The sequence below is a fragment of the Liolophura sinensis genome, chromosome 13 (genome assembly GCF_032854445.1).
Source record: "Liolophura sinensis isolate JHLJ2023 chromosome 13, CUHK_Ljap_v2, whole genome shotgun sequence".
NCBI classification, from domain to species: domain Eukaryota; kingdom Metazoa; phylum Mollusca; class Polyplacophora; order Chitonida; family Chitonidae; genus Liolophura; species Liolophura sinensis.
In genome coordinates this window covers 16,672,394-16,794,289 of record NC_088307.1, presented here as the reverse complement: position 1 = coordinate 16,794,289, position 121,896 = coordinate 16,672,394, and the positions used below count along the sequence as shown (strand labels likewise).

The window sequence follows — 121,896 nt, the reverse complement described above, 5'->3', positions numbered from 1 at the left end:
TAACATTGCAGACAATAATTAAGTGACAGCCAGATTCGAGTCTGGACTCATTGATTATCACCAGTAGCAGTGGCGCCTTGGGTAGAGGGTCTTGATCGTATGCGATAGACCAGGGGCTCGATCCCGAATCGAGTCATACCTAGGACTTTTAACATAAAAGAAGCTGACTAAGCACCGGCTGACCCGGTGTCTGGGTGGGGTGTCGTGTCCGGTGTCTTCTGCATTGCGTTGCAGTGAGGCAGAACTATGAAGATGTGGGATTGGGTGTGGCCTACTTCAGTTAAGGAGCCATCGTCACCATAAGATCGAAATAATGTTAAAGCGACGATAAACCCCAAACAAACAAACTAGTAATTGTCAAGAAATCAATGATCTGAGGCAAAGTTTTCGAATTTTGTGGCTGAATATCCGCATTTGTATGTTTGTGCGCTTGGGTTTACGTCGCTTTCAACATTATTTCGTTCATATCCCGACGGTGTCTCGTCTAGCACGCCGAAGCTAATGATATATCAAAGATGATGTCCCGTGCATATTTGTCAAAACCGCTTTGGATAGTGTATACTAAGTGCACTCTTTAATTCACGCACTACCCACAGGAATAATACACGTACATATAGATTCTGTCAATGACTGACTTTTACAGAACTTCGCATTTCAATATTTACCAAGTTTTCTTGTAAATCAAGTAGCCTTGCGACTCAATAACCCAGACAACCTCATTTGCGAAACTGTCATGAGAAAATGCATTTGCTCAGTTTTATCTCACGGAATCGCGTAAGAGGTTAAAAAAGATGTCCTTGTAGACTGTACAGACATTCATCATTGTGGTGTATCAGGACTATCTGTGTAATCTTGAGCAAACCGTCTTCAAACATTCGCCCACGCTATTGTGTCCGTCTTCAAAAAGACAGCACACATTGTCGAGATTGACGAATGGCAGATGTGGTAATCTGAATAAATTGTCATTATTGGAACTATAGGCTATTTGCACCCTTTAAACTGACCCCGGGGCTACGTCGAGATTGCGTCCACCATCAACCCGACCCAAGACCAATTCATTTTCACGACCCGCCCCAGGCCAGAGGCATTACATCCTTCCTCTGAATGCGATCCGCAAACAAAACGAGTGAAAACTTTCCAGGTTACGACTTTGTTTGGAAATCGTATTGGGAGAATTGCGTGGTTCAGTATGACCATTTTCACGTACAGAAAACAGGATGGCTCACCTTAGTATTAAATTAAACACGCCTCACTTCATTTTCTACCCTCGGGCGAATTCCACGAAGGTGAGATCGCGGGGGGGGGGCGGATGTCACGTGTTCAGAACGGAAATAATAGGCTCCTATACCGGACAAGAAATGTGTCTAAGAAAAAGGTTTTCAATCCAGATTTAGATTCTTCATTCTTAACTCACAGAATAATTAAGATAAATAGCACAAAAGTTAGATATGTACAGGTCAGATTTTTATAATAGTCTCATTATAAAGACAAAAGAACCAGCTGATTATCTATTTGTAATAACTAAGGCGTTAATGGGCGAAAATCTATTTTCCTTAATTTTTCTGCGTTGAAAAATCTGATTTCAAACTATATGCATATGTTGTCTGGATTTATTCTTCTGATAACACAGAAGAACGCGCTGACCTTTCAGGGCTGACCTTGGCACCTTTGGTGGGCAATTCGGCTTCACTTTAAATGCATGTTACACGTTTCGGTCGAACAATTAGAATTTCCAGAGCGAAGTAGCCATTCCTGACCAGTCCGTAATATCCATCACAATTAAGTGCGCAGCTTAGATTAAGGTCACATGACATGGCAGCATCGTCATACAAACTCATATAGTGAGAAATATGTGCTGCGAGATTTCATTGGCTGACGGGGTAACTTGGTGGAAATTGTGTTGGGCACAGTCTAAGAATCGTCTGTGTAGTGAAGCGATAACCGTTGACACAGATGTGTATGTGTATGTTTGGGAAAATATCTTTGGGGAAGATAATGTTTGTCAGTTAATCGGTCTGAATCTCTAACTTGGACGTGAAATTCATGTGAGGCGACATCAACATTTAGACCGAGATTTACATCTTACTAGGTTATCAGAGAAACAAGTCAGATAAATGGAGCAGTACATGGTATATGTACGTGAATTAAATTGGACTGATCATTTTCTTCAAGAAAGACTCGGTATAAGTGCAACAGTGATGAAACGGAAAGCAATTTCGAAAAACTATAGGTATTTAGATCCAAATCTCCATTTATACCTTTAATGCTTGTCGGAAAAAGCAAGAAAATACGCATTTTGCGATTGGTTTGTTATAAGTAGAAGAGACCATGTTCCAGTGTTGTCTGACTCCGAGCCCCAGCGACATCAACTCTCACGCACCCCACCCTTATATTACCCACTCCCACCCCATCTAACCCACACCCCAACCCCACCACTCACCTAGAACCTCCCACATCTTACCTGCACCCTTATCTGACCACCACCAACACCCCCACCCCCATCCCCACCCCCTCCCCCACCCTCACCCTCACTCCCGTTGGGAAGTCTAAACTACTGGGCACAACAGATGGGTGTTAATGACAACCGTTAAACAAACCATGACGAGTTACATGATACCCTTGATTGAGGTTCATTGCTGTTCTGTTATAGCCCCTCACATAACTACCTTAACAAACAGACATCCGTACCCCCATTTAGGGTGTAAACCGTCTCAAGGGCCCATCAAGGAAGCTAATATCTTTCACGGTCAGAAATCTATTTTCTCACTTACTCAATCTTTTTTCGAGATGTCTGTCACGTGACAACAATGGCTACTGTTCTGTTACCCGTCAGTCTTAAGCTACAAACAATATGAGCGTCATTGAACTGTGGTGGGAAAAGGAGATGTAGATTTCAACGATTATCGTCTATATACTTAATTACATTGAAGTGTACCGGGCGTTCAGGTGATGCATCCTGGGTATTCAGGTGACGTGTACCAAGGTAGTCAGGTGACGTACTAATTGCGCAAATTCCTTTTAAAAATAGTCTGTTTCACTCACTGGCAACCGAATTTGGATCTCATGTCCGTAGTCCATCTCTCTATCATCTGAGCTATTGGGTATTCCTCGTTTGTTACTGCTAGTATAAGCACTAGAAAGCTGGTCCCGTTACACCCTTCTGTGGAAGCCGGGAAAGGCCATCATTACACCATCGTACTATATTTTCTCTTTTCAACAACAACAACACTGCTTGCGGCATAAGGGACGTTGTCCCAACTATTTAAAATAACTACAGAGAAACATGTTTCCATTTTCAGTACAGCGGCTTAAATTTTACGAGCTACTGCGATTTTTTTTCAAGCAAATTTGTTATTTGCAATAATCAGAAAATGTCTATTAAAGCTTCTAAATGAGCTGTTTCATGTATCTGCGCAAATTATTTATTTAAAGCGGTATATAGTACATTGCTGACCGGTGGTATTTGTTCAGAGAAATTACCGTGATGAGAAATATCATTTTCCTTGAGTTCCTCAATAGATCAAGCTCTGCTGGTAAATGTGCTTGAAGGCCATATAATTCATAGAAATTTGCAGCATTCTTTAAGGCTAACGTAAGTTAACTCATTGGATACCCTTAAACTCTGTTCGAAAAACTTACTAAAGTTGGTTTATGCGAACATAAACGATAATACGAAGTTTAATGTACGTGGTAAACCTATGTAGTTTGTCACAGCACCATGCGTAATGGATAACATCTTAAGAATCTCATATAAGACCACATCAATATTGCTAATATATCAGCGAAACACATAGTTTTGGAAGACTATGTTCGTCGCATACGTATTAACTAAGGTGAATTTTAATATTTAGAAAATTTCGTCCGACTTTAGTCGCTAAAACGACGATATCATGAAACGAATGACTCTTGCCAAACAAATGAAACCACTGTGTGAATCAGCTAGCTATGTATACGTGTAATTACACACCCACATTCCCGAACTGGGAAATAGGTAACATTATGGAAGGGCTTTGGCGGGAATGCCACATGCATAGATTTCGACGATTATCGCCTCTTTGTGACTTTACAATTACACACCCGCATTCACGATCGGGGTAAACACGTTGTAATAGGAGCGCTATTATTGGACTGTTTGGCGGGAAAAGTTGAGGTAGATTTCAACGATTATAGTCTGTTCCTAGCTATACCACTACATACCCAAATTTGAACCAGGTAAACACATAACTAAAGGGGTGTCATTGAATTATTTGGCGGGAAAATTACATGTAGGTTTCGACTATTATCGTCTGCTTGTAGATCTACAATTACACGCCATGCACACTCCCAAATGCACTCACCAGACACCCACTCTAACCCATCAAGCCTGCCCTCTTCAGGCCAAGACGCCCTCTTTTAGCATATTGGAGAACTTATGAGCATCCATGTTTATTTTCAATGTCTGTACCTTCGGGTGCTAAATATCACTTATGATTCCCCCCGACCCTCGGCGCAGAATACATATTATGAAACCAGGTGTTGTGCTTGAGGATTTGGTTATGTTCCATTGCTAGCTTGTGCTTGAGGATTTGGTTATGTTCCATTGCTAGCTTGTGCTTGAGGATTTGGTTATGTTCCATTGCTAGCTTGTGCTTGAGGATTTGGTTATGTTCCATTGCTAGCTTGTGCTTGAGGATTTGGTTATGTTCCATTGCTAGCTTGTGCTTGAGGATTTGATTGTGTTCCATTGCTAGCTTGTGCTTGAGGATTTGGTTATGTTCCATTGCTAGCTTGTGATATTTCACACATACTAAACCAAGCTAGTGGCTTTAATCAAGAAATGTTACTCTTCAGCGTGGCGGAATTTGCTCTAGCACCCATTGTTCGTGTATCCTTATAGTAACAACAGTGCATGTAGTCACACACCCACGCAAGCAGCTGTGGTACAATTAAAATAGTCGTGGGCAACTTTCAGCCTCGTTCATTACAATGTCCAGCAACATAGCCCCCCCCCCCCCACCCACCTCCACCCCATCCTCCAACTACTGGACTAATCGCACCAGCAACTTGCACTGAGATACCAGGAATTTCTCAACAAGAACGTCTCTGCTATTTGACAAGTTTACGCAGCAGACAGCAGTTACTCCACAAGACAGCGGTTACTCCACAAGGACAGCAGTTACTCCACAACGCAGCAGTTACTCCACAAGGAAGTTTTCTGTACCTGTGTGTATGACAGATAACCGCATGGTTTCAGGAACTAAAAAGCTTGTCTTTCTGCACCCGTAAAGAACTCTTCATAAAATTCGCTATTAAAACGTGAAAGAATAGCACACATTCAGGAAAACCGGAGGCTTGAGCCACTGATCAAGTCATCAATATATCAAAGGAAGGATGTTTCTACGAAAGCTTTTAAGAAATGATTTATGGTTTACAACAATCAAGCCAGTGGTTTAGTTTATAATAAACTTGTAGTATTTTCATAGTGGGGACATTTCGGTGTCAGTAGAACCTAACTCAGGCTAATTATATTTGGAAAGGTGTTATAGTATATATTGACTAACCTTATTAGCTCGAGAAGATGTCAGTAGTGATAAACAAATTAGCTGAAAAGCCAATTAAGAGAAATGTGTTAGCATTGACGAACCTAATTCGCTTGAGAAAACTGTAAATGCTGACAAGCTAATAAACTTCGAAAAGTTGTATATACTCGCAAGCTAATTAGCTTGAGAAATTTTTTAGTACTGACACCGATACTTGGATCCTGCATAAATACTTTGCAGTCCTTATAACTACCAGGTTGTTATTGTTATGTCTCAGCTTATCACAATTATCACTCAAAAATCGGATTGCGGGTGTACGTGGAAGGTCTGTCATCGAAATGTGGATGGTTGCGTGTTTTCCCCGGTTTCCTCACACAGAACTCAGGCTGCCGTCTATATTTTTGAGTACGGCGTAAAACAAAAATCAAACAAATAAATCAAACAAAAATCGGATTGTGAGTTAATATTGATATACATATATGTATTATTTTAAACTAATTACATTATTTTTCACTAATTTACCTAATCCCGTCGAGTGAATTATGTCTATTTATGATGTTACAAATTTGTAACGTTTCAGATTTTACAGAATTTGACGTCAACGCCATGATTAAAATGATTTGGAGAGAACATTTTTCTCAGTGCCGAAATTTTTTAATGCTACCTCACTGAACGCTATGTCGATGACATTGGACGTAGAATCCAATCAATCACAGTTTAGGACGACTGTGCTCACCAGTGTTCCATGTCGCTGAGCGACAGGCAAAGAAAGTACAAAGATTACCGATGTCTTAGTCATGAAGCCTCATGGGCTATATATACAATCACAGGCAATTGACAAGAACATGCGATAACAAATATATAAGACATATTACGACTTCCCATGAAGACTGCGATTAGACAGGCTTACATATTCTTTTGACACAATGATTCATTAACAGTGTCTCGTCAAATTAATGTGGTCAATATAATGGTATCTGATGTAAAGTACACCCTGTGTAAGTGGGTTAGTGCAATTTTTGTTCCGTGAGTCAGATCCACGGTTTAATGAAGCATATCGCATTATTTAATGAAGCATATCGCATTATTTAATGAAGCATATCGCATCGACATGAAGATTACTCTTATATAACACACACTTAATACATTTGCAAGAGGACCTCCATGGCCGAAGGGGTTAGTTAGCACGCCAGCGCGGCGCAATGACCCAAGAGCCCCTCACCAATGCGATCGCTGCGAGTTCTGCCAACAGTCTGCGGATGGTCGTGGGTTTCCCCGGGGCTTTGCCCGGTTTCTTCCCACCGTAATGCTGACCGCCGTCGTATAAGTGAAATATTTTTCAGCGCGGCGTAAACCACCTGTCAAATAAATAAATAAATAAATACGACACTTTCAATGAATCACCCATGCAAGACGTGGGTCCTATCCAAATCTCGAACAAGGGATCAGACAAGATTTTCCCTTTTCTTTTGTTCTAGCGGTCGACGGCACTGTCTTGTATGGTGGTACATGGAGTTTGATAGATGCCTATACCTTGCACTGATGTGATTTATTTTATTTTAGGCATACACCCTATACCTTGCACTGATGTGATGCATGCCTATACCTTGCACAGATGTGATGTATGCCTACACCTTGCGCTGTGAAATGTATGCCTATACCTTACACTGGTGTGATGTATGCCCATACCTTGCACTGATGTGTTGTATGCCCATACCTTGCACTGATGTGATGTATGTCTATACCTTACACTGATGTGATGTATGTCTATACTTTGCACTGATGTGATGTATGCCTATACTTTGCGCTGTTAAATGTATGCCTATACCTTACACTGGTGTGATGTATGTCTATACCTTACACTGGTGTGATGTATGCCTATACCTTGCGCTGTGAAATGTATGCCTATACCTTACACTGATGTGATGTGTATCTATACCTTACACTGATGTGATGTATGCCTATATGTCACATATGGAAAAGTGTTGTCAGTTATTTGTCGAAGCTTTTCGGCACCCATGAGACTGGCATGCATCGTATAAGGGAGAAATTGTTGTGTACTGCGTTAAACTTAAATAAATAAATTCTCTCATACTCTTATGACACTGTGTATGTCTCTATTATCGTGATAAAAACAGTATATGGCCCTGTTATGTCAAACAAGATGGAGCAGTGGATCTATGGATCCTCTTAGCCATCATATAAACTATCTGCATGGCATGTATATCTTTTCTCTTTTAGTAAAAATAAATTTAACTCATAAAAAGAAAGAAGAAAATTCCCATTGTTAGTGAAGTATGATCTCTAGATCAATATCAGTAACGGTGTTATTAACGGGTTCTTCGTCTAACGCGAGATAGGTGCGGTTATATACGCGTCTTGGTTCCACTTTTAAACTGCTGTACTCATCATTTCTCCACAAGTTTCCCCCGACGTGGTGACATATATGGTAAAATTCTCCCCCTATTCATGTTCCGCTTGACTTATTCCACTGTTTGGAATGAAGACGTAGCTGTTTTTGTCATGTTACGTCTTGTTGCGAGAACACGGGTTTCTATATACGCTGTTACATCACTTCTGGTATATAAATCACAAATACCCTGATTCTTCAACCTTTTCAACCACCTCTGCAACCAATATTTTGGAACATTTTGAGAGAACTACATTGTTTAGAGAAATAGTTGGTTCAGTTGTAGGAAGCTTGCAGCTTTATAATAACACAAAGGAGTCATTTTATCATCATTTTCATAATAATTCTTTCATTAAATGCCACTAAAAAGATTTGCTTTAGAGGTTGACAAGGTTGAAGTTTTACAGTAATGGCAGTTAGCAACAACAACAGGATTATGGTACACTCAAAAAAAACAATCTGTTAATTTTATCGGAAAATCTGTTGTCTGAGTGATGCTAGAATGTATTCTGTTATTATAGCATATTACTTTGTCATATTCAACGTAATATACTGTTAATCTACTACTATCTTTGTGTTGATTTAATGAATATTTCTGCTATATTCAACTCAATAAGCTGCTGCAATAACAGAATATATTCTAGCATCACTGAGACAACATCCTTTCTTTTAAATTTAACAGATTGTTTTGTTTTGTTTTTGAGAGTATTTGGAGATGTCACTCTACTGGCATAGCGCTAGTACAGACAATGATTCCAGAGCCAAAATTTAACAGGAACGAAAACTGCTTTCGAACTATAGCGACCATAAGGTGTGGATTGAAATGCGTCCTCAGACAATTGTATTCCCACAAAATTCATTTCTATGAAAACTAAAATAATATCTTTATGAAGAATTGTGATTGAAGGACCAAAAAACCAAAGACTTGAAAACTCGTCTTGTACTTTCAATTGATATTTAGTTTTGACAAGATACAGTCTTGTGACCTCAAAATTGCTATTTAGTTGATGGGATAAAGTTTGTAAATGGTGTTTATCAAAAAGTGTAACCGCAAGATAAAAAACTCGCCTTGCGCTTCCATTTATCTAGTTCTGACAAGATCCTGCATGGCTTCATGCTTTCGTTGATAACTTCTGGTGTAAGATCGTTGAACTGCAGATGTAAAATACGGTCTTCATAGAACTGTCTGCGAACGCTGTAATCCGCGGGACAGGGATGTACAAAGGGACCCGGATTGAAAGCATCAGAAGAATTCGGGTGCAAAGCGACGGGTTTTAGAGCAACATATTAAACCGCTTAACTTCTGTAGCTGAGTAAAAGGAATGTTCGCTGTTCCCAGTATAAGGAATTTCCCATGTATCTATACACGGTGACGGCCGATACGATCGGGGATGACGGTTATATGTGGAGGGGGAGGGGGTGGCGTAGATGGGATTCAGGGGCAAGTTCAACGGTCATGGGACCCAGGCAATTCCTGCCTGTCCACGGGAATAAGGGACATTGAATAGGGCCGAGACATTGAAAAAGACCCGCGACAAAGAGGTGAGATGTATTGGGGCAATGACCCCGGCGATCCTAGGCCACGACCCCGACACCCAGGTCCCCCAAAGGGCAACTCGGTAATGCAAATGACACATAGGTTTTGTTGAGAGTTTACCCCGAAAGTCATCAGCGTATTGACATAAAAAAGCAACAGGTGAAGCTCGGCTATGCTAAATCGGGGCATTGGGGTTACAGTTAATTGCTTAAAGATTTGAAGGGAATTACTTTTTTGGGGGGGGGAGAGGTAGGGTGGGGGGAACAGTATCTGTGTAGTTTGCTGTTGGGTCAATGCTGATCACTAACCCGCGTTGTTGATGTGTCTGACCAAATGTCTCTCCGATTTAAACTAAAATAATTGGTTTGAAATTTTTATACTTACGGTAAAGTTAAAAGAAAATATTTAGATATATTTATTTATTTATTTATTTGTTTGGTGTTTTACACCGTACTCGTACACTTATACGACAGCGGCCAGCATTATGGTGGGAGAAAACCTGGCAGAGCCCGAGGGAAACCCATGACCATCCGTACGTTGCTGGTAGACATTCCCACGTAACACAGTGACACAGCGGTGTACTTGTTGAATATTTGTTTGATAAACTGCCAACGGATATTGTGTAAGCAAGACTCCAAAACAAACTCACTCGACCAAGTGACGTGTGTTTATTAGGAAACGTGACCATTCAAATTAACTGTAAAGCTTATCACTGATTACGCCCCATTTAACTTACACTGTGCATTGAATTTATATATACCATGCACCGATAGGAAGCGTACATCTAGAACTACAGGCCTTGCGTCTGGCACTGCATCCTATGCGACATTTTCCGAATCAAATGTTTTCGGCACAACACATGCAATTGGTTACCGTAACTTGAAAGGTTCCTGTCTGAATGTACGTGGACAGATCCGTCAGCATTTATTCATTTATTTATTTATTTATTTGATTGGTGTTTTACGCCGTACTCAAGAATATTTCACTTATACGACGACGGCCTGCATTATGGTGAGAGGAAACTGCATGGGGACAGCCCGGGGGAAACCCATGAACATCCACAGGTTGCTGCAAGACTTTCCAACGTACGGCCGGAGAGGAAACCTGGACTTGAACTCACAGAGGCCGCCTTGTGCCGGCGAGCTAACCACGTCGGCCACGACAATAAATAATGTAAACTGTAAAAGTTCAGTTGTTGTTGTCTGTCAGTTCCTCAAATGGCACTACCTCATCGCATGCGAAGTTATTATTTCCAGTCATTATAATCTTTCTGGATGGCGTAGTGGTCTAAGGCGCCAAACTCAAGATCACTCATCCCTCTAAAAGGGCAATGACAGTTCTTATGGGCGTAGGTTCGAGTTCCACTTCTGACAAAAAAATTTAGTTCTGTTTTTAGAATGTTTCCAGTCTGTACATAATCGAATGATCTCATTTATCTTCAACTAGTGTCTTCAACTAGATGTATATATAAAAACATGTATCATTAAATTTAAAAATATTCAGGGACGTATATTTCTTTTCTGAAACGGATATAGCCAATGGCTAATTTGATTCTATAGAATAGACTATATTGGCTAATCGACATCTTCGCGAAGTAAACCTGTAGATCACGTTCCTGACTCAAACATCCAGACTGGTGTCCTTTCCCTTTGTTGTAACTGCTGGAAGAGACTTTAAGGAATATATGCAACAAACATACAATGGCGGTCAGTATAATTTTAATTTGGTCAAAAGATGAAATACCAAGAGCGTGAGAAATAGCACGTCATAGCCTGTGTATTTCTTATTTCTTTCTCCCAAGATATATATTTGATTGATTTATTTGATTGGTGTTTTACACCGTACTCAAGAATATTTCACTTATACGACGGCGGCCAGCATTGTTGTGGGAGGAAACCGGGCAGGGCCCGGTGGAAACCCACGGCCATCCGCAGGTTGCTGGATGACCTTCCAACGTATGACCGGAGAGGAAGCCAGCATGACCTGGACTTGAACTCACAGCGACCGCATTGGTGAGAGGCTTCTGGGTCATTATGCTAGCGCTAGCGCGCTAATCAACTGAGCCACGGAGTCACCCCCCCCCCCCCCCGGATATATAGCGAGGTAAGAATTCTAACATGACCCCAGATAACCCTGATCGCATTGTGCGCTACCCTACAGACTTGTGTTCACACTACAACACCGCAGGAGTGAAAGTTACATCAACCTCGTGACAGTGTGTGTGGGTCACGAAATGCGCTATAGGCCATGTAAAAAAAAAAAAAAAAAAAAAAAAAAAAACAAACCCGCAAAATATTATGGGATACCCACTGAATATTTAATCGAGAAAATTCACGGTAAACATGCATCGAGTTGGGAAATGAGATATGACATGTCTGAATATCGAAACGGGAACGCGTACTTTTCCCAGTAAAACATGGTTAGTCATGTGCGTGTAGTTGACTATATGGTTGCATAGGCTTTCTCTGGACCCTTTTCTGGTCTTCTCTTTTATAGTATGATTGAAATGCATAAGATGAGCAGGGTGTAAACATCATTAAAACAAATTTAAATTCATTTGAACTTTTGGTTTTACTTCTATTCCCCACAACTGTCAAATAAATTGAGACTCTAGGGAACAATACGATATAAACATATCGAAATATGGTACAATGTGAAGTTTTCATGAATGGCTTAGGTGAAATTATATTTAATTAACATTATAATGATTTATATAAATGTTTGATGATGTTAACGTTATTTACACATTGGCATTCCCGCATAATCATATAGGGGTCTCGGTGTCTTTCAGGACTAATGTAAGCTTTGTGGAATTGCAAATATAGAATGTTTCTAATTTCGCAAATTGTATTCAAAACTTATATATCACAAGAAGGTGTATTAAAATAAGAATTTCTTATCATCACCAGGTAATATATTAAATCTAAGCCGGCAATCAGTTCGTAATGTATGGTTGTGGATCATTTCCTGCGAGCATACATGAATGTCTTCTCGTTTTCAGATGGATCAGGTATTTCACATCGGGCGTGAATTTACCTGTGCGATTCACCACATTTTCTAAGAAACATAACTGCTTACACAAAACGTGTGACAAACCTTCATCAATGAAAACAGTTACCCCATTAACGTCTATATACATAATGTAACAACGTTAATTAGCTGCGTTTCTATATTCACTTCTGATTCCCATCACCGCCAGTACATTACTGACGTTCTTTGTAAGTGAATGGCAGGTTTTTATATAGCGGTAGCACATGTATATAAAGGGAATCGCCAACGAGTGACCCTATGATACCAAATTTATTAAACGAGAGTTAAAAATGTTCGTGACTCAAGTTCTATATATATATATATATATATATATATATATATATATATATATATATATATATAACTTCATATTAAATATGACTATATATACGCCTACATATAGTACACTTCCTGTCATGTAACATTTACAGTGTAAAGGTTATATTCAACATTTACAGAATTTTGCAAGACACAGGCGTAAATGTAGATGCAAAAGTTTCTCATCTCAGTATTCCATATGGTCAATCCGTGTATATGAAATGAACAGCACTATATAGGCTTATGCATATGTAATTCCTACGAATGCATGCGTATAATTTGCATATTTAAATCCACTGAACACTTAGGGCTGCTCTGGCTTTGTTAATTATACTACAGTGCTCTAACTGATCAATTGTAAGCTACCCCCGTTATACCTGTTTCACATTTCCCATGCTATAAAAATAGCGCTGAGCACGGGAAATACGTGACACGCATTGTGGGCGGCATTCAAATGAAACCACGTGATTTCTGCGTCATTCATCGTGTCGATTTCAGCACGTGCGTGCTTGTCAGACGGATAAACAGACATCGATAGCGCACGTGCAGGATTTAACACTTCGGCTGTCCCACGCATAGCTAAGTCATGTCGGGTTGTCTATAGGGGTTGATGTCAGATTAATCATTGGGAGTTTTCAGTTTTTGCGATAATGCTGTTGTTAAACGATTGACTCTTCAACAAAAAGAATTCGGGACTGACCTTTTTTTAGTTAAAATTATATGTATATAAAACACTCAGAATAGAAAAGATTCTTTTGATTTAATGAGATTCGGATAACTTCAGTATTGTTTCATTAAGAAAAATAAACGATTACTGAATATTTTTAAAAATATAAGAAAATGTTTCACTCGGTTTACTGCATACCATTTCGCAGAATGCTCTAACCAATTTTATCTTATTATGGTCCTGCGTAAAGCTCAGTCTGAATAATAATATTTGGATTCTCAGTTGCCAAAATCACAGTATAATCCGACTTTTGTTGATAAATGCCCTCTATTATTTTTATTTATATTCTGACCAAAAGGTGGCAAACCAATGAAAGAAACACGAAAAACATCGTGCCCTGTCTGTCATACGTTGGTTCTCGCCACGATATGGCTGAAATATTGCCGATGTGGTGTTAAGCCATAATCATTCATTCATTCATTCACGCGTGTGTTAAAGCTTTATTTGTAAGAATATGCAATTGTAACATAAAAACTGCCGCAGTTCACCTCTAAAAGAAGTCTGGAATTGTTGAGTTAAGTGTAATATATGGGTAAGTGGAAATTCCTAACTGTTCAAAACTGCTGTCAGTGACAACAGTCAGTTAACTGTTCAGCGTATAACTGATTTTTGGAAAGGATTTATACTGTATCATTCGTTCTGACAGGTATGTGATTTGGCTGAGTCAGACGTGTGTACGGAAATAACGCCAAAAGAAGTACTAAATTAGCAGCATTTTTTCCCACGTACACTTTTTCCCATGGAAACACTTTTGCCGCTTCCCTTGTCAAAGTGTCAGAGTCGGTCACGTGATCATGATGTCACCGTGGCTCGTGTCTGTTTTCGCGTGCGTGTTTATTTCAGCGGAACGACGCGTGCCACCTGTCAGAGGCGAACAATAACACCTGCGCTGCAAAACCAATGGCGTAAGCTGAACTATTGCATTGTGACATTTTCTGCGACCAAAGAAGTTGTCTCATAGAAACGGATTAATTACAGATGGGCAGACACTTGTGAGTCTAGCTAGACCATTGCTCTCATGCCTGTCACAGCTGCGAAGAATGTTTGACAAAGACAGCTGCATGGCTTTCTATCGCTTTTCGCTTTTGACATCACACATTGGTGTGAAAAGGCTGAGTTCTTTGAAAGGTTTTTCGAAGGCAATTAGACAGTGAATCTCTAATGGATGCATTTCGCTCTTTAAGCGCATGTAGAATTTGCTGGCTTGTCTAACTCTAAGTACATGGACTTGTAGGGCTACATGATCTTATTCTTTAGCAATTACGGCATTCAAATGTATTTATTTGACTGGTGTTTTACGCTGTACTCAAGAATATTTTCACGTACACCACGGCGGCCAGCATTATGGTGTGAGGAAACCAGCCAGACCCCGTAGGGAAACTCTTCCTGCGTACAACCAGAGAGGAAGCCAGCATGAGATACGGAGCCGTTCTTTTTTTCACCTGCCCGTTTTTTTTTGTTTTTTTTTTCCACTTTTGCAGTCAGAGTTTTTTTTTTTTTTTTAAGCAGACCCTCCCCCCTCCCACACAGACAAGAAAAACTCCCAGAAAAAGTGATCTGGTTGGAGTTTTCTTTTTTTAAGCAGATGAAAAAAAAAAAAGAATTACCTCCAGAAAAAGATCTCCGGCCCCGAGATAATAATTCTGAAAAAAAAGTTCCGACTGCAAAAGTTGAAAAAATAAAATAAGTTAAAAAAAAGAAAAGAAAACCGCCCTGTCCCTTTTTACGGCCCCGTGTTACGGAAATAAAGGAATTCAATCTGTCAAAAGTCAAACGATCTGGATTCCACTGAACTCAGCCGTACGTTATACCTCCGATTCTCGTTAAATTACGAGTCTCGTTCAAGACTTTTCAAAGGCTCTGAATTTTCTTTGAATTTATTTAAGGACTTTCAGTAACATGTAAATACCATTGAAAGCTGCAGAACACATATAAGAGAGCAGATCATCCATTCTTACCTCGGCGTTCATCAGTCTGTGGTATTTAAGGGCAAATTTAGCTAAGTGAGTTTCATGAAATCGGCCCTACGGTGCCCGGTGTAAACCATCGACCTTTGTCAAGTTAATGACAAACTTCCCTACATGTGACGCACAGATATGCACATCATAATGATGGAAGACAAATGGTCTACGATATCACGAACGTTATACACAATTTTCATTACTGTTTACGCCGGAATTTTTCACTTTTACGACGGCGGCCAGCGTTATGGTGGGAGGAAACCAGGCAGAAGTCGGGAGAAGCCCACGACCATCCGTAGGTTGCTGGCAGACCTTCCCGCGTATACACTGCACAAACGGCCAGGCGAGCGTCGTCGATTATATATTGTCATCAAGGCGCCACAAGTAGTGAGAGCGCGGGAATTTACAAAGTCTCTGTGGAATGGTATGAAACCCTACATCGTGTTTCTCTCATCCAAAAAAAAAACTTAGTCTGTTAATTTTGGCGCTGTTGTCTGAGTGATACTAGAATGTATTCTGTTATTGTGACGTGTTATATTCAACATAATATCCTGTTAGTTTTATGGAATCTTTGTATTGAATTAATAGAATATGAGTGTTATATTTAACCGAGCAATCTGCAGAAATAGCAGAATACATTCTAGCATCACCCTGACAACAAACTTTCTGTTAAAATCAACAGATTAATTTTTTGAGTGAATAAGACTTTAGACCCATCGTCCGCCAAGCACAAGGACTCGACATGTTCTGTTGGACTCGATCTGTAGTCGCGTAGCATTGTGAAGTCTTTGTATTTATAAAGCGGGCCAAAAATATTAAATTCCAAAAGGAAACTAAGCATTTCAAAAGTGTGAACAGAAAATTCATGGTAGAGATACATGTATGATTTATGGCATATCAATTTACTTAGTCAGTCATGAATTCATCACAGGGATTAAATATTATATCTAATATAACCTGTCAGTCGTCCGTTATAACAGTGGTAATCAAAGTTCAGGATTTTCAGTGAATTTTGGACATGATTAAAACTAAGCAGAGTTAAACATAAGTGTACGTCAAACTGCATAACTGTGAAAGTCACACTAATATATAGGCCCTTTGTTTGAAATTCAGAACAATGTAGGCCTATAAAATTTTTACACAATGTATGAATTGCTTTCATCAGCATCAGGTTTCGCTATAAAACTCGTGATTTTGGCATGAGAAAAAGTTTAAAGCGTTTTTTCGGTATATAGGTTCTGAAAATATCCTTGTCAGAGAGTCCTGAGACAAAGTTTCACGTAGACTTTTAACCATAAATGGTTCCTGTTCGGGTGAGCTTATGTTGGCGCATGGGCAGTACTCGTCGAGCTGGGGTCAAGGCGATGATCCAGGGGCCGTCGTTGCGCCATTCCTTCCTGGGGTTTGGAGGGGTCAGGCGGACAGGGGTTAAGTGTTGCAGCTTCCGGGGAGAGCCCGGTACACTCACAGGTCGGGGCAGGCGATTTCTGGCACAGATTCCAAGCCGAGACAATAAAGAAGGGTTCTTGTAGACGATTGTGCCAAGCACAACGAGGACGGCAAGCATTCCCGACAAGAAGGGCAGCCACTGGGCGCGGTATTTGCTGTCCATGCCAGAGGAACTAAGTTTAATGCAGAAAAACTGGTTGACGGGAATCCAGATGAAATGGTAGGTGATGACTGGAAAGGCGAGCCGACAGAGAACTTCTGCCAAATCCCGGGTGAACCTGAACGTCAGGACTCGCTTCAGTCCTGGCATGGCTACCGCGATACTAGCCACTATGAACATCCAACAGGCCACCAGCGGTGCGAAAGGAATACCTCGGTTCACCATGAACGTCATGTTGGAAACTCCCTGCAGGAAGCACAAGGAAAAGGTCGGCAAATTTACCACAAGGCTCCAAAGTGTCTTTAGAAAATGAGATAACACTTCCCAAGGAATACCAATGGCAAAACTTGCTGCTTCGGAGATCCAAGGCGAGTATAATTCCGATATTATCGTTGTATAACATCCCCACATAACGAGGGATGCGACATCTTTGTTCCAGACTGCCTTAATATGAACCGTTGGCGAATTTGCTGTTTGTATACAGTGGTGCTATAGCAACAACGTCAATAAACAGTTAACGTTTCAAACGTCATCAGCGCGTCACATTGCACGTCAAACATTTTGTGACGACATACCGGAGCACAAACGGTCATCTACCGGTCCACCCTATTATGACGTCGCAGTAACATTTTTTCCATTTCTAGTTGGTGAATACATGGATCCCGCACACCGTATGTACCACCATCCCTTCTCGCCACGACCATAACTTTAATTCCATTCTCGGTGAATTCATTTGTGACGTCAAAGAAAGACTGACCATTGGTACCCAATGTGTGTGATATTCGGTTAATCTATTCACAACAATATTGTGATGTCAAATGTCCACTCTTGATTGACGTATATGGTGTCCAACGACCCCCGTGCAGTTAGTCACGTTTCAACATTGTAAAGCGCATGTACGGAAGACTATCCAAACTTCCTTGCGCAAACATTGACAGACATGTTGTATAGTCTATTCCAGAGCGACGATAAGCGTGATACCATAAAGTCAGACAAGATAAAATAGAATGACGTCTCAGGAACGTTCTAAATGAACACTTCTCAAAGGACGTCGTGAAGACTCTCGCTGCAATTGGGAAGGTTGGACCAAATAGTGTAGGTACTTTATAACATACCGAACAGATATTTGTAACGGTGAAAGAATTTTGTGTAATGACAGCAGTCTACATCTGACGAGCCTTTGTAGAAATAGAAGCTTGTTCTTTAAGTACAAATCGGTCTTCAATAAAACTGTGACATTTGACCTACTGTTACTACGTATTGGTCTTGACATGTTTTGGTCTTGACGATTCGATACGGCGCATGTAACTTTTGGTTCGGCTCAAAAAAATGGTGTTTGCGTAAAGAACGTATACTAACGTAACTTACCGAACGAAAAAAAAACAAAAAAAAAAACGCTTTGCAAATGAAGATATTCAGTTCACTAAACAGTAATGTGCATGATTTATTCCCAGCGGAATAGTTTCATAGAGCTGCATATCAAACCAAGATCACTACCAAAACTCAACCGGTTTGAACTTAACCCTGTGGGGTGTGGTAGTACCTTTAAGACAGACTACTGAAGATTGTACACAGTTCGTGTACTGTTGACAATGCTTTAACCCTACATGATTTTCACAAAAACAAGGCTCGATAAGAACATATATTTGAAAATCAATTATTTTATACATTTATTTCAGTAAAAAATGGTGACATTTCATTTCTGTAATGCATGTATGGACTTGGCATATGGGAGTTGTTGCCTTGAAACAAAAAGAAAAAAAAAACTCTTTGGAAGATTGCTCTATCATTTCTCCCTACCGCAAGAACAACACATAACGATATACACCTCCGTGTACACACTTGTAAGCATTCATAACAAATCCTGAAAACATTTTTAAGAGTCCTCTTTTATCCAATTCATCAAACAATTCTTCCTTATGTGCAAACACAACAGTTTCTTGCTTCAGCGTATGACTGAATGACATCAATCTGTAAATCATCTTTACTGGTTTGTGGTGGCCTTTCTGACTTCTTTATGAGCAAACTGAGCCTAGAGCTTAAGAACAGATACCCTGGGTATACTGTCATTCTGGACAGGTCTGAGCCGTAAAACTTAGCTAAGGGAACACAGTGGAAATGAAGCTGGGGGAGGGGACGGGCAGCGGATGGATGGATGCACCTGGATGGCTGATCAAAAACCTTTTCAGTTCAAGAGGACGGCAAAACTTGCCAGGTTTTCAGTCAGTCATGCCATATAGTGACAACCTAGTGTAACAGTGAATGAAAAAGCGAACATTTCATTGAATGAAAGGGTTTGACTGACAACAGATTTCCACTTGATGACTTTACAATGGAGTTGTAAAGTGACCATAAAGCGCCGTAACAAAGTTAAAATACTTTTCCAGACAAGAAATCTCAAGAATTATATAAAAATAACTCTGCACCATTGAGTTAAGCAAGGTGTACGAAAATTATGACAACAGTTTGAAAAGAAAATGTTAAGGGCAGCTGAGGCTGATACGATGACTTAAAGCCGACTACTCGTCACTGATTTCACCATCCCATCAGTTCATCACAGGCCGCCAGGAAGCTCCGTCTGCCACAGTTTGAACGTTCGATCGAAGGACGCTGACACCATGTATTTGAGATCGGAGGATATGTCCAGGCACATGACCTTGCCTTCGTGTCCAGCAAGGCTTTTCAGTGGAGACCAGACCGGATGTGCCCAAACCTGAAACAAAAAAAAAAAAAAAATACAGACTGTGATTGAAAAAAATTGTATTTCTCTAAAATCACAAAGTGACATATGAGGCAATATTACATTCATACATCTTGGGGTTAAAAGAGAAAAACAATCTGTACCAGAATTCAAAATATCGCACCAATTAACATAATAAATGATGCTGTGTTCCACTAATCTCTAGCACTGCACACTGACCAGTCAGACAAATATGAAATGTCGGCTGATTGTGTATGTAAAACGCGACGTTGATTAACACAGTGTAAAAGATCAATTCACTGAACAGGTGAGTGATTTATGGTTTGTTTACTTACCTTGGCTGTCTGGTCATAGGATGAAGTGATCAGGTAGTTCCCATGATTAGCTGAATTTAAATAAAAAGATAAACTGAAGATCAGAGAAGCAGAGCCATGGTAGAATGACCCTTTCGCAAATTTCAACATCTTTGTGTTCCAAATGCAGTACTGGACGAGTTATTTTTGATACAGTAACTTATGTATATTTATTACAGAAAGAGGACAGCATGCACAGTGTGAATTTTTGACTTATTTATTTATTTATTTGATTGGTGTTTTACGCCGTACTCAAGAATATTTCACTTATACGACGACAGCCAGCATTATGGTGGGTGGAAACCGGGCAGAACCCGGGGGAAACCCACAGCCATTTGCATATTGCTGACAGACCTTCCCACGTATGGCCGGAGAGGAAGCCAGCATGAGCTGGACTTGAGCTCACAGCGACCGCATTGGTGAGAGACTCCTGGGTCATTACGTTGCGCATGAATTTTGGAGCTACAGTATAATGTCATTCCACTTGCACAGTGGCAAAATGTCATAAAAGTTGAAACCAACATCCTCAAGGAAATCTTATTCAAGCTAAGTCTTCATGAGACACAATACTTCAATTTGAAAAAAAAAAAAAAAAAAAAAAAACATCTTACGTTGAAATTTGACTTTTGAGATTATATTGGTATGAGCTGGAATGGTGTAGGAACATTTTCGTTGTCGCAGATCCCAAATCTTGCAAGTGTTGTCTTCACTTCCTGTCGCTACATGGTATCTTCAAACATGCATAAAAGTTAAAAAATCTCAAATTACCTCATTTTTTTTGTCCATATGTCAACAAATGCTTCAAAAATAAGTTTTCATACAAATTTTAGTGAAACCAAATTGTACCAAATGGTATTTATAACAATTTATAGTGAACCAAAAAGTATTTCGTTCATTGTTCATACAAATGTTAAAATTGAGATAAATACATGTATACCATGGTGTATAAATAGACCAAACGATGTGTTGTCTTTTGATGATAGTATATTACATGTAGCAAATAATCCCTACACAACAGTTTGAAAATACTTTTGTTTTAATCGTTCAGAACTATCTCATAAAGAAAAATGTTGTCATACCAACTGTTACCATGGTAATCACCCCACTCACCCATCTGGAGAAACATCAACACAGAGCACAGATTTTAGATGACCTTCTAGAAACATGATACAGCGACCAGTTCTCAAATCCCAAACTCGCGAAAAGGCATCAAGGCCACTGCAATGACAACAACAGCAATTAACGAAATTTATGTATTTATATCATTTATATTGATTATTTGTAACCTTGTACACACAGCTCACTGAAAGTCCGGTGACTGCCACTTTGAGCTGTGGGCGAGTGGGCGCTTCTGGTTTAACGTCGTACTTAACAATTTATCAGTCATATGACGACGAAAGAATCCTTACAGTGCATGTAATGTGCCTCCTTGTTGCAGGACAGATTTCTACCGCTCTTTTATCCAGTGCTGCTTCACTGAGATGCCTTACCAAAGGCAAGTAAGTAGCCCCGCCCGAGCTATTACCCTCATACGGTTCAACCAGTCGTTGCATTATCCCCTTCATGCTGAGGCTGTGACTAAAAGTTTACTGTCTGACCTCAGAATAGTATAGGAGTGAGTGCTTGGGGTTTAACATCGTACTTAACAATTTTTCAGTCATATGGTGATGAAGGAATCCTTAGAGTGCATGTAATGTACCTCCTTGTTGCAGGACGGATTTCCACCGCTCTTTTATTTAGTGCTGCTTCACTGAGATGCCTTACCGAAGGCAAGTAAGCTGCACCGCCCGAGCCATTATACTGATACGGGTCAACCAGTCGTTGCACTATCCCCTTCATGCTGAAGCTGTGACTAGAAGTTTACTGTCTGTTTACTGTTTTAGACAGGTTTGCAGTCAGTTTACAGTCTTACTCCGTGACTGGCAGTGTGCCCCGTCCCCCTGGAAGGCTAGGCCATAGACAGCTTTGCCGTCAGTTTACAGTCTTACCTTGTGACGGCCAGCGCCCCGTCCCCCTGGAAGGCCAGGTCATACACAGGTTTGAAGACAGTTTACAGTTTTACCCCGTGATAGCCAGCGCCCTGTCCCCCTGGAAGGCCAGGTCACACACAGGTTTGGAGTCAGTTTACAGTCTTACCCTGTGACGGCCAGCACCCCATCCCCCGGGAAGGCCAGCTCATAGACAGGTTTGGAGTCAGTTTACAGTCTTACCTTGTGACTGCCAGTGCACCCCGTCCCCCTGGAAGGCCAGGACATACACAGGTTTGGAGTCGGTTTACAGTCTTACCCCGTGACTGCCAGCGCACCCCGTCTCTGTGGAAGGCCAGGTCATACACAGGTTTGGAGTCAGTTTACAGTCTTACCCCGTGACGGCCAGCGCCCCATCCCCCTGGAAGGCCAAGTCATACACAGGTTTGGAGTCAGTTTACTGTCTTACCCCCTGACTGCAAGCGCACCCCGTCCCCCTGAAAGGCCAGGTCATACACAGCTTTGGAGTCAGTTTACCATCTTACCCAGTGATGGCCAGCGCCCCATCCCCCTGGAAGGCCAGGTCATACACAGGTTTGCAGTCAGTTTACAGTCTTACCCCGTGACGGCCAGCGCCCCATCCCCCTGGAAGGCCAAGTCATACACAGGTTTGGAGTCAGTTTACTGTCTTACCCCCTGACTGCAAGCGCACCCCGTTCCCCTGAAAGGCCAGGTCACACACATGTTTGGAGTCAGTTTACAGTCTTACCCAGTGATGGCCAGCGCCCCATCCCCCTGGAAGGCCAGGTCACACACAGGTTTGAAGTCAGTTTACTGTCTTACCCTGTAACGGCCAGCGCCCTGTCCCCCTGGAAGGCCAGGTCATACACAGGTTTGGAGTCAGTTTACAGTCTTACCCCGTGACGGCCAGCGCCCCGTCCCCCTGGAAGGCCAAGTCATACACAGGTTTGGAGTCAGTTTACAGTCTTACACTGTGACGGCCAGCGCCCCATCTCCCTGGAAGGCCAGGTCATGCACAGGTTTGGAGTCAGTTTACAGTCTTACCCTGTGACGGCCAGTGCCCCATCCCCCTGGAACGCCAGGTCATACACAGGTTTGGAGTGACCCTCCTGATGCAAAATCTCCTCCTGAGCCTCTAAATCCCAAAGCCTCCACGAGTTGTCAAAACTGAAACAAGATAAAACAAATCACAAAAAAATTTAAGACATGTTATAACAGGAAAGCCGGCGTATAATGTAATATAAGTTACTTGGTTGAAAACAGTCCTGAATGGCCACAGTCACTGCTTTCCAACACACTTGCTAATTCAATAAATCATCTATTAATGTGGAATTCTTAGAAAGCCAAGGAATGTGCCAAGTCAGAGAGCCAAAAACGTTGTTGTGTGACTTAAACTGCTATACACCCGTAATGTAACGTTACAAAAATAAAACACATGTAACGTTACAAAAATAAAACATATTCTTTTTAAACTTTACATGTATCAATACATATATGCACTTGGTAAAAGTTTATCAAGTTTACCGTGGCCTTTCGATTCCAGGGTATAAATAATATAAGTTCCACGAGTTGAGAAGGTACACGTATATCTGGATTTAAACAATGGGTGTGAAATTTTACAGTCAGGGTTCAAATCCCCATGAACCCTTCTCAACACGCAGGTAACGATTTTGTCTCCCGAATATGTACCAAATCTAAAGCCATTCACATGCATCTGTAAAGCTGAGCTAAGAAAAATCATGCAAGCTATGTTGACTGCGAACAGCGCTGGTAGGGGTGATGTCACAATGACATGCCATGGAATGCAGCGTCGTGAAGAAAAATGATGCCAGTCTGGGCAGTAATTTAGCTGCGCAGGGTTTAAATTTGAATTTTAAAATGATGTTAGCCTGTGTGGTAACTATTCAGCTGCATAGTGTTAAAAATTATTTAAATCTCCAATGGGATTTATATAGCCCTGAGGCTCTGACAAATGTACATTAACATTTTAACCTGCCTGATCAGCCAATGGCAGTCAAGAATAAGAGATGATGTGGGGACAAAACACCATAATGTCACAACCCCCACATAAGGGTTTCTCAGCAAGACCACATATTGTACTTTGCATGTTTAAGGCTTTGTACTTTAGCCTTTGGTGGCAAGGATAAAATTAGTCCCAAAGTTGGACATTACTTTCTAACAGCAAAAGCCTTCCTCAGAAGTACTTTCTCTTCCCCTCATTCTGTAAGACCATGTCGCATGGATCTCAGCAATTCTGCACCCAGTGACGCCGTCTACTCAACAAACCTAATGCACCTCAATAAGCTGTGCCACATCACAGTTGCATTTGGTCACAACCCGAGTTGTCCCCCCTTACATTCTCTTACACAAATCTTCTGCCAATACGAGGAATCTTCAGTCAATATGAGGAATAGTCAAGTGATTACACTCAAACAGATTTTCTGGCGTACAAAACTAAACAGAAATCAGCATGCTGCATACAATAAAACAATTACTACAGAGTGTATGGAAAAAATCATTATCTGTCAGCCCTTGACATTTTATGCACAGCTCAAGATGCACAACTCAAGATGCACAACTCAGATGCACAACACAAGATGCACAACTCAAGATACACAACACAAGATGCACAACTCAAGATGCAAAACTCCAGATGCACAACTCAGAGGCACAACTCAAGATGCACAACTCAGATGCACAACACAAGATGCACAACTCAAGATGCACAACTCAAGATGCACAACTCAGATGCACAACACAAGATGCACAACTCAAGATACACAACTCAAGATGCACAACTCAGATGCACAACACAAGATGCACAACTCAAGATACACAACTCAAGATGCACAACACAAGATGCACAACTCAAGATGCACAACTCAGATGCAAAACTCAAGATGTACAACTCAAGATGCACAATTCAGATGCAAAACTCAAGATGCACAACTCAGATGCACAACACAAGATGCACAACTCAAGATGCACAACTCAAGATGCACAACACAGATGCACAACTCAAGATGCACAACTCAAGATACACAACTCAAGATGCACAACTCAGATGCACAACACAAGATGCACAACTCAAGATACACAACTCAAGATGCACAACACAAGATGCACAACTCAAGATGCACAACTCAGATGCAAAACTCAAGATGTACAACTCAAGATGCACAATTCAGATGCAAAACTCAAGATGCACAACTCAGATGCACAACACAAGATGCACAACTCAAGATGCACAACTCAAGATGCACAACACAGATGCACGCTCATTGCGCATTAACTGTCTAGAGCCGATAAATCATGTTCTATATGTTCTATGTTCTACATCTGTGTCATAAACAGATTTGTTAGACATACCAACATGTGCCAAGGAAGCGCCCCGAGGGGTGGTATGCCAGACGAGACACTCTGTACGGGGCGTGACCCTCGATGTCGGCTATAGGCTCATCACTGCAAGGGTCAAAGTGAAAGAAAACTTCAAAAACTTAATTATGTTAATTTTATATTCATTTCAGCAACAAGACTTCATTTCAGAAACAAGTAGTTTTTCACACCTGAGAGAATGATGCACTATTTAAAAAATTCTCAAAACACAGAAATATCAAAAAGGGGAAACTCCTTTTCTTAAAGCAGTTTTTCGATACTTTACTGATTTATCCTCATTCTCAATGGTGTTAAAGCTCGTGAATCAGGAAGCTGACAGCTGTTGTATGAAGGAAATATTTGTAAGTACAGTTTTCAACATCAAATTAATCAATCTCCAGACCACAGTCTCTGACAAGGTTCTAATCCCAAACTTTAAAGGTGACATTCTCAGTGAAGAAATTTTGGCAGTTTTCAACAAAACAAATTCTTTCTGAGAACTTTTCAGTATGAGAATGAATTTGTATGTTATTTACTTGTTAGTTTTAATACAGTTTGATTAGCTTCATCAGTCTGGGAGCCCAAACGCTTTCTGCAACTAAAGTAGCTCAGGAAATGGTCCTGAACTCCATCTATGCGAGTCACATAGCGCCCCATCCATTCAACCATAAGACATTTTTCTCTAAAATTTTCACCAAATAATACAAGGGTCTGATTTAACTAAGAGTTAAATGAAGGAAATATTTGTAAGTGCAGTCATTGATTTAACTAAGAGTTAAACCACTTATTGTTTCCTGGAATTTCACACCAACAAATCACTGCTCTATGAGCTGAAACCACAAAAGGCTGATTAGTTTGTGAACAATTAATACCTCAAGATATACCAGGTAAAGACTTTCATCAGTATATGGTACAGCTCTGTGATTAGTTGGTGAAGGCTTCCATGACATTATGGGTAATTTGGTGTAGTCCCAACATCAAGTTTATCAGCCTTTGGGGTAAAAACTCAGACATTTATACAGTTTCTGCCTAAATCAGCCTGAGATGCACCTTAATCCTTCAACCTGTTCAACCCCCTCTGCAACCAAAAATTTACAAACACTCTCCGAAAACAATGGGGTGATGGAGAAACAATTTGTACACTTTTACCAAGCTTGCATTTTTAGCATGTTTTTCAAACTAATTGTATACATGAATTCCACTGAAAAAAAAAGTGCTTTAGTCGTTACAAAATTCCAACATTTACACTACCAGTACTTTGCATCACAGATCTGTAAGCCACAAGACTTGTACCTGATCAAGTTCCACAGTTTGACCGTCCCATCTTGTCCACAGGAGGCTAAGCAACAGGCTGAGTCGTCGAGGGTAAGTGTGGCCTGAGGGTGGAAGACAATGGCTCCTACATTACAGTTGTGTCCTGCCCAAATAAACAAACAACGGTTGTGAGACCCCCAGGGTAGTCGTCTGATCAGATCCATCAGGAAATTATACATGTAGCAGCTGCTAAACGAAAAAGCTCAACCTGCCAGATAAAAAAACAAACATAAATAAACATAAATAAATACGAATTCCCATATCCATACTGACCTCTTAATGTGCGGATATGATCGCAGTTCGGCACTGACCAGAGCTTACACAAACCTGACCTGAGGAAAAAAACAACAGGAAACAGTGGCAGAGTTGTGCAGGTAAATAAATCATGTTCAGCTGACACTGCAGGTAAGTAAATCATGTTCAGTGGATATTACAAGTAAATAAATTATGTTCAGTTGACATTGCAGGTAAACAAATCAAGTTCATTTGATATTACCAGTAAATAAATCATGTTCAGTTGATATTACAAGTAAATAAATCATGTTCAGTTGATATTACAAGTAAATAAATTATGTTCAGTTGATATTGCAGGTAAATAAATCATGTTCCGTTGATATTGCAGGTAACCAAATCATGTTCAGTTTATATCACAAGTAAATAAATCATGTTCAGTTGATATTACAAGTAAATAAATCATGTTCAGTTGATATTACAAGTAAATAAATCATGTTCAGTTGATATTACAAGTAAACAAATCATGTTAAGTTGATATTACTGAATTGATTTGCAGAGTTTGAACAAACCGCTTTAAATGTCGCTATACACTAAGTGATTTTTTTTGTCATAATACCACATAAACCATAGACACAGGCTTGAATAAATAGTTTGTAAATCCGGCCGCTGTCACACTGACATCCTTCTATCTCATGTATGACAAATGGTAATGCTGAAGAATAATCTTACGTTTCAACAGCTTTCTTACCAGGATCCGACGGCCAGCATTTTACAGTTTGGACTGAACTGGCAGAAAGACAATGGTCGATTATCCCCTATCTGACTGCATTCTATTGTCAGTGACTGGAAAATAAACAACACAGAATACTTAGTCAACACCTGATCGTTAAGGTGTTTTCTAACACATTGTCTGCTATTTCATGCATGAAAAAGAGTACAACTTCATAGACAGATGAATCCATACCTTCTTTACTGATTCATATTCATCATTATATTGTGTTTTATACAAATAAAAATAAAAACACACACACATCTATATTTCCCGCAATGGACGTCTATCAAGTTTGTGGGTGAAGAAAACTGGACAGCGGGAATGTTGGAAACCCCAATGTCTCATTGGTACCTGACAAGCCTTCTGACTAAAAGCCACAGTCTACCCAGCACTTTCACAAACTAGATGTGTTAACAACGGCACAAGTTTTGTAGGGACAATTTGGACTAAACTTTCAGAAAGGCAACTTGACTTGACAGTTTTTTTAATACTTTAAAAATGTATGTTCTTAATGTGTGTAGTATAACAGTATAACTTGTGAAAAGGCCAAGAATATAGAGTACACTAGAAATGTCAAGGTAAGACATCCAAAATAAACCAAGTTACTGGATCACTTGTAGGAATTTTACCTGGAATGGATAGGATTAACGGTAATATTTTAACAATTACCTGTTTAGAACAAAAGAGCAGACCAAATCCCAAGTACGTACACACTTGTCGACTTTTGTCATGCTCGCCCAGGTTTTAAAATGTAACAAATTTGGCACCTGCAGTAGGCTGAGACGCACAGTTTTCCAGAGGACATATCCCTGCCCAATTTTAATGAAAATATTAAACACAGAAAAAATTCTGTAACATTACCCTCAGGCGTTTATGAAGATCTTGAGTGGCAGCTTGTTTCTGAGTCTGAGGGATGTCCTTTAATTCTCTTTGCTTTTCTAAACGCGCCTTCGCCCTGAAAGAAGAAACCATGTGTAGGCTGTAAAACAAAGCTTTATTTTCACACAAGTCTGTCAGTTAGTTATACTGATTAATTAGAAGAACTTACTTCTAATTACTAAAAGGATACAGAATTGATTCTGATTGGTTTGCGTGAGAGATTGACAAGTACAGGCTATGCCTAATCTAAGCTGAATTTTATTTATTTATTTATTTGATTGGTGTTTTACGCTTTACTCAAAAATATTTCACTTATATGACCGCGGCCAGCATTATGGTGGGAGGAAACTGGGCACAGCCCGGAGGAAACCCAAGACCATCCGCAGGTTGCTGGCAGACCTTCCCACGTACGGCCAGAGAGGAAGACAGCATGAGCTGGACTTGAACTCACAGCGATCGCATTGGTGAGAGGCTCCTGGGTCATTACGCTGCGCTAGCGCACTAACCAACTGAGCCACGAAGGACCCAATCTGAATTTTTTCGTGACATTTGTTCATGACCATGGAATTTAACCCAGGACATCCTATCTCCACTGTCAACCAATCAACATCCGTTCTGTATCCCTTTAACATCTTTGGGTTATTCATTTATTTATTGGCTTGGTGTTTTAATGCCCTACTAAGGAGTATTTCACTCATATGATGGCATCCAGCACTGTGCGGGGAGGAAGCTAAATTGTTTGGGGCAACTGCTTGTGTAATATGGTACTAGATTCTGGTGGATTTTCCCAAAGCTAATCTAGGGGATTCTCATAATGATGTCATGGCTGCTTAATTTCGCCCACACCCGGCAGACATACACGAACACAGACACTCCTTCCTTTGTAGTTAAATACTGTAGGTAAGAGAGACTGACCTGGGAAGGGAATATTTTGCCAGCCATATCCGGGCGTCTCGTAAAGAATCTGGGCCCTCGTGGTACCAGGTGATATTTTCCTGCTGGAATTGCAACAACAACAATCCAATAATACCTTACTGAATGAAGTATCTGAAGTTAGTTCAGTTAAAAGATAAAGTAAATCTGATGTGAGCTTTTAGGTTTCATAAAACTTAAGAAAGTTGTAGTGTGAGAGCGCACATTGTTCAACTTCAGGGTTTGAAATTTTAGTGGTCAGCAGCAAATATTGCACGAAATAGCAACAAATTATTCTATTGAATATCCAATCTTTTCTGGCCACTATATCTGCTGAAAAATGTCAAAAGTTTTACAATGCACTTGTACATGACACCCTTAACATGACAGGACATTTACAATCGCTTTAAATGATATTATGAGAACATGATCAAGGGAAATAACTCTTTCCAGTTTCACAAAACTTGGAACTAAGAAAAAAAGTTTTGTATTTAATAGAAAGAAAACAAAAGATATCTCAGATGTTACTGCACAACTTCATAAATCACAGTTTTACTGTCACCTCTTCCTTTTGTTTCTGTTGCTGTTGATGGATGCCTTTTTTCTTCAGACTGTCTTCTCCAATTGTTCCCAAAAGTTTGCGTAACCTTTCCCTTCTGTCTGCAGGTCCTTCTCCAAACAAACCTTTAACAATTCATCACGAAAAATTTTGATCTACTGTAGAAAACTAACGGATCAATAAGAGGGATTAATATACTTGGCAGTGCCCCAGGAGCCTTGCACCAATGCGATGGGTGCCAGTTAAATTCCTCTCACCCTAATGCTGGTCGCTGTCATATCAGTAAAGTAGTGTGAGCACAGCGTTACAAATTTCGCCATCAAGGAAATAAATTCTTGGCAGGAATTCATTCAGTACTAAATTTATTTATTTATTTGATTGGTGTTTTACATACTCAAGAATATTTCACTTATACGACGGCGGCCAGCATTATGGTGGGTGGAAACCGGGCAGAGCCTGGGGGAAAACTCACGACCATCCGCATGTTGCTGCCAGACCTTCCCACGTATGGCCGGAGAGGAAGCCAGCATGAGCTGGACTTGAACTCACAGCGGCCGCATTGGTGAGAGGCTCCTGGGTCATTGCGCTGTGCACTAGCGCGCTAACCAACTGAGCCATGGAGGCCCCTCATTCAGTACTAAAAATCACACTGACATTATTAGGGATGAGACAAACTAGCTGGTTTGACTTTATTCATACATGCACAATATTCCATAACTGAGTAATGCTTTATATACAAATATACATTACTTATCATATGTCTTAATTTAAAACTAAACGTTTCTCAAACTGTTTTCTGTGTGCTCATGGTACTCACATATAGGTTCTCCCAGCTGTCTCAGGTTAGCTTTTACCTCCGAGTCGTCTGTAGAGACTTGTATCTGACGAGCCTGGAAACAGAGGAGAAGCCACTTAGGAGGGAACAAACAACAGCAGGAGACAAAGTCTACTGTTCAACACATTCTATAATGGATCCATCACAAATCTGGAAAGATCTGGAAAGATCTGGAAATCTTTCTCCATGTGTCATAATTTTTTATTCTTTTTCATTGGCTAGAAGGATTTTTCACACAATACTAACCTTCCATCATTTTGAAGTTGTGACATGTGAAGATGCAGACATGGTCGACCTTCCAAACAGTCATTTTGTTAATAGTCCCTTCAGAGAGATATTCAACAGGCTGTACATTTTATCAGAAAATTTAATTGAAAATTTGACTGGCGTCAAAGGGCAACATGCTCACTCATGTCCTCGGCACAAAATATTACTGTAATTCTTCAACATTTCTGCGTGTTTGAAAGGTGTGCAATGTGTTTCTTCCAGCACATTCTGAAAGCACTATTCTGTGTTAAATTATAATATTACACTTTCTGTGAAGCAATGAAATTGGCCAATCAAGCCAATGTAGTTTTGTCTCCAAAATCCAATCAAAAATGTGCATAAATTGCACTGAAAGTTGCTCTTTCATATGCAAAAAGGTTGAGGAATTAAGGTACTACCCACACATATCCGTTCAAACATTCTTTCTTCATCAAGTTATAAACAGTTACCCGTTTTCTTTTCTCAAACTCAGCTAACAACTCGGCTTGACTCTGTCTGATATCTTCATCAATCTCCATTATGTCAGCTGGAATGGTAGAAAATAAATAAATTGAAACTGACTAATAAATTAAAATGTAAGAGTGATAAATTATACCACTGCACCATTTCATTTGGCTTCAGAAATCAGTATAATAATTCTACCAATATACTGCTGAAATATTTGTTGAAATACTTTTTACTGACTTTGGTTGTGAAATCAACACATCAAGTACATTTATTATCAGTCTGGTTACCATTGAAGCCTACAGATGTAAAATAATACGCAGTCTGAAGAAAGACACTAGCCAACTTATTACAATCTTTTTGATGTTCTTCATCAGTTTTCTCACACATCATAAAAATGACATAGCTTGTTGTGATGGTTCTATTCAGACTTAAAAACCCACTTTTTCTGGACACTGAAAATGACACCGTAACAGGATTTAAATGTTGCCTACCTTCTGTAAGGTTGATATTTCCTGCAGACACGCCGGCCTGGATGGCGTCTGATGCCAGCGAGCCTGTGGATTCTGGATTGGCCAGACGCCTGCGTTCTTGTTCCTCCAAACTCCCATAATGCAGTGTTTTGGAGCGCTTGTACTGAGGTTCATCATCATCTGACATCTTGGTTAGTGACTCTCCGTGTTACGACACCCACAAATACAACAAATTAACATCCTTCACATTGACACAGTTCGAGTATAAGAGGGAAATATTTACTGACATCAACTCATCAACACAAATCTATCACAGATACTTAAGTCCCAATGATTCCACAAATCTATCACAGATACTTAAGTCCCAATGATTCCACAAATATCATCAGTTTTTTAATAACGGTAACTGCACCTTGGCTCATAATGGCTTTCTGATGGCAATATACTCTTGTTCATTCAGCATTTCTTTAGTTTTTAAACTGTTTTGTATACATATGTAAGTTCGTTCATAAGTTTCTCTACATCATGATCTGTGTGCATATTGTCCATATACCATAACCGTTTTGCTTAAATTTGTTACTTGTCTACGAAATTAAACAAACGAAATTAATGATTCTAAGCTACATGTAGAGTGAACAGACGGTAACATTGCGCGAGTAAACAACAACAACACAAATACGTGGTGATCGTGCAGTGAGAGTTTGGCCACACTATTTCGAGCATTTACCTGCAAAACAGAGAATGACACTGTACAGGAAGATCAGTTCCTGGAAGAGATGAGTAAATGAATAGAAAACTCGCAAAACTGTATAAAAGCTAGATCCAGTAAACCTAATTATTGCGTTGTAGCGCCGGAAAACAACGCTTTATGGGCGCTGACATCTTGTAGTTCGGCACTCAGTAAACCATGCAAAAACCTTCACTCAAATCACATACAGCAGACTGGAAGCACGGACTGCGTGATAAATATTTCATTGTCATCGAACGAAGTTATTTTCTACGACAATTGAAATGTTAAAATCTGTTATCTCACAGATAGGTTCATGGAAGCCTATTGTTTCCGGCTTTCCACAAGGCTCCATTCTTGAGCCTATATTGTTCAACATCTTCATTAACGATCTTTTTCTATTTTTGGGAAGATGTAAATTGTTAGATTGAATTGATGATAGCACCCTGAGCGCAACTGCAAGTACGACAGGAGACGTCTGTCGTTATCTAAAAAATGACTCGCGAGATAGTATAAATAACTATATGAAAGCTAACCCCAACAAGTTTGATTTCATGGCCTCTCTGACAATGACCAACAATCGATGATAACATAGTAGTTTATTCAGAGAACACAGCTTGTGATAAGTTAGAAAAAATCAGGAACGAGGCCTACGACTCGTTAACAATGACCGAAGTTCGTCATATCAGGATCTCTTGGCAAAAACCAAACTGCCAACCCTATTTATCATAGACAACAACTTTTAGTGATTGAAGTTAGAAAAAATTCAGGAACGAGGCCTGTGACTCGTTAACAATGACCGAAATTCGTCATATCAGGATCTCTTGGCAAAAACCAAACTGCCAACCCTATTTTATCATAGACAACAACTTTTAGACATTGAAGTTAACGAAGCCATTCGCGGCTTTGGACCAAAGTACGTAAAAGATCTATTTACAGAAAAAGGCGTGTGTTACGGTTTGAGAGGAGAGGATAGACCAGAAGTTCCATTCTGCAGAACGACAAGACATGGTTTGTAAAGGCTTGGGTACCAAGGAGCTGAACTGTCAAATGCATTGCCTGCAACTATCCAAACAGCTCACTTCTTTGAAATATTTTAAAAGCGGGTATGAACTTGAAAAGGAATCGAGACCTAATCTCCTCAGCCTCCATACCTCTAATTTTTTTTGTTCCAACGTACAAAACAGTATATAATTTTAAAACTTATTCAAAATTATTCAAATTATTTGAAATAAATTATTTCCGTAGCATAAAATACAACCGAATATGTTTGTGATATTTGGATTTAGCCTACCTACATGAATTTTATGCTGCATGCACTCATGAAGGATTTCTTAGTTATTTAAATAATTTTTAACTAGGCAAAGCAACCATCCTTATATTTTTGTGTGTGTATTGTTATTTGTGTGTTTATATATGTATGTTCAGGGAAAACGGGTCGGTTTTCTTCTTAATGTATTGTATTGTGTTATGTTGGTATCTTTATCTATGTTTTCTTATCTGTTAGGTCGGTGATAATGGCTACATTGCGAACTAATGTTTACTTATTTTGTTAACCGACAATAAATAAAGTATATCTACGTACCTATCTGTTTATCTATCTATCTATCTATCTATCTATCTATCTATCTATAAGTTTGGATATTTTTTGGAGTCATTTATTGGGTATTTAAAGACAAATGGCTGTCAAGAAAATAAACAAGGTTGGGTTTGACATGGAACTAGGTGTATGCATTTGACCATATGGCTTTCAGATTTTGTCAGTTATCGATTTCGTTCCATGTGGGCTATTTTAGTTACACAGCACAGTAAAGGTAACCAAGCAAAATTAACCGGACAAAGAAAATCAGATCTTTTGTCTTATCTCTGCCGTTGACCTATTTATGCCGTATTTTAAAGTTCTGGAAACAAATTATGCAGGTTTGAAAATTATATTTCAAAGGTTTGAGAAATATTTTTAAGGTTTTAAAAAATACTTGGAATAGCGTTTAGCAGCTTAATAATCGATTTTATGTCTACATTTTGAGAACGGTGATCATTTTTAAAATTTAAATATTATTTTCAAAGCTTTATAACACATCCTCAAAGCTTTTAAAACATTTTAACCTATGTATTATCTGGATCTGAGTCCAAGATGTTATCAAAGATTAAGAAATAAGTTTCAAACATTATGTATTTACCAGATTTTACTCCTATTACGTCGCATTTTAAAGATTTAAAAGTATTTTAAAAGGTTTTAAAAACGTTACTTTTAAAGCTTATAAAATGACCTTTAAAACTGATTATTGAAAAAAAATCCTAAAGCTGTAAATATACGGATTATATGGAGGCCTCTCATGAATATATAAACGAGCCTTGCATAAAAAAAATAAGAACTTAAAAAAAGACGCCGTCAGTGTTTTTGCACTGTCGTCAGAATTAACACGAGACTTACCAAAGTGTGCAGATGAACAGGGTCTGAGGAAATCAGAAACCTGCAGAGCTCTTGGTCATGCCATAAAATAGCTTTCCTGTTTCACGGACCATCCGTTTTTAGAATGTCGTTAGAAAACAATGTCAGGTTATCATTTTGTATTATCCTGCTATTAAACTTTTATTTCTTACTTTAATTTACAAAACTCTGTTCTCAAAATCATACTTTCATTAACTTACCACAAATGCGTAAATAATAATTTCTCATATTTTACATAATTTCCGGTGAACCGGAAGTGGAAGTTTTTACAACACCGTGTCGCAAAAAAATCGCGCACAACTTTAAAATTTAAGTACAAAATTAGTTTTTTTTATATCCTGGGACATAAAGTTGAAAATGCTGAGAAGAAAACCCACTCGGATCGAACTGAAGCTGGATGATTTAGAGGAGTTTGAAGCGATCAAACGCGAGAAAGAACTTGAACTGAAGAAGCAGAAGGCTGCAGCGGACAGTCCGATGTCGGAAACGATCGCTGGTGTCGCTGCGGCCAAACCAAAAACTGTTCACCAGAGAATCGGATTTGATCCCAGCCCAGTGGCTCAACCTAATGGTTCGCCCACATTCAATGTTAGGCTTCATCATATTTGATATTCCTCGTACATAAATGTGATTGCAGTGGGCTGCCAGTTCGGTTCGGTTTCCAAACTTCTTTGTGTTGAAATAAAGTTGAGGAAGCAGATAACGTCTGAAGCATGGATGTGTTGCAAGATATGGAGTGATAAACAGATTTTAGTGGTCCGAGAAAAAGTTACCACATCTGGTGACAGGGACGCTCTTCTCGACTATCCATTCACTCAAGTCACGCCTCCTGTTGTCTTGACTAAGAAGGCCTGATCGCATTCTGATCGTGTTCAGATTTGCTGTGGGAATTTCTTATATTTCATAAGGATTATGAAGATGCAACTCACTTTCTTTCACAGGGCGATATGGAAATTGAAATCATCTTTGCCATTAAGGAATCTGCTTTTCATGAATTTAATAGTTGAGGACAGGTTGCTGTCATGTGGTAGCGTGACATCAACTCGTGAAACTCTTCGCCTGCAGCAAGACAGTCCAAAGCTGTGAACTCATTTGTTCTTTCCTTTATTATGTGTCAATTATCGGTGTAAAACATATATGAAGTACACAAACGTCACAGAAGAAAACGATGCGTTCAAAAATTAATTGACCTTCTGTGTAGCTCATCCTCATCTCTTTCATTCATTGATGAATCATCTGTTTACAATGAACATCTGAAAAGGGGCTCATTGACTAGCAAAACGGCAAACCTAGTCTTCACAATTGGCGAATTTGCCATGCAAGCACACCGAAAGACAAATGTGCATGATAGAAGCAGACAAATATAACACCTTTGACATGTGCTAGCTGACTTGGCAGATGAAAAGATTTGTATATGTAGGTGACTATTTATTGAACTGAACCTCGTTGTGTGTGTAACATCACAATAGTTTTGTGTCATTATCTCTCGAGGACATAAATATTAATAATTTCTGTCCACATAAGTAACTGTGTTAACTGGCTTTTTTGGCAGAAAAACTGTATCAAATCAACTTTCCTGTACTTGCCAAGAATATTTAATAAATATCTCAACGTAATATCTCTTAGCAAATATCAGACTCTTACCTGCACTATTGAAAGTGTTGAAAAAGTTATAATCTTACCCATTTTATAAATTTTACGAACTTTACGACCGATTTTGCACAGGAACACGTGCTTAGATGAGGCTGATATTTTGTGAAAGGTAATTATATGGGCTAGTCTAAGATAATGGGAAAAAAATGACCATATTTCTAGCCTCTTTAACCTTATAATGTATGGTATGTAAGGTAAGCTGCCAGGGTATTTATTTATGCAATTGTATGAATAAAGCTGACTGTGATAGACATTATGGACACAGGAAAATACCATGGTAAGCAAAGAAAGACACATATTTTTCCTATTTAAAGCAGGAGTAAATTCCAAAGGGTCCAAGTAAATCCTGGCTGAGATGGACTGTTTTGAAGGGGTGAATTAAATGTACTATTGTATGTTCTATTATACTTATATTTGTACGCCTACAGAAGTTGTATTGTACCTTCATATAAGAAGAAAGGGAATTTTCAAGATTGCTTTCATTCCGCTGCATTCAGGGTTGGAGGCAATAATGATTGACGATGCTTTGTAGTGTGGTTATGTGTGCACTTTCACTGGAGTGTAACTTCCTCGCTTGGTGTTCAGCATCAAGGGAATAGTGCAACGACTGGTTGACCTGTATAAGTACAAAGCTTACTAGCCTTTGGTAAGTCGTCTCAGTGAAGCAGCACTAGATAAAAGAGTTGTGGAAATCCATTTTGCAGCAAGGAGGCACATTACATGCACTTTAAGGACTTTTTCGTCATCATGTGACTGAAAGATTGTTAAGTAAGACTTTAAACCCTAACCATCACTCATTCACTAAAGGCCGGGCCTTAACCAATGTGACACATATTGTTTGATCAATATGCACAAGTTGAATGTCATTTGACAGACCTTTGATCTACCTTGGGCACTCCAGTTTCCTCCACTCATAAAAACAGCTGCTTTTGAAAAATGTTTTGAATATGTCAGCTAACAATCAAATGAGCAATGAATAAAAACCGTTTTAAAAAAACTTTACGAAGGTCAAAGTCATTACTGTGTGCTGATTTACCTTTTATAAGCAGCTGAGTCTTTTGTATACAAATAGTCTTTATTTGATTTGATCCCATTTGATTGAGCTGTACTCAAGAATATTTCACTTCACATGACGGAGGCCAACAGTACAGTGGGAGGAAACCGTATAGCATTAAACAACAATCAAGTAAATACATGTAAATATAAGCAGCTGTTATGAATTGTGGTAGTTCAGAAACTGTTCATTTGTTAAGTACAATGATTTTGCACTGGGCTGTGAACAGTCACGATATCAACTGAAGGGTGATCTTAGCGCACCAAATGGGCAAGCACGCAAAACCTGGTGATTCATGTTGATGTACATTTCAGTCTGTCATATCTTCATGGCTGTTCAAGCTTTAGAGGTTTTGCAGAAATGTCATTTGTTGGAAATTAGCTGTGTTTATAATTACTAGGGGCCTAGCGCAGCACAGTGGCCAATAAATCTCTCACCTATGTGATACAGCTTGTTCAGTTTCAATTCTAGCATCTCATGCTGGCTTCCTCTCCGGCTGTGTATGTGGGAAGGTCTGTCAGCAACCTGCAGATCGCCATAGGTTTCACCCGGGCCCTACCTGGTTTTCTGTTCTTATGAATGAAATATTCATGAGTATAATGCAAAACACCAATCAAATAAATAAATCTGTGTTACAGTGTCTGCTGTTTATAGTCTGGTGAACAGAATCCCGTTGATACCTCATATAATGTTCAGGTGATCATGTATGTGATCTCCCTCGTCCTTGGTGCACAATGACGTGAATGAAGATGTTGCTGCTTGAATCCAATTCCAGCCACCATCATTCCATTGTATAGGCTTTTTATGTCATGTTTTTATGTTGATATCAACATTATTTTGATCATGCCACAATTGTGGCTTGGAGATTATTTCTTAACGGACTGGTGTATTATCACAGACTACTCCAGATTATTCATTTTAAATATACAATGAATTTCTTTATTATGTGTGAATGAAACCCCTCCATCTGGCAAGGTTCCAGAGAAATATTTGACTCACAAATATGCTAACATTAGCTAAACTAAAAGGCTGGGTTCGTTCTGTAGTTGTGTTCTTTTCTTATCCGAATGGCCCTTGACCAGTGGCCCAAATGCACCTTGACCAGTGGCCCAAATGCACCTTGCAGCCTATAGGTTTGTCATGTACATATAGAGTGGCGGTCATGTCGGTTTCCCCCACCCATAAATCTGACTTTCATTAGTGCTGCCTCACTGGAAAACCATGCCGACGTTTATAAACACAAATGAAAATCTGACTGTTATAACACCAATACAATCAAATGAATCAAAATCATCCATGTTCTAGGATGAGTTTTTAGGGTTGTCACATTAAATGTTACATCATATCTACAGCCACTTTAGTTCCAAAAAACGTTCGAGCTTTTGAGATGTATAATATAAAATAAGTGGATGTAATGAAAATGTTTTACTGATAAAAAATTCTTTGCATACAAATTTCTTTCAGACTTAAAAGCTCTAAGAAAGCTTCACTCGAGTCGTATTTTATAAAACTTCTTCACGTAAAGTTAAAACCATACCATCTTTGAAGTTGTAAAGATATTCCTTTAAAAACCCTAATTTTTTTCCAGAAATACTGCTGTCCCAGTCCCCCAGCCACAGTATACTGACAGCAGGCAAAACAATCGTACTTTGAGTTCTAAACATGGATAGCGAAAAGAAGAAGTCACAAATACCACATCCTCTTCGTACGCCTAGTGTGTATTAGCTAGGCACAGGCTATATCTACTCAGAGAGAGAAGACATCATTGTATTAACTTGTTACATGTGACATTTATTTCACCAAAATAAAGGTCACTTTGATACAGTAGCTTTACAATAACAGTGTTAAGGTAGGTTTGAAAGTGAAAGTGTTAATACTGCCATTATTACACATTATTAATACTTTCACTTTCACTTTGCTATGCATACTACAACAGGCTTTCAATTAAATCCTCTAGGATCGATGTTTAATTAAGCCACAAGACCATGTGCCTTAATCTCAGTGCTGGTGATCAACACATGTTATATGTATACACATTTCTTTTTTTTTTCATACCTAGAATATTTTAAGGACAGTGGAATGCACAATTTAACCATCATGCACAATCCATCATCGACAGTTCTAAAGTAAAACCTCACATATTCACAGTCTTAATTCCAGGGTGCTAGTCTTGTAACTACATGCACATATTGTCATCTTACATAAATTTTTCAGTGTAGATGTTTTTTTAGGGTTTAGAGCCAAAAGTGATCCAGACAAATCAATAACAGGTGAATGAAATATCGGACATGGCAGACCTGATCACAGATATACTATAAGCACAATGCATTATGTTCTAAGCTGAAACAGACAAGACAAAGGCTGGACACATCCTTCACATTCCACATTTCTTGGGGACGCTATACCATTTGGACTTGATAACAAAGTTGCCTTTTTCTATAGGACCATTCAAATATGAATAATCAGATTAATTTATCTGATTGGTGTTTTACGCCGTACTCAAGAATATTTCGCTTGTACAATGTTGGCCAGTATATTATGGTGGGTGGAAACCGGGCAGAGCCCCGGGGGAAACCCACGACCATCTGCAGGTTGGAATATAGTCGCATTTAAAGACTTTGACTAATAATATTTGGGTCAAAGCTGTAAGTACACCAAATTACTTTCACAATAATAAATAGCCTTGCCCTATTCGCAGAAACCCACTGAGTATGTATATAGAATAACTAATTGGTGTGTCGATAGCCGATACCAGAACAACAAGTAACGGCCATACCAATAGATCTAAACACACACATGTATAGTCTGTCTTGGTACAAGCTACTAGACAATGAAGGGTAACTCAAGCATTATAAGCAGAACATAAAATTGGGCACAGAGCCTGTCCCCCCCCCCCCCCCCCCCCCACCCCCAGCCTTGGCTGGGTAAAAAATGTATCTAGGATGAACACCAGCAAGAACTGCCTAAAGGAAATGTGTTACCATATGTTTATGCTATTTGAGTTACACAAGTTTTCTAGATATCCACTCTGGATTTTTAGTTACTGGAAATTTTATACAATTTGTTGATATTAAATATAAAAACAATCACAACCCATCTTGCTATTTTCTGAGCAAGGTCAAACAAATCTTTTAGGTGGGGTCTGAAAAAAAAAAAAAAAAAAAAAAAATAAGTGTCACTGGTATACTTTATAACGTGAATGGTCAGCCTGGTATCTCACAAGTGGGCTTCGAAAATCACGTAAACGGGATGTCAGTGTCACTGCTGGCATGAATTGGACTAAATGTAAACAAAACACAACCAGGAAAAAAAACCCCCAACAAAACAAAGCCAACAAAGAGATAAGCACTTTTACAATAGTGTGACAAGAAGATAAAAGACATGGACACACTGATCTAAACCAAATATACATGTACATCATATATTTGGACGAAAACCTTATAACATAAAGCATACAAACGTACATTGCACTGGACATTAAAGCCAAACAAAGCAAAAACCTTAACACTATATACAGGCAACATAGGCAGGACAACAAACTTTATAGCCTACAAGGCCAATTCTTTACGTCAACAAAATAACTAAAGACACTGTTACATTCGTGTAATTATATGCCATTGCGGGATATATCCACACAGATAATGCCAATGGTGTGCAACAAAGCAGTTAATCCAAGCAGAGTAAAACGCTAAAATAATGCTCGTAAAAAAGAGAAACATTGAAAGTGTATAAAGGTGCTCTAGTTTCATGTAAACAGAAAACGTTTAGTCAGTTCAATGCCAATGCCAGGTACAAGTTTAGCTGTAAGATGAATTGTGGATATGTGGTGTTGAAAGTTCATCGGTTGACTTGGCTTCAGTGTTTTCGTTCAGGATTACCATGATTACTGCCTTCCGGTTTTTTTTTGTCAGCAGAGGGAAAACTGAGCTAAGAAGTAAGATCCCTACGTAGACACAGATGCACATGTACCACAGTGACTACCTATCCAACTTTTGTTATTCTGCTAGACATATTTGCTAAGGTACGCTAGATCAACAGGCCTGTGTTCAGGGGTCTACTTGTATAATACCGATGGCACTATTGCATGGTAGGAAATTCAGCAAGACAGTCATGCCCGAGCTGAATAAAATAATCCTCAATAAATAACAAGATTACAAATCCTCTCCATGTACAAGGACTTTGGTTTGTGAAAGTTTTATGCATACTCACATGCTGATGTACTGAAATATACCAATTAAAACCCTCTACACCATGGGATGTTATTTCACTTCCGATGCCCTCTTTGGGCATTCCAGTCAAACCAATTCCAAACAAATTAACATAATTTCGATATGCCCTTCATTTCCTTCAAATTTTTTTCTTCCGTAGCAAATCTTCTTTTCATTTCCCAAGAGCTGCATGTATTTACAGTTGTTCAGTCTACTGTACATAATATACATGGGAGAATGTTCAAATGCCACTTAATCTTCAAGTGTCAACAACAAATGAAATGCCAATACTTACATCGAGTTGCGTTATCTGTGGTAAAATAACTGCGTACAATGTACAGATACAGTGGTTTACCTCGGGACATTAGATTACGATGTACCATTCACGATTAAAAGCAGTCATTCTGAAGCCCTGTAAATTTTAGCTTTTTTAAACTGCTAGCCATCCAACTTGAAGGGCAGCTATTTCTGAGAGAGAAGGACATGTAGCTGACACAACTAGACAGACTGAAGATTTGTAAGTTTGTACATTATGCGATTCTGACAACAACATGTGAGGACAGCAATTTAATCTGTATATTAATAACGTACAAAATCACTTACACATATCTTTTTCATATGTTTGGCATTTCACATGGGCCTAGTTAGCCATGTTCATAGCAACAGTCAAACCTTAACACCCCTTAGCAACCACCAAAAATGGGGAAGAAGGGAAAAGGACAGGAATTTCTTGAAAAAAATTCAAGCTGAACCAGGAGTTTTTTGATACACAATATTACCAACATGAAAGAAAGCTATACAAGTAGTCATTTGATATGACATAATTGGTTTCATCACAGACGTGTAAGACTGGTCCATTATTAACAGGCGGGGGGTCAAAGAGACAGCTCTGAACAGTCCATGCAAAGTCTGCTGTTTCATTTCACTCCCCTAGATAGCTCAGGATTCACTTTAAATCACAGGCCACAGTGTAGTCAACTTGCTCATTTCGTAACTAAGGCCATTTGAATGTTCAGCATCCCGCAAAGTTTCAGAGGATGTGCACACCTACTTCACACTGAAGGCCATTCCATTTTACTCCCTCTTGGAGTCTTCATACCTCTTGGCTGTTCCATCTCACTCTTTCACTTCATACCTCTTGGCTGTTCCATTTCACTCCCTCACGTCATACCTCTTGGCTGTCCCATTTCACTCCATATGACAAAGAAAGCTGTTCTATTCCAAGCATCCACATTTTATCCTTGTATATGCCATTTTGCCTGTCTCAAAGAAGTTAACACTTCTCTATCACCTTCATCTTTTCCTAATCCTTCCACAATGCACATACACATGGACCATTCTAATCCCATTAGCGGACAATGCCACAGTGAAGCTCTCCCACTTCACTCCACATATTCCATAGTTTTTATAAACTCTATAGCGGACGAGAACTGCATCCACCAGTATTGCTCCTCCCCGGCCAGACGATTCTCATAAAAACTATTCACGTACTGAATGGTAGAGAGGAGACCCGGAGGGTTGGCCTTGATGACCACGTATATCAACACGGGGATGAAGTCATCCGCAGCAGGTACAGACTTCTCATTGGCCAGACTCAGTAAATTCATTATGGTCGTCGAACAGCGAATCACACACTGAAGCTTGTCCTTAGGAGTCTGCAAAAATAAAAAACCCCCAGAGTTTTGGGATCAGAATGAATAATAAATGATGCGGTTTGGCCAGGTTTGGTGGTTTTGATCAAAATCTAAAACATCGTCTTATTTCAAACTCTTCCAGGCAAAGAAACCGCAAAAGTAAGCATCAGTAGATAGACAACTGAAAACTGCATCTGAAAATACCTTTACATAACATTCTTTGTGATTTTTTCTTTTCACTGAGTTGAATGCAGTGAAATGTTTAGATTGTATGGTGGGCTTTACGGACCATATTGATGTATGTATCTCTTCAATGAGATCACAGCGATTTCCCTCTGGTTCTAGAGCAGGTCATAACATTTAGCCCACATCAGACAAAATACTCTTGTTTCCATTGGTCAGCAGAGTTCACATAGGGAATTATGTACTTTCCCGTATCCTGCAGCCAATATCATATGTCTCTGCTGCCTAGGTAATTTCCCTTCGTTCAACCATGAAAAAAATGACACCACTCGTGTCCTTTACCAGTACATCGTCTTTCTGAACGGTATTAATGGGTCTCTGGCAGCAAAAATTCATTACACAGTTCCTCAGTGACAGGATATAGAAACATCAGGTCATCATGATTACTGACACCGTATATTTCCGTATCTTGTCACTGAGTAGCCATGTAACTAATGACACTTATTTTACGGGAAACTTTCCTCGGCTGACTTGAAGTATTGGGGCTTTCCATCATACCTGGATTCCATCATTGTAAGGCACATTAAGGAATGCTCTGAAAACTATTATTGAAGGGATTTTCTATTTTTGTTTGTCTTCAAAATGCAACAGACGATTTTTTGAAGTAAAACTGGATTATTAAGAGCTGAAATGCAAGTTTATGGTAGTTAAGCATCCATAAAATGGCTCTGTGACATTAAGCCACATGTCAGCCTGTTGGAGAGAAAATATAACATCATACATGTAGCTCTGAGGCAAAGGGACTGTACAGGTTTACCTTATAGGCGTTGATCATGAAGATTTCTCTCTGCGCGGCAGGCCAGGGACACTCGTGGTGGTACATGCGCGGGATCCTCATGTCCCGGTGGTTAGGGGTGATAATCTGAGCCAGCCGGCGGATATGCTTGTTCAGTATCCTGGTAACAGTCACACAAGACATTCATCACAATACTATCTTACAACATAACAGTCACACAAGACTTTCACCACAACACAATCTTACAACATAACAGTCACACAAGACTTCCACCACAACACCATCTTATAACATAACAGTCAAACAAGACTTTCACCACAACACAATCTTACAACATAACAGTCACACAAGACATTCACCACAACACAATCTTACAACATAACAGTCACACAAGACATTCACCACAACACAATCTTACAACATAACAGTCACACAAGACTTTCACCACAACACAATCTTACAACATAACAGTCACACAAGACATTCACCACAACACCCATCTTATAACATAAGTCAAACAAGACTTTCACCACAACACAATCTTACAACATAACAATCACACAAGACATTCACCACAACAAAATCTTACAGCATAACAGTCACACAAGACATTCACCACAACACAATCTTACAACATAACAGTCACACAAGACATTCACCACAACAAAACCTTACAGCATAACAGTCACACAAGACATTCCCCACAACACAATCTTATAACATAACAGTCACACAAGACATTCACCACAACAAAATCTTACAGATATAAAGGTACAGACACACACTGACAGCAGAATAACAAATTGCTCAAACCATTGTGTAATGCTTTGGATGTACCATACATGCTCATTTTGGCACGTTACTGACAATCTTTCCCACTTGTGAGGTACAGATATGCACACATTACTGGTGGAAGACATGTGGACTTCCAACCAAAGTATGACTGTACCATGGGCCATATCGGCCACATGAGTGGTGTCAACTGCTTATGGTAACCATAGCAACACAAGTATTGACAGCAGGGAAATCCACACATTCCTTGCCCCAGGCTAATCTGACACAGTGATCACAGTGAGTGACTGAATGGTGTTATGTCCAGCACTCAATTCTGACATGATAGCTGTTTCACTGAATTTTGTTTTTATAGAAAATGGTATGCCCTCTGAAAACCACTCACCTCTGGCAAGTAGCTAATTAACTTTTTTACACGAGACACAGAGTTTCACCTGCAGAGTGAGCACTATCTGTATACCATACTAACTGAAACTAGTAATCTTCCCAAAACTTCATGAAAGACCACACACAGGAGCGTTGATGACTGCTTTATACGGACTCAAGCTCCCAAAGAACATTGGAGGCAAAAAAATCAGAAACATTCCCTGTCCCACACCAAAGCCTGTTCTGTTTGGCAATTCATGATAGGCATGTCAAACTGAGCAGCCAAGGGCCCTTGCCCCATCATAAATGTATTACCGTGATGACAGGAGTAAGAGAGAGCTGAGAACTGCCTGGTGACTTACTGGTCCCTCAGTACGTCCCCGTCCCCGTTAGGAAACATGGCATGGCTGTAAATTCTGCTCATGATGAACCGCTCCAGGGTGAGACGAGCGTCCTCTAGCTGAGACTCACTGGCTGCTGTCAACACAACAAGGGGAGACAAATCAGGATATATGCATTCCAACGTAAACTACTTATTCTTTGCCATTCAAACACAAAGAGCAACACCCTATGTATACTAAATGTTAAAAAGAAAGACACATGTAACCACAACCAAAACAAAGAATTATACCTCAACAAAATTCATACACCGCATCTTTTTGTAATTTTATCTCATCCATCTCTTCCTTACCTTGCCACATGCCGTCTTTCTCCATGAACGAGTACAAGAACTGAAGAAATCTCTCTACCAGGTCAGTCTGTAACACAATTGAAGAATTTTCAAGTCAGTCTTGTTTTTTACAATATTTGTTTCATTTTGAGAGGACACCACACATGACCCCCTAATCCGGACACCTGGCTATTCATTCCTTACTCATTACTCCCCGTACTCAATGTTGTTACAATGCAAGGGTGAGAGTGAATATTTTCTATGGTAATCCACTGTACATAAACTGTAATTCTTCAACCTTTTCACATGTCTGCAAGGTGTATATTCAAGCATGTTCTGAAGGCATTAGTCTGTCTTGCCTGATAAAATTATCCTTTTTGCGAAACCCTGGAACTGGCCAATCCAACCCATGTAGTTTTCCTTCCAAGTGCGTAAAATGCAATGAAAAAGGCTGAGGAACTAGGGCAGATCTCACAAATTTGGATGCAAGTACGTGTAAACCCATGGCATCATTCAGTAACCTACTATAACTGAATGTCTTCACATATATTGCACCCACTCAAGTTCCATGGTAATGACTTTGCGTAGCGTGATGTACACGAACCTCAGAAGCACAACTATATGTACATGTACATCACCAGGGGTTGCTCGCAGACAGGGATCGGACACCTTCATGTAAGTTCATTGTAAATCACTTAAGATCTTGTACATGAAACCTGGGTATTATAAGCTACGATAGTTGTAACCTAAAATTAGAAATTACAACTGGCTCAATCCTGTTGTAAATATTCACAATCGCTCCAAAATGAACGATCAGTGCAAATACTTGCCTTAACTAGACTGCTGATGCATTACAATGCAGAACACTTTTCGAAAATGAAGGCAAGAAAAGTTGACTGGGTACATAGCCATGAACCCGGACCACCATTATGGATTCAAATTTGGAACGAATGAATGAATGAATGATTATGGCTTGAGTCAAACTTGGCTTACAATTGCCACGATCATAAAAAAATTTACAATCAGCAAACAATTCCTTTGTACAAGCAGCACAATTTATTTTTACAATCAACTGCAAACTCAACTGCAAGGTCTACATCTGATTGTAGCTCCGATCTCTTTGGGCAAAGCTGGCCCTGGCCTGTACCACATTACACACCTGGCTGTTCATTCGTATTTATGTAACCTAAGAATATCCTTAATGAGGAGATTCATATTTACAAATATACGCAATATTTCCTAAGTTGTACTGTTACCTTTTCATCTGAGACGGTGAGTTTCTGGAAATCTGACATGAACTTGAGTACAGCCTTCTCTTTGCTCTCAATGAAGAGTCTCACGCAGACGTTAGTGAAGTGTTTGTAGCAAACTTCCTTATCACTGCAAAATAAAATCACTTTCATTTTTGGAATACCTGCACATTTGACTACAATGTGACCTATTTAGGTTTATTTGAATATTTAATTAAAGTTCTAAGAGATCGTTTACTTACACAAGCACAACAGTGGTGGAAATTATTGCTGGTGGAAATACGCTCAAATAGGAAGCAGGATTCAATACGTACGCTGCTTTGAAAGCTACATTTCTCAAACAAATTATTTGTTGATTTTTATGCTGGATCCTGAATAATCTGATTGAACGGTTGTCTTTGTAAGGAGGCTTGACTACATACCGTTTGATCCTGCTGTGAAGTCTCTGTAGTTGTGAGAGAGAGAGCAGTAAGCCCTGGCGACACCTGACCAGGTAAGCTATGTAGGCTGATCTCACCCTGTACTCCTCCTGCAAAGCCTTCAGAAGCTTCTTACATCTGTGGCAAAATAAACACTTTATCAATATTCATTTATTTGATTTGCGCAGTTTTGCACAGTACTCAAGAATATTTCACTCCTACAACAGCCAGCATTATAGGGGGGAGGAAACCAGGAAGAGCCCGGGGGGGAAAACCACGACCATCCGCAGGTTACTGGCAAACCTTCCCATGTATGGCACTCCCTCAACACCCATATCAACCACCATTCTGAAAGTCCAATACATGTCCCATGCTGCGGGTTGTCATAATAGTAGCCATATAAAAGTGAACAACAGAGTGAGTGAGTGCTTGGGGTTTGACTTCCTGCTCAACAACTTTTCAGTCATATGATGACGAAGGAATCCTGAGGGTGTATGTAATGTACCTTCTTGTTGCAGGACGGATTTCCACCGCTCTTTTATCTAGTGTTGCTTCACTGAGACAACTTACCGAAAGCAAGTAAGCCATCCCGCCTGAGCCATTATACTGATACTGGTCAACCAGTCGTTGCACTATTCCCTTCATGCTGAACGCCAGGCGAGGAAGTTACAACTTCCTCTTTTAAAGTCTTAGGTGTGACTCGATCAAGAATTGATCCTGGATCTACCACTCCCGAAGTGGATGCTCTACCAATTGTGCTATCCAGGCCGATAATGAACAGAAAAAAACCCCCAAATTCACGTAAGTTTTCTACAAATGAACGAAATGGCCTGAAACTCAACCTTGATCTGAAATTTTCCATGGTGAAACCATGTACCAAATTTCAGTTTAATACAATGAACCGTTGTCAGAGTCTGTAAAACTGTTTTGTGACAAACTGATGAAAAGACAATATTAAGGTAGGCCTGCAGTCTCCTCTGAGTGCTGGTGAGGAATTAACAATGAGCCATTCCTGTAATCATACTTGCAAGATACTAAAATTTCTTACACAATAATGTTATAATGAAAGAGCACTTTTCTGGCAGTTCCACAGTTCAGCTGAAAATTGCATCACTTGTTTATAAATCTTTATCTCACAGTCAATGGATGCAATGAATATGCACCAAAAAAAAAAAAAAAAAAACCCCAACCTTTTCAAACAACTACGTGTGTGTATAAAGCTCTTTAGGACAATAGTACATGAGGACCTTATGTGACAAACTATTGTTAGGTACACAACTAGGTCACCTACCCTTGAGTGTCAAACAGTCTGGCGCAGCGAATAGCCTCGTGAAGCTGAGCTATCAGGTCTTTATCCTGAAGGTTGATCGCTTCGGCCAGCTGCATACGGAGCAGTTTCACCAGATCATTGTCGTGACGAGGGAGATCATGTTCTCGTGGACTGAGTTGCCCTCCACTGGGAAAGAGAAAGTCTGCAATGCACACGCCCATCTGGAAGTCTCCTGTGCTCAACACTAGTCTCAGCTTACGTTTAGCATCTTGGAAAGCGTAACAGTTTTCAATGTTGTTTGGATCATAAAATGGCGGATCATCCGTGTCGTCATCCTTGGTCATGTGACTCTTGTCCTTGCTCTGATTGGTCCCTTCCATGGCGTCATATTGTTGGGGTGAGCTTGTTCCATTTGTCACCTTTTTCCTGTACTTGTCTAGTATATCATCACTTGTCTCTGAAGAAATGAAACGTACATGTACAAATATAGTTTGATTCTTCTGTTTCTGCTCCCATGGACTACTGCATAAACACGTAGTTGTTCCAATATGTCATGTCATGGTCTGAAAATGGGTCAGGAAATTGAGCTAAATCCTTTTCTCATTAGATTAGCAAACATTACGGAAAAATACATGTCCCCTACCAGTTTTCAGTCATCAGAATAATAGCTACAGTGTACGTCGAAGTTTACCGCAGACCAAAAATGGCCATAACTCTGTTGAAAATGGACAAAACAAGCCGACATTCAAACTTGATCTGTAACTTGTCATGATGAAGCTATGAATCAAGGTTCAATTCAATACAACCATTTAAAAAAAAAAGATAAGACAAACTTACCAGTGACCATGATGGTAGGCTCATCGCGACCAGGTATGTACACTTTACTGTCAAACTCACCCGCCTCACCTGAAGCCTGGTTCAGTACACTGTCCACTGTAATTGAGGGCAGAGAACTTAAACATTCTTTGTGGACGGATTTGCAAGTTCATTGTAGAACGGTATACGTGTACAGCTCCACCAGTCACTGACATGAATATTCATGTTATTAATAAAGCTATTAACGTAAGGCAAATGAGATGTGCCATTTCTGGCCTTTACAGAAAGTGTCCATGTACAAAGACAAGGAGGTGGAGTTACATGGTAACCACCCTGTTACATGGTAACCATCAAGTCACATGGTAACCACCCAGTCACATTATGGCCAACCAGTCCTGCTTCATTGCTCTAACTTCTCAGTGCTGAGCACCAAGCAAAGGAGCAACAAGTACCATTTTGATATATTTATTTATTTATTTGATTGGTGTTTTACGCCGTACTCAAGAATATTTCACTTATACGACAGCGGCCAGCATTATGGTGGGAGGAAACCGGGCAGAGCCCGGGGGAAACCCACGACCATCCTCAGGCTGCTGGCAGACCTAGTACCATTTTGAAGTCATTGGTATAACTTGATCTGGGTTTGATCCCAATTCTCCTGATTTTAAGGCAGATTCTCTAATGATTAGACCACTGTAGCAGGCCTACAGAAAGTGTGGGTTACATGTATCGGACTTCTGAAAAATATCACAAAAAAATGTTGCTTTCTTGCAGTTAACAAATCAGAGAACCTAACTTACATCACAGACATCCACAGATAATAAAGTTGTCGTAAAACCTCTCATATACAATAAAGATAATCCATGATAAAAATATTGATTGCAATCAGCAGGCTTATTTAATCCCTACTTCAAAATTCAATAGAATATGACAGAGCTGGATTTGAACCGTCAAACTCCCTGGTACGTGGCTAGGGTACACTCTGAACTTTATAACCCCTGAAGGAATGGCACCTACCATCATCTCTATCTATCTTTGAGCCCTTCTTCTTCATGCCTGAAAACAAGAAACCACAAAAATTAAGTTATAATCATTTTATTTCAACATTCATCTAGGAAACATTACAAGTGTGTCAATGAAGTCAAAATGTCACACCCATGCATACACTACAAGCATGCACTGCTAAAGGTTCCCATCAAAATGTGTGGCAATGTTATCTGAAAAGACCAGTCTTATCTCAGTGAAAGGTCTGTGGCAACTGGTGACAAAAGTCATTGTCATACTTGGTAGGCAGACAGACTGTGTATTTTGTGTTGAGGAATCAAATGTGAAAACCCACATTGCTCAAGTTTCACAGCTACAAAATTTAAATCATCGATAATGCCCTGTGACAGAATGATATACACAGAAACAGGAAATTTTCCCCAGCTATCCATAAAGGAAGGAACTAATCAGCTTAGACCGCAAGAACATCAGCTTCTAATGCAGTGTTTCTCTGAGCTCTACGTCATTTGTCAGGATGATACAGTGAGCTTTTCTCATCATAAACACAGTACTGCCTGGGAATGGTCATACCCAACTGTACAGGACGTGAAAGGCCGACTTGTGAAGATTGGCTAAATTAATTCATTTCTTCAAATGCAATCAAAACAACTGTTTACACCTAAAAATAGTCTGTGTACATCTATGAATGTATTCCTGCCACAAAGTGTCTTGGGAATTTTCAGGTAGCTTTGTTTTAACAAGGCCAATCAAAAAACACACTGTTCACACGCTAAGCTATAGTAAGAACTGAAATTCTAATGCTGGTCTTCTTTCACCAAGTTTGTTGATTTATCTTTTGATTGTTGATTCTCTACCTACTGCTGGTAAAAACTAAAACATTTGATGGGGAATTCATGTAGCCCTGGTGGCATTGCGGGCGAAAAGCTGTGGACTATGTGTGAATACAGGGCGTTCACAACTGTAGGCTGCACAATAAACTGGTTTTGACAATGATTCTAACAGCATGTTAATATTGCTTATCGTACAATTCTTTCTCACCTTTTCCAATCTTTTCTTTGACCTTGTTCAAAAACCCGCCCTTCTTCCGTTTGCCGTGTTCCGAGCTGTACTCTATGTCCAAGGAATCCTGATGAAGAATATTTAGCCTGATTTTAATACATATAAAATCTGAATGTTACTCAAGTCTTCCTTCTCACTTGACATACAAATAAATATTTTCACCTGATTGGTCAAATTAGACAAGTTTTATACGACAAATCGACACCTTTGGATAAAACTGTTAATGTCCAAATCCAATCTTATTTTAAAAAAACCCAAATCCTCCAACAAATATTCTAAAACTGTGACCAACCTTTTCATCAGATTTCTGTGAAATTGTTTCGGCTCTTGGGCTGCTACCAGACAGGTCATTCAAATTGGCAGAATGTGTGGATTGGCTACTGCCACTGCTGTCCCGCCTCCTTCTCACCCTATCTTCTTGATTGACAGTGATGAAGTCTTGACCTTCAGTTAATGGAACTCCATTTCCTTGCCTGGCAGGAAGTAGAATGCCCTGTCTTTCAATCTGACCACTCGCATTACAGTCTGCCATGATTACTGACTTCATGCTGGCCTGAGAGCTACGGTTACTTGAAGTATGAGCAGGTCCTGTCTCTAAGGGGGTGTGGCTACTACTTGTGCCTGGACCCTCAAGAAGGTCAGCATCATCATCTGTCGATGGAGACAATGGGTCAAACATGGCCAAGGAGGCTGAAAGCCGTTTCGCATCAAGCTTTGTATTTTGTTGTTCGGAGAGTTTCACTGAATCAGCAGACAGAACATCTGCTGAGGGAGAAGTCACAGCAAAATAGTCTTCTACAGGTGTATCAGCTACTAGTATGCCAGAGTCAGTCTGCGCCAGGCGTTCCAAGTCAAAATTATGTTTTCTGACTTTGGCATCCACTTTCTCCCCCTCTGGGCTCTCGTACCCCAGATCCGGAGAGGCAGTGCCAATATCTGAGTCTGTCGTTTCCCCCATGATCTGAATTTTGGGCCGCGCCCCCTGATACATGTACCTCTGCTCCTGTCTGGTGGCTTGATTATGCCGGGGTGCAGGTGAACTATCTTCCATGGCTGCCAGTAAATTCGTGACCTTTCCCTCGGCAGTTTTCAAACTGTCTGACTGTCGTTTACTGATGGTGAATGGAGTGCTAGACTTGAGCTGGTAGTTTTGGACGATATCGGAGACGCTGTGTTGTCGTCTCTCCATAGTGAAATCGTCCCGGTCATAGTCTACCCCAGTTTTCAGGGCAGTGGCTGGGTCAGAGATACATGCCCTTGGTAGGACTCTCTTCTTCCTGTAGATAGCTTCACCCCCTCCAACAGCCCCCAAGCTGTCTAACAGACGATCCTCAGAGGGACTCTGACCCCCTACAGAAACACACATGGGATAATATCTAATAAACAAAGCATGCATTCTTCTCTTTAGACATAAATCCCTTCAATTCTACACAAACCCTCCTGGTTTTACAGCAGTGGTTAGCTTAAGCATTTCGAATTCACTGTGCAATTTGCTTGTTTGACCTTCACATATAGTTTTGATCAACCGATCCAAAAACAAATGCTTAGGTATTGGATCAAAATTCTCAAAATTACAGATCTAACAGACAAAAGAGATCAGAAATGTTTTGAAATCACCTTAAGGCCGCACATTTAAACCCCTGACATGAGCCAAAAATTTTAAGCATACCTAAATCTGAACTCAACTTACACACTGCAACCAGTAAAATTAAACCTTATTTGTGGAACTGGCCAATTTCATTACTATATCTGAAACTACTGTGTTCGACCTATAAAAATGCATTTTTATAAAGGCCTTAAAATAGTACCACTTTTAAAGCCTACACTGTGCCGATGAAGGAGCCCTGTGTGGGAAGATGCTGATAACGCTTACCTGAAGCTTGAGGTGTGTCTTCTTTGTTCTCGTCGCCTTGGTTATCCTCCGAGTCCAGCACATCCAGATCGCGATCATCTTCACCTGGGCGAGACCTCTCCTCCACGCTGCTGATGTCATCCTGATATAAACACACACATAAGTAAATCCTCCACAAGTTGTTTTAGAAACCACACTATACACTGATTAATCTTTCGACACTTTTTCAAAGGTTATATCCGAGAAAAGGTGCAATCAATAGTACTTCTAACTTAGCGTAAAACCTTAGCTCAAATTTTAGACAGACGAAAATTCACATTTTCTACAGTATCTGAAATAAATAAACACTTATACAAGCTTAAAAGCAATGTAAATTGATTCTAATTAGATCAATTTTCTGCCTCTCATATACATACAGGAGTACATTAAGCAACTGCTTGCTTCTCAATGAGAATCTATCAGCTTTGTTCTTTATTCTTAATTTCAATGCTTGATAATGCCAAGCCACCAAAAATCCTGATTTTCCATGTTTTAAATCATGATATATGTAGAGCCCTGAGTTTACACTGTTCCAGGTCAGTAAGAAGTTCTGACTGTTTATCGTCGGTGTCGCTGGCCAGAACATCAGTGCTCCAGGCACTCTCACTGGCTGTCTCAGACACCTCCCCGGCAGGCTACCGAAGACAACACACCGAAGGTTCAATATTTCAGATATCAGTCTACAGTGATACAGTTTTTGAGTTACGTCCTTATGCAATTACGTCGTCAAGAGTGTGACGTCCTACTGGAAAATGACATTGGCCTCTTTATGGCACGGTGGGGCTGTCTGCATACCTTTTAAATATGTCAGTAATCTTATTTATTTATTTAATTTGTATTTTACACCACACTCAAGAATATTTCGCCTATACGCTGGCGGCCAGCATTATGGAGGGAGGAAACCGGGGTAATCACATTTAGATAAAGCTGCTGACAGAATATCATTTTGCAATACTGGCAACCCCAAACCACAACTAATCCTGCTGAAGTAGTTATCTACATTCAATATACCACAAAATGTCAAAACGAGCACACTGACACCAGCATGCTGTGAAGCAATATTGTCATGTCACCAAGGTAGGCAGCTCTGTGTCTTGTAACGTAACCTGTTGAAACCTGGACATCGCTCCCTTCAATCTTTATCTTGAAATCTTACTTCTGACATTGTTATTTTCCTGACGTATGTCGGGCTAAACCCGGCATAACCTGACATATGTCAGGCTAAACCTGGCATAACCCGACATATGTCAGGCTAAACCCGGCATAACCTGACACATGTCAGGCTAAACCTGGCATAACCCGACATATGTTAGGCTAAACCGGCATAACCTGACACATGTTAGGCTAAACCCGGATTATTGCACTGATATAGCCCGACATAACCTGACATATGTCGGGCTATATCAGTGCAATAATTCTTTCAACCTTTTCAACGACCACTGCGGCCAATATTCTGAAACTTTCTGAGGGAACTATGAGGTTTAGAGAAATAAGCTGCAACATTTTAAGAAGACTGCATCTTTATCAACGCAAACAAAATCATTTTTGGTGTCATTTCATAATAACTGTATGCATAAATTCCACTTGAAAAAAGTGCTTTAGACGTTGAAAATGTTGAAGATTCACAGTATACCGACTTATGTGACACCAGACTGATTTACACACCGATAACCACTCCCGTCAAATATGCTTGCATTTGAACAGGAAAATGGGACTTTCAATAAATATCAAGTATTCTAACTGGCTGATTTATTATTTTTAGTGGACATTATTCTAATTATTATTATTATTATTATTATTGTCTATTCATACTCCCATAACTTCAGCATTTGTGTATTTATGATCCAACAAGTTTTCATTATTCAGCGTACTGACTGAATTCACATGTTCACACGCTTTCATTTTCCAGTGACAATGCTTTAACTAAAGTCCACACACGTATAATATTTATGCCTTTCTGATATACATGTATCATCACTCAAAACTGTACACCACACAGGCCCAGTTCAAAGTCATATATGCTACCCAATCAAAAAGTGAATAGATCCTTGGTCCAGCCCATATGTCTTGATTGACATACATTATATTAAACTGCTCTGACAACTGGCCGATTGCAAGACATACAATCCAAATAATCCTCAATAGAAGCTTGTTCTCTGCAGTCTGAGGGTACTGACCTCTGGGAGCAGGTTCTGCCGGACTATCTCCTCCGTGACCTCTTCTAACCTCTCCATCTGATTTGATTCTGGAGGTTCAGAGTCACTGGCCAGTACATCTGTACTCCAGGTCTCACTCACTGTAGACTTAGCCTCATCTCCTACAAACAAAAGCATTAATCGTGTTAACTTCTTAATGAGAACAAAACTGTAATGGGTTTCGCTTTTCTTAACACAACAACATGTGTTTGGAAAAGGATCTGTAAGCAAAATTCAATAAATCACAAAAAGTTACATACCTATTGTGAAGGACTCTTCAACAGGCAAGAGAAAATCTTAAATGATAAATTTTCAGAGCATTTTGATGACTTTGTTTTACTGCTCTTCATTATTTATCAGCCCTAGTTAAGAATATTTAATATACTATCGTGGATAGTATATACAATAACAACTGTATGTATTTATGTCCCACTTCTTCAGAATTTTCAAATATAACGGAGGTCAGTTTTCTGGGTGCAGAAAACCGCAGATCTCAGGCTTTCCCACACGTGATGTCTGTGTATAACTGCACCCCATATTTGTAACGAGGCCAGGAATGACACAAAACATCTTGGGTGTCCTGTCGATTCAAAGGCAAGAACCTTTAACCACTACACCACAGTATACTCCCTGTAGTCCAAAGTATCAACAAAAACACCACACAGTGAGGATGACTATACTGAAAGCAGTTCCCTACAGAAAACTTTGACAATTTTTTTTTAAACTCACTTTCAAGCTCTGGTCGGATTTCGAACTTCCCAAATCGATCAGTGACGTCTTCTCTGTTTGACTTCTGGACGGTCTCAGGCAGATCTGGGGCTCGTCTGTCCTCCACGCTCTCAGCCTGAGACAGGGGCGTGTCTCTGCCGCTGATATTAGGGGTGCCCCGACCACTCACGTTGGCCGAGAGCATGTCCGAGAAGTTATCGTTGTCATTCTCCAGGTCCACGGAGCCCACAGAGTGGCTGGAGGCCGCCTCAGATATTGCCTCCGGAATATCACTTGTGTTCCCTTTAATAAGCAATGGATTAACTGATTAGCGTCATTAGAAGTATTAATACCTTTATAACAAGCAGTTATTCTTCATATAGTTATATCTGTTCACTGATGTTTGTCATGTTTATGACCTAAGTGTACAATCAGCTAATTCTGATAGGTACCTATAGATTCCTGGTCAGGTGAAGATTCAGAAATTCCACTAACATAAAACACTGTGTACAATAAGCTAATTCTGATGGGTACCTATAGATTCCTGGTCAGGTGAAGATTCAGAAATTCCACTAACATAAAACACAGTGTACAATAAGCTAATTCTGATGGGTACCTATAGATTTCTGGTCAGGTGAAGATTCAGAAATTCCACTAACATAAAACACAGTGTACAATAAGCTAATTCTGACGGGTACCTATAGATTTCTGGTCAGGTGAAGATTCAGAAATACCACTAACATAAAACACAGTGTACAATCAGCTAATTCTGACGGGTACCTATAGATTCCTGGTCAGGTGAAGATTCAGAAATACCACTAACATAAAACACAGTGTACAATAAGCTAATTCTGATGGGTACCTATAGATTTCTGGTCATGTGAAGATTCAGAAATACCACTAACATAAAACACAGTGTACAATCAGCTAATTCTGATGGGTACATATAGATTCCTGGTCAGGTGAAGATTCAGAAATACCACTAACATAAAACACAGTGTACAATCAGCTAATTCTGATGGGTACCTATAGATTTCTGGTCATGTGAAGATTCAGAAATACCACTAACATAAAACACAGTGTACAATCAGCTAATTCTGATGGGTACATATAGATTCCTGGTCATGTGAAGATTCAGAAATACCACTAACATAAAACACAGTGTACAATCAGCTAATTCTGACGGGTACCTATAGATTCCTGGTCAGGTGAAGATTCAGAAATTCCACTAACATAAAACACAGTGTACAATCAGCTAATTCTGATGGGTACCTATAGATTCCTGGTCAGGTGAAGATTCAGAAATTCCACTAACATAAAACACAGTGTACAATCAGCTAATTCTGATGGGTACCTATAGATTTCTGGTCAGGTGAAGATTCAGAAATTCCACTAACATAAAACACAGTGTACAATCAGCTAATTCTGATGGGTACCTATAGATTTCTGGTCATGTGAAGATTCAGAAATACCACTAACATAAAACACAGTGTACAATCAGCACATTTTGATGGGTACCTATAGATTCCTGGTCATGTGACAGTGAAAACCTCGTCCTTTTCTCCTGTGTTTCCTGGCCAGGTACATTGATGTCATAACTCAGGACACCCTGGTATTTCACTCTCCGTCTACGTGTCTCATTCTCCAAGGACAAAACCTGACAAAAAATGTTCAATTAAAAATTCCCATGAGCCTACATAATTCACTCTCCAGCATGATCTGATCTTTCAAAACTTGACCATTTGATGCTTAAAAAATCAACAATGATTGGCAAAATGTACTTTTTCTAACCCCAAAAACCCAACAAAACAGGCAATGTTTCAGGTACACATGTACATTCATACATATCATGCAGCTAAAGAAAAATAAAAAAAAATGACTGCAAAAACAGAAAGTTTTCTTCTGCAAGTGTTCAACTGAATGTGTGGCAAATAGTTTGTGTAAACACTGTCAGGACGGAGAATTTTTGCTGTAATGATAACTGCTGACCTCCACATACCTTCTGTTCAGACAGCATCCCTGGACAGTCAAAGTTCTGCCCAAAGGAGATAACTAAGACCTCTTCTGGCTGCTTGGGCGCTGACGTCATCTCTGGGTCTGCAATGTCCTCAGACGGAGGACTGGTCGTGTCATCAGCAGGGCTGTGAGATGGACGCTTCTTCAGACCTGAGGGGAGCAGACTCATTTTCAAAATGGATTCATTAACTTAATTTCTACATAGCCTTATTAACTAACTTCCCGTTAACTAGCTAACTAATATGAAAGGTTACTGTGAAAATGTGGATGAATTCCTTTCGTTACACAGCTGAAAAAAAAAAAAAAAAACTGTTGTTGAGAAAGTTTGAAACTGGCACAGTATGACTGTCTTAGCTTACATTTGGTGGCAAGGCTACCGAAGAGCCCGCCTCTAGGAGACACATGAATGCAAAACCGAAATCATAAATTTGGTAATTTATGGTAATTAATATGCACACAGAGCATCAGCGATGGAATATCCCCCTGAAGTCATGCTTTATATGCATGTAAAAGTTCAGGTCAATACATACAATAAGTCAGGCATTCAGTAATTTACAGCACTTAATATGTATTCACCAAATCAACAAAGGAATATCCCCCTCATGTTATTCTGTTCTGCATATGTTTGAATCCTGATCTCAATATTTGCAGTATTTTTTAAGACACCACCCCTAACATTTTGTTTAACATTGCTTTCCCTATTATTGGGTGCCGACGCTCAGGGTATGACATAAACTAAACCAGCACTTTGCACAGGGGAGCTAAAAATCAGTTTAAAATCGGCATCTACATGTTCACGTTTACTGGGATTGAACTCTTATATGTGGCTGATACTTTTCCAGAAATTCTTCACAGGAACTGGTACATGTAATCTATATAACATGCACATGATGTACAATGGTTTTGAGATCAAACTATTTTGCTGATGAAGGTAATAAAGACTTTCTGTATCATTTGACTAGTAAAAAATGTTTGTTGACATTAATGTACTAATCATTTTTGAGGTTTTAGGAGGAATATTTGCATGTTGCAGGCCCAAACATACGGGCAGGGAGATCCCTGCATGAGAGTAATTCACAGTGACAAAGCAAACTACTCACTTCTCAATGTCTTCTTCTGCATGTTCGGTGTGCCTGGTGGAGTCTGACTAGGCGTCGACGTTTGGGAGTTCAAGAAGGGGAGAGTGTTAGGCAGAGAAGACAACAACTCCTCAAGCTGCTTCTTCTCAGCTCCAACTTCCTCCAGCAAAGGGACGGCACTTCGTAAATATGTGATCTGAGGGAAGAGAGCAATATTTATTTATTTATTTATTTGATTGGTGTTTTACGCTGTACTCAAGAATACTTCACTTATACGACGGCGGCCAGCATTATGGTGGGATTAACCCACTTTGTAAACTTTTACATTGTCTTTAGGAGCAAAGAAATTCTTATCAATTTTTACAGAGAAACATTTTTTTTCTAAAGTTTAAAAGCTGATTTTAGTAAAGTTGGTCTAATAATAGATTTATATAATTTCTTCTGAGGCTGTATGAGTCCTGTGGGAGTTTACTAACTGTTAGAGATGTTAGTTCAGGCAGGTAAGCTCACCAGGTGAGACAGCTGAGTTTGTGTGATGAGGACAGCGGCTCTGCTGTATGGCTGTGCCTGTCCCCTGAGGGCAGCTCCATCGTTGTCCCGTCTAGCATGGCATCCAGCACATTTGACATACAGCCCTGTCAACACAGCGGGGCAAGTATGAACAACTGTGTAAGTCATTTACAAGTCATGCCAGTACCAAATATGCCAACATGAGAAATAATTCAGAGGCAGAAATTCTGCAAAGTATTCATGCATTTCGTATCACATGTTCACTATCAGAGCATGTAAACAGAATGGTCAACAATATGAAATGTGGAAAACTGGAAGTAAGTGATGGTTACAACAAGTAGATGTGAATGTATCACCTAAGCTTCAAGAAAAAGAAAAAAAAAAAGAAAAAAAGTTACATACATGTATCCTTAGCTTTACTGACATAATTAAACTTGTCTACATGTACCTAGATTTCACCAAGCGAAAAACATAGCGCATACTAAACATATGTGTAGTTAAATTCATCATATTTATGCATGTAACAGCAAAAACCATTTAAAAAGAAAACATCCAACAGTGACACATAAATATATTCAAACGTTCACAGCTTAATTTAATCCTGCTATCATGAGTCAATTTGGACCTAGGGAATTCCCCTGGAATCTGAGCCTACTCTCACCTTATCAAATCTGCCGTAGAGGTCACGGACTTTAGGGGTCGATATCTTCCCATCTGGAGATGGCCAACAACTGGATGATCTGGGCAATCTGCATCAAGTTGTGACGTGCTATGTGACTTATGGGGACATCTGATGTGATCCCGTAGGGTTCAGGGTCACAAATGGCAGGGCAAATAAACAAACCAAAGACAAGATCGGCACACGTGGACCGAATGTCCGCTAGCCCTACACGCTCAGATTTCGACAGGCAGTGAAATACCTGTGACACAATCCATATAAGACTAGAAGGAAAACAGTGCAAGTTGTTCTTAATGGACTGCACGAACCTCATTGATAAGCTCACGAGCTTGTCCACAATAAACTTTCTGTAGGTTGCCAGCTTCGTTTTGTACTCGTCAGTGCCTGCCTGTCCGAATCGTTTTATTCGCTCAGTGGGTGGAAAGCGAATCACAGCTTTGTCAGGGTCGATATCATAAAACCACTCATCCTCCATGAGCAGTCTCATGACGGGCTCATGAAGGGCTGCTGTCAAAAATAGCTTCGCTGGAAACAGATTGTCAAAAAACTGCTTGAAAACTAGGCTGAAACTACACGTTCCCTTTCGTATGAGTCGTCTTGGGTCCATGTGATTAGACACCTGTAGTTCCAAGAGTGTCTTCAAAAGCTGAAGGGCAAAGGTCTCATCTTCCTGCATGACACAGTTTGCATATATGGAAGACATGCTAATCCGGACTAGACTCTGAGCAACATCATATCTGTCTTTCTCGCAACAGGCAATGCAACGCGCTAGAAGCTTTGGCGACTCGCGCAAGACCTTCAGGAATTCCCCGTATTTAGTATCGTGATAGCTCAAATATTTATAACTATCCACAAAGCTGACATAGTCCAACTGGTTGATGCGCCCGCAGCACTCCGCAGGTGTGGCGTCTTGAGACGACCGAATTAATGCATCTAGGATTGACCTCTGTTGCTTAGCCAGCCAGGGCAGAATGATACATATCCTCTGCCACTTTCTTCACATCTTCATTAAGCCTCTGGAGATTCTCTCTTTCTGTGTTGACGTACAGTCGCTCTTGCCGTAAGTGGCAGGCCAGCTCCAGGATGTCCATGCTTAGAGCCATGGCTGCACTTCTCTTAGGAAAACCAGCCGTTAGAAGAGAGCTATATCAAAATGTCAAAACAGAGAAATTCCTTGTTTTTTTTTCACATCTTTTCTTTCCAACATGTAGAGACTGCAAAACACAAGAGAAAGAGCTTATAAATTTTAGTTCTCCAGTAAGTTGATGTTTTTACACATTCAGTCATCCAACTGAATACTCACATCCAAGAGAAAATGTACAACTGGCAGCCATTCTTTGTAATTGTGAAAAGAGAAACAGGAGGTTTTTCACACAATGAAAACAGCATATAAATCAAATACATATCCCTTACTCACACAAGCTCTGAGAATACAAATCCTGTAGTGTATACAAAGGACACATAAAAATATGAACACCGACAATTCAAAAGCTGCCATTTCCTGTTAGTCATCAGCAATTCGTTGAATTTACTATGATACATCAAAGCGTTCATTCAGTTATGCATGGGGGTGGCAACTCGCAATAAAAAGACAGGTGATGAGTTCCACTCATAAACTATAACTGTACATGATCAATCTCAGCATTCATTCAGTTACACATGGGGGTGGCAACTCACAATAAAAAGACAGGTGATGAGTTCCACTCATAAACTATAACTGTACATGATCAATCTCAGCCAAAAATAGCATATTTGCGGTATTAAACAGGATTCTCTCATAGGGACCATCCTAAAAAAAACATGGCTGCTTCACCTAACCTATTTAAATCCTGTCTGGATAATTGGGGCAGGCTGGTTGGGATTTTTAGTTTTTGGTTTCTGTTTCACACTATCAATAAAATTTTGCACTTAAGGGTAGCTTGCACTGGGAATGAAGAAATAAAATTATTTTTTGGTGAAAAGCTCAATGAAAACATTGGAGTGAGGCCTTTTCTGCCAGTCAGCTAAGGTTACACAAAATCAGAAGGCAGCATATTTTTAAAGACGGACTTGTCAACCATAAAACCACCACTTCATATCATGGAATAGTTTCACAACAATACATAAACAAAAAATGATAACAAACAGGTTTATTCTGAGCTCTGAAGGTACCTATCCCCCTGACCAGATCATCAAGGAGTTGGGCCCCATCTACAACAAAACTGAAGGTTCTGATCCCCAACTTTACAGGTGACATTGTAACCCCGCATAAACACATTTTATAAACTGCAACTCAAAATGATGGCTTCTGAAAGCTTTTAAGTCTGTGAATGAAGAAAATTTGTATGAAAACTTAAATTTTTGTCGGTAAACCGTCATGTTTTTGTTTAATTTATTTGTTAGATTAAATACACCTTGACATATTTGGAGGCCCACTAGTTTGGGAGCTCAAATGTTTTCCGGAAGTAAAATGACTCTAGATATGGCCCTGGGAGTGGTTAACTTCCACCACCACAAAACAAGGACAAAAAAGCAAGTAAACAAATAAAACAAGGACCCTCATCAGCCTAGAAAACATCTACCCCTGAGAACGTGACAGCTTCTGGTCTCTGAGGTAATATTTCGGTTAGGGTTTAATCCTGTGGGGTTGCTTAATCATCATGTGGCATTTCAGCCCATTAATGATATTACCCTACAAAAACCATGTGGACGCCCACAATGACATAAAAATTTGACCACAAAAGAAAAGTGCTAAAATTAGCATTTTCCCAGCAGGATATCATCCTTCCTTCCAAACACCTCTAATAGCACCTTTTTAAAATCATTAGAACTCCCGGAAAAAAGAGCAACTTAGTCATGGATGAAATTTCAGGTCATTTAGGGTACTTATAAACCTTAGCCCTCTGCGAATCTTATACTTCAGGGGCACACTACTAACTTATTTATTTGTTTGATTGGACGCCATACTCAAAAATATATTACCTATACCAGTTTAGCCAGGATCCTGGTGGGAGGAAACCCATGATCACCCACTGGTTGCTGGAAGACAGACTACTTTATACAGACGCAAATACTGAAACTTCCGGATCATACTGTTACACTATATGGACATGCAGAATATGACCTGGACTCGCAGGTTAGATGTAAGACTAAGACTTTCCACACGGAAGATTCTCAGCTGACTTAATTGTTCAAATAGTTTCATAATTCAGGGCTCTATCTGTACTTATTGTCTAACTATGACCTAGTAAATGTCGAACTGAAACATAAAACCATCAGTCACTCTACAATTGATTCTAGCAATTACTACATGAAGGCTGATGCTCTTTCAACTCATCTCCTCTAACACACATGTATAATGAACTTTACAAATAAGCCCATAACACACATGTACATGAAAGCTTTCTTTAAACACCTTACATAAATATGTACTAGTGCACTTCACATGTATAGTACATGCATGCAATATAAATCTATCTATCTATCTATCTATATATATATATGTATATGTATATATGGCATTAAGGAATCTACTATAAATGCAAAACACTGGTTTCTACACTGTACTTCCAAAAATCTCACCAAATAGCAGACAGTTCCACTGGGCTGACACAAATGTTTCCTTTCCAGATATGAGCTACCTGTACCTGAAACCTTGGCCTTTTAGTTCAGCAATCCGATAGGCTGTTAACCAGTGATGTAGATCGCAGGCTTGAATTCAGTTGTTTTTATTCTTGATGGTTTGTCTGCGCCTTTCAGTCCAGTAGTTTGCCAAAGGCTAATGAAGGATTTCGGTTTACACCGTACACTTCTCTTTCCTTATAAACCAATACGCAGATCTGACTACTGTTGTGATTGTAGAGAATACATCACAGATTTTGGCCAAAAAACCCATATAACAAATACAGACTGTTGATCAAATCAAATTTTTTCCATTTTCCAAGAAAGGCAAACTGCAGATTCATAACTGTACTATCCACAGTCTTAAAATAATAGTAAGTTTTAAAGAAGTTATAAAGTGACCCTCATTATGTATTTCAAAATCACTGGTATGGTCTCTTTGAATGCAAATTTTGCATTATAGCCTTAAACATCACCAATAAAATTATTATATTTTAGTTATTTTCATCCACTTTAAAGGGTCCATCAAAGTCTCCTTAGCGCTGTACCCTCTATAAAATGTAAGACTTTTAATCACATAGCATTCCTGCATGACAAAGAGTCTGTAACCTAGAAACCAAATCAAGGTACTATTTTGAGCTACTACAGGAATGGAAAGTAGTATTATAAAAGAATATAGTCTTAGTCAGGCCTTACTGCGGAGTAAAATGAATCTGTTCTCCACATGCATCAGTTCAGTCCTAAGTTTACACTGATAAGAGCCAATGTCAGCTGATGTATATCTATTCAGATGTACACATGTACCTGTCACAGGCAGGCAAGTGTCTGAATGAACACGAGCTGATCTCTGATACATGACACGGTAAGCCACCACTAAAACAAGAAAATATACAGGCCAAGAATTCTGCGTAGTACCACAGATAAGTTTAATGTAACATACAAGTAATGTAAACTCTGAAAGACGAAAAAGTGATGATTGCAAAATAAAATGTTGAAATAAAGTCACACTGACGTTTTTCAGAGTTATACTATTTGTGTATGGACACTGCACCATACTGAAGGTTTGGCTAGTTGCAAAGAGGTAACAGCTACAAGTGTTCCAATGCAGAATTCTGCCTAGTGTGTCGTATTTATCAAAGAAGCCTATGTTCTGCATGATTCCATCAAACCAGAGCAGCACCTGCATCCTCAACTGTCCCTTGTTGTTCTACATACTATTCAAGCACTTACCACTAAGAGAAATCCCACTGATAAATCCACCGAATTGACTTTATGCAAGGTACCAGACAAAAATACAACGCTTGTACGCAGACGGGGCAAAATATCGTCTGACAAATTTGATAATTTTTCACAACGTAACTGTCCTGTCTGTGCAACTCAAATCAGATATTTGCAACTGAAGGCTTGGTTTGTACTTGTTATTTTAAAATCTTAAAAGCAGGAGTGCTTTTGCTGCACAGAACAGAGCTTTAAATAAATTATCCAGGTGAAAGTCATGTATCGAGGCTGATAAGGTAGGCATTTTGATTAATAAATTAAGGCACAAGAAGCCTGCAATCTGGCTTTTAAATAATTATAAAAATGTGACCTACAGCTTAACATTTTTACATAAACAGCACTCAGACTGAAGCAAAACAAGCTTTCGAGCAGTATATTGGTTCTGGGCAGAATGCTCGAACTAAAAGCCAAAACCGAATCAAAGAAATATGTCCTTAACACAATTTAAAGCCCAGCGAAATGAAAGCGAATCCCAGAAAAGTATTACATATGAGTATGATTCATTTAAACATAGGGGTTGACTTAATCCACAATTGTTATAGATAGTTGATGGTGTGATGGTGATGCAGAAGTTCTTTTGCGCATGTAAATCAGAGTAAAAAGTGAAGATAATGCCAAAAGTAAGCGTGTAAATGGGATATATCTTGGCAGGATTGGTTTTGTTTGAAGAAATCACAGGCAAAATATCCTTCTTGGGAATTATAATACATTGTCACTCCTGAAGCTGCGCCACTCGAATCTACATCTATATGTATGAAACTTGATGTCTAGTCCTTTCAAGTAGGCTACTTTCAAAAATTTATTCTCCTATTATTTTATTTATATATTTGCATGTGTGTACTTGTATGTAGAAGTCACATCACAAGTCATCATACTTAGTTAACAATAAGCATTTTCCTATGCAATGGAGGACCATCTTCTTTATCCAAACTGTTTGTTACTGAGGTGATCAAGTGGTCTCTAGCTTGTGATCTATCTTACAGAATATATATATATATATATATATATATATATATATATATATATATATGATTGGAAATGATTTACGAGGGCAATATTTATGGCATTCAACCTTCACAGTGCAATATTCTATTTATCATTTATAATTTTGACAAGGCCTATAATCATCACATCATCTCCTTGAGCTCATATTCATATAATCAGGGCATATGGGAGTGAAATATAAAAATGGAAAAACAAAATGTGATACTAAAATGTAATGACAAAACTGATATCTAACGTGAAGCAACATTTTCATTAAAAGTTTTAACAGTGTAGTAGATCTTGACATTTCGCAAATAATTGATTCTGTATATATAACAAAAATTATATGGTCGTATGGCGTTCCCACCCTACTTACGAATCTGTCCTATAACAAAACTGTCGTAAGTTTTACTTTTTACGGTTTGAAACGTAGTCTATTTCGAGGGGGAGGAACCCCCGTATTGAACTACAACAACAACGGCAAGGTAAACAGACTGTTCGGGGAGGTGACTCAAACTAGGGTTTGTGACCATAAAAGAGGTCAACAAGAAGACATCATCTTGTTATCATGGCGCAGAAATATGACCAAATCATAACTTCTCATTACTAACCTGATGTTTACAGAGACTCACAGTTTAAATCCAGTCATTGTGATGTTTCTTTTCGCACCTTGACATCAGATTGACAGCCATTTTGCCAGCTTGATCCGCGCATACATACATCTGCGCATGCCTGGGACCACTTTCCGTTCTCAACCTGGCTATGCACTCCCTAATTTAATGCATTTTATGTACAATATTGGAATAAATACGAACCATGTAGAATGATAATAAACAACAATAAACCAAATGGTTACAGAAAGTGTCGACCATAAAAGACAGAATACTTGTGCTTATTTTTCCCTTATTCTTCAGCTGTCAGGATGGCCGAGTGGTCTAAGGCGCCAGACTCAAGATCCCGGATCTTCCCTGCTTCAGGGTGCATGAGAGTTCTGGTCCACGAATGTGGGCGTGGGTTCGAATCCCACTTCTGACACATAATTTTTTTTCCTCCCATTTTTCCCAATTCAAAACACTTCCTACCTTTCGTACAACGCAGAATTCTTATTTACAGCAAAATAAAGGGATAAAAAAAAAAAAGAAAAAATCAGAAAAGAAATATTCATGTAGACTACTTTCTTTTTATTTCTCTTTACTTTTAACGACGGGTACTGGAAAAGAATTTGGAAAACATCAATAAAATATTTTTGTTGACATGCATCTGTGAAAGGCGTGACTCAAGATCCTAAGAAGCCCTGTATGCATAAGTATTAGTATCAGTAATATCTTTATTCACCATAGCCTACCTATAAGGATACATAGATGTGATCTTCAGATATGAGAATGGTATTGCCAGAGTAAAGTCTGCTGAGAGACCTGTGTGCCATACAATGTATTGTTGAGAAATCGGCCATGCGTATATAGTGATTAAATCAATCTAACATATAACGTAATATAAAGCATAATGGCACATCAAACACATTGAGAAATATCAAAGAGAAAACACGGAGATTAAAGTGTATGCAGATGATTCTTTAGTTTAGACGTGAAATGTGAAAAAGAAATTGTAGTTTTCGAGGTCGAATGTCAATTTGTTGCTTTCTTGAGTCCCCATAAGGCGCAATGTGCGTAGAAAATAGTTTGTATGGTAGAATGGAACATAAAGGTTGAAGCTGTGATCTCGGATTGGATAATTACCATTAATTAACTGTCTTGTAAAATAGTAGCAAAAGCTGTTGGATAGACTTTGATTGTGATGCATACATTTTTGAGATATCAGAGCAGTGGTAAACTTATTTATCTAAAAGATATGAAGAACTTTTAGCTTTGTAAATATCCTACACTGAACAAGGCGTTGTTATGGATATACATCTTCTTGGTTTATTAACACGACGTTCCGATGTAATTACTAACATCATTATCAGGTGAAAGACGATGTACATCCATAAGAAAGCCTTGTTCAGTGTACCATCATCCCAAGTTCTAAATGCCACTAAAAATACTACTTCTTTATTTTCTTTGATTACTTCTGTGTACTTTAACTTCCGGTACTGAAAAAGAAGTTTGAGAATATGTATGTGCAATGCTAAAATTAATGGGAAATAGGCAGACAGATAATGAAGAAAAGTATGCCAAATGGTCGCGGAAATTGTCGAGAATACAAGGTAGAATACTGGTGTCTATTTTCACAACAGCCGTACAGCTGTCAGGATGGCCGAGTGGTCTAAGGCGCCAGACTCAAGATCCCAGATCTTCTCTGTTGCAGAGTGCATGAGAGTTCTGGTCCACGAATGTGGGCGTGGGTTCGAATCCCACTTCTGACACACAATTTTTTTTTTCGTCCATTTTTCCCATTTTACAACGCTTCCTACCATTCGTACAACGCAGAATTCTCATTCACAGCAAATAAAAAGGAAAAAAAAATCGGAAAAAAAATGTTCAGGTAAACTTTACTTTTTTTAATTTCAATTTACTTCTAACGACCGGTATTGAAAAAGAATTTGCAGAATATAAATAAAATATCGTTGTTGAAATGCATCTGTGAAAGGCGTGAGTCAAGATCTTAAGAAGCCCTGTATGCATAAGTATTAGTATCAGTAATATCTTTATTCACCATATTTATAAGGATGCATAGATGTGATCTTCAGATATGAGAATGGTATTGCCAGAGTAAAGTCTGCTGAGAGACCTGTGTGCCATACAATGTATTGTTGAGAAATCGGCCATGCGTGTATGGTGATTAAATCAATCTAACATATAACATAATATAAAGCATAATTGCACATCAAACACATTGAGAAATATCAAAGAGAAAACTTATATACACGGAGATTAAAGTGTATGGAGATGATTCTTTAGTTTAGACTTTAAATGTGAAAGAGAAATTGTAGTTTTGAGGTCGAATGTCAATTTGTTGCTTTCTTGAGTCCCCATAACGCGCAATGTGCGTAGAAAATAGTTTGTATGGTAGAATGGAACATAAAGGTTAAATCTGTGATTTCGGATTGGATTATTACCAATAATTAACTGTCTTGTAAAATAGCAGCAAAAGCTGTTGGATAGACTTTGATTGTGATGCATACATTTTTGACATATCAGGGAAGTGGTAAACTTACTTATCTAAAAGATATGAAGAACTTTTAGCTTTGTAAATATCCTACACTGAACAAGGCGTTGTTATGGATATACATCTTCTTGGTTTATTAACACAAAGTTTCGATGTAGTTACTAACATCATTATCAGGTGATAGATGATGTATATCCATAAGAATGCCTTGTTCAGTGTACCATCATCCCAAGTTCTAAATGCCACTAAAAATACTACTTCCTTACCTTCTTTGAATACTTCTGTGTACTTTAACTTCCGGTACTGGAAAAGAAGTTTGAGAATATGTATGTGCAATGCTAAACTTAATGGGAAATAGGCAGACAGATAATGAAGAAAAGTATGCCGAATGGTCGCGGAAATTGTCGAGAATACAAGGTAGAATACTGGTGTGTATTTTCACATTATCCATCCAGCTGTCAGGATGGCCGAGTGGTCTAAGGCGCCAGACTCAAGATCACAGATCTTCTCTGTTGCAGAGTGCATGAGAGTTCTGGTCCACGAATGTGGGCGTGGGTTCGAATCCCACTTCTGACACATAATTCTTTTCTTCGTCCATTTTTTCCCATTTTAAAACGCTTTCTACCTTTCTTACAACGCAGAATTCTCATTCACAGCAAAATGAAAGGAAAATAAATCAGAAAAAAAATATTCCGGTAAACTCTACTTTTTTGAATTTCAATTTACTTTCAACGACCGGTATTGAAAAAGAATTTGCGGAATATAAATAAAATATCTTTGTTGAAATGCATCTGTGAAAGGCGTGAGTCAAGATCTTAAGAAGCCCTGTATGCATAAGTATTAGTATCAGTAATATCTTTATTCACCATATTTATAAGGATACATAGATGTGATCTTCAGATATGAGAATGGTATTGCCAGAGTAAAGTCTGCTGAGAGACCTGTGTGCCATACAATGTATTGTTGAGATTTTTTTTTTTTTTTTTTTGATTGGTGTTTTACGCCGTACTCAAGAATATTTCACTTATAAGACGGCGGCCAGCATTATGGTGGGTGGAAACCGGGCACAGCCCGGGGGAAACCCACGACCATCCGCAGGTTGCTGCCAGACCTTCCCACTTACGGCCGGAGAGGAAGCCAGCATGAGCTGGACTTGAACTCACAGCGATATTGTTGAGAAATCGGCCATGCGTATATGGTGATTAAATCAATCTAACATATAACATAATAAAAAGCATAATTGCACATCAAACATATTGAGAAATATCAAAGAGAAAACTTATATACACGGAGAATAAAGTGTATGGAGATGATTCTTTAGTTTAGACTTGAAATGTGAAACAGAAATTGTAGTTTTCGAGGTCGAATGTCAATTTGTTGCATTCTTTAGTCCCCATAACGCGCAATGTGCGTAGAAAATAGTTTGTATGGTAGAATGGAACATAAACGTTGAAGCTGTGATTTCGGATTGGTTAATTACTATTAATTAATTCTCTTGTAAAATAGTAGCTAAAACTGTTAGATAGACTTTGATTGTGATGCATACATTTTTGACATATCAGAGCAGTGGTAAAATTATTTATCTAAAAGATATAAAGAACTTTTAGCTTTGCAAATATCCTACACTGAACAAGGCGTTGTTATGGATATACATCTTCTTGGTTTATTAACACGACGTTCCGATGTAGTTACTAACATCATTATCAGGTGAAAGATGATGTATATCCATAAGAATGCCTTGTTCAGTGTACCATCATCCCAAGTTCTAAATGCCACTAACAATACTACTTCTTTACCTTCTTTGAATACTTCTGTGTACTTTAACTTCCGGTACTGAAAAAGAAGTTTGAGAATATGTATGTGGAATGCTAAAATTAATGGGAAATAGGCAGACAGATAATGAAGAAAAGTATGCCGAATGGTCGCGGAAATTGTCGAGAATACAAGGTAGAATACTGGTGTCTATTTTCACATTAACCGTACAGCTGTCAGGATGGCCGAGTGGTCTAAGGCGCCAGACTCAAGATCACAGATCTTCTCTATTGCAGAGTGCATGAGAGTTCTGGTCCACGAATGTGGGCGTGGGTTCGAATCCCACTTCTGACACACAATTTTTTTTTCGTCCATTTTTCCCATTTTAAAACGCTTCCTACCTTTCGTACAACGCAGAATTCTCATTCACTGCAAAATAAAAGGAAAAAATCAGAAAAATAATATTTCGGTAAACACTACATTTTTTTATTTCAGTTTACTTTTAACGACCGGTATTGAAAAAGAATTTGAAGAATATAAATAAAATATCTTTGTTGAAATGCATCTGTGTAAGGCGTGAGTCAAGATCTTAAGAAGCCCTGTATACATAAGTATTAGTATCAGTAATATCTTTATTCACCATATTTATAAGGATGCATAGATGTGATCTTCAGATATGAGAATGGCATGGCCAGAGTAAAGTCTGGTGAGAGACCTGTGTGCCATACAATGTATTGTTGAGAAATCGGCCATGCGTATATGGTGATTAAATCAATCTAACATATAACATAATATAAAGCATAATTGCACATCAAACACATTGAGAAATATCAAAGAGAATACACGGAGATCAAAGTGTATGGAGATGATTCTTTAGTTTAGACTTGAAATGTGAAACAGAAATTGTAGTTTTGAGGTCGAATGTCAATTTGTTGCATTCTTGAGTCCCCATAAGGCGCAATGTGCGTAGAAAATAGTTTGTATGGTAGAATGGAACATAAAGGTTGAAGCTGTGATTTCGGATTGGTTAATTACTATTAATTAATTCTCTTGTAAAATAGTAGCTAAAACTGTTAGATAGACTTTGAGGGTGATGCATACATTTTTGACATATCAGAGCAGTGGTAAAATTATTTATCTAAAAGATATGAAGAACTTTTAGCTTTGTAAATATCCTACACTGAACAAGGCGTTGTTATGGATATACATCTTCTTGGTTTATTAACACGACGTTTCGATGTAGTTACTAACATCATTATCAGGTGATAGATGATGTATATCCATAAGAATGCCTTGTTCAGTGTACCATCATCCCAAGTTCTAAATGCCACTAACAATACTACTTCTTTATTTTCTTTGAATACTTCTGTGTACTTTAACTTCCGGTACTGAAAAAGAAGTTTGAGAATATGTATGTGCAATGCTAAACTTAATGGGAAACAGGCAGACAGATAATGAAGAAAAGTATGCCGAATGGTCGCGGAAATTGTCGAGAATACAAGGTAGAATACTAGTGTCTATTTTCACATCATCTGTACAGCTGTCAGGATGGCCGACTGGTCTAAGGCGCCAGACTCAAGATCATGGATCTTCCCTGCTTCAGGGTCCATGAGATTTCTGGTCCACGAATGTGGGCGTGGGTTCGAATCCCACTTCTGACACACAATTTTTTTTCCGTCCATTTTTTCCCATTTTCAAACGCTTCCTACCTTTCGTACAACGCAGAATTATCATTCATAGCAAAAAAAGAGAAAAAAATCAGAAAATAAATATTTAGGTAAACACTACTTTTTTTTATTTCAGTTTACTTTTAACGACCGGTATTGAAAAAGAATTTGCAGAATATAAATAAAATATCTTTGTTGAAATGCATCTGTGAAAGGCGTGAGTCAAGATCTTAAGAACGCCTGTATACATAAGTATTAGTATCAGTAATATCTTTATTCACCATATTTATAAGGATACACAGATGTGATCTTCAGATATGAGAATGGCATGGCCAGAGTAAAGTCTGCTGAGAGGCCTGTGGGCCATACAATGTATTGTTGAGAAATATGCCATGCGTATATAGTGATTAAATCAATCTAACATATAACATAATATGAAGCATAATTGCACATCAAACACATTGAGAAATATCAAAGAGAAAACTTATATACACGGAGATTAAAGTGTATAGAGATGATATATTTAGTTTAGTCTTGAAATGTGAAACAGAAATTGTAGTTTTGAGGTCGAATGTCAATTTGTTGCATTCTTGAGTAGCCATAAGGCGCAATGTGCGTAGAAAATAGTTTGTATGGTAGAATGGAACATAAAGGTTGAAGCTGTGATTTCGGATTGGTTAATTACTATTAATTAATTCTCTTGTAAAATAGTAGCTAAAGCTGTTAGATAGACTTTTTCGAGATATCAGGGCAGTGGTAAACTTATTTATCTAAAAGATATGAAGAACTTTTAGCTTTGTAAATATCCTACACTGAACAAGGCGTTGTTATGGATATACATCTTCTTGGTTTATTAACACGACGTTTCGATTTAGCTACTAACATCATTATCAGGTGATAGATGATGTATATCCATAAGAATGCCTTGTTCAGTGTACCATCATCCCAAGTTCTAAATGCCACTAACAATACTACTTCTTTACCTTCTTTGAATACTTCTGTGTACTTTAACTTCCGGTACTGAAAAAGAAGTTTGAGAATATGTATGTGCAATGCTAAAATTAATGGGAAACAGGCAGACAGATAATGAAGAAAAGTATGCCAAATGGTCGCGGAAATTGTCGAGAATACAAGGTAGAATACTGGTGTCTATTTTCACATCATCTGTACAGCTGTCAGGATGGCCGAGTGGTCTAAGGCGCCAGACTCAAGATCCCAGATCTTCTCTGTTGCAGAGTGCATGAGAGTTCTGGTCCACGAATGTGGGCATGGGTTCGAATCCCACTTCTGACACGCAATTTTTTATTTCGGCCATTTTTCCCATTTTAAAACGCTTTCTACCTTTCGTACAATGCAGAATTCTCATTCACAGCAAAATAAAAGGAAAAAAATCAGAAAAATAATATTCCGGTAAACACTACTTTTTTATTTCAGTTTACTTTTAACGACCGGTATTGAAAAAGAATTTGAAAAATATAAATAAAATATCTTTGTTGAAATGCATCTGTAAAAGACGTGACTCAAGATCTTAAGAAGCCCTGTATACATAAGTATTAGTGTCAGTAATATCTTTATTCACCATATTTATAAGGATGCATAGATGTGATCTTCAGATATAAGAATGGCATGGCCCGAGTAAAGTCTGCTGAGAGACCTGTGTGCCATACAATGTATTGTCTAGAAATCGGCCATGCGTATATGGTGATTAAATCAATCTAACATATAACATAAAATAAAGCATAATTGCACATCAAACACATTGAGAAATATCAAAGAGAATTCTTTAGTTTAGACTTGAAATGTGAAACAGAAATTGTAGTTTTGAGTTTGAATGTCAATTTGTTGCATTCTTGAGTCCCCATAAGGCGCAATGTGCGTAGAAAATAGTTTGTATGGTAGAATGGAACATAAAGGTTGAAGCTGTGATTTCGGATTGGTTGATTACCATTAATTAACTGTCTTGTAAAATAGTAGCTAAAGCTGTTAGATAGACTTTGAGGGTGATGCATACATTTTCGAGATATCAGAGTAGTGGTAAACTTATTTATCTAAAAGATATGAAGAACTTTTAGCTTTGTAAATATCCTACACTGAACAAGGCGTTGTTATGGATATACATCTTCTTGGTTTATTAACACGACGTTTCGATGTAGTTACTAACATCATTATCAGGTGATAGATGATGTATATCCATAAGAATGCCTTGTTCAGTGTACCATCATCCCAAGTTCTAAATGCCACTAACAATACTACTTCTTTACCTTCTTTGAATACTTCTGTGTACTTTAACTTCCGGTACTGAAAAAGAAGTTTGAGAATATGTATGTGCAATGCTAAAATTAATGGGAAATAGGCAGACAGATAATGAAGAAAAGTATGCCGAACGGTCGCGGAAATAGTCGAGAATACAAGGTAGAATACTAGTGTCTATTTTCACATCATCTGTACAGCTGTCAGGATGGCCGAGTGGTCTAAGGCGCCAGACTCAAGATCCCAGATCTTCTCTGTTGCAGAGTGCATGAGAGTTCTGGTCCACGAATGTGGGCGTGGGTTCGAATCCCACTTCTGACACACAATTTTTTTTCCGTCCATTTTTTCCCATTTTAAAACGCTTTCTACCTTTCGTACAACGCAGAATTCTCATTCACTGCAAAATAAAAGGAAAAAATCTGAAATATAATATTACTGTAAACACTAATTTTTTTTTATTTCAATTTACTTTTAACGACCGGTATTGAAAAAGAATTTGCAGAATATAAATAAAATATTTTTGTTGAAATGCATCTGTGAAAGTCGTGACTCAAGATCTTAAGAAGCCCTGTATACATAAGTATTAGTATCAGTAATATCTTTATTCACCATATTTATAAGGATGCATAGATGTGATCTTCAGATATGAGAATGGCATGGCCCGAGTAAAGTCTGCTGAGAGACCTGTGTGCCATACAATGTATTGTTGAGAAATCGGCCATGCGTATATGGTGATTAAATCAATGTAACATATAACATAATATAAAGCATAATTGCACATCAAACACATTGAGAAATATCAAAGAGAAAATTTATATGCACGGAGATTAAAGTGTATGGAGATGATTCTTTAGTTTAGACTTGAAATGTGAAACAGAAATTGTAGTTTTGAGGTCGAATGTCAATTTGTTGCATTCTTGAGTCCCCATTACGCGCAATGTGCGTAGAAAATAGTTTGTATGGTAGAATGGAACATAAAGGTTGAAGCTGTGATTTCGGATTGGATAATTACCATTAATTAACTGTCTTGTAAAATAGTAGCAAAAGCTGTTGGATAGACTTTGATTGTGATGCATATATTTTTGACATATCAGGGCAGTGGTAAACTTATTTATCTAAAAGATATGAAGAACTTTTAGCTTTGTAAATATCCTACACTGAACAAGGCGTTGTTATGGATATACATCTTCTTGGTTTATTAACACGACGTTTCGATTTAGCTACTAACATCATTATCAGGTGATAGATGATGTATATCCATAAGAATGCCTTGTTCAGTGTACCATCATCCCAAGTTCTAAATGCCACTAACAATACTACTTCTTTACCTTCTTTGAATACTTCTGTGTACTTTAACTTCCGGTACTGAAAAAGAAGTTTGAGAATATGTATGTGCAATGCTAAAATTAATGGGAAACAGGCAGACAGATAATGAAGAAAAGTATGCCAAATGGTCGCGGAAATTGTCGAGAATACAAGGTAGAATACTGGTGTCTATTTTCACATCATCTGTACAGCTGTCAGGATGGCCGAGTGGTCTAAGGCGCCAGACTCAAGATCCCAGATCTTCTCTGTTGCAGAGTGCATGAGAGTTCTGGTCCACGAATGTGGGCATGGGTTCGAATCCCACTTCTGACACGCAATTTTTTATTTCGGCCATTTTTCCCATTTTAAAACGCTTTCTACCTTTCGTACAATGCAGAATTCTCATTCACAGCAAAATAAAAGGAAAAAAATCAGAAAAATAATATTCCGGTAAACACTACTTTTTTATTTCAGTTTACTTTTAACGACCGGTATTGAAAAAGAATTTGAAAAATATAAATAAAATATCTTTGTTGAAATGCATCTGTAAAAGACGTGACTCAAGATCTTAAGAAGCCCTGTATACATAAGTATTAGTGTCAGTAATATCTTTATTCACCATATTTATAAGGATGCATAGATGTGATCTTCAGATATAAGAATGGCATGGCCCGAGTAAAGTCTGCTGAGAGACCTGTGTGCCATACAATGTATTGTCTAGAAATCGGCCATGCGTATATGGTGATTAAATCAATCTAACATATAACATAAAATAAAGCATAATTGCACATCAAACACATTGAGAAATATCAAAGAGAATTCTTTAGTTTAGACTTGAAATGTGAAACAGAAATTGTAGTTTTGAGTTTGAATGTCAATTTGTTGCATTCTTGAGTCCCCATAAGGCGCAATGTGCGTAGAAAATAGTTTGTATGGTAGAATGGAACATAAAGGTTGAAGCTGTGATTTCGGATTGGTTGATTACCATTAATTAACTGTCTTGTAAAATAGTAGCTAAAGCTGTTAGATAGACTTTGAGGGTGATGCATACATTTTCGAGATATCAGAGTAGTGGTAAACTTATTTATCTAAAAGATATGAAGAACTTTTAGCTTTGTAAATATCCTACACTGAACAAGGCGTTGTTATGGATATACATCTTTTTGGTTTATTAACACGACGTTTCGATGTAGTTACTAACATCATTATCAGGTGATAGATGATGTATATCCATAAGAATGCCTTGTTCAGTGTACCATCATCCCAAGTTCTAAATGCCACTAACAATACTACTTCTTTACCTTCTTTGAATACTTCTGTGTACTTTAACTTCCGGTACTGAAAAAGAAGTTTGAGAATATGTATGTGCAATGCTAAAATTAATGGGAAATAGGCAGACAGATAATGAAGAAAAGTATGCCGAACGGTCGCGGAAATAGTCGAGAATACAAGGTAGAATACTAGTGTCTATTTTCACATCATCTGTACAGCTGTCAGGATGGCCGAGTGGTCTAAGGCGCCAGACTCAAGATCCCAGATCTTCTCTGTTGCAGAGTGCATGAGAGTTCTGGTCCACGAATGTGGGCGTGGGTTCGAATCCCACTTCTGACACACAATTTTTTTTCCGTCCATTTTTTCCCATTTTAAAACGCTTTCTACCTTTCGTACAACGCAGAATTCTCATTCACTGCAAAATAAAAGGAAAAAATCTGAAATATAATATTACTGTAAACACTAATTTTTTTTTATTTCAATTTACTTTTAACGACCGGTATTGAAAAAGAATTTGCAGAATATAAATAAAATATTTTTGTTGAAATGCATCTGTGAAAGTCGTGACTCAAGATCTTAAGAAGCCCTGTATACATAAGTATTAGTATCAGTAATATCTTTATTCACCATATTTATAAGGATGCATAGATGTGATCTTCAGATATGAGAATGGCATGGCCCGAGTAAAGTCTGCTGAGAGACCTGTGTGCCATACAATGTATTGTTGAGAAATCGGCCATGCGTATATGGTGATTAAATCAATGTAACATATAACATAATATAAAGCATAATTGCACATCAAACACATTGAGAAATATCAAAGAGAAAATTTATATGCACGGAGATTAAAGTGTATGGAGATGATTCTTTAGTTTAGACTTGAAATGTGAAACAGAAATTGTAGTTTTGAGGTCGAATGTCAATTTGTTGCATTCTTGAGTCCCCATTACGCGCAATGTGCGTAGAAAATAGTTTGTATGGTAGAATGGAACATAAAGGTTGAAGCTGTGATTTCGGATTGGATAATTACCATTAATTAACTGTCTTGTAAAATAGTAGCAAAAGCTGTTGGATAGACTTTGATTGTGATGCATATATTTTTGACATATCAGGGCAGTGGTAAACTTATTTATCTAAAAGATATGAAGAACTTTTAGCTTTGTAAATATCCTACACTGAACAAGGCGTTGTTATGGATATACATCTTCTTGGTTTATTAACACGAAGTTTCGATGTAGTTACTAACATCATTATCAGGTGATAGATGATGTATATCCATAAGAATGCCTTGTTCAGTGTACCATCATCCCAAGTTCTAAATGCCACTAACAATACTACTTCTTTACCTTCTTTGAATACTTCTGTGTACTTTAACTTCCGGTACTGAAAAAGAAGTTCGAGAATATGTATGTGCAATGCTAAACTTAATGGGAAATAGGCAGACAGATAATGAAGAAAAGTATGCCGAATGGTCGCGGAAATTGTCGAGAACACAAGGTAGAATACTGGTGTCTATTTTCACATGAACCGTACAGCTGTCAGGGTGGCCGACTGGTCTAAGGCGCCAGACTCAAGATCCCAGATCTTCTCTGTTGCAGAGTGCATGAGAGTTCTGGTCCACGAATGTGGGCGTGGGTTCGAATCCCACTTCTGACACATAAACCTTTTTTTTCGTCCATTTTTTCTCATTTTCAAACGCTTCCTACCTTTCGTACAACGCAGAATTCTCATTCACAGCAAAATAAAAGGAAAAAGAAATCAGAAAAAAAATATTCCGGTAAACTCTACTTTTTTTAATTTCAGTTTACTTTTAACGACCGGTATTGAAAAAGAATTTGAAGAATATAAATAAAATATTTTTGTTGAAATGCATCTGTGAAAGGCGTGAGTCAAGATCTTAAGAAGCCCTGTTTGCATAAGTATTAGTATCAGTAATATCTTTATTCACCATATCTATAAGGATACATAGATGTGATCTTCAGATATGAGAATGGTATGGCCAGAGTAAAGTCTGCTGAGAGACCTGTGTGCCATACAATGTATTGTTGAGAAATCGGCCATGCGTATATGGTGATTAAATCAATCTAACATATAACATAATAAAAAGCATAATTGCACATCAAACATATTGAGAAATATCAAAGAGAAAACTTATATACACGGAGATTAAAGTGTATGGAGATGATTCTTTAGTTTAGACTTGAAATGTGAAACAGAAATTGTAGTTTTGAGGTCGAATGTCAATTTGTTGCATTCTTGAGTCCCCATAACGCGCAATGTGCGCAGAAAATAGTTTGTATGGTAGAATGGAACATAAAGGTTGAAGCTGTGATTTCGGATTGGTTAATTACCATTAATTAATTCTTTTGTAAAATAGTAGCTAAAACTGTTAGATAGACTTTGATTGTGATGCATACATTTTTGACATATCAGAGTAGTGGTAAACTTATTTATCTAAAAGATATGAAGAACTTTTAGCTTTGTAAATATCCTACACTGAACAAGGCGTTGTTATGGATATACATCTTCTTGGTTTATTAACACGAAGTTTCGATGTAGTTACTAACATCATTATCAGGTGAAAGATGATGTATATCCATAAGAATGCCTTGTTCAGTGTACCATCATCCCAAGTTCTAAATGCCACTAACAATACTACTTCTTTACTTTCTTTGAATACTTCTGTGTACTTTAACTTCCGGTACTGAAAAAGAAGTTTGAGAATATGTATGTGCAATGCTAAAATTAATGGGAAATAGGCAGACAGAAAATGAAGAAAAGTATGCTGAATGGTCGCGGAAATTGTCGAGAACACAAGGTAGAATACTGGTGTCTATTTTCACATTAACCGTACAGCTGTCAGGATGGCCGAGTGGTCTAAGGCGCCAGACTCAAGATCCCACATCTTCCCTGCTTCAGGGTCCATGAGATTTCTGGTCCACGAATGTGGGCGTGGGTTCGAATCCCACTTCTGACACACAATTTTTTATTTCGTCCATTTTTCCCATTTCAAAACGCTTCCTACCTTTTGTACAACGCAGAATTCTCATTCACAGCAAAATAAAAGGAAAAAAGGAGATTCAGGTGCTAGACGGCGAAGTGAACGGACGTGTCGGTTATTCTCTGCTGTTTACACATTTGTGCAACAACAACGCTTGTTTTTGAGACTGATTTTTGGTGAACTGGGAGCCCACAGAGCTTGAGTTTGGCCAGTGGTTACTGTTTGGTGAAGGGCGTGTGCCCCGTTGGATCAGGTATGTCCAAGCCCGTGTCGTTTTCGCCTGTAAACAGGCCAAGCAGAACTTTGTCTGTGTCAATCTCTACACGAAGCAGCCCGGCATTTTCTACGGCTGTCCAGAGGGACTTTATTCCTTTTCTGTCAAGCGTGTTAAATATCAAGACAGAGCTAATAAGTTTTCAGAAGAATTATTTAAAGAAACACTTCTATCTCCGCGTGTCTACAGTGGCTGGGCATAATGCCCTAGTGAGTAAATCCAATGTTGTTATAAATGGAACGACGTGGTCCATTATGCCCGCGTCGTCAGTTTACGTGAATCTGACGGCCCACTGGGCACCGGATGAAATGTCAGATGACACTATCGAGGCAGCTTTGAAACCCTATGGTGAATGCCTGGGTGTGACGAAACCCAGATTTTCAGACCCGGAGCTCTCACATGTTCGGACAGGTATTCGGGTTTACAGATTTAGGTGTCACAAAGTTCGTTATGTACCAAATTTTATTAATTTCGGTGGTGACATTGTTATGTTTACCTACCCCGGGCAAACCTATGAATGTCGGAAGTGTGGCCAAAAATCACACAAGGCGGCAGAGTGTAGGGCACTGTGGTGTTCTAACTGCGACGGTTTCTCCCCCCCATGAGAATCCTCATACAGAGAAGGACTGTACAAATCCATGCCGAATGTGTGACTTAGGGCTTCATACGGTCAGTGACTGTTGTGCGAGAGCAATGTCGTACGCGGCGCGAGTTAAGGGAAACCTACCGACTATGCGCCAGTATAATAAGGAAGACGCCGTAAAACAAGATGACATTGATGTTGACGTCAGCGACGATGAAGACCCATTCAACGCACCTGCTATGGAACTGGTTCAAGACAGCGAGGAGAACGAAGACGAAATCGACGGGAATGGTGACGACAGCGCCGATGAAGACGTCAGCGACGACGGCGAGTCTGATAAGGAGATGGACGTCCGGGAGAATACTAAGAACACCGAAGAAGTGGATGTTGGTGATAATGAAACGTCATCAGCTATCCCGAGGGTGAAGAATGTGGTCGTGGCTGACGTGCACGCTCCCGGCGTGCGTTCACCAGTCCCAGTGGAGGAAAAGCGAGCTAAGTTGGACAATGGCAGTACAGCCGAAGAGGCAGCGTCATCTATCCCGCCCAGTTCCCATCCTACTGATTATGATGGTGTTGATGCCGATCAGTCGTCAGACTGTATGACGCCGACTCCATCTCAGGAGGGGGACACCATGCTTCTGGAATACAGGAAAAGAAAATCGCTTGCTTCTCGTGCGAGGCAGCGAATGAAAAGAGACAAATGAGTTGTAGCGTAATTAGGACTCTCTTATTTGACCACAATGGGTATGTACGCTCTACCTTTACTTACTTGTATAATGAGCTTAAATAATATTCGTTTTGGGACTTTAAATATTAATGGTTTACGGGATCCGTCTAAACAAGAACATGTCAAGCAATTTGTTTTCGATAAAGGAATTGATGTACTATTCTTACAGGAAACACACTTCGAAAACTATAATGACACTAAATATTTGCAAATCCCAGGCGATGCAAGGTGGGCGTATGGGTCAAATCGAAGTTGTGGGGTGGGAATAATTATTAGGTATACGGTAGACTGCTTTATACGGAAAATACAGAGGTGCCCTAACGGTCGCTACATAAGCCTTAGGGTTGAGCTCAACAACACTGCTTTAAACCTTGTTTGTGTATATGCCCCTAATAATCCAAAGGAAAGAAAAGAGTTTATTTCTAATCTAGATAATGTGATGCAGGGCAGTGAGTTGGTTATTATGGGTGGGGATTTTAATTGTGTTGAGAGCATTGAATTAGATAGAGCTGGCTGTGCCACTAATGTAAGGAATGATGGAGTGGACGAAATTAATAATTTGAAAAGAGATTTTGGTATTTGTGATATTTTTAGGAAACTGCATCCGGATAAGAATTGTTACACGTGGTCTAGGCGCCAGTGTGCCAGTAGATTGGATATATTTTTTATCCCTAACGCTGTGTTTAAGTATGTAACCCAGTGTGATGCTGTACATGTGTCTTTTTCTGATCATTCGTGTTTGTTTTTTGATATCTCTTTTGAAGATGTCATTTCATGGGGGGCGTTCTACTGGAAGTGTAATACTTCTGTGTTAAATGACACGGAGCTTGTTGATGATATTAAATCCGTCTTCCATGATATTTTCTCTGTCTGTACAACTGGTCATGCAGATCTAATAGACAGATGGGAGACATTTAAAGGGGAATGTAAAGATAGGATTCGTAGTTACTGTAAGGAAAAATCTATGAACAAAAAACGTGATTTGTTGGTACTTGAACAAGAATTAAATGCGTTGAAATCTAGTCCAATCATTAACTGTGAGCGTATTGACAATGTGAAAAAGACTCTAAATGCCCTTTATAAGTCGAATCATGCGGGAGCGGTTATCCGTGCTAAAGCTGTTCATTTTGATCTGGGAGAAAAACCAACCAAATATTTCATTAGACGAGAAGTTGGTAGGGGCAGAAAGAAGATGATCAAAAGTATTACTTGTCATAGTGATTCTTCAATATCCCATGAATCTCAGGAAGGCATTGCTAAGTGTATGAGGTCGTATTATATGAAATTGTATACTGAACAAGATACTGACTCCTCCATTCAAGATGAGTTCTTGTCATCGCTTCCGATGTTAAATGACGATTGTAAAACTGCCTGCGAAGGCCTTTTGACTGAACAGGAGTTGTTTTTTGCAGTAAAAAATATGTCTAAAAACCGTTCCCCGGGATGCGACGGTTTGCCAGCAGAGTTTTATGTACAATTTTGGCCACTGTTTTCGGGTGTGTTTACGGATGTAGTTAATCACTGTTTTAACTTGGGTAGATTAAGTAATTCACAGCGTTCCGGGTTAATCACACTATTATGTAAGGTCCCCGACAATGCCGAAAGCATAAAAAACTGGAGGCCAATTAGCTTACTAAATGTAGATTATAAGATTGTTTCTAAAGCTTTGTGCAATCGGTTAAAAAATGTGATCGATACAATTGTACTTCAGAATCAGACATGTGGAATACCAGGCCGAAGTATTTTTGACAACCTTCACTTATTACGAAATACATATGATTATGTTGAACAAAAAGATTTAAAAGGATGCTTTCTTAACTTAGACCAAGAGAAAGCTTTTGACAGAGTAGACTGGTCATTTTTGTTCAAATGTTTAGAGAAATTTAACTTCGGACCCGACTTTTGTAAGTGGGTGCAATTATTATATACTGACATTACAAGTAGTGTTATTGTGAACGGGCACATAACAGAAGAATTTAAACTGAGTCGAGGTGTCCGACAGGGTTGTTCTTTGTCACCATTATTGTATGTTTTGTCCTTAGAGCCCTTTATAGCCGCCATTAGAAACAATGACGAAATTAATGGTGTACAGTTACCCGGCACAAATAAGGAAACAAGAGTGTCGGCATTTGCAGATGATACGACTGCAATTTTATCTGAAGAGAGTTCTGTTCCGCATGTAATTAAACTAGCAGAAAGTTATGGAAAAGCCTCAGGAGCAAAACTCAACTTGTTGAAAAGCACGGTTCTTCCCATTGGTAGCTGGGACGAAACTAACGTGCACAGTGGTGGGCTTAACATCACTACAAATTCAAAGATTTGTGGGGTATTTTTTGGACCAGATCAAACAGAACTCAATTCTGAGCGTGTTTTAAGTAAGGTAAAGAATCATGTATCAGCATGGAATGGAAGATATTTGACCCTACGGGGGAGGTCTGTCTTAATTAATACAGTTGCTTTAGCTGTTTTATGGTTTTCTGCACAGTGTACTCTGTTGCCACCTAAATGTGTCAATCAATGTTCCCAAACTGTGTTCAGATTTTTGTGGGATAACAAGCCCGAAAGTTTGAAGAGAGTTGTCGTACATAATAAAATAGGGAATGGAGGTCTAAACGTACATAATATAGATTGTAAAATAAAAGCACTTGTTACTCGGCATGTTTTAAAATTAATTCATGGAACAACAGCGGAATGGAAATACTTTGCCATCTATTGGTTGGGTTTACCCCTAAGACATGTTTGTCGTGAATTCTGTCGTTCCAATGTCCCACATTCTGAAAACATTCCACCTTTTTATAGACTGGCCTTGAGCGCCTGGAGAGAATTTACCACAGGTGTACAGCAACCTGTAACATTGTGTTCAATCAGGTATATTTATGAATATTTTGTAACAAAAATAGTACATTGTCCAAGAGCAATGGTGTCTATGCCGCATTTGGACTGGGTTAGAATATGGAAAACTGTTTTTCATCAATTCTTAGATCACAACTTGGTCAACTTCAGTTACAAGTTGGTTCATGACATTTTGCCCGTTAAGGAAAAACTTCTTAGGAGAAATGTAGCCACCGATGACTTGTGTGTTTTTTGCTCCCTGTCTGAAACTCGGCAACATCTGTTTGTACAATGTAAAATCGTTCAGGATGTGTTTAATGACTTTAACCGGATATTTGTTTTGTTTGCGAACTACCTACCAAATATGGACTCGGAAACATTAATTTACAAGGTATTCAATTCCACCTTTAACCAGGAAGTTAGAGCTGTGATAGTGTATGTCATATGTGTTCTTCAGTTTAGTATTTGGTGTGCACGCAACGACATAATATTTCAGAAAAAAAACAGGGATTCTGTTGCTATTGTTAAGGCCGCCAAAGGAATAATTAAAACCCGTATTCATGTTGACTTTTTTCGACTAGACAGGCCATCTTTCGAGAAAATCTGGTGTATAAACAAAGTCTTCTGTACATTACGGAATGATAAATTAGTGTATTTATTGAAATGAGCAGCTAATGTGCAATTGTTCTATTCACAAAGCAGTCATCTTTTTCTGTGATATTTTATTTTAATTAAGACTGCCTTGTGATTTCAAAAGTTTGTGATAGCCGGGTATTGTGAAATCTTGTGTATTTGATGACAATCTGGGAATAAATTCAACAATTTTCAAAAAAAAACGCGGATATCTTATTTACAGCAGAATAAAGGGATAGAAAATAAGAAAAAATAAGAAAAGAAATATTCATGTAGGATACTTTTTTTATTTCTCTTTACTTTTAACGACGGGTACTGGAAAAGAATTTGAAGAATATCAATAAAATATTTTTGTTGAAATACATCTGTGAAAGGCGTGACTCAAGATCTTATGAAGCCCTGTATGCATAAGTATTAGTATCAGTAATATCTTTATTCACCATATTAATAAGGATACACAGATGTGATCTTTATATATGAGATTGGTATGGCGGGATTAAAGTCTGTTGAGAGACCTGTGTGACATACAATGTATTGTTGAGAAATAGGCCGTGCGCATAGGGTGATTAAATGAATGTAACATATAACATAATATAAAGCATAATTGCACATAAAATACATGGAGAAATATCAAAGAGAAAACGTATATACACGGAGATCAAAGTGTATGGAGATGATTCTTTAGACTTGAAATGTGAAAACGAAATTGTAGTTTTGAGGTCTAATGTGATTTTCGGATTGGATAATTACCATTAATTATATAGTAGCAAAAACTATTAGATACACTTTGAGGGTGATGCATACATTTTTGAGATATCAGAGCAGTGGTAAACTTATTTATCTAAAAGATATGAAGAACTTTTAGCTTTGTAAATATCCCACACTGAACAAGGCGTTGTCATGGATACACAGTGTCTTGGTTTATTAACACGACGTTTCGATGTAGTTACTAAGATCGTTATCAGGTGAAAGATGATGTATATCCATAAGAATGCCTTGTTTAGTGTACCTTCATCCCAAGTTCCAAATGCCACTGAAAATACTACTTCCTTACCTTCTTTGAATACTTCTGTGTACCTTAACTTCCGGTACCGAAAAAGAAGTTTGAGAATATGTATGTGAAATGTTAAAATAAATGGAAGATAAGTAGACAGATAATGAAGAAAAGTATGGCAAATGGTGGCGGAAATTTTCGAGAATATAAGGTAGAATACTGGTGCCTATTTTCACACTAATGCTTCAGCTGTCAGGATGGCCGAGTGGTCTAAGGCGCCAGACTCAAGATTATAGATCTTCCCTGCTTCAGGGTGCATGAGAGTTCTGGTCCACGAATGTGGGCGTGGGTTCGAATCCCACTTCTGACATAGAGTTTTTGTCGCCCATTTTTCCCAATTTAAAACGCTTCCTACCTTTCGTACAACGCCGAATTCTTATTTACAGCAAAATAAAGGAAAGAAAAAAGAAAAAAATTATTCATGTAAACTTTTCTTTTTTTTAGTTCTTTTTAATTTTTCCGACGGGTGCTGCAAAAAAATTTGTAGAATATCAATAAAATATTTTTGTTGAAATACATCTGTGAAAAGCGTGACTCAAGATGTTATGAAGCCCTGTATGCATAAGTATTATTATCAGTAATATCTTTATTCACCATATTAATAAGGATACACAGATGTGATCTTCAGATATGAGATTGGTATGGCGGGAGCAAAGCCTGGTGAGAGACATGTGTGCCGTACAATGTGTTGTTGAGAAATAGGCCATACGTGTACGGGGATTAAATAAATCTAAAATATAACATAATATAAAGCATAATTGCACATAAAATACATGGAGAAATATCAAAGAGAAAACTTATATACACGGAGATCAAAGTGTATGGAGATGATTCTTTAGTTTAGTCTTGAAACGTGAAAAAGAAATTGTGGGTTTGAGGTCGAATGTCAATTTGTTGCATTTTTAAGTCCCCATAAGGCGCAATGTGCGTAGAAAATAGTTTGTATGGTAGAATGGAAGATAAAGGTTGTATCTGCGACTTAGGATTGGATAATTATCGTTAATTAATTGTTTTGTAAAATAGTAGTTAAAGCTGTTAGATAGACTTTGAGGGTGATGCATACATTTTTGAGATATCAGAGTAGTGGTAAACTTATTTATCTAAAAGATATGAAGAACTTCTTACTTTGTAAATATCCTACACTGAACAAGGCGTTGTCATGGATACACATTATCTTGGTTTATTAACACGACGTTTCGATGTAGTTACTAAGATCGTTATGAGGTGAAAGATGATGTATATCCATAAGAATGCCTTGTTCAGTGTATCTTCATCCCAAGTTCCAAATGCCACTGAAAATACTACTTCCTTACCTTCTTTGAATACTTCCGTGTACTTTAACTTCCGGTACTGAAAAAGAAGTTTGAGAATATGTATGTGCAATGCTAAAATAAATGGAAGATAAGTAGACAGATAATGAAGAAAAGTATGGCAAATGGTGGCGGAAATTTTCGAGAATATAAGGTAGAATACTGATGCCTATTTTCACACTAATGACTCAGCTGTCAGGATGGCCGAGTGGTCTAAGGCGCCAGACTCAAGATTATAGATCTTCCCTGCTTCAGGGTGCATGAGTGTTCTGGTCCACGAATGTGGGCGTGGGTTCGAATCCCACTTCTGACACAAATTTTGTCGCCTATTTTGTACCCTATCAGGATACACAGATGTGATCTTCAGATATGAGGATGGTATGTCGGGAGTAAAGTCTGGTGAGAGACCTGTGTGCCATACAATGTATTGTTGAGAAATAGGCCATGCGTGTATGGGGATTAAATGAATCTAAAATATAACATAATATAAAGCATAATTGCACATAAAATACATGGAGAAATATCAAAGAGAAAACTTATATACACGGAGATCAAAGTGTATGGAGATGATTCTTTAGTTTAGACTTGAAATGTGAAAAAGAAATTGTAGGTTTGAGGTCAAATGTCAGTTTGTTCCATTCCTCAGTCCCCATAAGGCGCAATGTGCGTAGAAAATAGTTTGTATGGTAGAATGGAACATAAAGGTTGAATCTGCGACTTAGGATTGGATAATTACCGTTAATTAATTGTCTTGTAAAACAGTAGCAAAAGCTGTTAGATAGACGTTGAGGGTGATGCATATATTTTTGAGATATCAGAGCAGTGGTAAACTTATTTATCTAAAAGATATGAAGAACTTTTTACTTTGTAAATATCCTACACTGAAGAAGGCGTTGTCATGGATACACATTATCTTGGTTTATTAACACGACGTTTCGATGTAGTTACTAAGATCGTTATGAGGTGAAAGATGATGTATATCCATAAGAATGCCTTGTTCAGTGTATCTTCATCCCAAGTTCCAAATGCCACTGAAAATACTACTTCCTTACCTTCTTTGAATACTTCTGTGTACTTTAACTCATGGCACTGAAAAAGAAGTTTGAGAATATGTATGTGAAATGCTAAAATAAATGGAAGATAAGTAGACAGATAATGAAGAAAAGTATGGCAAATGGTGGCGGAAATTTTCGAGAATATAAGGTAGAATACTGGTGCCCATTTTCGCACTAATGACTTAGCTGTCAGGATGGCCGAGTGGTCTAAGGCGCCAGACTCAAGATTATAGATTTTCCCTGCTTCAGGGTGCATGAGTGTTCTGGTCCACGAATGTGGGCGTGGGTTCGAATCCCACTTCTGACACAAATTTTGTCGCCTATTTTTCCCAATTTAAAACGCTTCCTACCTTTCGTACAGCGCGGATATCTGATTTACAGTAAAATAAAGGAAACAAAAAAGGGAAAGTAACTTGGTGTCCGGAGAGTGCAGACGTGTTTCACGAGCTCCTGGCAAAGACTGAGTACAACAACAACGTGAGGAATTTCGTTCGGGGCAGCTGTAGTGTGCCGGAATTGTACTGAGCTTGTTAAAGGTAAAGATTGTTTTGGGCCTAGCCCTAATTCTGTAAGGATGTCGAAACCTGTGTCGTACAACCCTGTAGCCAAACCTGATCGAACCTTGCCTGTAGCGATTTACACGCAGAGTAATGACTGTTTTTCTAGCGCTGTTCAGAGAGACTTTATTGGTGTGTTGTCTGACTTGATTGACATAAAGGCAGAATTAGTCAGCTTCCAGAAGAATTATTTGAAAAAAAAATGTTCTACGTTCGTGTGGCCACTCTGGCAGCTCAGCAGGTTGTTGAGTAAAGGGAATTTTGTTATGGGGAATACTATGTGGAGCATTGTGCCGGCGAGCTCGATCTACATGAATTTAACTGTGCACCGGGCCCCGGACGAAATGTCCGATGACATAATAGCGGCGGCGTTACAGCCTTACGGGACATGCCTCAGTGTAAACAAACCTAAGTTTTCCCAAGCTGAGATCGCTCATGTAAGGACTGGCATACGAGTGTACAGGTTTCGGTGCCATAAGACCAGGTACGTGCCGAACTTTATAAGTTTTGCTGGTGATGTGGTGATGTTTACATACCCTGGCCAGATTTATGAATGTAGGAGATGTGGGCAAAAGAATCACAAGATTGCCCAGTGTAAATCGGTGTGGTGTGAGAACTGCAATGGATTTTCTCCTCATGAAAATCCACACGGGGAAAAAGACTGTGACGATTTGTGCCGCTCGTGCGGCTCTTCAGCCCACACCATCAGTGAGTGTTGTGCCCGTGCGTGCTCGTATGCAGCACGGGTGAAGGGTGACAACGTAGCAGTGTCACAGGCTACTGTTGTTCGCATGGAACATAACGACGATCAGGAGGGCGAGGTAGATGTGGAGGGGGAGTCCGTTACCAGTGAGTCCGAGTGGGGAGAGGAGGAGGGGGACAGTGTTGATACTGACTCTGCTGAAAGCTTATCCGACGAGGACGGTGAGCGAGAAGGCTGTCTGATAGCGGCAGGGGGAGAGACTGAGCCAGAGCAGGAGGTAGTGCAGGCTGACTGCACCGTGGCGTTCACCGAAGCTGGGGTAAGTGCAGTTTCTTCTCGGCAGTCAGGACCGGAACAGAAAAAGCGAAAACTAGAGGAACGTGAGGCACTTACTAGTGTCAGTGATTCACAGCTTGTTGGGGCAGTGAACGAAGTTTCAGATTGTTTACGAGTTATTGAAACCCAGGATTCAAGGAATGATACAGTGGCTGGTTCTCAGGCTGATTTACATCCGAAATGATGTAAAAAAGCACCAAGTTAGAGACTTTGTATTCGAAAATAATATTGACATACGTTTCTTACAAGAAACGCATTTTGTCTGTTATAGTGACACTAAAAAACTCAATATCCCTGGTGATTGCAGGTGGGCTTATGGTTCGACTCAGAGTTGTGGTGTCGGAATTATTGTTAGATATTCTGTGGATTGCACAATTAAGCATGTGCAATGCTGTCCTCAGGGTCGATATGTGGCGATATCAGCAGTCATAAATGATACGCCGGTTAAATTAATATGTATATATGCACCTAATGCGCCTGTTGATAGGAAAGAATTTATTCGGAATATGGACAAACTTATCGCTGGAAGTAGTCCTGTAATTTTAGGTGGTGATTTTAACTTTGTTGAAAACAATAACCTGGACAAGTATGGAGGTGATCCATTAGCAAGACTTAGTAACTTTGGTAAAATTGAAATGAACTGCTTAAAACACGATTTTTCGCTTTGTGATGTTTACAGAAAACTGTATCCAAATAGTCAAGTGTATACATGGTGTAGGGGTCAGGTAGCATCTAGAATCGATAGATTTTATGTATCTACCTCATTACAAGAGTGTGTTACATTGGCTGATTTTGTTCCCCTATCCTTTTCAGACCACTTATGTATTTTTATTGATTTGTCTTTTAGAAATGCCTTTGTGTGGGGTCCAAGCTATTGGAAGTGTAATGTGTCGGTGCTGGGGGAAGCAGAATTGTTACATAGTATTGAGAAATTGCATGAGGACATTTTTGGGACTGGGTATATAGTAGATATTATTGAAAAGTGGGATTATTTCAAAGCCAAAGCCAAACAGATGATTCAAGAATACTCTGGAAAGAAAAATAAGGTATCAAAGCAAAAGCTAAGGGATTTAAATCAAGAACTGAACAGTCTGAAATCTGACCCAGTAGGGAACAAAAATGAAATTTCTAGGCTGAAAGCCACTATAAACGGTATTCAGGCAGAAGGTAAAAGGAGCTGAATAATTGGAGCTAAGGCTACCCATTTTCCAGACAATGAAAAGCCAACAAGGTACTTTCTACGACGTGAATCTGGGCGTTCTAAGAAGAAAATGATAAAATCTATGAAATGTCATAGAGACGAATCATGTATACATGACAAACAAGCAGACATCTCTAAATGTGTGTGCAGTTATTATAAGAGTTTGTATTCTTCTCAAGGGGTTGACACAGATGCCCAAAATACGTTTTTGTCCTCCTTGCCCTGTTTGAACAGTGCTGATAGGGGTGCCTGTGAAGGAATTATGTCAGATGATGAATTATTTGCTGCCCTTAAAGGCATGTCTAAATATAAGTCACCAGGCAGTGATGGTTTGCCATGTGAATTTTATCTTCACTATTGGTCAGTTATTGGAGACACATATACCCAGGTTATAAATCAATGCTTCAGCCAGGGCTGCTTGAGCTTACGCCAGAAGTCAGGTTTGATAACATTGCTGTGTAAAGATATTGAAAATTCGAATATGATAAAGAACTGGCGTCCTATCTCTCTGTTAAATGTAGATTACAAGATATTGTCTAGAGCCTTATGTAATCGTCTCAAAGTAGTGGTGGCTAGTGTTGTAGACAAATGCCAGACATCTGGTGTTCCTGGCAGATCAATTTTGAATAACGTGCATCTATTAAGAAGTACATATGACTATGTAGGTCAAAAAGAATTGGATGCTTGCTTTATTAGCTTAGACCAAGAAAAAGCATTTGATAGGGTTGAATGGTCTTTCTTATTTAATTGTTTAGAAAAGTATAATTTTGGCCCATCATTTTGCAGATGAGTGAGGTTATTATATACTGATATAAATAGCTCTGTATTAGTTAATGGTTATGTTACTGAACAGTTTGCTCTAGAAAGAGGTGTTAGACAAGGATGTGCATTATCACCATTACTGTACATACTTACTTTAGAACCCTTTATAAAGGCTGTCAGGCAGTGTGAAAGAATTAGAGGTATACCTATGCCTGGTACAAGCAGACAGCCTAAGATTGCTGCACATGCTGACGACGCTACGATTATTGTGTCTGATGAAGAATCAGCTCATCATGTTATTAAATTGGTCCATGATTTTGGGAGAGCATCAGGGGCTAAACTTAATGTGGCTAAAAGTGTGGTACTTCCTATTGGTACATGGAAGGTCAGTGACGATACTGTAGTCGGCTTTAGGACTGTTGAAAACATTAAGATATGTGGTGTATATTTTGGTGAAAACCAGGAAGATCTAAACATTGAACGTGTACTCAAGAAAGTAAAAAAAAATGTGTCATGTTGGGGTGACCGGTACCTTACAATGCGGGGCCGGGCTGTTATAATTAACACTGTTGCCTTGTCTGTTCTGTGGTATATTGGCCAATGTTTTATCTTAACAACAAAATGTATTTTACACTGTACTCAGCATGTCTTTAAGTTTCTTTGGAATGGCAAACCAGAAGCTATTAAGAGATCTGTTTTGTTTAATGCATATGATAACGGTGGGTTAAATATCCACAATATTTTTTGCAAACTGAAGGTATTTGCAGTCAAACATGTCTTAAAATTATTGAATGACACTGAAGCGGATTGGAGATATTTTGCTATTTACTGGCTTGGAATTTCACTAAACCAGGTTAAGCCAGAGTTTGCGAGGTCAAGCTTACCGCACTCGTTAATGCTCCCAGCCTTTTATAGGTTTGTGTTGTCTGCCTGGAAAGAATTTTATCATGGTCAACAGTTATCTCCAGCAATATTTCACAATAAATTTATATATAGTGCCTTTCTGTCCAAGATTTCTGAACCTCTGAGAGTTGTAGCTTCTCAACCAATGTTACCGCGTCCTCGGATATGGCGTACAGTGTTCAACACCTTCCTGGATAACAATCTTATAAATTTTTCGTTTAAATTAGTTCATAATATTCTGCCTGTCAAGGAGATTCTCTTAAGAAGAAATATATGCACAAATGATTTGCATAGATTTTGTGGTAAATCCGAAACCAGGAATCATTTGTTTGTAGAATGCAACGTTACACAACAGGTACTGTTGAATTTTCAAAGGCTTTTTTGGATGTATGGAAGCTTTTTCCCTGCTTTTTCAGAGAAGGATCTAATACACAAATTGTTTGGTGTTCCGTTATCAAAGGACGAGAATTCAATGTACACATATCTTATAACAGTTTGTTTGTTTTGTGTATGGTGCGCTAGAAATGAGGCTGTTTTTCAAGGTAAAAGGAAATCTGTTGCAAGCATAGTTACTTCTGTTAAGTCATGTGTAAAATCACGAGTTTGTTCAGACTTCTGCCGTCTCAGTAAAGTCAACTTTCAGAAAACATGGGCCAGAGGAAACGTTATATGTGCTATTGACAACTCAAAGCTTAAGTTCTTTCTGTAATGGAATACTTGATCTGTTGTAAATACATAAACCGTGCATAAATGTAAAAAGACGACAGCCCACATCTACTGTGATAAAGATATTGTTTTAATTGGGCTGATGTATTATAATGTCAACTCTGTATTTGTTTATTGGGAATAAATTATTTTATTTTCAAAAAAAAAAAAAAAAAATAAAGGAAAGAAAAAAGAAAAAATTATTCATGTAAACTGTATTTTCTTTTTATTTCTCTTTACTTTTACCGACGGGTACTGGAAAACAATCTGCAGAATATGAATTAAATATCTGTGCAAAGCGTGACTGAAGATCTTATGAAGCCCTGTATGCATAAGTATTATTATCAGTAATATCTTTATTCACCATATTTATAAGGATACACAGATGAGATCTTCAGATATGAGAATGGTATGGCGGGAGCAAAGCCTGGTGAGAGACATGTGTGCCGTACAATGTATTGTTGAGAAATAGGCCATGCGTGTACGGGGATTAAATGAATCTAAAATATAACATAATATAAAGCATAATTGCACATAAAATACATGGAGAAATATCAAAGAGAAAACTTATATACACGGAGATCAAAGTGTATGGAGATGATTCTTTAGTTTAGTCTTGAAATGTGAAAAAGAAATTGTAGGTTTGAGGTCAAATGTCAGTTTGTTCCATTCCTCAGTCCCCATAAGGCGCAATGTGCGTAGAAAATAGTTTGTATGGTAGAATGGAACATAAAGGTTGAATCTGCGACTTAGGATTGGATAATTACCGTTAATTAATTGTCTTGTAAAATAGTAGCAAAAGCTGTTAGATAGACGTTGAGGGTGATGCATACAATTTTGAGTTATCAGAGCAGTGGTAAACTTATTTATCTAAAAGATATGAAGAACTTTTTGCTTTGTAAATATCCTACACTGAAGAAGGCGTTGTCATGGATACACATTATCTTGGTTTATTAACACGACGTTTCGATGTAGTTACTAAGATCGTTATCAGGTGAAAGATGATGTATATCCATAAGAATGCCTTGTTCAGTGTATCTTCATCCCAAGTTCCAAATGCCACTGAAAATACTACTTCCTTACCTTCTTTGAATACTTCTGTGTACTTTAACTTCCGGTACTGAAAAAGAAGTCTGAGAATATGTATGTGCAATGCTAAAATTAATGGGAAATACGGAGACAGATAATAAAGAAAAGTATGCCGAATGGTCGCGGAAATTGTGGAGAATACAAGGTAGAATACTTCATTACATTAGGTGCTTTAAAGTGAATAATTTGTAAGAGATATTACATCTTTGTAAAATGTCTTCAGTTGAGATTCCTGAAGACAAAAGGCAATAGGATTTAATGACTGAAGCAATAAAATTAAAACCTTTAATAAAATTAAATTCCATTGTATAATATTGTCACATACAGACTTTCTGGAGGGAGGCATATAGGAGATTTTTCTTTATGTTTGGACCGAAGGCGACCCTTCCTGGAAGATCGACCGGAAGATTTCCCTGGTGGAGGTTACGTATGTATCACATCGGCAACCCGTGCGGAAGCACCACCGGCCTCCAGCGATCCAAACTTACTAAAGGTAAGATCCGTGGTGGCCTTAGATGGACGCTTTGTGGGGCCACTAGGTTTATTAGGTTTATTATTATCATAAGATTTATTGCCGGACTGTGTTTTAGCATTTTTGTTTTGAAGTGCTTAGGTTCAGGTTTATTAGTTTGTTCTGTACTATTTACTAGTTTTATTTGTTATTTGTGCTGAGTTGATCTGAGTTGAGCAAGAATTATGCGCACTTTGAGTAGAAGGTTCGAAAGAGATAGAACTAGGAGACAGTCATTGAAAGTGATGAGAATTCGGTTCCGATGGTTATTCAGACGGCGAAAAAGTATAAAAAGGCATCAGGTACCAAATTAAATTGTATAAAAGCTCATTCTTGCCTTAGGGTAATTTTGATTACCCAGGGCATGATGTTAAGATATGTGAAGTTTATTTTGGCAAACATCAAGCGGAACTGACTTCCAAGCACGTTGTAGAAACACTTAAGAAAAGAATGGGAGATATTTGTCCCTAGGAGGAAATGTGCTTTTGGTAAATTTTGTTCTGTGTCAATATTATGTTTCACAGTTCTGTATTTCGGTGTCTGTGAGAGAATAGACCGGAATGTTTTAAGAGATCAGTGGCTTATATTTGTTTTATAATAATGGTAAGATGAATATTACCAATTTTGAATGTAAATATAAATCGTTGTCGGTCCGGCATATTGTAAAGTTATTGTATGATACAACTGCTGAGCGGAGATACTTTGCCATTTATTTGATTGGGATGTCACTAAGAATATTTAGCACTGAAATCTCAGAAAGCATACCCATGTACTACTGATGGGCACTTAGTGCTTGGCGTGACTTTTATAATGGCCAACCTTTACCTCTTGTCATTTTACGACCATGACCATTTATAACAAACTTGTTGAAAAAGTTGCAGAACTTCCTCAACTGGTAATTAAATATCCAGGGCTTCGGTTGAATATTAGTTGGAGCCAAGTGTTTAACTCCTTTTTGGGATCACAACTTGGTTAATATCTGTTTCAAATCGGTGCATGGTATCTTGCCAGTTATGCAAAGACTATTAAAAAGGCACGTACTTACTGAGGATAGATGTATGTTTCGTCAAACATCTGAAATTGTTAAGCATTTCTTTGTGGAGTGTACAATTGTTTGTCAGGTTTTTGCTGTCTTCAACCACATTTTTATGTTATGTGCTTGTTTTTCCCCGAGTCTAAATGACAAGGTGTTAATATAATTTTTTTTAGAATATTGATGAACAAAACAGACCTGTATGTTAATATTCAATATCCGTTCACTCTTACATATGGTGGAGTCGCAACGAAATCGTATTCATTCAATTAGTGTTCAGGAGAGATGCCAAATCAGCGATAACTGTGATAAGGAGAATAATTCGAAGTATAGTTTAAGTTGACTTTGCACGACTGTACGACAAGACGGATAGTTTCAATTTTGACATTGTAAATTATCCTGACTTGGACAGCAATATACCGGAGGCTCCTGCTTATGGCGTGTACACATCTCGCCTTGTAGCATCTGTTAGATCCTGCGTGTTGTGTGACGATTTCAAGCAATGTCACAAGTTATTACAGTAAAAACCATTGTGTCAAGGTTATTCCATCAAACACTCCATGTTTCTTAAGTTTTACAATGAGTGTGATCCTCTTGTACGTAAATATCGTTAGAGCGTCCAGCATCTCTGGCGTGTAGGGATGTATATTCATCGTGTTAAATTATATCGCCCTTTGGATATATGAACAGTCGCAATCAAAGCGTAAATGAGATACATATTTTATTATCAACAAATTATATTTCAAAATGGTGCACAGTTTGAATGCTGATTTCACTCAGTTACGTAGAACATGCCTTGCGTCTTATCAACATCATTGAAAACTGTTGACTGCTTCAGTTAGCATGATTTCTTCCTATATTTGTACTTTATATACTTTCTGAGTTCTTTGGCAGTTTGTGTTAAACGTTGTTGTGGGAATTGGCCTTGCGATTATTGACCCGGAACGCCCTTTTTGGTCGACGGTTGGTATCGGTATACGAATGTCTGTTTTGACGCATAGATGCAACAATGTTTTAAGAATATATAGTTCAAAAATAATGTGATTTGTATAATAAGTAATGACACAGCTGTCTTTCTTCTTTAAGTATCTAATCCTCCTTTAAGGCTTCAATATAAACAATTCTTTAAACATTGCAAAGTTTGACTTGGAAAACTTTTCGTTGTTGACGTCATATGGTTGTTTATCGCGGCCATTCTGGACTTTTTATCCTGAACAGATAAAAATGCCATAGTACACACTTTACCCAGCAATAATATTATTAATATCAGCAGATATTTTCAACAGGGTAGTATAATTATTTGACAGCATCGCCGAGAATGTTGTCATTTAATGGCTTATGTATATTTTTCATTTAATTCTACATGAGACAGAAATGTAAAATAAAACTGGCATCAGTTCGATAATATGACAATAAATCTATTTAACGGGGCCTCCGTGGCTCAGTTGGTTAGCGCGCTACAGCAGCGTAATGACCCAGGAGCCTCTGACCAGTGCGGTCTCTGTGAGTTCTGGTCCAGCTCATGCTGTCTTCCCATCCGGCCGTATGTGGGAAGGTCTGTCAGCAGCCCGCGGATGGTCGTGAGTTTCCCCGAGGTCTGACCGTTTTCGTTCCACCAAAATGCTGGCCGCCGCCCTATAAGTGAAATAGTCTTGAGTATGGTGTAAAAAAACCAATCAAATAAATAAATAAATAAATAAATCTGTTTAACGAGAGAGGGTATCTGGAAGAACTTTGATGATTGATGCTTATGTGACAAAATCTATGGCCTTTCATCTTATTAATGCCTAGCGTGATCAAATGATTTTATAACAGCGTTTGGTGGCAAATACATTAACCAGTGCTTGATTGAAGTCGACTTGCCTTCCCATTGGTGCATACATATGCACTTATTTATACAATAATTATACACCTGGGTTGACCACAGTTCATTCGTTTGATATACATATATAACCGGTTAGCTTGTTGAGTAAACGTGTAACGCGAGCACCATGACTGACAACTCTAGTTACACCGATGACACGTGGCAGGTGGACCTAAACACAAGGCTTATTATTTCTATAATTTTTGGCGGCATCATCCTTGTAGGAATTGTAGGAAACGTTTTGGTAATTGGCTTGATAGTGCTAGTGAAGAAGCTACACTCCACGGTGAACCTTTGTCTGGCATGTCTGGCTGTGACTGACTTGATGGTTCTGGTTTTCGTGCCCATTTTGTCATGGCATCTTCTTTACGAAGTGGACGATTCTTCTATAGGATTGAATTTCTGTAAGTTTCTCTGTATATTTTTATTTTGATTAACCTTGCCTACACTGTATCTACCGTTACAGTTGTAAGATATTTCAATGGTAGTCTTGTTTGCAAGAAGATGTTTTAATATTAGTCATATGATCAACAAACATTTCTTATACTCGTCAACTTTCAAACTCAATTAAAACGATGAACAACCAAACTCATCTTTCCTTGTTGTATTTCATGTAAAACGATTTCATTAACTATGGTAAACCATGTACTATGAAACGTACGGCCAGAGAGGAATCCAGCATGGGCTGGACTTGAACTTACAGCGACCGCATTTTATAAATTACGTATTTACAGATACTTAAATACATTGCTACAAATAACCAAATTGTTTCTACTTGTGGCAACGTGACACATTTTGTGAGAGGTCAAGTGTTACACTTTTTAGAATAGAGAGTGACGTTTACCTAGTTAACCATTGTTCTGAAGAGTTGTGCATCATTTTTACCTGATCGTCACTTACAGCTTAAACTGTCTGGGTTTCTCATAGCAACCGATGATGAAATATCTTGCTCTTTCGTTTTCAGGTATTTTCCTCAACTCCATTGAGAGAGGAGCTATGATCTGTTCGGGTCTGATTTTTTTGCTTGTTGGTGTGGAGCGCTACACGGTCTTGTGTTATCCCCTGAAGTCGTTAGGATGGTGGTCACACAGAAAAGTCTCCCTGCTGTTGCTTATCATCTATACGGTCACCGTCGGGATTTGCGTTCCTTATGGAGTTGCCGGGAGATATGAGGAAAAGATACTTTATGACAACATAACAGAAATATATTGTTACATAGACTGGGACATTCCGTGGGTGGAGCCTTATGAAACTGTTCTAATTACTGTGTTCTATTTCTTACTCATTCCCGTGTTGTTTTTACTCTACGCCATGATGATTATTTCTTTGAGGACACAGCTGCCACAAAATAACATTCAAGGAACCGGTGGCAGAAAATCATCAAAGTCTCGTTTGCAAGTAATTATTATGCTATTGGTTGTACTTAGTGTTTTCGTTATATGCCTTTTACCATTTAAAGTTTACCTTTTTGTAGATATCCATGCTCCGCATGTCATTGAACCTATGGATGACAAGTCATTTTTTATTATGAACTGGTTTATTCGAATAGTACAGTATATCAATTACGCATCAAACCCGCTTTTCTATTTTCTGATGTCTGATAATTTTCGGCAAGCCTTTAAGGAAGTCTTCTGTAGGAAATGAAAACGGTGCACCAGCCGCGATCCATTCAAACAATTTCTTAATTTAATTTAATTCTTTAATTATTTAACGAGGATTTCACACAGCCTAATGGCTACTACGGAGATTTCCTCAAAGCATCAATTAACAACATAATAGCTAACGAAGTACATACATATGGAAATACATACTTCAGATAACGAAATATAAGTTGAAATAAATTTATTATTATTTACAATGTTAACATCGTTATTACCATTACCATGGCCATAAAATCTTTCTGTACCATTGATAAATTTATGTACACATTGAAAAACAAGTTTATTACCTTCGTAATTTAGATCTTTAGAGCCAAAAAAATCGTGTTCATATATATCGTGTCTCAGAGCTTTTTGCTCTGTATGTGTCCGTTATTATGTTTAGGAACACAAATGCCTTACTCGGACACTGTGAATTCTGACTGGGTAAGGTATTTCCGATACATACAGACGTCAGAGACGATATTCTAGTCGTAATGAAAACGTGGTCTGATTAAACAGCTTTAAACACCCGACAATTCTCGGTGTGATTAAGTTTAAACAGGAACCGGAACCTGGACAAACGGAAAGAGTGACATTAATGCGTGTTCTTTAACTGACTGCCAGACAATGTGAATACAAGTAGATATTTTGCAAATTAAATGTCATCAACACGACGGATAATCACGCTGACCAATCCGAAACAGTGACGCCATCAATCCGTCATTTGTTCAATGTTGTGGGATAAACTTTGCATATCATTACCTGAATATATCTTCTAAAGCATCAGTTTAGCCTGACACGTATGACGAAATATGTAAGAGTTAGGAAGAGCTAATTATTTACATTTAATCTAATAAATCACGAAGACATAGGGCTCTCCTTGTAAGCAAGGCATGCAAAATTGATACGTACCAGTGGAGTGATCGATGTTTTGTTTGTGAAATAGCTTAGTTAATCTTTTGTTGTTGTTGCAACGCAACTGGTGGAAGGGCAGCATTTAGGCCTTGTGTATGTTATGTGCTGCTAGAATAGAACATCCGTACGTACATGTTTATAGCTGTGTGTGTGTAAGTAGCTCATTAGCCAAAACATATCAAACTATACATAACAAATGGTTAGGACAAAAATACCTATGCCATCCAGAGAAAGCTACTCCCTCCCCCAAGAACTATACTGTAAAAAGCCAGACCCACCACTGGCAGGATATACGAACTGTTTATATGAGCGAGTAAGTAACTAGGGTTTAACGTCGTACTTAGCAATTTTTGAGTCATATGACGACGAAAGAATCCTTAGAGTGCATGTAATGTGCCTCCTTGTTGCAGGACTGATTTCCACCGCTCTTTTGTCTAGTGCTGCTTCATTTAGACGGCTTAGTAAGCCGCCTCACGCGAGCCATTATACTGACACGCGTCAAGCGGTCTTTGCACTATCCCCTTGATGTTGAACGTCAAGCAAGTAAACTACAACTATCTGAACTTGTGTATGCTTAAATTTAATGACAATCTAATCATTTTTTTCATAATTACCTCCTTTTAGCACTTTGCATACATGTAGTAGTGCTGTTCCATGTATCCAAATTTTCTTCAAGCAACTCTTCAGAAAGTACTCCATGGTATTCCATGCAACTTACCATACCCTATCATCTACACTTGTGCATGCCTAAGTTCAGTTACAAGCGAGTAATTATTTTTATCATTACTCCCGTGCAATAATGGATTTTCATGCACACCGATTTTTCCAGGTAACTCCTGTTAAAATATTGCACCAGTTTCCCTGGAACTTTGTGCATATCGTTTACATCATCTAAATGATTAAAAATCATGACTGTTGGGCGATGGAAAAGGGGTATTTCGGGCATCAGGATTCTAGATCACTTGAGTAATGGTTTGCACCAACTACAAGGATATTTGGATATTTCGTTGAAAAGTTGGCCAAGATTTATTGCACAGGCTACCGATAAAAACCCTTAAATCAACTTACAAATAAACAAAAATATTTAATAAAAACTTCATCTTCTCTTGCTCTATTCGGTATAAGAAGATTTACTTCACCAGAGCTTTTCAAAATAATGCTTTACTTATTTATGGAGATTAAATCTTTCAACTTACATACAGATGCATAAATCCTAATTACAGGAGGCAACGTACCATATTATTTGAGCAGCAGTCAAGCATTGCTTCTTTAGAATAGAGACTGACTAATATAACTATCCGGTGTATGTGTCATCTTCTCACGTCGTTAGGACGGCGGACTCGCAAGAAAGTCTTTTCACTGTTGGTCACTATCTTTTTGGTCACTGTCGGGATTTCCATTCCGTATGGGGTTGGAGCGAGATCATGTATGATAACACCACTGCAATGTATTGTGTCCTTGAATTGGACATTGGCTGGGTGGAGCCTTATGAAAGTATGGTAATTGCTGTCTTCTTTTTCGCACTCATTCCCGTGTTGTTCGTGTTGTACGGCATGATGATCGGACACGCAACTGATTGGTGAGAACAAGTCTGTGATCACATGATATTTGACTGATACTGCGTGATGAACACTAACCGGTATGGGAACTTTACAGTTAAATATTGATACTTTAGATAATCAGCACATGGCAAATATGGGAACAAACACAGCGTACCTAATATTTGTGTTGAACGAAACATCGGAAGTGTACATATTTTTTTTACTCAAGGAAGTATCGCAACTTCACGTACATGCCGAATTCTAGAAAATCAGAACTTTGTTAATGTCATCCACGAAATAAAGCTTTAATACTGGAAATTGTTCTCACTAATCAATTGATTCAAACCTCCCAGATTTTATACAACTACTGAAAGGTGACGTAGATTGATTGGGCTGGATTTATCATGTAAAAAAATTAATGCCATCCAGTTTCTCATCGTTTCACAACTTAAGGTTGTGCTTTTTCGCCCAACTGATGTCGTCAAATCCGCTGTCAGACATGATGGCGCTCATCTAGAAAGCCCACTCACGCCACCGCAAATAACCAGCAGCCACCACAGTCTTATTATCAAATCGGAACAAATGAACGGTACTAACAATATTTGACTGTTCAACAATAAAGAGTTTTGTGGACGTCAATCCTGGCGTTGCGTTAAAATTGATTTGGGCTTCTCTGTGGTTAGCTGACTGGTATCCTTCCACGGAAAAGGCAGAACATGACTTATACAAAGTTGCATACGCTACAATTTCGGCAGCCTGCCGTCCTCGGAAGATCATCGCTCCATCTTAAAACAGAACCTAGCTGTAATGCCGATCGTGACGTGTATAAACAATGTTCCATTCTTGTCGTGGACAGTTGGCATCTAAACATGTCTCATTTTAATCTACACGTCGAAAGAGACAATCGTACACGGGCTACCAAACAGTATGGGTATTCCAGGCCAATAACCGCAAGCCAATTCTCAAAACGATATTTAACGCAAAGCACCGAAGAAGTAAGAAAATATATAAATTTCGCATTATGGACGGAATCATGCTAAGAGAAGCAGTTAACAGTTTTCAAGGATTTTGGAATGGCGAGGTGTATGTTTTGGAAGAATGAGTGATGAGCATATTGCTATGAAAATATGGGCGTCGAAATGACATTTAAGCGGCTCGCCATTTGGGTTTTTTCTTTTCAACGGGTACCGATGATCTTTGGTACTGGCTGACCGCTAAGAAATGACGACGGGAAGACCACCGAAATCGAAGTGCACATATTTGTAACGGTATACACTTTTATCAGGTAGCACACAATAAGTGGCTGAGGTACTATGGGAAAGTAGTCTGGCACTACTGAAAAAATCAAATACAAAATTGTATGATTATGTGGTAAGCGATTACCAAATATCGGAGCGAAGGTGGATGAAGTCATGTAGGTCTAGGTTTACCCTGGCTACTCCGGTTTCCTCCACCCATCGTCGTTAATTGTCTCGGTGTTTACTAAAACAGGTCACCGTTACATTAACGTCAGACGCAATAAGGCTTTCTTTAGTTCTACTCTTTATAAAGGTTACCACTCATGGGGTGTTACATTATTTATTGAATTACTTGAATTTCTCATTAATAACATCTATGTGAAATTCGGAGATACAATTTACCAACAGTGCATAGGTATTCCAATGGGTACCAATTGTGCGCCTCTTTTGGCAGACCTATAGCTGTTTTCATATGAATACGACTATATGCAGAAATTACTTAAAAGTAATATCTTTAAAGCTCGATCCTTTTCATTTGCCAAACGGTATATTGATGATCTACTGGCGTTAAATAATCCCCATATTGCTGAAGCGGTGAAGGAAATCTATCCGTCTTCATTGGATTTAAAGGAGACAACAGATAGTCCTGATGGTACATCTTATTTGGATCTATATCTGTACAAAGACGGACAAGGTCTCCTTTCACGCCGCCTTTATGACAAAAGGGATAATTTCAATTTTGATATTGTAAATTATCCTTATTTAGATAGCAATATACCAAAGGGTCGTGCATATGGCGTATACACATCTCGCCTTGTAGCATTTGTCAGATCTTGCGTTAATTGTGATGACTTTAATCTGCGTGACAAGTTGCTAGTTCAAAAACTAGTTTGTCAAGGATATTCCATCAAACGCCTTCATTCTAGGTTTCTCAAATTTTACAATGAATATAACACTCTCGTTGGCAGGTATGGAGAGAGCGTTCAGAATCTCTGGGGATCTGCATTGTGATCAACCACATAGGCGGCGCTGTTATCCCTATGTACATATCTATCACGTACATGGTATTTAACAACATCATTTAACTGCGCTGGTTTGCCCAGTGTAACCGTCTATCATGTGCGCCTCTTTTAGCATGAGATCTTTTCATATTAACGGGAAAGACGTAATCGTCCTTTACTTTTGAATCATAATCTGATCGGTTAGGGCCTGTAACGCTCGTCATTTTCAAACTGTATCTAATACCGCTTAACCTGGGGCTAGGGGCCGCAAAGGTAGCCATGCTAATTACATCTGCATGATGCCTTTATGAACAGTTGCAGTTAAAGCGCGACTGAGATACTTGTTTAGCTGTTTTTATTTGACATGGAACTCATTCACGGACTACGAATTTGAACTTTGATATGGCATTCATGCCTGGAATATTCATTGTCTGCCCGGCATCATTGAAAACTGATGACCGCTTCTCTCTTGTGTGTTACATTGCTTTGCTTCAGTTCCACTACATGCATGTACCACTTACTGAATGTTTGAACAGTCATCAAGTTGCTTGAATTTCTCATTAATGACAGCTATGGGAAACTATATATTGTCCGATCTCTCTCATTCACCAAACGGTATACTAATGATATGCTAGCTTTAAACAACCCATATACAGCAAATGCTGTGAGAGATTTATATCCACTTGCGCTGGATTTATATCCATTTTCGCTGGAAACCACAAACTCTCCAGATGGTACATCTTATCTGGACCTATATTTGTTCAAAGATCAAAATGGTTTCCTTTCTTGCAGACCTTACGACAAGAGGGAAACTTTTTAAATTATTCTTATTTGGATAACAATATATCAGATAGTTCTGCAAATGGCGTATTTATATTTCGCCTTATAGCATTTGTTAGATCCTGTGTGCACGTGTACTGTGACGATTTCTATCAACTTGGGAAGTTTTTAGCGCCAAAAACTAGTGTGTCCAGATAATGCATTGAAAAACCTCCACTCCAAGATCTTGAAGTGCACAATGAGTATAATTCTCCTGTAAGTAAATATGAACAGAGCGTTCACTATCTGTAACATCCTTTCTATTACATTCTTGTCTGTATATTCCATTGTCTACAGCAGATTTCTTCAGTAATATTTATTACTTAATCTCTGTTGTCTATCAATCCGTGCCAGTTGCATTCTTTGCCCTCTGTTGTCCATTGTACATCAGGCTATGTCCTTTGCTTTCCTTTTTTTTATATATTTTGCATTGTATCTTACCCCAGGAAAATTGCATTCTTTGTTGTTCATTCACCACAGACTAGCACACTCTGTCATTTTAATTGTTTCATATGTACTCTTCCTTGTCTATCCAATACCCCAAATTATTTGCTTTTTATTCTCCACTGTCTTATCGTCCAGTGCCCATTGCTTGTTTGTTTTCCATTCTTTATCACCTCGTGTGAACACTCTTTTTTCCCTTCCTACTGATGATCATACAAGAGTGTTTGTGAGGGGTTCAAATTACAGAGAGGCGAAAAAAATCAATCAAATGTACGGTAATTCGACAATCGTAACCCGTTGGAACTTGCAACTTGTACGTTTATGTATAGTGAGTTGATACACGGAACCTCCCGTTCGACCCAACTTCATGACAGGGAGCAAGTTGTTGTCATCCTACACCTAAACTGTGCTACTTGCTTACAATAAGACAATAGTTAGAAGCGATAAAAATCATACCCTGGTGTTCATTTCTTCTTAGTTCATAAAACATGAAACATTAAGCATACGGGGGTATTTCATAAAGGCGAAATATGTTTAAGTACTATAAAAGTCATCAACAATATAGAAATAAATTCTAATAATCGCGGTAGATTGCATTTCTCTTTCAATAAGGGGCTAAGTACACTCAATACGGGCAAATCCTGTGTCAACCTACGCCTAACAACTGACGCTAAGTGAGTTAGCCACAATTATATTGCAATTGTTTCTAGAGTGATAAACGCACTGACCGATGCTATCACTTGTCCATACTTAATGTGGCCAAAAACAAATTTATACAGCTTTTGATCTCAGAGATATGAGCCATCAATTATTCAAAAGCTAAATGTACTCTCAGCTATAGAATTGCGCTCGTATAATTCAGTATTGGAATCCGTTAATAAATACATAAAGGGTTCAATCTCGGTTGACCAAGCCAATATACACCTCCAAATTGGTAGCGTGTGGAGTACACATGGAGCAGGAGTTATATGCATGAAAACCATACTTACATCGATGACACATCGAAAGTCGACGACGTAAAACAACTATAATTCTTGGCGGTATGGTTTTCTGTAGAGGTGTTGGAAGTGTGTTGTTGATTGGCCTGACAGGGCTAATGAAGAAACTACATTCCACGGTGAAAATGCAAATACGGTACTACAGGTTCATATGCATAGACTAATACTCAAAATATGCAAAGTCTCCAGGGTTAGACTGCAAAAAGCAGACTTCCAAGACCTATTGTTCGCTAACTATGCGAATGCTTGTCAATTGACTTGTGGCTTACAGTACCCAAACACCTGTGCGTAGAAAGGGAATTGAATAGTCTCTATGATAATCAGCCTCATTTCATTGTGGGTACTTCAGACACCCACTTTGAAAAGGAAGCATAGTCAGAAACATACCCACTGCTCACTATATGTGGATGAGTCTCTGGTTATTCCTCCTGGTAGGCTGCTTTTTCCCCACACATGAATCACTCCCTTCTTTCCTTGCTGATCCTCACCTCTGTACCGGATGTGCGGATCCACCACGTAAGCCCTGTCTACAACTTTCCTCTCTTACGAATGGTGGGTGGAAGTTTTCATTTTGCAACATCGAAGGTCTTGTAGCACAATTTATAGATTTTACACTTCGAAATATCAGATCATAAATGTCAAAATCTATGTATCATATCAAATATTTCTAAATCTATATTGTCTGAATCGATGCGTCGAAACAATTCAAAGTATACCAGCCGTCAACCAATAAGGACGTTCCAGGTCAATAATGGCAAGGCCAATTCACAAAACGACGTAAAGCACAAACCACCAAAGAACTAAGAAAGTATATAAAGTACAAAAATAGGACAGAGTCACTCAAAGAGAAGCATCCAACAGTTTTCTGTGATTCTGGAAAGACGCCTGGTATGCTCTAGGCGACTAAATAAACTTAGGCGACTAAATAAACTTACTATTTGTGTATGCTAGATATGCAGATACCGAGGAAGAGCGGAAAGAACAGGGTGATGATTGGCAAGTAACTGCTGTTAATCCTGTTCTTGGGTAATTTACAGATACATTCTAGGTATTTTCATATGAACTGCATATTCATACCTTACGCGGTGTGCGGCAGGGGTGTGGCAAAACTCAACTAGCGGCTTGGAACAATGGGAATACCGGGAATAACTGACAAGCCCTCCTTAATCGAAAAGGATGTGGGTCAGTGGTGGAAGGCAAGTTTAGATATAGAATTAGAGAAAACGGGAGAGAACAACAGTAGCTTGCAATACGCAGGGGGATTTCCATGAAGGTATTCCAGCAACAACAGTTATTGTCGATGGTGGGTGATGGTTACAACGCTCTTGGAGGCGTAGCTGTTGTAACTGGTGCAGCGACCTGAAAGCTGTTACATATTTGAGTAAGGACCAAGTGCTCCAGAGTAAAACCCAGAGCAAAAGGCCTGTGTCTTACAAATGTTTCCAAAACTAGTGTCAAAGCTGACAAAGTAAGGAGGCGGACATAATAATGGAAGCATTTAACATTTGCGAAGAAAGGTATGGTTTACACTACCTAAAAGGTTGTCGGGGACGGTGACTCCTCTGCGTATTCATCTCTGTTAACACAAGGGCCGTATTGCTGAGGAGACCTGGTCAAACTAGAAGATGCTAATCATGATTGTAAGTGTCTGGGAAGCAACTTGGAAACTCTATGTGACGAGAACCCAACTACGAGGAGCCGCACTGGTCTGACCCAGCGAAAAAGACTCCATCTGGTAGCTTACATCCGTTATGCAGTTCAGCTGAGAACTATGCAACAAGACAAATCACAAGCTGCCAGCAGCTTGAGGACTGACATCAGTTCGTCACTGTCGCATGTTTTTGGACACTATGACAAATGTGATGCTTACATGTGTCCCATCCCATTAGCACCACGACAAAGATGTTAACAATGAGGCTGATAGTCATCCAGACGGAGAAGACGTTGACGTTGTTTCAAACCAGGCGACGTACTTGATGGACATCACATGTACTGAACTACAAGATGCTGCAAGCTCACATAATGTCAGCTAAAATGTATTGCTCCGGCCATTATAAAAGAAGTATCGCGATTACTCAACCGTGTTTCCAATAAAGCTACCGGTCTCTTAACAAACTTGTCCACTAATATTTGCGAAAGTTGGATGAGCATTCGTGCCAAATTTGAAGGAACGAATCAAGTTAACCGTTGGCGTTACGTTCCAGCTTAGGCTCACTATGTGCACCGAAATCACGGGAGGGAGGCTAGTCCGCCTTTCTCAATGGTGTATGAGAAGAGAAAAGGAAACTCGATCAGTCTAAGGTATTGAAGGTCCGAGTTGATTTGCAGAGACGAGCCCGAAAGTGGACGCACTCCCGACAGGTAGAGAGCACGGCAAAACAGGCCAAGGTGTCATATGATCCCGAGAGCGTGCAAGTCGAAGACGACCTATCCTACGACAGTTCAGAGCAGCAATGTTCAAGATTTGCCGTGGAGTTTGGCAAGTTGAGAGGCCAAATCGACCCACCTCTTCAAATTTTCGGACCATTATAGCCAGAAAGCCAACATCATCCTCACTTTCGATGATTCAGCGAATTTTATATACCATATTCCACAGAAACCTATATATGGACCATGGTGTGCACCAGGAGGAAAAGACTATCAGCGTACACAAGAAATCCAAGGCCCTCACATTTTTTGATGCGGCTATGAAAATAAAGCCTTTCTGTCTCTGCAGTGGGGCGGGACGAATTTGTCACTGAAGAAGACACACGTGTATTATTTCCAGTTATGCTCCCCAAATTGACCAAGTTTTACTTGGAATGCTATTTACCGGAATTATGTGTGACAAGAAAAGGGAAAGTGCCTGATATTCGAGACAACATTCTAGGTTTGGTATATTACCATCTCCAGCACGATTCTAACACATGCTCAGTGCACGCCACCAATTATTCCTGATTTCAACTGATATTTCCCAGTTTCCATTTTCAACAACCCGTGTAATACCAGATCACGGACTGACCCTTTTTACCTTATACATAAGTCGAGGATTATTTTTGTATTTTAAACGCACACTTATTACTGAACAACCTGTTTAATTGCGACCGTTTGCTGCTCGTATATAACCTATTCAATGTGTTTACCATCGTTAAGTGGCTGTACTACATACTAACATAGTTTATCTATCCTAAAGAGAACAAACTAAGTCAAAAATTGCATATACTTTACACGTCTTAATGGCTGGCCACGACAAATCATGTTGGTAGAAGTTATTTTTCGTAATCTGCAGGGCACCTTCATTGGATTGCCGTTTTATCGCGGGACTCACGGAAAAAGGACCAAAAATACATGATCTCTGGTCCATTCTCCTTTCAAAATGTCAGGTTGTATGAACCATCGACAAGCCATCACTAAAAGGCCACCAATGCATAACACTACAAGTACGGTGAAAGGCTAAATACAACTACCCAACGGCTTGATTTGCAGTTTTCTTATAGACGGTTAATAATGTATCACAATAGTCTTATCTGTTCGTTTAAGCTAAACGGCTGGAACGGAAGTAGGATTTATACCTATAACTTCAAGAAAGATTAAACTTGTCAGAACATTATAAACTATTTAATGCTCATTTCATTAAAAGAGAAGACTGGTCGCATTCCAAAATTGTGTGCATATGTATATATATATATATATATATATATATATATATATATATATATATATATATATATATATATATATATATACACACACACACAATTATGTTCACACTACAAATATGTTTCCATATACATCTATATATTACTTATCCCAACAGAGAATTCACAACACAAAAACAAGACAGTGCATGTTTTGATATAATCTACGCATTACTTACCCCAATAGAGAATTTACAAAAAAAAAGTTCCCATTTATATCTGTATGTGGGTGCGAATTTACGGTGGACAACACAAAAAAGCCGATTCTGGTAATTGTTTTAGGCTATATCATTTTTAGCTCCGTCTGATAGTTAACAAAAGCTATACTACATTAAACTAGTAACAATAATAGAGTTGTTGTGTACTATGACAACAAAACTATCTGACAATGAAGCGTATCCAGCCAAACAGCGTATTGATGGTTATCAGAATTTTGCCACAACACAGGCTTTATGGCTTTCATGTAAGCCTAATTGCGTCCATTCATTCATCATTCATTATTTATTTAGAAGTTTTATATATATATATATATATATATATATATATATATATATATATATATATATATATATATATATATATATATATATTCTCCTTATTGATGGATTTGGAGGCTAATATGCCACCGTTTTGATAAAAATATGCTAGGGTTATGATTGTGATATTCGAGTGATTGGCAAGTGGAGTCCACATGTAACACCAGCACCATGATTGACAACTCTACCTACAGCAATCACACAAGGTACTAAAACCCAACCGGACGAATCCCAGTTATTATAATGTTTAGCGCCATATCTTCGTTCGAATTCTTGGAAGAGTATTTATAATTGGCCTGATAGTGCCAGTCAAAGAATCTATATTCCACGGTGAACCTGTGTCTGCCATGTCTGGCATGTCTGGCAGTGAGTGATGGTTTTGAATTTCTTCTTCCATTGGCTTGTATTTCTGCAAATGCCTTTAAATATGTTTATGTTCGTTTTCAATTGGTACCTCTACAATCGCAGGATAGACATATTTTCGTTGTCCTCGTTTCCTCTCGTCATTTACCACTTGAGTTTACGCCAACTAAAAGAATATTTGAAATATTCGATCAGAATCAGTGTAAGGGCACGGATATTTAGTAAAGATTACTAATCAGGCTATCAAAAAACACCGCATCTTTTCTTGGTTCATTTAATGTAAGAACATTTCCTGAACTATCGCTTTACAAATACATACAAAGATGCAAAAATGCAAAAATTCTTGACGCTCTTGACAACCTCTCACATTATTGATGAAGCAGTCAAATCTTACTTAACCTTCTTCAAAATAGCCTGAAATATATGTAGTAAAATATATCTGGTATATGTGTCGTTTTACCGTTGTTCTTAACACTTAGTTATGTTTCTCTTTTTGTTTGACCTTTCGGGCGTTTCCTGAACCCAACTGGGAGAGGGGCTATGATGTGTTCTGGTTTGATTTTCTTTCTTGTGGGAGTGAAACGCTATATCGTCCAGTCTTCCCCTCAAGTCGCTAGGACGCTGGACGCACAAGAGAGTTGTTCTGTTGTTGGTCATCATTTTTTTGGTCTCCATAGGGCTTTCCCTACGAGAGACTTGGATGTTCCCCTTGTAGCAGTTACTTGACTCCTCTGTGGCACTTTTGTCTTCAAGAATAACGATTGGCCTTCTCTTCAGTGCTCAAAGAGACGTCGACGCTCATTTTTAATTTTCTTCAGTTATTTTCTTGATATTCAGAAATTGTCTGTGCGGAAATGTTTATAGGGGTATTGTGACTTCAATGTCACCAAAATGGCGGACAAAAATCACGGACATGATTGTGTAGTTTTGAACATTTTGTAGATAAACGATGTGACCTAAGGCCTCACTTATACGTCTTCAACTCCAGAAATGCGGTGGTCGATACATTGAATTTACTTTTCAACACGGAATCATCAACCATGATGGATGTTTTATATTAATAAAGACCGTATTAGCGATCTGTATTTAAAGCCTATCATTGCTGCAATATGTCACAAACTTAGATATGAGCTACTGGGTAAAGATTGGTCAAACGTCCTTGTGTCGGTTTTGCGAGTATTTAGACGGGACAAATGGCAACGAAAGTACAGCTGGGATGTGACCCTGTATACCAACAACCGTTGGTATACAGGGTCACATCCCATTAGGTATTCTTTTTGTTTCATCGTGAGGCGACGATGTTGGAGGCCAACTAATTGCTCCAAAATCGCCCTGCTGCGATGCATCAGTGAGATGTAATTTTTTTCATGCAGGAAAACAAGTAAAACTTACCTGAATACGAATTCCAAGTACTGAAGAACATATGTATGAAAAATTGGAGTGATGTGATTGATACCTTTTGTTTTATCTAAGGGCACAAGTGGTGTCAAAATCAGACTTTACAATTTTAAGGCTTTGCCCTGAGGGAATTCCCTTCACAATAAAAATATGAATACGTGAACCAAAATAATCTCCACATATTTGGAGTCTAGTTAGGGAGTAGTAAGATATAACGAAGCATCGCGTTGGTTCGCGCAATCATATTTTTATAAATTGAAAAAAAATATGAAATAATTTGGGACCAAACAGGTCCATATATGAACCCAGTGACAGGATCGATCACAGCAGTTAATTTAACTGATACATAACAAATATACATCTTTTACATATAGTATATAAATAAACCAAGGTTGCATTTCCCAGATCCGCAATGTATATAATACAATGTCAAACACTGTATTATATACAGTATTTTGATATAAGTGCATGTAGCCAATATCCCAGTGCTTCAAAACATTAAAATAGCAATAGCTTTTTGCACTGGCATTGAAACTTATTAACCTCCGTAAATATATTGATATCAAGATCCTGTTGGAGAACATTGACATATCTTTGCATTCCAACGCAAATACTTTTTTTTCCGAATATTAATTCGGCTCCCCACAGGGTAAAACAAAATGTTCTATCTTGTACTTCGCACAGGAGCATAGTATGAAACAACTGTTAAATAAGCGCAGTTAAAATAGCAATTGACAATTTTGTTAAGAAAAACTAAACCACGGTATTTCCGTCTGTTCTCTAATGCTGGCATATTGAAATCCTTACAAATCATAGCATAGTTAGCTTTGTCATACATTTTATTACATAAAAACTTAAAAAACTTAACAAATTAACGCTGAACACTTTCAATCCGATGTGACAGAGCCATCTGATGGGGCGACCATATCTCCAGAAATGGACGCCAATTTGGTTCTAAGAGAAACAAAATACAGATATTTAACTGCAGATATACCTCTAAAGACTTACAAGTTCTCCTGGCGAAGCCAAACATTCTGTTTGCGTTCTTAATGGTAATCTAAATATGGTCCTTACAATGTACATTTTCCGACATCAGGACGCCTAGGTCTTTAGCATCACATACTTTAAAGAGTATTTGATTACCTGTGTAATAGTCCAAATCTTATTTTAGTCTCTTGTTTGAAAACTTTATAGCACAGCATTTGGCTACATTTACATGAAGTTTCCATTTAACATTGGCTTGTAAATCTTGTTGTCAGCAAACAGGAGACAGTTGAAATACCCAAATTCGTAGGTAGATCAATTACAAATATTACAAAAAAAAAAAACAGTTGCCCCAAAATTGACCTCTGGGATACCGCAGATGGAACAAGTGATTGAAAGTGAATGACAACCAGAATCAAAGGCCTTTGAGAAATCTGTGTAGATTTCAGATCTATTTGGCACAAAGCCATGCTGTTCACACAGAAGTGAAGCAAAGAACGATGTAATGGATCTATGAACAGAAGATCAGTTCCGCACATTTCAAGTATGGCTGGCTCTAGTCAGGAAGTCAAAAACACCTTGTTCACAACTTCCATCACCTACAGACTACTCCTGGAAGTCCATAAATGGTCGACTCATACCAGTCTTCCATCTCAGTGCTCTAGCTCCGGAAACCGCGATAAAGCTGAGAATATGCAGTTGCAAGAGACAACCATGTGGATGCAAGAGGAGTGAGTGAGTGAGTGCTTGGGGTTTAACGTCGTGCTCAACCATTTTTCAATCCTATGACGACGAAGAAATCCTTAGGGTGTATGTAATGTAATGTAATGGAGCTCCTTGTTGCAGGACGGATTTCCACCGCTTCACTGAGACGACTTACCGAAGGCAAGTAAGCTGTCCAGGCCGAACCATTGTACTGATCGTTGCACTATCCTCTTCATGCTTAGCGCCAAGCGAGGAAGTTACAATTTCCTCTTTTAGAGTCTTAGGTGTAACTCGACCCAGGATTGATCCTGGATCTACCGCTCCCGAGGCGGACGCTCTACCAACTGTGCTAACCGGGCCGGTAGGATGCAAGAAGAATGAGCTGATATGGACAGAGCTGTGTGAATGTGGAGATGCATGAAGAAACATTGAGCAGGATAAACCTGTGGAAAGAGATAACACAGACTGATCTAATTCTGTCACCCTATTCTGTATTCTTGCTTTAAGGAACTTACAAATTATTGTTATTTGGTACTATGACCTAGGTTTACCACATAAGTAACTTCAGATCATAACATTTTACATTCTGAATCAGTTCAGTACGAAGTTTTCACAGTTTTTGGTAGTACAAATTTGAAACCTCTGATTGGGCGACATCATTTGGCGATGTCATATTCCAGAAGTCACGGTTTGTTAATTTGTTTCAAAATGTATGTTTTATGTTTGTGCCAGCATGTTCCACTTCCAGAGAAAGAAAGAAAAAGATAAAGTTGATTAAAATTCATTTAGTTTTGAGTTATATCCAATATTTTACAAATATAGTTACTTGACTTGCACTGCATTTCATGCCATATTTGTTGGCATGTGTTGACTTTCGGGTAAATATGAAAAAAAAACCACCTTAGAAATCACAACACGTCTTATTTTGTTTAACGGGATGTGAAGAAATGAAAAAAAGTGAGAAACAAAAAGTTGGCAAAATTTATACAGTAGATTACAAGTGTTTTTTGACTAGAAGTGGTAAAATTTAATCTGCTTTTAGCTATACGTTTATTGTAAAGCGATAGTTAAGGACATGCTCTTTGTAAATCTTGGCCACTTTCCTGTGCCCTTGCACTGATTCTCAAAGAACCTCTTTACATGTTGTTGTATTCGGCGTAAAACATTACTCAAGTAAAAGAGGGCAACTAATAGTTTTGTATGTTAAATATGAATTAGGGACGATGACTTCCATTTAACACAGGTTTGTATTTTTCAATAAATAGAATTTCTTTCACATCAATCAAAGAATACATTGACCAAGCTACAAATATGTGATCTAGGCTAACTGTTCACAGGCAACAATTAATAACGAAAACATTTTCTATGGGCTGTATCTCTTTTATTGTCAATTACTGTGTAATTCCGCTTAACCAGGGCTGAATTTCATTGTGGTGAATTGGATCACAACTTTGGATATATGAACAGTTGCAATCAAAGAGCAACTAAGATACATATTTTGTTATTTTATTAACTGATATTCTAGCATGGTACACGATTTGAATATTGATTTCACTCAGTCGCCTAGAAGATACCTTGCGCCTTTCTTACATCACTGAAAACTGTGGACCACTTCTCTTTATATGATTCCCTACTATTTTCGTATTTTATATACTTTCCTAGTTCTTCGGTAGTTTGTGTTAAACATCATTTTGAGAAATGGACTTTATTGCGCTTATTGACCCGGAACGTCGTTATTGGTTGACGGCTGGTATACGAATGTCTGTGTTGGCAAATAAACTCCCCTTCCACAAGGTACCAAATGAGAAGCTGTCTTTGATGGATTTGAAAGAAATACTATTTATTGAAAAATACAGACCTGCGTTCAATGGAAATCCCCGTCCACGGAATTCATATCTAACATACGAAACTGTACACTAGACTTTTTTGGCCTGTTTATCCTATCCTACTATTATTATTATTATTATTATTATCCTATTTGATCTCTCAACTGTGTTAAGCTTGATGTGTTAAATTCCAGTCAGTCCTCGTCGCTTCTGGGTTGGGTTGTTGAGCGACCACTTTTGTTAAGTATCCACTGAGCATATACTGTATATAATCATGATTTGACGCTGCTAACACTAAGTATCCCTGATGAGTGCAAAAGTTCGAAACTGTAGTTGGAATACAACGACATAGAAATTTGGCAATGTTTGAGAAGGTATCTATTCTCGACATTAGAACAATCAACTTCGGTAAGTCGTCTCAGTGAAGCAGCATTAGATAAAAGAGCAGTGGAAATCCGTCCTGCAACAAGTTGGCACATGACATGTACTCTAAGGACTCCTTCATCGTCATATGACTGAAAAATTGTTAAGTACGACGTTAAACCCTATAAAAATTTGGTTAGAGCGCTAGCGCAGCATACTGACCAAGAAGCCTCTCACGAGTGCGGTCGCTGTGAGTTCAAGTCCAGCTCATACTGGGTTATCTCCGGGCGTGCGTGGAAAAGTCTTCCAGCAAGCGCCCGGTTTCCTCCCACCATAATGTTGGTCGCCGTCGTATAAGTGAAATACTCTTGAGCACGGCGTAATACACCAATCAAATAAATAAATAAATACAAATATGAAAGTTTTAAACACACTTAAGGAAATGTAATCCTAAGGCCGAATTTTTCAGGAAACCAAGAAAACTAAAACCATGCATTCACAGCCAGGCATGCTAAGCACAGGTTCACCATCGAATGTAAATTCTTTCACTAGCACTATCAAGCCAAATACTGATACATTTCCAAGAATGTGAATACACGTGTGTTCCATTTGCTAAACAAGTTGTAAATCACTATCATGAACTGAAACAGACATAACCCCTTAGGCTAACCTGGTATATATTTATTAAAACTTATGAGGTAATGAGGTATAAACGAATACATTCATCAACAGAGATAATATATAATATAAGTGAAGACATAAAGCATAGAGAGGTACACAAAGACGTACAGCATAGAGAGGTAAACACAGATGTACAGCATATTAGGCTTTTTACATGCATAATTATTAGCCGCTGCAATTCATGTCAAACAGTGTAATAAATTGATTTACAGTGCGGGCAATTAAACTTACACGATGGTCATAAGTCTAATTAGCTAGATGCGCTTTTTTGCCTGATAAATTTATTGTCATTTTAGACAACAAATCTACTATTGTTACCGCTGGCCGCGGTCGTATAGGCGAAATATAGCGTAAACACCAATCAAATAAATCAAAAATACTATTGTTACCAGATTAATTTGGCATAAGCTTTTTGATACTAGCTCTCACCTGGACCTAAAAGTTAAAGAAACATACGGTAACCTACACTAATTAACAGAGTATATTGTTAATGTCTTTAGTGTTTTAAAAGGTGTACTGATTTTATAGTACTGTGATTACAAGTATAAACACAGACGTTGTGGCAATGTGCTCCATTTAGGATCCTTAATTCATCCATGCGAGCCGAATTAGTTAGTATATTACCACTACGACATAGACCAGAAGAAATCTTCTGAACGTAAAATATGCTGTTTTTTTTTAAAGTCTCATTCTCAGTGGATGATGTTTTTTTTTATACTACTGTGATTACAAATCTTAACACAGGCATTGTGTCCGTGTTTCCCATCTTTGTGCTCCAAAACGGAATAAGATACTATCCTATACGTGCGACACCAACCAGAAGAGTTCCTTACACAATAATGACAGTATACTCAGCAATGCAGTGTAGCAATTAAAACTTGTGCCTTTGTGTAACTGGGAATTAGTCATCAGATTCTACAAGAATCTGGCATTGAACCTGACATTCATTGATTGACACTTTAGTGAAATGTCCATCCATTTACCTAGAAACAATACTGAAGCATCAGTTTACCACTGAAGGAAGAGGTCCAGCGACAGACGCGCGGCGCGTATGCATGGAAAATATTGTTAGTGAGTGTTCAGTCTATACACAACCGAATCGTCGACAAATGTAGAAAACTAAGGTCTTGTTTTATCACATTTATCTCACAACGTTGAAAACTATACCTGATCTTTTGTGCTGGTGACGTTTACCATGTCGGACGTCCCCAACCAAGGTTCAATGAAAAATCACGTCGTCGGTGAAAGCCAGCCACCTTTCCAAACAGAATGGCATTCACTCATAGTGATGAATAAATTGTTTGAACGGATTGAGGTTGATTGTTTGATTTACATTTCCCACAAAACACTGTCTTAAAAGCTTCTCGGAAATTGTCAGACATTAGGAAATACACAACCGGGTTTGACGCATGGTTGATGTACAATACAATTCTGGCAGACCAGTTGACGATGAAAAATGATCTGTCATCCAAAGAATCAATGACATCTGTGGCAAAGACATTTAAATAAATGTAAACATTAAATGGCACAAGACATATAACGAAAATGCTGATTACGACCACGAGCATTACAGCTACTTGAGAACGAGATCTAGATATTCCCTTTCTACCGGTTTCTTGATTCTCGTTTTGTGGCACCTTTGTTTTCAGTGCAAAAATCATCTTGCCGTACAAGAAGATCAACACAGGTATAAGTAAGAAAAAGAATATACCATTAATGACAATGTTATAATGGTCAAACCACGGAATATCAGAGTTCATGTAACAATATGTTTCGGTGATATTATCATACAGAATCTCTTCATATGCCACTGCAAATCCATAAGGTATAGAAACTCCAACGGTGACAAGCAAGATAATGACCAACAAGACACAGATTTTTCTTCGGGTCCACCATCCTAAAGATTTGAGGGGATGACACAAGACCGTATAACGCTCCACTCCCACAAGCAAAAATATCAAAGCTGAACATATCACAGCCCCTGTATCAATGGACTGAAGGTAAATGCCTAAAAGAAAAAAGAAAATCATATTTTATGATAGTATGTTCATTGGAAGCCAAAATTTTAAACCTTAAATGCGCTGAGATCCGCTTTAATGTAAAATCGTACAAAATGGTGTTTTGCAGTACTGTAAAAATGATATTTACACACGGCAAGTAATCTTTATTCTAAACTAAGTAAACACTTAAATATGGTAATATAACAGGTAGCGTTGTTCGGTTTCTACTGGTAGTATTTTGAGTAAATGTTTAGCAATTTCTTTTGTACTTATGCTGTCATCATTTTTTAAAAATCTTTGTTGGCGTAAAGCACCGTTCTGAAATGTCTCCGTCAAGCGATATAGCAGTACACGGTACGATTTACGAGTCAAAAAACAGTATGCAAATTTGCAAACGGCACTTGCTAAGGCAAAATGATTTACTAGTTCAATAGTATCTGTACTATCTGTATTATTATATTTGCAAATGGCACTTACGCTAGCGGTATCATAGTTAAAAACCAATTTAGACATTTGCAAACTTCACTTACAGAAATTCAATCCTAAAGAAGAATCGTCTACGTTATAAAGGATGTTCCAAGGGATAATTGGCAAAAAGACCAAAACCATCAAGTCAGCCACAGCCAAACATGCCAGACACAGGTTCACCGTGGAATGTAGTTTCTTCACTCGCACTATCAGACCAATCACTAACACATTTCCAAGAATTCAAACGAGGATGATGCCGCCAAAAATTATAGTAGTTATCAGTTGTCCAGTGCGGCCCAAC

General features: G+C 38.6%; 2 protein-coding genes and 14 non-coding genes across 16 annotated transcripts; 14 read left to right on the top strand and 2 right to left on the bottom strand.

Annotated features, from left to right (window-relative positions):
• Window positions 1-19,050: 19,050 nt before the first annotated feature.
• On the bottom strand, window positions 19,051-32,419 carry LOC135480477 (U4/U6 small nuclear ribonucleoprotein Prp4-like). Its single transcript, XM_064760317.1, has 15 exons — window positions 32,239-32,419; window positions 31,750-31,826; window positions 31,016-31,088; window positions 30,202-30,323; window positions 29,643-29,725; window positions 28,710-28,803; window positions 27,825-27,919; window positions 27,116-27,174; window positions 26,822-26,945; window positions 25,523-25,615; window positions 23,198-23,320; window positions 21,276-21,383; window positions 20,777-20,895; window positions 20,148-20,197; window positions 19,051-19,824 (listed from the first exon to the last, which is right to left on the bottom strand). The coding sequence occupies exons 1-15, from the start codon at window positions 32,402-32,404 to the stop codon at window positions 19,666-19,668; spliced, it is 1,545 nt and encodes a 514-aa protein (XP_064616387.1). The 5' UTR covers window positions 32,405-32,419; the 3' UTR covers window positions 19,051-19,665.
• An 8,854-nt stretch (window positions 32,420-41,273) lies between these two features.
• LOC135480922 (GTPase-activating protein and VPS9 domain-containing protein 1-like) lies at window positions 41,274-68,207 on the bottom strand. The gene is given in 24 exon segments (XM_064760853.1): window positions 41,274-43,966; window positions 44,946-45,084; window positions 46,445-46,559; window positions 46,774-46,840; window positions 48,009-48,132; window positions 48,425-48,559; window positions 49,713-50,148; window positions 50,529-50,624; window positions 51,525-51,563; window positions 52,551-52,638; window positions 52,864-53,921; window positions 54,445-54,565; window positions 54,978-55,097; window positions 56,640-56,779; window positions 57,387-57,668; window positions 58,884-59,022; window positions 59,365-59,531; window positions 60,482-60,656; window positions 60,971-61,017; window positions 61,020-61,095; window positions 61,632-61,673; window positions 61,675-62,613; window positions 62,615-62,863; window positions 68,123-68,207. Coding segments are annotated over 23 exon segments (4,956 nt in total). The 5' UTR covers window positions 62,753-62,863; window positions 68,123-68,207; the 3' UTR covers window positions 41,274-43,693.
• A 220-nt stretch (window positions 68,208-68,427) lies between these two features.
• Trnal-caa (transfer RNA leucine (anticodon CAA)) lies at window positions 68,428-68,546 on the top strand. The gene is made up of 2 exons: window positions 68,428-68,465; window positions 68,501-68,546. It is a non-coding gene; the product is annotated as a tRNA-Leu (tRNA).
• A 1,208-nt stretch (window positions 68,547-69,754) lies between these two features.
• On the top strand, window positions 69,755-69,873 carry Trnal-caa (transfer RNA leucine (anticodon CAA)). The gene is made up of 2 exons: window positions 69,755-69,792; window positions 69,828-69,873. It is a non-coding gene; the product is annotated as a tRNA-Leu (tRNA).
• Window positions 69,874-71,073: 1,200 nt separating this feature from the next.
• Trnal-caa (transfer RNA leucine (anticodon CAA)) lies at window positions 71,074-71,192 on the top strand. The gene is made up of 2 exons: window positions 71,074-71,111; window positions 71,147-71,192. It is a non-coding gene; the product is annotated as a tRNA-Leu (tRNA).
• Window positions 71,193-72,603: 1,411 nt separating this feature from the next.
• Trnal-caa (transfer RNA leucine (anticodon CAA)) lies at window positions 72,604-72,722 on the top strand. The gene is made up of 2 exons: window positions 72,604-72,641; window positions 72,677-72,722. It is a non-coding gene; the product is annotated as a tRNA-Leu (tRNA).
• A 1,188-nt stretch (window positions 72,723-73,910) lies between these two features.
• Window positions 73,911-74,029, top strand: Trnal-caa (transfer RNA leucine (anticodon CAA)). The gene is made up of 2 exons: window positions 73,911-73,948; window positions 73,984-74,029. It is a non-coding gene; the product is annotated as a tRNA-Leu (tRNA).
• Window positions 74,030-75,209: 1,180 nt separating this feature from the next.
• On the top strand, window positions 75,210-75,328 carry Trnal-caa (transfer RNA leucine (anticodon CAA)). The gene is made up of 2 exons: window positions 75,210-75,247; window positions 75,283-75,328. It is a non-coding gene; the product is annotated as a tRNA-Leu (tRNA).
• Window positions 75,329-76,487: 1,159 nt separating this feature from the next.
• Window positions 76,488-76,606, top strand: Trnal-caa (transfer RNA leucine (anticodon CAA)). The gene is made up of 2 exons: window positions 76,488-76,525; window positions 76,561-76,606. It is a non-coding gene; the product is annotated as a tRNA-Leu (tRNA).
• A 1,198-nt stretch (window positions 76,607-77,804) lies between these two features.
• Trnal-caa (transfer RNA leucine (anticodon CAA)) lies at window positions 77,805-77,923 on the top strand. Its single transcript has 2 exons — window positions 77,805-77,842; window positions 77,878-77,923. It is a non-coding gene; the product is annotated as a tRNA-Leu (tRNA).
• A 1,159-nt stretch (window positions 77,924-79,082) lies between these two features.
• On the top strand, window positions 79,083-79,201 carry Trnal-caa (transfer RNA leucine (anticodon CAA)). Its single transcript has 2 exons — window positions 79,083-79,120; window positions 79,156-79,201. It is a non-coding gene; the product is annotated as a tRNA-Leu (tRNA).
• A 1,198-nt stretch (window positions 79,202-80,399) lies between these two features.
• On the top strand, window positions 80,400-80,518 carry Trnal-caa (transfer RNA leucine (anticodon CAA)). The gene is made up of 2 exons: window positions 80,400-80,437; window positions 80,473-80,518. It is a non-coding gene; the product is annotated as a tRNA-Leu (tRNA).
• Window positions 80,519-81,720: 1,202 nt separating this feature from the next.
• Trnal-caa (transfer RNA leucine (anticodon CAA)) lies at window positions 81,721-81,839 on the top strand. The gene is made up of 2 exons: window positions 81,721-81,758; window positions 81,794-81,839. It is a non-coding gene; the product is annotated as a tRNA-Leu (tRNA).
• Window positions 81,840-88,160: 6,321 nt separating this feature from the next.
• Trnal-caa (transfer RNA leucine (anticodon CAA)) lies at window positions 88,161-88,279 on the top strand. The gene is made up of 2 exons: window positions 88,161-88,198; window positions 88,234-88,279. It is a non-coding gene; the product is annotated as a tRNA-Leu (tRNA).
• A 1,194-nt stretch (window positions 88,280-89,473) lies between these two features.
• On the top strand, window positions 89,474-89,592 carry Trnal-caa (transfer RNA leucine (anticodon CAA)). Its single transcript has 2 exons — window positions 89,474-89,511; window positions 89,547-89,592. It is a non-coding gene; the product is annotated as a tRNA-Leu (tRNA).
• Window positions 89,593-90,522: 930 nt separating this feature from the next.
• Trnal-caa (transfer RNA leucine (anticodon CAA)) lies at window positions 90,523-90,641 on the top strand. The gene is made up of 2 exons: window positions 90,523-90,560; window positions 90,596-90,641. It is a non-coding gene; the product is annotated as a tRNA-Leu (tRNA).
• Window positions 90,642-121,896: the final 31,255 nt, after the last annotated feature.

Bases quoted from the DNA above. Each gene is read 5' to 3' on its own strand.
- LOC135480477 (XM_064760317.1), bottom strand. From the start codon at position 32,404: ATGTCAGATGATGATGAACCTCAGTACAAGCGCTCCAAAACACTGCAT. The intron at 31,089-31,749 runs GTAACTGTTTAT...CTCTGTTTCCAG, and splicing joins AGTTTGAGAAAAGAAAACGG to GCTCGTCAGATACAAGTCTC. The intron at 27,175-27,824 runs GTAAGAAAGCTG...TTTTTTCCTCAG, and splicing joins ATGCTGGCCGTCGGATCCTG to GTCAGGTTTGTGTAAGCTCT.